Here is a 106,932-nt window from a genome sequence, read left to right as displayed (position 1 = left end):
AGGCACTAGAGCATTTGCTGATTGCAGCTGAGTGGCCTTAGTTGAACCACTAAGAATTAGCAGGCACTGCTCCTGAAGTGTTTAACAGTTCTAAGACCATAACTCCAAGCCTCTGTTGAGAAGCAGTTCTCTCTGATCACTGCTATCTGCTGCTCACCTGTCAGATGTACAGTATTTGGCTTGCAAGTGTGCTGAGTGTGCCTTGATGGCAGATCTTTTGTTAGCTTGTCATTGTGGTTTATACACAAGTCTAACAGGTAAAAAACTCTTTTGCATAGGCAGTGCTTTTAAACTCTTCCTTCTGTGTTTGGTTTTTTTTTTTAATAAGGATAATTCCAGAACAAAACACTGGAGATTTTTTTTTTCTCCATAGTGTCTTACTATCTTCCCTGTAAAAGTACAAATAAAGGGATCTTAATTCTGCCTTTAAAACTATAGAACTTTTTGCTTTTTCTGAAGATTATATTGCTGCTGTAAGGATGCTTTGCCCTCCTGCCTGTAGTAAATACCTTTCATCTTCCTTTGGTGTCTTTCTGTAACTCAGTGGTATGTTTTCAGATCCCTACTTCTCCTAGGATAAATCCTTGAAAACCTTACTGCATGTACTGTTAATTCAGCATATTCTGCAAGTTGTACTAAGAGTATCCTTCTGAATAGTGAATGTTGTCTTTTAGTAATAGCACCAGTTTGTAGCTAATAGTACAACTTATAACTTGGATGCATTTTAAGATTGAACTTTCTTTAGTAGTGCTGTTATGATAATCTCTCAACTAAGTACTGCCACGTGTTTTTCATATGCTGCTATAAACATGTTCAGCAAGCAGGTGAACAGTTTCTCCATGATTTTTCACATGGACACTTTGCCTGCTCCTCTCCTTTCTGTGCTGTGAAAGCTGACATGTAGCTTTCCTTAGTTTCTCTTGTGTGTACTTCTCTCTAACCAGGCAGGTATTTCAGTGCCTATGTTGTCCGTTGGTCCCTGCCTTCATTTCTTTGGATGCTGCTTCTTAATGTTCAGAGAGTTGGATTTATGGCTCACTTTTCCAAAGAGAGAAAAACTACTTTGAATGTAGCAATTGCTTGTATAAAGACTAAGGCTTGACTTGTAGTACAAATTTTAATCACTGCAGTTGTGCCAGCAAAATCCCTCATGTAAGGCAGCTATGCAGACAGGCTTTTGCTGTAGTTAATCTCTCACTGGTAGGAGATTGCAGAAGCCTTTATAATTACAGAACAGCTTCTCTTTCACATCTGCTGCAGGACTCTAGTAAGATTGGTACATAGATAGAAGCTTTGTTTTTCACTTGTTGCCTGTGTTTGCCATGGCAGATCTCACAGTGAAATTAAAACTTGGAAGTGGATTTTGCTTAATCTTTAAACAGGAACATAATGCAAATAGTGAATAGAAAGAGCCAGGCTGCCACAAAGTTCAAGCACAGCTGGAGAAGTATATGTAGCAAATTACTTAGAATTTATAGCATCTAGGAAATGTTTAAGAAATTGTAAATTATTTTGTGCATAGTCTCTCAATATCATTACGAGAGACTGATCTCATATCTACTGATTTTTAGAGCAAAGGGGATGAGACTGACATGCAAAAGCCTGGGCTAGTGTTTTAGAAACCTTTATATGACTGTTTCATTCTGCCTTTAGAATATCTTCCTGCCTTTGGCAAAGGTTGCTTTAAATAAAGTCTTGAAAAATTAGCTGGTTTATGTGAACTAAAAATTTCTTCTGGAACTTCTGGATGATTTTTTTTTTTCTCTCATAGATTGGATTTTTAGGTGCTGGTAATAAATTTGAGGCTGGGATGTACATGCAATAATTTCAGTGGATAACTGTTCCTCGCTCTGTGCATGCATGGGACAATATAAACAAGCTTCTAGAAACAAATTCAGCTGCATCTGCCTTCTATGGTTTCTGCAATTGTTTTAGTGTATGGAGCTCTTGAATGGGACTTACAGAGATGTATAAGTTACCTTGTTAAAACTTGGATGAAATTGAATGGAATATATAACCTGCAGTTACCGCAGTCAAAGAATTCTGCATACAAGATAAAAACCAAAATACCAAGATTACTTTAGCTTTATAAGCAGCAAGAAGGACATTATGACTCTTCAGTCTAATTTGACTGATGCACCAGTCCATGAGCTGAGGCTGCAATTTCAAATGGTAACTAATGACAATAGTAAACGTCTTAATAATTGTACTGGTCTAGCTTCTACATAAATACTCAGGTGAGGATGACCATTTTCAGTGGCTGATGGAATCATTAACTTTATGAACTAGTTCAGCAAATACTATCAGTGATGGGAAAAATGCCCCAAGACAACTGACTTATGTTCCATTGATCAAGACACAAAGCAAAACAAACTGTCCAATTCAGCAATAGATACCAACTATGAAATGCAGTGTTTGGGCCTAACAAAATAGGTGCTATAGCAGTCATTTTCTTTTGTTTGCTTGATCACTGGAATTTTGTTAACTTTGAATGCATGTCTTTCACTTAATTGGGTCATGTTTTTTCTAAAATTTAAATTTTTCTTCTTCCTATAGCCCTGCCATAGGACAGGCTGAGGCAGAGTCTCAGTGTTGCCCTGTTCAGTCTGAGGCAAGTGGGATTTATTTTATTCATTCTGGGGGCTTTCACAGCTTTATGGCTGTTGGATATTTATGTCCCCAAACTTGCAGCAAGTTTGGTGAAGGCCCCTAAATTTACTTTAATTTAGGTTTTTTTTATTCTTTTGGTAGATGGGCTCTATATTAATATTTATCTTTTTATTACTGTGTTTTGAAGAGTCTTAGGGGGAGGGAACATGTTTTAAGATGTGTTGGTACCATTTCTCTTAACAGAACTCTGATCAGGGTAGTCCTTCAGCCACACTTCCCCTTCCCCCCCTTTCCCTGCATTGCATTTATGCTGTGTTTGAGTTTGGTAATCTGACTTTGTGTTAGTAAATATCAGTCACTAATGTTCCCTCTTCTGGGGAGATGTATCTAGTGAAATGCTTAAAATGCTTAGGTTTTAATTAGTAAGTGATACTTAGAGTTGCCAAATTCTGTAGCCTCAGTTATTAAATACAAGTTCCTTTGGAGTTAGCACTGCTGCATGTGAGAGCTGCACCACAACAAATTAATATTAATGTAGAGCCCTGTGAAGAAATAGAGATCCAAGTTGGTAAAGTAGAAGAATGAGAAATGGAAGCCACACATTTTCCAGTTTGTCAGTTTCTGGGAATATCTTTTCCTCAATCTCCCAAATATCCCAAACATGACAGTATTTTTCTGTTGCAAAAACAGACAGGCATAGAACTTCTTTGAAACCTTGTGCAATTCTGTTGCATATTCAACTTTTGCCTGGGTACCTGCATATCTGAATTTCTCTTTCATACAGTGACTAGCAAAAAACCCTCTACCCTTTGTGAAGGAAAATGAGTTTGAGTGTTGCTGCTTACTCCATTGGAGCTATATTGGTTTTGAATGCTTGAGGCTGCTTAAAGATTTCAGCTTCAGAAGAACAGGTTTTGTCCAAGGTGATCTTGCAACCTATGAGCAGTGAAATGTTGGAGTCATGTTTTATAACTTTTTGAAATTCTTCAGATTTCTTTAATGTTTATGGTGGTTTCTGGTGAGTATAGACTTGTGTTTCATTTCCTTAAGATCTTGCTAGAAAATGATCTCCCAATAGGATTTCCAGTAATTTTAATTCAAGGATGGAGTTGTAATTCTTACTTACAAGAGTGGATTTCATGATCCTGTGGTACTCTTTTTTTTTTTTTTTTTTTTTTTTTAATCTGTATTCTGTCCTTTGCACTTTTCCTGTAGAAGACTCCCCCAGATCCTCTAGTCTTGACTGGGAAACTGACATGTCCGCTGTTAACTGTTCCCAAATGATTACTGAGTATGGCATTGCTTTTCTAATTCTCTTTGTGGAGCTGCCCTCAATAACAGTGAAGATGAGATCAACACTTCAAGATACATACTGATTCAACTATTTTTTTTCCCACATACTTAGTCTTCAGGGGCATTTGGCCTAGTTCTTCTCTGGGATGTCTAAGGAAACCATTTAACCAAACCCAATATGCAATATTGTACTTGCTTCAAGTATCTGCACCTCTTGGAGACTCAAAATGAAAAATAGGCACTTTTCAGATGCCTGATACTGATTTTTTTTTTTTAATTTGTTTCCATTTAAGACCAATGCAGCATTGGGTCGTTTTTATCTAGCTCCTCATGTTCAGCTAGCTTGTCATCAAGCACACACAGCTTAAATCCAGATACCTGCTCTGTCCCAATGTAGTACCCTGCTTAGATCCACACTTAGGTTATAGCTTAAAAATTGATACTCTGCTGAGAGCTAAACATCTCTGCATTCAGGACATTACTTTGGTTGGTTTTTGCTGAAGATAATCAGGTTTGAGATATCAAAGTAAAAAAGGTCTCCAAAATGCAGTTCCTGTTTTCACTGTGCCACTGTTTAAGCTCAGTGTACTAATGCTTTTGGAGCAAGTGAACCATTTCTTAGTGTCTGGCATGTTTTGTGAGCAAAACAGCTACTTGTAGGTAGTCCTGGGATTAGTTTCACACCATCTATTTCTGAAAGATGCGTCTGACATCAAGACAATTCCATGGGGTGTTGCCATGTCAATTAAAGGAGGTTTTGACTCTAGCTATGCAGCTTGTAATTTCTGATGGGTAGGTCACACCTTTACTTCCCATTCCTGTCCTTTCTTATAAGCCTGTGAAGGACTGGACAAGACAGGGCTTGTTCTGTGGGAGTTGGTAGCTTTAGCAGGTTACATTGCTGTTACTCTCTTACCACAGACTAAGTTTATCCTTGTATTTGTTGCCAGTAAAGATGCGGAGTGTTCTTCTATGTGTTTTGCCTTCAAGAAACGTGCAATTGCTGCAGTCTTTCTGGCCACAAGGATGGCATAATGCCTCTGCTTTTGGCTGGGAGTTCCTCCTCAGCTGTTAGACCAGCAGCTTGTAACTTTCCAATCTACTGGAAACAGTTCATAATTTACTCGTTCTGAAGTTCTGTTAGTGATGTTTTCCTCCCTGCCTCCTGGTATGGATGTAAGGGGGGGTAGCAGAAAATGTACGCAGTAACCAAGATCCCTTTATTGAGGAGCATAGTGTCTTCTGCTGGCACCCCAGCATTGCAGCAGTCTGGGTGTCAGAGTTGTGCAGTTCGCTTTTTTAGAGAGTTACTGGTATTGGGTGAATTTGCACCCACTGTTTAACAAGAGAAGGAAGAGATGTGGCCTATAAAGCTCAAAGTTTGGGCTTCCTTCAGAATTGGGTCATGAGTTCATAATGTGTTGTGTGGCTTTCCTAATAAAGATGGGAGCACTTCAGTGCTCTGGAGAACATAAATCTTCCAAAAGCACTTTTTTTTTTTTTAAGTGTGTATGCTTGGAATCAAAAAAAAAAAAGTCAGACCAGGAATGATGATAGTGTCTGGGTTCTGTGAAAATGCAGCTATCAGTGGCTACCATATTGTCCTGTAATGGGGTAGGGGAGAGTAAGGAAATCTTTGAGGCAGACTTTGAAGGGATCAGGATAGAGCTGAAGTGGTTCTAAAGTGTAGCCTATATAACATTCTTTTTGAAGTTCTGTTAAAAACAGAATTTTCTTACTTCAGACAGCAGCTGCTTGCAGTCTTTTGATTGTAAGCTTAAGTACATTATTTGTAGATTCTGGTGTGTAGTGAATGCATTTCTGAGTTTGTCTTGTGAAGGTCTGTTAGAGGGAGCCAGACAGTTCAGCTTACTGCTTTTGCAGTCACCCATATGCTGTCTGGAACCACAGGATCCAGGATGTTATCCTCAGCCCTTTGTTCTTAGCATCCTGATGAGTCATTGTTAACTGTCCCTGGTGTTTATATCCTTATCATTTTTGTGAGTAGTGCACCTCCTGAGCCAAGTCTATAGTAACTTGGTTTAGGCTTTTGTGCTTTCTTGCAGTAGGAACAATGAGCAGTAATTGCAGTTTTAATGAGAAGTTTAACTGCTCCATCAAGACTGTCTCAAACTTAAGGCTTTTATTTCTCAGGGGCTTAAAGATGGTAAAGTCTTATTCAGTAATAGAATTTTAATGCCACTTTCGTCTTAACTAAAAACAAACCAACATGCATCTTGAAGAACTTGAAAGCTTCCTTAAAACCTCATATGAGCAGTTAAAGCATATATCTGTTAGCTTACTGCATAATACCAGATTAAAGCTTTTAACATCTCAGATTCTGTTGCTTACATTTTGTCAAAATCTCAACCATGTTCCCAGGTGCTGTTCAGAAATGGGGGGTTGTGTGTAGAGTTTCAGTTTCTCCTGCCCTGGGTAGACCTTATGTGTAAATGGTTTTTACTAAGTGATTCTGAATTACCAGCAGTTAACACTGTAGAACCAAAGGAAGCTATTGTAGTGCTTTTGAGTTTCTCAACTTGGGAGTTTGTGTATGATTTGAGGTAAAGATGTCATGCACACCCTTTTTATTTTTCTTCCCTTTTTTTCCCCTCTTTTTTTGATTTTTTTGCATATATATTGCTTGCACTGAATTCTTTAGTTTCTTTCCCTTAAACTTAGTGGGAGAAAATACACTTTGCTCTTTGGTTTGTAAAGTCTAGAGTAAGAAAATACACTTTATGAGACTATTTAATGAAGGAACCTGGCAATGTAAGTACTGTGATTTCCTTTGTTTGTGGAAGGCAACAGGATTACTTTGTTAAACTTCTGGCTTATATATGAAAACTATCAGAAAAGAGCTAGTTGACTTTAGTTTTATAGTTGCCTTTACTTCATATGCTTTTCTTAAGCAGTGAATTGCAGTAATTGAAGTTTGGCAGCTTTTTAAATGAAAAAAAAAAAAAACTAAATTCTGGGTTAAACTCCTTGATTTAATACAATTTGTGTTTCTGTTAACTAGCAGCAGAATTTCAGCATTTGCTACTTACTGGTAGAGAAGAAAAATTCCACAGCACTGCCAGTACAGGTTAGTTTAATCTGTAAGTACCTGTTGTTCCTATTTGAAATAATTTGTTCAAATGATTCCACTTAAAATACATGAGGGGAATTTTGGTCTCTGAAATGTGAATATATCTGTTATCTACTACTGTTTTCAGTAGTGAGTGAACATCTAGATTATTTTGGAGGATCTGTAATGGTTTTAACTACACTTGTGGATAGGTGATACCTGAAAGCACTTTTAAGGGAAATTTCACACTTCAAAGACGACCTAAAGATATGGGTTTTGTACAGCTGTTTTATCTTACTCCAGAGTTACTACTCTGCCTCTATTTTTCTTTCTTTTTTCTTTCTTTTTTTTTAATGCTTCTGCTCTATTCCATATTGCTGGAAACTTTGGCATTTTATTTTTATTTTATAGAACATTTTACACTTTAAAAAGAAAGTGGGAGCTATTTTTGGTGAGTTGGATAAAAGATGCAACCTTCTCCACAGAATAGTTGCATACATTTATTTTTGTTAAGCTTTGTCTACCTCATCTACATAACAGCATGGACGATGAAAACTTTCTGTGCTGTAGCACAGGTGTGACTGGATGAGCTGTGAAACTCTGCTTGAGTTTACTTCAAGGGCATGTTGTCACAGTGAATTTGAGACACTTGACATCAATGGTGGATAATTACACAGCCACTAGGTATTGGGAAGATGATCATGTACTGGTGTGGTAGCTCAACAGGCCCTTGGTTTTGCCAGCTCATTTGAACGCTGTAGAGTAGTTACCTGAGTGACTTGACACCTCCAGCAGTGTTGCTTACTTTAGAATTTGAGAATCTTCTGTGACACTGCAGAATGCATTGTGCCAACCTAAAAAGTTTCAAAGGGATTGTATCTTCCCAGGATGTAGAATAGTTGCACTTGAAGCCCATTTCCCTGGCTTCTTCACTACATTAGTTCTCTACTAAATTACTTTGTCAGAAAAACTAGCTCCATGCACATTTTTGGCTAAGGTGTGTCTCTCCACAAGAAAAAAATGGTATAATAAAATTTATAACTTATCTCTGCCTTTATTTCCTGAATCTTAATGGTAGATGTGCATGAGTGACAGGGATACCTTGCTGTGAGGCCAGTGTCCTATTCAGAAGAATGCATTCTTCTCTGGGTGACCCTAGCTCATACTTAAGGCAATGCTCAGTAAGAAGTGAGGAACTGATTGATTGCTTTTGGCTGCTGAGTTATTTTGCAGTGTCAGTTTTGACAGTGCACAATGTGTGCACCAGCTTGGCAATCAGTGGTGATAACTAAAGAGTACTGGTGTTCTCTATAATATCAACAAAAAGTGTATTTCTTCAGGGTAGATTCTCATGTGAACTCCAGTAGAACATCATCTCTGAAACTTTTTATGGCAATTAATTGCAGTACTTCTTGATAGAATTAAGTTTGAGTTCAGGTTTTTTTCAAAATTGAATAAAAACAATACTAGAAATCTGGGCTTTCATAACATATCTGGGCTCCTGATACACCATTACAGCAGCTGTCCAGTGTAATGTGGTTCAGAAGTCTTTTCTTTCCAGTTCTGCTATGGTATATATGGAACAGTGAATCATTTCAGTTTCCTTTAGACTTCTGCTTAATAACTCTGAATCGCCACTTCAGAGATTCTGGTCACTGGGCAACAAATTCAGACTCCAAACTGGTTTTAGTACCTTCTTAAAGTACCTTTAAGCACGTGATTGAATTATGTCCCTTCTCAGTAGCTGCACAGCCACAGAAGTTAGTGTCATGAAGTTTTTTGCTGTGACCTGATGCTGCTTTTGTGTAAGTAGTATGAAAGGAATGGGATCACTGATCTTTTTCAAAGACAGGTGGCAAAATACCGATGCCGAATTTAATTCAAGAGAGACTGGTAAGTATGTGCCTCACTTAAATGCATGCAAGTAGCAATAACTAGCTTGACTTTATAGCATTCGGTTTATAAAGAAGATTCAAAGAAAATGTGGAGTTAACATCATTTGCATCCATTGGGAACCGTCTATGAACTGTATGCTTCAGGAATGGATCATTGCACATTATACACATCTGTAATGTGTGTCTGCACTTTTTAACAGTCTCTGATTAAACGAAGTCAACCACTGTTTCTGTGTATTTTTCTCTCCTCTTGAGAAGCATACTGCAATGGATGTTAGCTGTTCCAAAGTGTAAGTATAAAGTCTGCCTTCACTCATGTTATGGTTTGGACAACTTCATAGACAATCAGAGAGCTAGTAAAAACTGTCAAAACCCACTCATGTGAGCTTCATCGTAAAGCCCTTTATATCTGGAGACAGACAAGTGAATCTTTTCCTTTGGAGGTCAGTCTGCTTTCCTTGTGAACTGGCTATACAAAAAGTCAGGGGGAGTACAGAGGGAAAGTATCTTAATAGTATTTTCATAAAACCTGGTAGAGGGGGCAAGCTCTTAAGTGATCTGTTCTACACCCTTTTAGAGCAGAACACTGGAGAGTAGCCTCGAAGATGGGTCCTTGCAACTCCTGTCTACAGGACAAGAATGGATTACTGCTGGTTGGTCTTGCTTAGCTACCACTGTTACTCATACCAGTTTCTAAGAGGCAGTAAAAGGAAGGTAAACACATTATTTTAAAGCTCCATTGCCTGGAACAATTAATTTTGAATTGGATATGTGTAGTGAGAAGGAGTTAAGACAGTAGGGGAACCTTCAGGGAAGACAGCTTCTTGGTGTGAGCTCTTTACTGGAGTTCATGTTCTCTGGCCCTTTTAGCTTTAGGGGAAGCGGGGGTGGTGGGGGGGGAGGGACATGCGAAAAACAGGGAAACTGCTTTCTCCTAAAAGCTGGCTAAAGCAAGGAAGTTTGTGTGTTGCCTGGCTGGTTAAAGTACTCCCAAGTTTGGTTTTGCAAACTCCTGCGGAATTTAAATATGTCTGGGTAAAGAGAAGAGGGATGGGTCTGTGCTTTCTGTCCTGTGAGCCTCAGCAGCTTGTTTTGCAGCACCAGACTCCAAATACTACTCTAGGTTTATGCCTTTTCTCTAAATCTTGTATTCTGTGGGTTGCAGGGGAAGGGTTGTGTTTGTAATACCCTGATGAGGGTGTTTGGATCTAAGCTTTTTGTTACCAAGAGGTAGAAATGAGTAGCTTTGAAAAGCAAACCTCCCACTTAGACCCTGAAGACTGCAGTGGTGGGGGCTACAGGACAGCTGCATACAGAATTGAGTCAAGTACCTGCAGGCAGGAAGGAAAATTGTAAGACTGACCCTCTTGTCTGAGTCTTCCTTAACTTTTCATCATGGTAATGGTTTGCTTTTGCCACAGCATTTGAGCAGGCCCTAAAAACTAGCAATTAATGCTGTACTTTAGCTCCCATGCTGTTCAGTAAGGTTGCTTGTCCTGTTTCTGCTGTGGGTTGAAGCCATCCACCAGAATGGAAGAGGACAAGAAGTGGCATTTCCATTTATTTAGCGCTAAATAAGGCACCCTGGGGAGATCACTCCGTAAATACCCAGGGGCTCTGAGGCAGCATTTTTGTGGCTGTATATACAGGAGCTGTCACGGTTGACTAATGGATGCGACTGGGGCTTCTTTCTAGAGACCACTCTAGCATGCTAAAGACTGTAACTCCCTTTCTTACCTATGTTTAGCTTGCACGCTAACTGAAGAAAAAAAAATGAAACCAGTGTGTGGAAAAAACATGCAGCCGATGAGAATAGTTCTAGATGTTCCACCTGATCTGTCCAGAGGTCCTGTCAGCTCTGCGAGATTTAGGTCGCACAAAAAATCACCATCAATGATACTGGCAAAAGTTATTTTTAATACAATTTCATAAAAACACGACTTCACAGAATTCATTGGCAAGGTTCACTCTGCCACTTAGTACATGGAAGGAGCAAAGGGAAACGGAGTTGGAATTGGGCTGGAATGATTTTACGGAGATGGGGGATGAGGGAGTCCTGTTGAATCCTGCACATCAGAAGGGACCCTCCTCCATTTGTAGCCAAAAAGAACACCACAATATTCCCTGCTCCTGGCAGGCAGTATGGTTCAGAGGGCTGCACCACTGCAGTGTCCTGAGCTGAAGGCAAGGCAAGGACAAGTACCGCTGGTGTGCAGTCACCTGCTTTGGTTCAGTGTCCCCAGGCCAGAAGGTAAAGGCTTGGACTAGACAGAATAATTTGGTTTCATCCTGTTTGTTCTGAATTCACAGTCTCTTGCAATTCCTTTTACAGTTTTTGCCTGTGCCCAGATCTTGGCAGAAGTTGGAAAAGCAAATCCTTTCTTGCTACTGTTAGAACTGCATCTTCAGGTAGGGTAATTAAGCTTGTGTGGAAATGGTAGTTCTTCCCAAAGGTTGTTGCTTAGTTTAAAACATTAAGACTTGAGCCATTTTAGTGACAGTATAGCACCAAACAAAGTGAAACTCCAGGAAGAGCACGTAGCTTCAGGATTGGAGGCTTCATGTGCTACAATGGTTGTGTGCAGACAGTAAACTCCTTTGTGTTTTTCAAATTAGTGGATCGGGATAGACAACATTTGCAAGCATGGATATGTACCAGCATGGATATCCCTGAGCAGAGCCTGGCTCCATCCTCCCAGCACTGCCCTTCAGATCTTTATAAACATGAATGAAGTCGCTCCTCAGGCTTCTCTTGTGCGTCGTGTCCTGTGTGGGCATTTGTTGGATAGTGCTGCAAAAAAGGGTTTCACTGAGTACAGGAACTGTTTGGACTGTGCAACAGTAACAGCGCTGGAGCAATCTTCTGGCACCAGTATGTAACTGCTGGGTGTCTCTGCACCCCTCCCCAGATATATCTGGTGTGGTTTGCAGTGCTTATGTGGAGGTGCAATCTAAGAGTGATGTAAAGTTGGAGACGTGGGTTTTGTTGTTTTTTTTTTTTTTTAAATTGATCCTGATATCTACAAAGTGAAGGTAAAAGTTGCTTACTGTCCCTCTGCTTCTGCACTGGGTACTGGCTGGCAGTTGCGTCACGTTTCACACATGGTACGTGTTGCTGAGTGGAGTGTGTTACAGGCATGTTGTATGCATACTCTAAGTTCACTTAAACTTCTGATTCAGGAAGGAAAAATAACATCATTATAGTGGACGAATTCTGTTACTGATCAGGACAACCCAGCAATTAATTTTAAATCTAATCAGTGAGCTGGGAAGAAAGGGGTCCCCCCTATACCTGTCTGTTCCAGAGCTCCATTCTGCAAATATTTGGGTGTTGGGAGAAGAAAGAATAACTCTTCTTGTCCCCCTGGTCCCCAGGCAAATAATGCAATTATTGCTGCCGTTGAAATCTTAAGAGTCTCCAAGACTTTCAAAAGCTTCTGTTTCAAGATATATTTTACTAGTAGGTTTTGAGCTGCTCAGTGATGGTAGTTAACTGTGATTGTCTTGCTACCTGGTGTTCAGCCAGCACAGTCCGTGTGTGGCAATGTGCTGTATCTTCAAACAGCACAGCAGGAGCTGTTAATGTACCTAAATACCTTGTGTTCTGCTGACACCTGGATTATTTTCAACCTCAATATTGAAAGCAACAAGCCCATTAAATGAAAAGCCTAGATAAAAGGTCACATTTTCATTTCCAAGGGGCACTGAGTCACGATGGAGCGGCAAGATAGGAAGGTCCTTCATGTGACCACGTATGAAGACGCTTCTGTCCCTCGTCCAACCAGAAACTCTTTTGAGATTGTTCTGAATGTCGGGAAGATTCCACACAGTTCCATGTAGCCACTTCATTCTCCTCTCATCTAAGGACCCAGGAATCAATTTATCAATTTTAGTTTTGTGCACAATCTTGCCTAATCCATAACCTTTCCCCAGAAAAAAGTGGGTGTAGATTCTTTTCTTTCTGGTAGGAACATCTTTCATCTTGATGTCATATAAGCGTTTCAGAGTTTGAAGGGCTGAGCTTAGGATGTCATCTTTATCTGGATTAGGCTCTTTGTCTAATGCCTCGTCTGGCCAGTACAGCAAGGTGAGCAAAAAATAGGCACTTGCTGGAAATGATCCTTTTCCTTTAGAGAATCGTAAACTGAGCTCACGAAGAATTTGCATTGGAAGAAGTTTGCCTGATCCTGGTGCTAAGCATGCTAACGTGATGTGGCACAAAATGTAACTGATCAGATCATAGTCCTCCAGCCTGTCCCTTCGAGGGTCTTCTGGGTAGAAACTAAGGATCTTTTCTAGCTTCTCAGCTGACCTGTTCTCCTTCTTATCTGTTAAGAATGACAGGATATTGGTGACACTGCCTCCACCACTCTTGTAAATAATCATGCGTCTAATCAGCTGGCTCTTGGGGCCACCACTGCTGTCCTCAGTAAGTGACGAGACAAAAAACTTGGCATATACCTCAGACTGCCTTTTTAGCCATTTTCTGGGATTATAGATTTGTTCTTCCTTTTCATCTCTTTCATCTTCCTCATCCTTCTCCTGGGTTTTGTCTGTTTGGAAATAACTTAGGTCTTCTGAAATCCATTCCAGAGCATCAAACAGGTTCTGGCGTAAGCCTTTTAAGCGGCAGTGAAGTGCTCCCCATGGTTTTTTAATAGCTTCAGGAATGTAATCTGTGATCAGGTATTTCACAAGCTCAGAATGTTCCCCCTCTGGACATCTGCGGAACACGTGGACTGTGGACAGGAAGCGAAGAAGGCGACATCCTACTTCCACTTCTCCAAAATAGCCAGCGTTGTTCATACTGTCACGGTCTCTATTTGCAGCCTGTTGTGCAGCTCTGAAGCACTTCATAGATTTAAGAGCCATCTTTATCTTTTCAATGATGTCTTCAGGAGTGTCTTCCTGTGTCTTTTTATCCACTCTGAAACTAAACCATTTCCTGTAGACTTGGCCTTCTGTATCTAAAATATAAGAATCATTTGGCAAATGAGATTTTGCAACCTCTGCCCAGTATTTTGCATCCTCAAACTTCTCATTGTTGTAATGCAGTCTGGCAAGCTGCTGGGCAAAGAAGGGATCTTTCCCAAGGATTTCATAGGCAGCTTTCAAAACGGCGATAGCTTTTTCACAGCCTTCAGCATTACAGACCTGCTCAATGAATGGGGAGAAAAGGGTGTCAGTACTGTCACCCCTGCTTCTCTTACCACGCCGAATAAACAGATCTCTGATGAACTTTATGAATTCATCTCGCCCAAATCTGTTGTCAAAGAGTGTCTTTTCCTGAAGAAGAGCCATTGCAAGTTGACTTTGAGGTTGATTCCCTGAAAGCTGTTGCAGAATTTCTTTTGCAACCAGACAGTGTATTATCTGAACAGAGGAAATATAGGTTGTATTTTCCCTTAGCTCGACAAAGATCATTCTTGCTTGATCACTCAAGTGATTTTTAAATTCATATAGTCTGGATTTCCTTTCTGTGTATATCCCGAGCCCCAGAAAAGCCTCACAATGTGACAAGGAAAGGTAGGAATTGGGTACATAAAAATTGAGCAAAGCCACATATCTCATCAAGCACGTATCCCGAGAGGAATGGTCGATGTCTTGCAGCATGTGCCCTACAAAGTCTCTCACGTATGTTTCGTTGAACTCCTCACACATCAGGACAAAGGTGAGTATGAATTCTGGCTTGATATCCTTCTGCTTCAGTTTTTCAAGTTTAGATTTGAACAGACTTTTCTCTGAATCTGTCAGCTTGTGAGTGACAGCAACTGTGTCTAGGGGAGAAGCCTTGCAAAGTCTTTCAGGGTCATTAGATCGTCTACAGCACAAGAGGATGAAGTAAGGTCTGGGGGAGTTCATTTTCCTGGTTGCTACAGCATCCACTAACTCATTCCTTAGTTCTTCCACATAGTCTTCATCATAGTCTTCGATTAGTAGGAGTACAGGCAGGCAGTGACTAAAATCTTTCTCTTCATAATCCCTAAATGCAAGTGCATGCTCACAGACAGTTGCAGGTGAGTATGAAGTTTTGATAACAGCACATCTTACGTCCTTTCTTTTTTTCCATAGCACTTGCCGTGCAATTGTGCTTCCCCCGCTTCCAGGATGGTGAAATATCTTTAGTTTAGCCACGGAATAGTTGAGTCTGTTTTCTCGTAAAATGTCCTCAAGAAGCTTGTTGGTATCCTTGCATGCTTCACGTTCAATGATTTCCCCGCAGCATCTTCTGTCAGCCAGCCAGAAGTTCTCCCAGGTGATTTTTTTCCCTCGGTAAAAATTTTGTTCTATTTCTTGTATTTGTTTCTCAGTCAAAATGTCTAATTTGATATCATCACATTGGTCAATACAGAGGATTTCTAGGGAAAACAGCTTCTCTTCTTCCAGAGAGGGAAGTGTACACAGTCCTCTAGTGGAAACTGGCAGGTGTCTGGGCTGTGTTGTAGAAGGCAGCATTTTTTGAATGGTGGCATCCACGTGACTCAGTTTCATACCCACCACACTGCATTTTTCTAGTGTCTTCATGCTGCAGTATGCCTGAGCTAGATTAGCCCACTTGCAGTAATTCTCTCTGGACTCTGCAATGCAGACAATATACTCAGTGCCGTTCATCTCCGTGTAGAATTCCTCAAAGGTATCCACAAGTGGCTTCTGCACTGGTGAGAGCAATAGGAAAAGCACAATGAAAGACCCCTTGGGCAGGATCTCGTCGCAGATTTGAGTAATTGCTTTCTTAAGATACTTCTTTTTCATTCTAATCCATGTGTTTTCATCACAAGGCTTTTCACCCCCGTGGAAGTCGCTGCGCCCGTTGCAGAACACCCAGCTGGTCTGATCAAAGAGGCTGGAGTGCTTCTGATGGGGAGGGTTGCCAGCCTTGCTCTCGGTGCAAAAGTCTTGTAAAAAATAACACCTCGTGGCATGGTGCTCTTTGTACTTGCTGTACAACCCTGACATGTTGGAGTCTTCATCGAAGTCAAAGACACAGAAAATGTTTAGGTGCATTAGAAACTTGATACAGTTCAGATTGTCCTTCTCACATCTGTTTGTCACAAGGATGTACCACAAGGAATCATCCATGTAGCTTTTGCCATTGTTCAGTAGAATTGACAACTTTCTCCCTAAATTGGGAGGTATTTCTATGTGTACTTGGGTGCTGGAGTGCTCGGCTTTTTCTCTCTGAGTGTCCCTGTCCTTTAAGTCTTTAATGAAAGTAGCCAGTTTGTTGTGCTCTATGAGCTCAGACTTTGCTCCCAGTCTCTGGTAGAGAGCTCGCTCTTTTGTCAGGGTCACCTTCTGCCTTACCTCGTCGTATTTTGGCAAACACACTTCAAAGAAGATGCTGTTCTTTACTAAACTGGATGTGGGCTCAATGTCAACCTCTACCACAAATCTTTGCTCCTCAGAGTCTTTCGAGATCACTTCAATGAAAACAGGTGGGTGGATGCATTTCCTTGCAATTTCTTGCATGTTTTCACAGAAACATTTTTCTATGTAATCCAGCGCGTCCACATAGTGCTCTCGCTCTCTGACCTTGATCCCAATGATCTGGCCATGTTTCCAGCCCTTGTCCTCAACGCTGTCCATGATTCCGAAGTGGATGGTGCCGTTTGTTCGGATGTTCATGCAGGCTGAAGCAAATCTTATCACTTCACTGGCAAATTTTGACTGCAGCTGGTTTTTGTTCAGTTCTGCAGCAATGGCAAATGATTTGTATTCATGGCAAGGAGTGATTAAATCATTGACTCCTGTTTCTGGAGCCAGAACTCTGTCCTTCACGTATTTGAAGTCGCTGTTCTGGCTTCTAAATGGACGGCAGTTGCTGAGCTGCAAAGTTTCATCAGTGCTTTTAACCTGGGAGCTTTTACTTCTTTGCTTCCTGCTAGACTTGAAAGCTGTGTTGTCTTTGCTAGTTTTATCTGCTGAATCACAGCTGTCTCCAGTTGAAGTGTTTGGAGCTGAGGTATTTTTGGGTCTTCCTGGATCTGTCTGTGCCTTGGCTGTGTCAGATGTGCTGGTGGAACTGGGTCTTCCTGGAGCTGTGTGTGCAGCTGGGGATGTCTGTGCTGTGGCTGTGTCACATGTGCTGCTGGAACGCTTGGCTTGCTGTGCGCTGTGCTGGAGATGCCGAAGTTCGTTTCTCTTGCTGGTTAACACATGGATTTGGCCTCCCTTCATACCTAGGCCTTTGAGGAAAGCCTCATCCACTTTCATTAGCACTGGACCTGTCACTTCTTCCGCACAGAGTTTTTCTACATACTCTTTCTTGATTCCGGTAGATTCTAGCCAATGTCGGACATGGGTCTCATCCCATTCGCTCACAGGTAAGGTTTTGTAATCTAGAAGTTAAAATCACACAGTAGTAACGCAGGCTGAAAATAGATTAGTGTGCTTGACAAGCTATCCTAATCCTTGCAAGGAATGATTGTTTGCTTTCTCCCAGGCACAATGAAAGACTGTGTCTTAGCTTTTCAAATACATTGGTTCTGATGGCCTTAACCTTAATCAGAAGCAGTTCTGAGCAGTGGTACCAGACCAATAAATTAGTGGAGCAGGAAATCAAGAAGGAGGTTTGGAAATGAGCCTCAAAGGGAGTCATGGAAATAACCTAGAATGCTTTTTGAAGGGAATGATGGGCTAAGGTTATCAGAACTGACAGGGGCTGAGCTCTCTAAACTAGAGAGGTTTGGGTAGATAATTTACCCTCCTGAGTCAATTTATTTTCTGCTAGATGAAGATAGCATCAGTACAAACCCTGAGATGGTGTTAAGAGTTCTTACTAGTTCCCCACTAGAGATGAACCCTTAAAATGCAGATATTAAATGCAAATTACTACATATGAAGTACAAGTTTTCTGAAAGCACAGAAACACATACCCATTGCCTTTGATGAGGGAAATCCTGCTGGTGATGAACAAAACCCTAGAGGGGGAAAAGATAACTTGTCTTTAGATTTACAGTTAGCATTCCTGCGTTAAAGCTGCATTGTGTTTCCCCACCCTCCTCTCCACCTTTTTGGTCCAAAGTGGTTTCTGCACCTTCAAAAGCCTCCTCTTGCGAGCTGCTCTGCCTCTATAGCTGTGCTGTGTGAAGGTAGCTGCTCTGGCCGTGACACACGGGTGTGAAGGAAATGGGATTTTACTGAGAAGTGGCTGAGAGCTGTGTTCACCTAACACCTCCTTCTGTTAGGTAGTGGAGAAAAGGAGTCCTAGAGCTAGCTACTGTCCCCCCTAGGCTGCACAGTAGCTCTTGCTTTTTTGTCACTGTTTTTTCTCTCTCAGTCTTCCTTTCCCTGCTTCTTCCTCCTTCACATTCCTCTTTTTCTTTTATTTGCAGGTACTCTTCCGCCTGCCCCCATTTTGTTCCACACCAGTTTTGGCGCTCCCTGCCTTTTCCATGAAGCAGTTTGACTCTCTGCCTAACCCCCCTGAAGCCTCTTTTTACTGGGCTGGCCTTGCCAGTGACATCTCTGCCTCGCTCAGGCTTCATTTATAGGGTGCACAGGTGGACTGCAGCAGGCATAGTTCTGTACTGAGGAGGAAACAAGTGAAATGCTCCTGCTCAGCCTAGCACCAGACACATAGGTAGATTGTCACAGTCATCAATAACTATCTGTGAGGTACAGACTGGTCAAGAAGGTGGCAGGGGTGTGGTGGTGGTGGTTCTCTTATTGTGGTGTGAAAGCTCAGCTCTGTGCTGGTTCAGCATGTGTCCACAGTCCAGCCAGCTCCATCACTGCAGCTCATGGTGCTACAATAGCAACACTCACAGCTCTGTCCAGCTGTAGAAGGAGCAGTGTGTCCAGCCAGAGTAAAAGCCTGATGTGGGGCTGCACAAGCTCCACACAACCTCTGAAAGTACAAAGGGAAGGGGATGACCATGGCTTGGCAAAAGGTGAGTTCAGTGGAAGGTGATGATTTGGGGAGATACTTGGCCTAGGAGAGTAGGGGCTGCTAGGAACTGCTGCGTGGAGCAAGTGCACATTTGCTGTTGCAGCCCCTGGGAAGCCCTGTGGGAAGCCTGTGGGCTGACTGAGGTGCCAGCATGGCCAAGAGCTTTGGTTTAAGGACTGACTCTAAGCTGGGGCGCTGTAGGAGGACTGCTCTGACATGCTGTAGGTGTAAGCAGACTTGTCCAGAGGAAGTGTAAGCAGCCTGCCTAGGACAGTGAAGTCTGATTCCTACTGCCAGACACCCCTGAAATACTGACCTTTGAGTGCCTTTGGCTGCCACATCACACCCCAGGGCTGTATGTCCCTCCTGGGCTTATCTGTCTGTCACAGCCTGCTGTGGCAGATGACGTCAGACAGGGTTTTGGGAGAAAATGAAACGTAACTGGGAATAGAAACTAGAGTGGGGTGTGGCAGGGGGTGGGCAGTGCTGGGCTGGCTCCTCCGAGGGTTGCAGGGCCCTGTGCTGGAGGGATCGTTGAGGCCCTGCTCCCCCTGTTTCTAAGAGCAGCTAAGGCAGTGGGGGGGGAGGGGTGAGCAGCAGTGGTTTCGAGGTCTCTGCAGCCTGTATGGGCTCAGTGGGACCTGGATGCTGTCAGGTGCATGGGTGGCCAGGGAAGGGATGGAGCCATGGATGTGCAGGGGTCAGCCCCTGCCCTAAGCTGCTCAGTCGATCCCACTTACCCACTGCTGAGCAGCTCTTTGCTTGGGGTGGGGGCAATGCAGGCAGATCCTCACTTTTTGCAGGTCTGCTAGAGTAAAGCAACCCCAGCAGGTAAAGAAGAACCTCCACTGCCGCCCTTCCCCCTGCCTCCCCATGCAAGAGTAGCGTGGTGCAAGGAGGGCTTACCTTGTAGAGCCTGCAGGTCACAGAACTGTCTCCAGTGTGTTGCTGCCAGCAAGGAGACTATTTCCAGAAGTGAAGGAAGGAAGGTCTTCCATCTGCCAGCTGATAGCCCTGCAGCCCAAGCAGGAACCCTGGGAGTGTTTCTCCAGTGCTCCTCTGGGGTTCTTTGAAATACACCTACCAGTACCCGGCAGTAAAACCGGGGACTGCTCTGGAGGAAGTCCTGACAACCCTCCCAAGTCTCCGCCCACTTTCCGACAGTGTTGTGCTGGTTGGTGCTGCCTTTGCAATCCAGCTGACTACCCTAGCATGGGAGGAACCCGTTTCGATGGCTGCCAGGTGAGGCTGTGGGCTGTGCCCCACAAAACAGGCATGTGTCAGGATGCTTGGCCACAAGGTGTGCTGGAGTATTATTTACTTTTCTTTTTTACAATTGGGCAGATTCACCCCCACCCAGGTCTCCCACTTAGTGAAGACAGTGTGGCAGGATCATCAGCCTCCAAGAGTGATAGAGGAGGGCTATGATGGGAGGTGCACCTTCTGAGTTGCAGCAGCCGAAGCTGTCTTGCAGGCATTCTTTTCCTGTAAATCACGTGGTCGTTTCTCAGCTCAGTTCCACACCCACAAATGCGTTTGTGGATCTCTGCTGCGCAATAGCAAAAACGTTTGGCTAGCAGGAAAACAGTGGTGAGCTGGCCCCCACCTTGGGAGCAGGATGTGGTGGGAGCTGAATGTGGTGGCCACAGGCCCAGTGCAGCTGCAGGCATTCCCCCTTCTCTACTTGCCAGCTCCTGGCTTTGAGAGCTGTGGGAGCCCAAAATATGGCATTTCCTCAGGCACACACCACTAAATGCTGTGGGTTTGAATCTGAGTACAAGTCTTTATTTAGTAGACTTATAAAAGAGCTTTACATGAGAAGTACAAAAATAGGAAATAGGCTTTGAGTCTTAGATAAAACTGCCATGTGTTTTGGTGGGGGTTTTTTTCAAGCTTCAGAACCAGGTAACTTGCACATTTGGCATCTTAGGTGAATTGCTTTCATACATTGTAAAACTAGGAAAAAAAAAACTTTCTTGAAATTAGCTCCAGACAGGTATCCAAATGTCCCCAATCCTCCCCCTTCCTGCCAATCATTTATTGGTTTAAGACACAATGGCACAATCACACAAACTCCTTCCATGATTTCTGATGAAAGATACAGTATCCCTTTGCTCTGCCAGTCACTCTAACACCATTAACTATGAACACAACCCCACATGAGTATGATGTGGTGTGCTTTACACTGGGACCACTTGGGTTTGATACCACTTTGTAGTAACAATTAAATAAATATAAATAGGTTAAATAAATACATTGTAAAAGAACACCCCACTTGCCCTAGGATTCAGCATTTCTTCATTCTTCATACCTACCTAATGCTTTGTCACAGCTTTAGGGCCAGTGAAAAGAAATACTGCATCTTTAGATACAGACTCATGTGGCTGTGCCCAGCAGCCACAAGCCAGCTGAGGGGGTTCCTCTACAGCTTTGTCCCACCTGCTGCAAATGCAGCCTGATTTCACTCTCCTGTGCATCTCACTCCTTCCTGTTCAGCTCATTTTCTCCCCAGGACGACTCTAGCTGTGCAACTGGTAACCCTTCTTTGTAAGGCAGGGAGGAGCCCTTGAGGCAGCTCACAGCTTAGCTCCCCAAGAGCAGCACATTGCTGTGGCTGCTGTGTTTTCCTGCAGGTACCTCTGTAGGGCTGTGCTGACACTTGAATGCAGGCAGGGCCTGCCCAGGCTCTGCTGTGAATACTGTAAATGCTCTTGGGCTGATACTTAGCCCATGAAGCTCATTGGCACAGTCAGTGAACCCTTCACTGATTTTTCAGGTCAGTGTTTTTAGAACTCCATTCTATCTGCTCAGGTGTGAGGGGCAGAGCTGACAGAACAGAAATTGTGCTCTCTTCTCTCTGTTTTGGGCAATCACAAACAGTTCTGTTACAATCACTGTGGTGCACCCAGCATGTAACATGGCAGCAGTGCAATGGCAGGTTCTGATGATTTGCTACAACTAAAGGTTCCATTTGCAGATCCCAGCCCCTAGCAATTAGATTATTTCAATCACTGTTATCTTGATTCTTTGCAGTAAAACACATCAGTTATGGAGTCCTATACAGTACAGGGATGGTCTGTGACCATTAGATCCAGCTTTTGCTCTCTGTTTTCACTGTCTTGAAAACTGCCTTGGAATAACTCCAGCACCAGGGTTCATTGCTCTGCTGAAGTCAGCCCTCGCTCCTTGGGCTCCTACCATCTCCTGATCCAGCGCAGGCAGAGGTACAAGGCACTTCATGGAAGCTTGGTTTCTTCAAAGAGAGAATTCAGCTCTTTGATCCCATTTTTCTCTGCTAAAGGTAGGCATTTTAACAGCCCAGTGCTTGGAATGTTGGTCCCAGAGAAGAAAGCTTCCTCCCTCTCCTCTCAAACAGTGTCTCCTGCAAGGCTCAGCTCTGCAGAGTCCTGATGATAGTAATGCTGAAACAGTCTTTCCTGGCAGCAGATGTGCATTGCCTTGTAGGTGTGTAGGAGCAGGTGAGGGAAACGAGCTGTGAAGTAACATACAAAATCATCTGGGATGGAGCCCAGGGTCTCCTGCACCTCTGAAGGCAGTTCTCTGTAGTGGTGCTTCTGTAAAGGAAGAAAGAACAGGAGAAAGCTCAGTGGGGTGTTCAAGGACCCTCTTAAATAAAGCTGTCTTCTCTGTGGACACAGTAGCCCCAGAGGAGTCTCGTAAAGCATCTCAGTACCCAAAGCAGGCTCAGAGATGTAGGCTGGCACCCAGCAGCAGAGCCAGAGCGTGTGTTGCTTACAGGAGGAGATCCTTTACCTTGTTTCTCATTGCCCTCAGCAGATCCCGCACGGAGCCCCCTTTATAGGATCGGAATTTGCGAAGGTCTGCAAAGGAAGTGACAGGATTCCTTGGTGTCTTGGTGCAGTTTGAGTTGCTGGCCTCAAAAGCAAGGTATGTGCACCCACTATCACATAGTGGAACCTTCTTGCCTGAAAGGGTTCTCAAACATTGGGGTACGCTCTCCAAGGAGGTAGGTACGTGAATCTCCATCCCTGAAGGGGTTTCAAAGACACATGGGTGTGGTCCTGAGGGCCATGGTTTAGCACCAGACTTGGCAGAGTTAGAGAATGGTTGGACTCTGTGATCTTAAAGGTCTTTTCCCACTGAAACAACTCCAAGTCTACATCCTTATGGGTGTGCTTCAATAAACACAGACTTCATTCTGAGGAAGTGCTTTGCTGGCATGTGAAGGTCATGTACTGAAACCAAGAGTGTTACCTTCACTTTCCTGTCCCAGCAAGCTGGGAGCAGCAGCAGCAAACTCCTTTCCCCTCTGATAAACACATCTATTACCTGTCTGAAGAGGAACTGTGATGTGCTCTCTCCAGTCCATCTTCACCACCTCTCTTCCACCTCTTTCTAATTGCTTGACGATTGGACCATCTAAAGATTCTTTCTCTATCCGGTCACTGACATCCTGCAAGTGACACCAAGGTTGTTTCTAGTTTTATTTCCAAGCTTTTACCAACAATTTAAAATTGCTGCTTCTAGCCAATAGCAGCCTCTTCTGATAGTGGGGTTAGGGTTCCATTGCACTCCATGACAAAGAACAATGGAATGGGTTATGCTTGGGCATTGGGTACAGGTATTTCTGAGTGGTTTTATCATCTGCCAGAGCCTTCTAATCACAGAACAGAAGATGAGGCTGGAAGGAATCTCAGGTCTGCAGACAGTTCCCACCCCACCTGAGGATTAAGTGTGCACAGTCACTGAAAACAGGCCCTGCAGTGCATTTTCCTGCTGGAGCCCTTCCTCACCCCAAGCTAAGTTGCTTACATCAGTTTCTAGCCTTACTGTAAAAGATCTCTACTACCTAGGTACTACAGCTTCTTCATTCCTCACAGGAACGTTGTGGATTCTGTCACTTCAAATATCTGCAAAGCTAGGTGAGACAGTTTGAGATCTGAATGGCTACAGGAGCTCTTAGAACTGAAAGGATAGAAAAGGTCAACACAAACCTGAAAAAACTGGAGCTGTTTCTCTAAACTCCAAAAGAATGGATGTTTTAGCACACAGCTGGCAGAGGGCCGTTTCTGAGGGTCCATGTTTATCATCTGCTCTATTAAATCACGAGCAACTATGTCTTCTGCAAAGAAAAGGGTGATAGATCTTAGGCTGTAGGGAAATCTAATGGTTTGTACTTTAGAGAACAAGAACTTCCTACTTCCTACAAGGCAATCCTGAACCCTTGCCCTGATAGCTCAAGTTCCACTCTTATCAATACCCTGGGCACCCACTAGAGAGTTGGTTGAGGTGAATTGGTGCCAGCAGGGCAGAATTCAGCTCCTTCCTATCTTTAAGTATAGGAAAGCCTGCAGGGTTCCAAGCTGTGTCTCTCAGAGGTGCTTTGGAATACTAACTCTAAGCACTTCAGGAGTACACTAGGAGTACAGCTTTCATCACTGCCAGGCTGGGACTCACTGCAGGTCATGGTCCTGTCACTCCTTTGGCATTTTGAGTCCCGTGGCAAGGTCCCTGCCTGCTGCAGCGCTTACCGTGCCTCCCTGTGCTCAGAGACTCCAGGCTGTAGGTGCCCAGCAGGATGTTGGCCTGGCGCTGCAGGGACTTGCCAAAGGGGTGGCTGCCCTGAGACACCACATAGTAAAAGACACAGCCAGCAGAAAAGATGTCCACAGTGTACGTCTGCAAAAAAACCAGCCTTCAATAGCAGGAACACATTTGCTTCCCTGAAGTCTTTGATTATCGCTTGCTGGTTATTTGGCATCTATGAGCTGAAGAAAATGTTTCAGAATCACATACCCAGCTGCAAGCCAGCATGAATGCCCAGACTCTGAGTGCTGCACAGCTTAAGGCCTGACTGCAGCACTGTGCCACCTCTGGGGTGTGCTGCCTGCTCCCAGGGGAGCTGGGTGGAGACTTACAGGGTTCTCTTTGCAGTCTTCACTCAGCATCTCTGGGGCAATCCAACCTTCAGTGCCTGGCACTCCCGAGCGACGGCTGAAGCTGTGCCTGCCCACTGCCAGCTTCTTGCACAGGCCGAAGTCTGAGATCATCGCTTTGACTTTGCCATGGGCGTTGGGCATGGAGATGAGGATGTTATGGGGCTTCAGGTCCCTGTGGACTGTTACAAACACCACTTACACCTCAGGCCAGTTCTTACTGTGTTTGCATTGTTAACCTTTCACAGGGCTGAGCCACCATTCATTAAACCAAAATCCTAACTTCAAACTACTGTCCTTGCTGGGGGCTCATCGCTCAATCTGTATTCCATCACCACCAGGCATTGTGTTTTGTGTGACTTCTATCCCAAAAATGCATCACCCTGAACACAGCCATGACTGACTTGTCTGTTCCTGTGTAGGAGAATCTTAGCAAGACAAGGCCTCTGTCAAAGGACAGACATTATTGCTGCCAGCACCTGGTGGAACTTCTACAATCAGTTCTGGGATTTATTAAAAAAGCTTCCAGCACCAGTTAAGAAAATCCGCCCTGCATCCAGCTGACCCAAGAGGCTTTCTTACCAATGCTAAGGGAGTGCAGGTAGGCCAGGCCAGATGTTGTCTGTTGCAGGAGTGTGATGGGTTGTAGGCCATGGTGACTGAAGGCCTTCTGCTCCACATACTGTACATTACAACAGAAAAACAGAAGAGTCAGCCACAACATTGCTTATCATTGCCCTCTGCTCTCTCTCCCCGCTCCAAGACAGAGGTTAGACAGTGTGAATTGTGGTAGTGGAAGGTGATGATTAAACATCATTCAGAGCTAGAACTCTATAGACAGCACTGTGCTCCAGAGGCAGGAGTAGAGGGTCTTCAAAGGCCAAATGGTAGGAGTGGGAGGCTGAGTAGGAGGGTGTCCTTCACAGGAAGAGAAATCAAAAGACAAAAGCTTCTGTCCTTAAATCGGGACAGGATTAGGGATGTCTCTGTACAGATCTGAAAACACTCCTGTTTTAAACAGTGTAACTGTCACAGAGGTGATGGTGGAGTAACTGCAATAGCTCCTGTGGCTAGCACTTCAGCACCCTAAGGTAAAGGAACCTGAAGGCCTTCCAGGGAGGAGTTCCCTAACTCCTGCAGGTTTGCAGGTGAGCTCTCACCTCCTGCAGAGTGGCAGCGCAGAGCTCAATGGCTATGTACTGGAACTGCCGGTCCTTCTCCGTGCAGAAGTAGCGAATCACGTTGGGGTGCTCGTCCGACTCGCGCAGCAGCTGCACTTCCCGGTCTGCAAAGCTGAAGCACTCGGGAAGAATTCTTTTCACTGCAACATCTCGGTTATCAAATGTGCCCCTGCAGGCAGGCAGGCAGGAAAGCCACATCACCCTGCTGGACTCTTGACATTTTCCAGAGGATGGTCAAAGTGTTCCTCAAGTTGGAAGTACATTTGGTCATTAAACATTTCTAAAGAAGCTTTTGGGATGGAGGGAGCACTGCATGAAAATAGTCCAGAGACACACTAAGTACTCTGCCAGAGGCTTCATTTCTGCTCACATTAGCTATGGGGGGGGGTTAATTTAAAACAAAAAAGACCTAACACAGCTAAGACATTGCTGGTCTGTTTAATGCTGACTGCACATATTGACTTCTACCTGTAAACAATTGTCCCCTCAGCTCCGTGTCCCAGGACGTCTTTTGGGTTAAAGGAAATCTTGCCAACCATCACTCTCTGTGCATCTTCATCTGGAGAGAAGGGAAGAAGCAAGGATGGGTTGGGATGGGTTAAGTCAGCCTTTACAACAGCACATCCTTCAGGGCTGGTAAGTACAAGTCTCCTTGCTCTCGTTTAAATTAACACCACAGGTGATTAGCAACACAAACATCTCCACAACTGAAGGCACCGCATGAACCTTACCACCCTCTTCTTGTTCAGTGGAGAGGCAGCTCCCAGCATCAGATGCGGAGATGCTGGAGTAGGCAGAATGGTTTGATGCCCTGGGGGACATGTTTGGTGTGCTGGTAGCTGAGCTCTCTGTCCGGCCATAGGAGGTGTCCAGGAAGTCTGCCTCCGTGGGCAGGTCACTGGGAGCATGGAAAGGCAGCTTCTGCTGCTGCAGGAGCTGTATCTTCTCTTCCAGCTGGTGCTGCCTCTGTTGCTGCTGAAGCACGCTCTGTGAGAAAGGACCCCAGTTCTGTAAGTGAAGGTTGCATAGTCATGTCACAAAAGGGAACTCTACAGTTACTGGGGTAGCTACAGCCAAAAGGGAGGAAACATTACCAGCCAAGGTAACTTTGACTCAGGCTGTCAATTTCAGTCTGAACTTGGACTGCAAAGCTGAGAAAGGGCACTGGTTAGTTAAGGTGGCAAAAGCTAACTGTTGCTAGGTGAACTAGATGTCCTTAAGCCACAGAGGGATAAAGGCCTGAAAACCCTGGCAGTGGTTCAGGTGAGGAGGAAATGAGTGGGGCCACTGCACATCTGTGAAGAAGCAAACCCCCCTGCAGTGCATTGCTTTCTAACTCCTGTGTCATTTCTTGGGCTGTAAAATGTTAATGACTCTCCCCAAACTCAAAAGCACATCAAGCCAAGCCAGCATTACCATTGGGTAAGTGATGATAAAAGCCAGCCAGCCCACCAGCAGGAAGGTGCTGAGAATGATCGTGGCCATGTCTTTCAAAATGGAGTCCACAGGAGCCTCTGGCCGAGGGACAGGCCGAGCAGGTTTCTCCTCAATGTCCTTTGGAACAGCAGGAGGCACTTCTGTTGAGGAACCTTCAACGATGTCAATAACCTAAGAAGCCAAGAAGGCTCTGTTACCTCAGTATCTTCACAGTTAATAGACCATTTACACACATTGATACTTCTGCTGTATCTTTTTCTGTAATTAATTGCTAGCCTGAAGTCAAGACAGTTTTGCATGTGGAAAAAAAAGTGCAGCTGAAAGAGCTGAAATAAGATCACAGCAGTGATTCTACCTGGTAAGTACACGAAAATCTGACACAACTGTGAGACAATTCCCTGTAGCTTTCTTTCTAAGTCCTTCCCCAGCTTCTGCTGGTGGTTATTCCTATCACAAACCTTTTCAATAGTGGCCTTATCAGAGTCAGCTGGAATCACATTTTCAGGCTTCTTAGGTAAGTTGCTTGGGAATTTCTCCAGGATCTTGGTAGGGGCAGATAATGGTGTCTCATGGTGCCCTTTAAATAAAACACATTGTTTGAAACTAAATATTAAATGTTTAAAGGGAGTCACTTGATGGACTGCAAGAGCAGGACAAGATCAAGACAAGAAGGGCTCCCAGGAAGAGAGAGGTGGCAGTTAAGGAGATGAAAGTTACAGCCCATCCCAGCCACAGAGACTGTGTGGTACACATCACTGAATTATAAACTTGCATCACTTAAAGCTGAACTTCAGACAGTTCTTCATTTTTGAAACAAAATTGTAAATGCTCTTGAAAGTCCATTCCAAAATGCTGGAAACTGGGACAGACGTGACAGACTGGCACTTGACTAAGATTAGCTTCAGCCTCTCTGTCTTGATCCTCTCTTTGTAAAATGAGGAAAACGGGATGAGAACTACAGTAACATTAAGACCAATATTTAAAAATCCCAAGGACCAAGAATACATTTACAGTAAATAATCAATGACCTCAGCCCCTCTTGGAAGAAGGGAACAAGTAATAAATGACTGTGCTCAGCCTGAGCTAAGCACTCTCCGTCCTATGCACTGGATAAAGCCTTGGGAAAGGCAGTGGGAGTCGTGCACCTAAAAACGTTAGTTCATATGCAAATAAGGGCGAATTAGAACCCATTACGAGATTTCAGTAATTACTGCCTAAGTTTAGGCAGCCATGGTGAGCGCTTTACGGCAGCTGCAAACAGCTCCGAGGTCTGGATGAGAACTGTCCTGCAGATGGCAGTACTGGGCTGTGGGTGGTTCAGTACCTATCAGGAGCGATTCAGTACCTATCAGGAGCCAGTCGTTCCAGTAGTTGAGTTTGCTCTTCTCTTTCAGCCTGCCTGAGAACTTCACATCTGTGCTGGGGGTGATAACACACTCGCCATTATCTTCAATTGTGACTCCCTCTGTTTTGGGCCCCTCCAGTAAGGGAATGGCACTGCCACGGGGCTAGAAAGAGACCTGGTTGTTACAATTAAGGCAGCACTCTGTCCCTGGAAGGTTTAGAAAGGCAACTAATAAAAAACTGGAGGTCAAAAATCAGTGGGCAACTAGAAATTACTGGCAGCAAAGTTGCCACAAGTAAACACTGCCAGTGTGCCCTCAGCAACTGCTTTGACAACCTTGGACATTACCCCTTCTAGGTCACGTGTTGCCCAGGAGATAACTCTATTTTCAGAGAAGTGAAAACAGGATCCTTATTTCCCACCTGGGCAGCCACAGTGTGAGCAGAACCCAGCTAGCAGGGAATTTCCCATACATGGGGAGAAGGAAACCTCAGCAATTTTAACATCACCCACAATAGTGCATAGCAGCTCTGCTGCTCCTTGTGGCTGACACCATTCCTGCTGGACAACAGTCACCTGTCTGCAGCCTTGAAATGATTCCTGAACCATGGGCCTGCGTTCTCAGGCTTTCTGTTCATTGCTTGCTGAGGCATTTCTTGGTAGCAATCTGCATACAAAGCCTCACTTTCTGTAGACCTGCAGCCCTCAGTGCTGTGTTCTCTGCTTGGATCAGACCTCTGCTATGGTAGAGCTGTCTGGGTTTAGATATTTTTATGTCATCAATTTCTTTTTTCAACCCAGGACAGTACTCATTCTGTAAAGGCCTTTTTCAGCAGGTGTCATTCAAGTCCTGCAGCTCCCAACTTACCACAACAGTTACTCCTTCATGCACCATTGATGGTGATGCGTACAGACTTGTGGAGTATTTCCCTACATAGAGAGTTGGTCTGGAAAGAAAACAGTTAAGGGTTAGAGAAAAGTAGACAAAAGGATGGTTTACTGTCTTAGCTCAAGCCCTGGTGACACCATCCCACACAACTATTGCATGAGCTTTTCCAGTCAGCAATATTTATGTCTTGGAAAGCCTGCATCTGTCAAATTGGTTTTGGTACTGCTGTATAATGAAGCCAGTCTTAGTTATAAAAGCATGATCAGTTGACCATTCGCATCACAATTAATTAGCTGACATAACTCATGTCTTAGTTCTGCATTAGTCAATAATTTGCCAGTTCTTTTGCCAAAATGCTCTGCATCCTTCTTCTGCTGTGAGAGATTTCACCTAATAAAACCCAATTCCATTCCACACTATCAGACACTACTCAACACAGACCATCTGAATATACATTTCCTAAGAGTGCAAGAGGTGTTGGGGTTTTCATCTCTGCCTTTGGGCAGTAAAGATGAATGTGACAAAATACCAGCTGGAGAACTAGAGCTGCTTTCATAAATTCTCACCAGTGTGAACCTTGTAGAGCTCAATCTACACAAAGAAGTTTTTAACGACAAAGCTCTGTCAAACTGAGGACAAGGCCATTCATGCTCACGTCAGTTTGCTCTTGGTCTCTGTTTCCTTTGGGAAAGGGTATTTCCACTTGGTGATGTGTCCAACCTCCCCAGACATGAAGGTCAGGTATCTTAGGGTCTCTATGCCCACGTTAGTGTGCATAATCTTCCGCAGCCCTTCACGCTGCCAGATGTAAAAAGCCACCACTGGAGAAGCGTAGTTCTGAATCCACAGCACGTCCCCGGACTCACTGTCCACAGTCACCACCAGCCCATCTCCATTGGACACGAAGTGGGACATTTCTGCAACATGCAGTAGAAGGGAGTCACCTGGATTGCTGCAGATGTGCAAGTGCAGTAACACAAGCTGACAGCTGAAGCCTTATGTTATGGACCCTGTGGGGTCCATTGCACCCTACACTTGCAAAACAGGTCAGCGAGTCGGCTGTCAAGGCTGATAAAGTCCAGTAACTGTTTCTGAGTGTGCACCACAGTTCAGGTTTGCCTCCTCTTCTGCCATTTCCCACTAAATTCTAAGCTCTTCAAGAGCTATGCCTGAAAGTTATCCAAAGCTACCCATCAGGCTTTAGCTATTGTGGCATGTAAAGGGTAAAAACTGGCAGGTGTACATCAAGGTGAGTTTGACCTATTAATTGTAGAACAAAAGATAATCTTTTTGCCTGTACCAATGGCCAATATGTGAGGGGAAATCACAAAGACAGCAATTAAATTCTTACTATATTTTATGTCTTCATCAGGCAGAGTTGCTGCATAGTCAAAGTAGGTAGCATTCCACCGCAGCTCCTTCTTCTTGGTGTCATACATGGTGATTGTGTACTCTGTTGAAAAACACACAGGCTGTGAAGCAAAAAAACCTATGAGAGAACAGAATCCATCACCTCTGATCCGATCCACTCTTCACAACTCCACACACCCCAGGTCCTGCTCTCTGCACTCCTCACAAACACATTTCACAGCTGGTTAATCCTGATCCACTCAAACACTGGTTGCAGGAGCCTCCAGACTAAGCTCTGCAGGTAGCTCCTGCCCAGGGGACCAGCACTTTGGTATTACAGCACAGCTGCTCCTGCACTTGGTTTTGATTGCATGTTTCCAAACCCTGCAAGCTAAAGCTCGGCACACAGTGATCTGTAACTGAGCGACCATGTGTGAAGAACACATTAAAACAGGTTAAAGGAAAGGTCTGGAACACTCCTTTTTACTAATCAACACCTCTGCGTTGGTCTAATTTAGCAGTTCTTCAGAATCCTGCAGTTGGAGTATCCATGGATGTGCTATAGCTCTAGTTTCAGCCCTGTGTTGCAGAGCAGTCCTGGGTTCACAGCAGCTGCTGGAACACTCTCTTCAGTAGACTTTAAGTAAGTTTCTAAGAAATAAACTTGAAAACCTGAACTGATCCCAGGGCCATTTGTTCAGAGCCTAAACTTTAAATTAAAAACAGTAACAACAATACATTTTCTCCTGAGCTGCAGGAAAAAAAAACACAGGACCTGTTCTCCCAAGGTACAGCAGAGATGTCGATGGGCAAAGAGTTTCTGCAAATGAGGAAGTCAGGGTTTGCTGTTTCTCCCCGGTCATGAGGTCAACCACATACCAAATGTCCTGCTTTTTACCTGAAATGATAATTTAAGCCATGTTACCATTCAGCTGGAAAAATTGCACTTCCATCCAGCTTCTCAGTCTTCTTTTTACTGTAGTAGGCTCCTGAACTTAGCATGGACAGCATTTTTAATGAAGGTTTGGTTTCATCATTTGGCTCTACTGGCCAGCCCCAGACATTAATGAGAAGAACTGAATTCCATCTTTGGGACACTGGGTTCTATTGGCTGAGTTGTTTTTTCACTCTGATAAAACCTGACAGGAGTTCTGAGCATGGGAGATCCTGTGAGCTAGCAGCAGAGACTGCAGTGCTGCTGTTGAAGGGCAGTAGGTGGAAAAAAAAAACACAAGAGTCTGCACATTTCAAAGAAGGGACCTAGAATCCTAATGTCCCACTCAGGACTATGCTAGTCATGACTTTAAATAGTTCCTTGATGCTAAGCTGTGTTCTGTTTAGCAGCTTCAAATACACTTTTATTTCACTCCTTCACCAGAGACATGTAAAATGGAGAACCAGAAGTAGGTACTGGAGATTGAAAAAGCACCGCTAACTTCACCCTGATCCTTCTCACAACCGGCTGTTGCAATAAGTAACCATTTGCCTTCCTTTTCCCTTTCCTCAATCCATCTGCAGTTGGCATGAGTCAGGACAATGAGCCATCAGTTTGTTACTTGCAGTGCAAATGAACTGGCTGTACCTCAGATAATGGAGGGTCTAACCCTGCTGCAGTAGGATTTCTATTGTAATTGTCAGGCCGTCCATGGCGTTTACAAGCAGAAGAAGATTTTTAAATAGGATTCATGTTTTGTTGCAATGACAACAAATGAGGTGATACTACCTCAAAGCAATACACACACCCCCAGGCTCCTCACTGCTTCAAAAGCTATTTTCTGCTTCAGGAAAAGTAGCTGCTTTTCTAAGCTCCAAACAGCAACTGAATTCTATATTAATCAGATTTTTCTGCCATTAAAGAGGTTCATGAAAAACCTTAATGAACACCCAAAATGAAGCCTATTGCTAATGCAGGCTGTCTGGGAGTTTGCATTTGCAGCTGTTGAACATCTGCCAGTGTAAAAGAGAGAACATTGGAGCTCACCCATATACAGGATCCCATCTGAACTGCGACAGGGAGATGCCTGCACCAGCTCCGGGATAGTAAATGGAAGTTTCTAGGGGAAAAAAACAACCAATAAAAGCTTGTTCAGAAGGTGTCACAGTCTTCACATCTGTTCACAGGAAAGGGTGGTCAGGGAACCTCAGAAATCTCAAATGGCAGGGGTTTATTGTTTGTGTTACTGGAGGGTCTCAGAACTTAAAATCTGAGGTGAAGGCGCTGCCCTGCAAACCCAGAGCAGGGAGCAGACTGTCTCATGGAGTTTAACAGAAGACAATCTATAAAGACCAGATAACTTCATACAAGTGAAACTGAGGAGAGGGTGAAGTATGAATCTGCAGCTGAAGAGCCTTGAGGCACTACCATGCCTGCACTGCACTTGTAGGAGCCTTGCAAAGTTTTAAGAGATTTGTTGGGATGAGGTCACAAGAGTGACAGAGAAACTGCTCCTACAAGACCGATCAGGCCTTTGCTAATGTTACTTAAATATCCCAAAATCACTCCCATTTAAAACTTTTATAATGGTGATTCTAAACAGAAATTAAATTGCTTCAATTAAAAAAGAGGGGAGATTAGCAGAAAAAAATAATAGGCTCAAAGAGATCAGTGCTTCTTGGGTTCACCCAGGAAGAGAACCATCTCACAAATTACGATCCTGCTGCACTGGGGCATGGGGAATGTGGTGAGCAAATACTAAAACATTTACCAGTATTAAAGTTCTTAAGGGAAATCTGCCAGGAAAAGAAACTTCTGGGAAGCCAAACAAAGTTTAAAAATAAAAGCAAATGTTGGCTTCTCGATGGGTTCTGAAAAGGTTCAGCATTTGTTCATGGAGCCTGGCAAGGACATCCTCAAAGGTGTCAGCACAGAACATGCATCAGTCCTGCCTGCTGGCAGATGGGGTAAGAAATCAGGTACACATCTGATGTGTATTATTCTGGGTTCACCTTTCCCATCAAATCATACCGAGACACTTCAGCGTTTGGATAACACCACAGAAGTTTTATCTGGGACCATCATTACCTGTTTTTCGGTCAGTGTGAACAAGCTTTTCCAAGGAACTGCTACAATTCCACTGAACAGTACAACAGCCTGCAAAATATCACAGTGCTGGCAGGAAAGCAGGGGGCTGGTCCTTCATGGGAGCATTATTAGGGCACATCTTTAAACACAATCAGGGGAGAGCACAGTACCCTTACCGTCAAGCCCTCGCTGTTCTTGCCACCAAGTGTGTACAAACTGCCATCATTTGGGTCTGGAAGAAATGCTGGCCTAGAATTTAAGCAGCAACTATAAATTATAAAATATTTACTGTGCTTCTGAGAGCAACCCTGGTCAGTACTGGCTCACATTAAGTTTTTTACTTTGCATTATCCATTCTTTGAAATTTCAGAATGGATACAAAATTCCCAATACATTTGTGAAGTCAAAGATCCAAATGTGGCAGGCAGTCACTTGGGTGAAAACTTGTAAACAAGATCTACCCGCTTTTAAAATGCCACAGGATTCAAGGCAACCAAATAAATAAAACCAGAGATCACAAAGAAGACAAAGAACAGTAAAAGATTTGCCAGAACTAAGTGAATGTGAGAGGTGAAGGCACCCCCACCCACCCAAATTACAAATAAAACCCACAGCACAACACCAAACCCAAGCCACAAAAAAGAAAGGATGTTCCCCCTGGCAGCAGAGACACCAAACTAAGGCCCCAAACAGTCTCATTAAATTGGAGGTGGTTGTGCCAGAGGAACTACTGTGAAGTAGCAGCTTGAGGGGCTCATTTGAAGATTCTGGTGGTGGTGGTGGCTGGAAGTTCCCTGTGCTTCACTACTTTAGTCTTTTATTTAAAGTGGGTAAGCACACAACCCACAGGTCACTCCCTAGCTGCTCCTGTCATTTTCAAAGCACATTCCCAGTTAAGACTGGCACAGTTGGCAGACTTCATCTCTAAACCAAAGCAAGGGTTTGAGAGAACTTCTGCAGATGGGATGTTCTTAGTGGTACAAATAAGAGAATTCTATGTAGCCAGCTCTACATCCTTTCTGTATCTGGTCTAAACCACCTTAAACTGACTTACTCGAGGTACTTCTAGAACACAGACCCTTTTGGTTCAAATGAGCCCAAATGTTGTCAAGATGTCAGTGGAAATGAAGTGGTAAAAGAGATAAAGTAAACAGACTTACTCTTCCACATGTATGGGCACCTGGAGCACAGGATCTGCATAAACAAGGAAAGAAAAAGCCATAATGCTTCCAGTTGAATCCCTTGAACTCCCCAGATACAGGATTAAGTCAGGCCTCTGACAACATTTTTGAAAGGTGTGGAGACTGAAGGGGGCCACCCCAGCAGCCTCAAAGATCTCCTGCTTGGTCTTTAAACTGGGCTTGTAAAATGAGAAAGCACAAAGCACCTGGAAAACCTTCTGAAGCTCTTTGCTCAGTTTCATCCACAATCCTCCACAGCTACCCCTGGGAGGAGCCCCAGAGAACACTGCAGCACTGTGTTGTATCTTGAGTTTCCTCCTCACTTCTCACTGGGGCAGAGCACACCTGAGCGTCTGGGAACTGCCCATACACATTACATCTGCTTCCAACAGTGATACTGTGTCATCTGCATTCTATGAAGTGCTGCTACTTTGTGTCTGGGTACCTTGTGTCTCAGGCAGGAAAGCATTTGCTTTCACATGGAATGGAAGACATACCACACAGCTGAAGGCCAAGAGCTACACCTACTGAAAGGAGTGGGAAGTCTGCCAGCGATCTAACAGCAAGGCTGATGCAAGTCAGAAAAACTCAGTTCCACTTCCCGCTCCAAGATAAAACCTTTGTGCTCAGCATATCACGAAAAACAGAAGTCTGCCATGGGCTAAACAAAATTGCCTAAAATCTGATTTTTTTTTTTTATCCTCACCTAAAATTTATCCAAGAACCCACATCACTTAAAAATCAAAAGGTTTGGAATCAATCTCACAGCATCTGCCACTTGACCAGACTCAGCTTCCATCAATAAAAACATTACGGCCTGACCAAACTAACCCTAAATCCAGGCACAGTGCAGAGCTCCACAATGTGTCATAAACTCCACTTACTGAGAACCCAAGCACATATCACAAGGACTTAAGTCTAATTAACATTCAAAGGATCAAACAAGTGATTCATCATCCTGTATCTGTCTCCACAGACCACACAGCTTAGTCAGACCTTTACTCCACTAACTACACCATGCAATTCACTTCCATCCCTTGTCTGTAGCAAGTGGTTTCAAGATACGTTGGGAGGGATCCTGTTGCTCCAAACTGTCAGTTATTATATGCCAGTTGTGTTTGCCTCGAGTACCCCACAAGCTTTACCATATCTAAAGCAACACATGGTGGCTTACAACATCATTTCTCCATCACTATAGAAAAGCAAGTAAGAAAAAAGCATTATGTGACCATTACATAAAGTAGTTCAACTCTGAAGATGACCTGCTGGGTTGAACTACTAAAAGCAAACAGCTACCAAGCTTCTATTCTAAATGTGTCCATAAATGCTAATGAAACGAACTCAAAGAGGAAAAAGACATTAAAGACAGGCTAGACCTGTGCAATTACAAACACTTCATGGGGAAGGGAAACTCTCACAGTTTTACAAATGATGAATCATCAGGAAATGAAGACGACTGGAGGCAAATGCTACAAGCATTGCTAAAGGCAAAAGCCAAAGAAATTTTGCAGTTCTCCTGATGAACTGATAAAAAAGAGACTCTTTCACTGGTAACAAACAAGCTATCACGTGTGGTGATGTTAGACAACAGCAACCATCACCACAGTGCTTGAGCAACTCAGTCCTACTCACAGTCATCTCCTCGAATGATCACCAGTGATAACAAAGCTGCATAACCTGTTTTTGCATAACTGACTGCATGCACATTGTTTTAAGTAGAGTAATACAGATTTTCTTCAAAATCACTTTCTAGTGAGCCCAGCAAAGCATAAAAAAATAATTCCTTATCTAAATTCTCTTCAGAAAATTTTGAATTTAATCTTAGTAAAAGGAACACAAGCCCTACGAGGAGAGGCTGAAGGAGCTGGGATTGTTCAGCCTGGAGAAGAGGAGGCTCAGGGCAGACCTCATTGCTGTCTACAACTACCTGAAGGGAGGTTGTAGCCAGGAGGGGGTTGGTCTCTTCTCCCAGGCAACCAGCACCAGAACAAGAGGACACAGTCTCAAGCTGCGCCGGGGAGGTTTAGGCTGGAGGTGAGGAGAAAGTTCTTCACAGAGAGAGTGGTTGGCCATTGGAATGTGCTGCCCAGGGAGGTGGTGGAGTCACCATCCCTGGAGGTGTTCAAGAGGGGATTGGACGTGGCACTTGGTGACACAGTTTAGTAGTCAAGAGGTCTAGGGTGACAGGTTGGACTTCATGATCCTTGAGGTCTTTTCCAACCTTGGTGATTCTGTGATTGTCTATTCTCTGAATCAAATGGAGTTGTTACATGAAATTACAGCACAAAACGAATTCCAAATCTTCTAACTGCACAATTACTGACACCACACAACAAGCTCTCTGCTGTGGAACAGGACAGGCTCCAATCTCCCCAAACACATTTGCATTGCAGCGTTTCTTTCAAAGAATGCTCAGGAAAAACTGAACAATTGCAGGAAATTTCAAAAAGGGAGATTATATTTTCTAGCAACTGATCTTGGTTTGCCCATGACATTTGCAGGACAGTCTGGTTAGTAATGCTTTCCTAGAGCTCTCTCTCTGCCCCCCAAACGCAGTGAATAATAACATAATATAGCACTTTTTTTACTAATAACTTTATTTTCTAAGACTAGAAAAAGTGCTCCCCTCTGCTCCAACTACCACAAAGCTCTGGGAAGAGTTGCATGATTGTATCAACCACACAGCATCCTAAAAGTGAAAGAATACACCATAAATACATGCAATATTTACAGGAATTCAGTTTTTACCCCCAAGCTCATATTTCTGACATCTATTGAGAAAATGTCACAACAGTTTCACCACGAGAAGTGTCCTGCACCTTAATGTATCATGTCAGAAATCCCACAAAGGTCTCTTCAACTGCTGCAGTGCTTTTATGAAGCACTCTGGCATATCAGAAAGCCTTATGACAAATCCCAAACTGTTGAGTGTGAGCACCATGCTCATGAGACACTCTCAAACTTTCTTTACTATCATGCCTTCAATCTCAAGAACAACAGTGACAAAAATCCTGCTTTTGCTTCTTTTCTCAGTACCTGAAATCTGCTTTACTAACGATAAGGGGTAGATGGAATAGATTCAAACGTTATTACAAAGCAGAAAGGAGTTTTTTAACTACTTACTGGCACATTAACCAAAGCAGTGGTTACTCTGATGGCTTCCTACAAGATTTCAGTGTTGTAAATGAACATTTAGAAAGAATTCAGTAACAGTATCTGATTCATTTCTATGAGTGTGGCTGCTCACAAGGGGTGAACACAAACTGATGGAGCAATTTACTTTCTGAAATGACAGGAATTCTCCTTTCCCTACTGTATCACCCACCTGGAGAGACAGGCCATGGAGAGCCATCTCTCTATATTTTTAGCTGCTGGGGTGATGTAAATTTTCTCATTTTCTTAACACTTGAACTAAGATTGTAGCTCTGCAAAGATACTTTGAAGACAGACAATGAACTCTTCACATTCCCTTTCAAGTGGTTTGGGACATATTCCAACTTTCTCTCAAAGTTTGTTTTGAAATAAGAACTCAATCAGATAAAAAGAAGATCCTGAGATAATTTATTGCTTGAACACAGACTTGAAAAGAATGAACTGTCTTACAAGTGAAGTCACCTTTTGCTCCACAACAGGTCAAACAGAAAAAGTTCTTGCACAAGTCAGAGATCTGAGGCTTCATCTCTGGTGCAGCAGCTCAGCACTGGAGTGGTAACTTGCTGAGACTTGGAATCATGTAATCCTGCTTTCAAAACTTCCCTGAACTGCAGTCCCCTGTAATTAGTGAAGTCATTCTAACAGGCCTCATCTGTTCCAATACCAACAGTGATAGTAACCCCTGAACAATGCAGTAGTCTGTACTGGAACAAAAATTCACAGAGAAAATGTGAGAAAAACACACCTGCCTCTCTCCTAAGCTCCCATTCCTTGAAAGAGAGGAAAAGCCAACTTCTTGTCATGTCCTGTGTAAAGCTTTTGGCATGATATCCTGCCAGAGAGCTTTCTACTTTCTAAACTAAGAAACTGAGTGTGGGGTGAGTTGGGAAGCAGCAACCATCCTGTAACTATCTCCAGAGCTGGAGGGAAGATGAAATTTTCCACAGGTATTGCCACAGGATTCCAGTCTGGCTCTCCTGCAGCCTTCACTAAAGCAGAGCATGTTAACTATTCCTGCAGTCAAGTCCAGCCATTCAGTACACACGAGCTGTGCCTTTCTGATCTGGCAATACACACCTGTGTGCAAGCCAGCACATGCACACGCAGTTATATACAATTATTGTCACCACTACTCTTAATTGCCCACAAGCACAGGGCATCAGTAGAACAGAAATGCCATTGAAATGACTGCTGATATCTCTCCCTATCATTATGAGACTTCAAAAACATTATCCTTCAAGTACTGGAAAGGTTCATTTTTACAGGTTAATGCAAAGACTTTAAAATAGTTGTATCAAGATAAAAAGAATAAAGGGACATTGATCCTAGATTACAGAGACTTATTCTGGAATGATTTCAGAGATGTACTCTAGAGTGAATAAAGAGTTTATGCACAAGCACAGCAGTTATTAGAAACCTGTTAACAACTGGTCCAGTAACTGAGTAAGTTACTGGGCTCAGTTATGCTTCCCTGCCTAACATTAACCTTTTGACCTGGCAGCAGGCAGATGTCCCAGTGCAGTTTGGGTTGCCTCATAGCCAGAAAACATTTCTGTAGCACTTGCTTGTGAGTGGGCAGAAGCAGACAACATGTTCCAGATTATTCTGAAATAATTCTAATCCATATTTTGCATATATATATATATATATATATGGAGAGAAAAAAAAAAAGTCATATGCATAATTTTGGAAACTATAACCAGCTACTAAAGATAATGACTTGACTTTTTTCCAGATTTCACAGAGACACAGTAGGATAAAACTTACCCTTTGACCAAAATTCAACTCTTTAAATGCACGGCACAGAATTGCATATTTTCATCACTGCAGTGTGCCTTTAGGTAGAAGAATGACTGAAAAGGAGAACTGGGAGATTCTGAAACAGCAAATGAGTAAGTCACTGCCCCACTGGAATGAGCTGGGAAAAACCGTTTCCTGACCTGAGGCCTGACCATAAGCCTTGGACTAACGAGCCAATTTAGAGCCATATCACCCTCACCTGCTGCTGCAAAACAGAAACAGGGTTTGAGCTGCCACCAAACTATCCTCTGGAATTTGATGAAGAGTACTGTTCTACAGCTGTTGTCTTTTGACAATCTTGACTAACTTACAGCTGTGCACAAAGGCTTCTCCTTGCCTGGGAATAAACACTGTTATCAGAGCAGGCCCTACAGATCTTACAGATTTTTACAAAGCTGTGAGGGAACATGACAGTCTGAAAATCCCATTCTTAAGGTTCACTCTGAAATCAGAATGGTGAATATAAAATCTGACACTAGGAAGTAAAGCATTCTCCACAACCTGAAGAAATGCCAGCAGGTTTCTTGTCACCATCTCTATCGCTGTCTACCTTCTTACCTGCATGTAAAAGCAAACCTCAAGTGCTGCACCCCTGGTAGCTAAGAGGTCTGCAGGAATTGACAGAAGAAGTTTAATTTCCAGCAATTCTGGGGAATATATTTCATCCTAAGTAATCTTACCAAGGATGCTCACTTGCTACAGGCAAGTGCAGAAAACATAGGAGCCTGTCACAGTGTCCCTTAGAACCGACATCTCCTTGTATTGATGGGAGGTGGCACTAAGAGCCTTACTAGGCTCTGATCTTCAATGTGTGCCACACCCTCTCAACACCCTTTCACAGAATGTGTTTTTGCAGGGCACAGCAGGAGCAAAGGTGCCTCTCAGAAATTTGGGGAAAGGAGGACTATAGGGTCTTTCTATAAACTTTCCAACCATATTCCAGCTTTCCAAGGCCCAGGGAACAAGCAGCATTAACTCCTGAGAGCTGTCAGATAGCAGGACCTATTGAGGCCATTAGGAAATGAAGGTATTAAGCACCATCAACAAGTCCACAACCTCACTACATATCACTACAGAGAAGGCAGCTTTGTTTCTGAACCACTGGAGAGTCCAGTTACTAACAGACCCATCTTTCTGTCTGCTTCATGAGGAGCACAAGCACTCAGGCTGCCTTTCTTGCCAGCACACGAAGGCAGGAAACCCAAACATATTATTGTGATGATAACCACTGCCTCATTTACTCTGCATACTTAAGATAAGCTTCAGTGCTAAATTGAAACAAACCACACATGGCAAGATTTTCATGTTTGTTTAAGTCCTGCCTTGTTTTTTCCCCCAAAGAAAATAAAATGTGTATGAATTGCCCTTTGTTAAATATCTTGCTGCTTAAGTGCACTACTAAAATGTTCCCTTCCTAATGAATGCCACCGCAGCACTTCAGGTGAGCTCCAAAGCTTCTCAAAGCACCTGAACTACAGCACATGGTTCACTACCTGATAATCAGGGTGAAACTGGCACCTGCAAGAACACTGCTCCCCATGCCTGCAGCTTCCCACTGGGTAACTCTGTAACAACAGCATGCTACTGGCAGAGAGAGTGCACCCAACAACTGTGTTTATACACTAAGACTGAATTCTGACTGCTGAATCTCTCCAGGGATTTAGCAAAACAAGATGGCAAGAACTTCCATAGGCTGTTTCCAACACCATCACATCTTCGTTGAGCTTCCCACCTGCAGGGTGGCCACCAAAAAATACAGTTTTGCAGAGATAAATAAACTTCCTCCAATTACAAATTCACTCAGCAGTCTTTATGTACAGGCCCTTGGTCCATGTGCACTTGATTTTTTGTCACTGACTGTTGTGTGTTGTTCTATTACACAGAAATAACTGATGGGCAGCAATAAGTGCTTCGCAAAAAGTGAGCAGACTCACATACATAAGCTGCAGAATAATGCATGGTTAGCAACAGAGAGAAAAAAAAAGAAGTTATATAAAAGAAGTTATATAAAAGAAGTTCTGTAAAACTAGATTATCCAGTCTGGCAGCTGTACAGTACCAATAACAGTTTTGCAGTATTAGATTTTTGAAGCAGGGAAGTTCCTTGTGAAATACACTATGACCAAGCCCCTTCTCAATGACCAAGCTAGTTCATTTCTTCCTCAAAAAACCTCTTGGCACTCACTAAGTCTGGCTTCAAACAAATGCCAGTTATGATATCCTTCTAGGATAGGATTGTGTGGTCTATGTCACTGGAACAACAAGCAAAAACCAGTAAGTTCTGAACAGCACAGTAGCCTCTGTTTTACTGAAGCCCTTCAGGGAAAGGAGAGGTCTAAATTTAAAGAGGAGACAGGAGAAAACGTATTCACTCCTGCTAACCTTCAAGGATATAATTGCTCCTTTTTTACTCCAAGTGGAGCTACAGACACATTTTTAGCTGATTTATGAAGTTCACTTTGTCTCTGGTAGGTTTGTGTTTCCAGCAGAGTGGCTTCACAAATCACACTGCTCTGTACGACAGACGTCAGACACGTACAGCCCATGCCCTGTCACTTCGGCTCACCTACCAAACTGACACCAGGTTTAAAAATAGAGGACAGCATGATGCAATCTCTATAACTCCTTTCCATGTGACCTGCTTTCTAGTGCAACTATCACTTTACCACATGCAATTAAAGTCCCATTAAAACAGATTGGTATGAAATACTGCATTTTTCATGAAGATAGAAAAAGCCATCTCTGCTCAGTAACGAAAATTACAAAATCACTTCCACACCCAGCAGTGGTACATTTCTTTACACTAGTGCAGTTCTTTTATTTCAAAACCTGATGTTGCTAAACACATCAGAGAATAAAAGACCCAAGTTTTGCACGGTAACCCCTGCACCAGTTAATGTAGGGTATTCCAGAGAGAATCATGCAAGCCCTCTGCCCCCAGTTCCACCAGCTGACACCCTCAACTGACATCTACTCTATTCTATGCTCCCTTATATTGCACTCATTCCATAAAGAACCATCCCTACAATTATACCACTCTAGCTTAAACATTCTGGAACAAACCCACAAACATAAACCCAGCAAAGATCTGCAAGAGCAAACATGAAGATGAAAACACCTTCAGAAATACTGTAGCTTAATTCTGGAGCAAGAGCAAAATTAACAAAGAAAAACCCCACAAAACACAAACCCCAACATTTACCAGGCCTTACAACAGTTTGAATGATCAATTGATTTGACTGTTGTCAGCCTTACTGACTAGAGGCATCAGGACTCCTCCTGCTCACCTTCTTTTAAAGTCCACTTGATTGCTCCAGTCCTCTTGCTGACAGCATGCAAACTTCCATCCAGGGTTGAAACAAACAACAGAGTTTCTGGTACAGTTACTGAGCTGGTGTTCTGGAGAAGAAAAATGTGTATGTTGAATGTAATTATTTACTACAGAGTTTACTCCCAACTGTCATACAGCACATTGTCTAGAACATCACTTTTCTTTTCATCACATGGGCTGGACAATGTTCTTGTCCCTTCTGACACAGTGACTTTGTTAGGTTTTGGTGTTTGTTTGGGATTTTTTTGCTGTCAACATTACAGAACTGCTTATTGTGCTAAGTTCTCCTAGAGACAAACTGGAAGAGGTTTTACCTAAATCTCCATTTTCAATTTCATATCAGTCTTGTACTAGAGTTAGGAGAAACCAGAGACAGGGCTGATGTAGGCAAGAATTGATACAAAGACTGTGTTGTTAGCTAGAGTAAGGAACTTCAAAGCAGCTCAGAGAACTGAGTGCTAATGTCAAAGCCATGCTTCTACCAAGTAAATACAACATACTTTTGCCAAAGTTTAATCCCCCACAGATGAATAGACATTGACTAGATAGAAGATGGATAAATAAAACTGAAAGGTGATCAATATTCTAGGGCTGCAGCAGCTGAGAGACAAGTTGGAGCTGTAAGTATGTAGGCAGTCTCAGGGCAAGAGCAAAGTATTTAGGAATGATGCAGCTCAAAGGCTGGAGGAGAGCCACACTGTTAAGCTTCCAAACTGTGTTTTTACATGCCTCCAATACTGTGTTCCTGCAACAGACAGTAAATAACACCATTTAAGAAAGTCCATGTGTATTGACACATCCACAGACATCTTCTAGAAAGCAGTTAGCTGCAGGATTCAAGTCTAATTTTGACATCCTAATAATTTTGCCACTGGGGACTCATAACTTTGTATTTACATCTATGGGTACAGAGCTGCTTGGTGCCTGCTGTCACCCCTACAGCACGGGCAGCTTTTGAGCCTGGCTATCACTGAGCATCTCCTCTTATTGAAAGGGCATCACAGAAGCATGGAGGGCTCAGAACTACGTGGTTATCACAGCAATAGCGAGGCTAAGTCCAAAGTGTTTCATCATACTAAGCATAAAAACACGTTAATTTAATGCCTACTCCTCTATTCCTGCCTAAAGATGATCCCATGCAGCCTGATACCAACCCATCTCCACTGACCAAGTCTCAAGTCACCGCTCAAGGAACTTGCCATTTGTAGACTGTATCTGTACTGCTCATCTGTGTGCCACCTGCCACGTTTAGGCAGTTTCACAGTTAAATATAATTCTCAGCCTACCACAGCTGATGAAATGGAAGTGTATGCTTTTTAAGTGATTAATAACATTTTCAGTGACTTAGGCTGTAAAAAACAGTTATCAGTCATGTCAGAATTACTGCAATGCAAAATACAAAACTGCCAAGTTAAAATGTGTGGATAGAGGAGTAGCCTTCCTTGGAAAACTGCACATTTTTACTCAACTCAGTTAGACTTTCAGGTAAAACATAAAGCTAGAAAGACAAAAAAGGAATAACTAGCCAACATTCAGGTGGCACCTACAAATATAAGGTATGCTTCTTTCCAGTCATAATAAAAACAACTGAAACAGACAACTATAAAACGGAGTGCAGGAAAAATGGAAGTACAAACCAACAATACACAAACCACAGATCATCAATAAGTCCTAGAAGCCCAGGAAAAAAAAAAAAAAGAGCTGTGTCTTAACTAAAACATAATTTTCATTATCTGACCTAGTTAAATTATGCAGGCTGCAGAGACATCTTCACTTAAATAATATATTTACAGCTGCATCCGGAATCAAACTCTGCAACATTTGTTCCAGCAGGGACATGGAACAACAGCCCATCTCATGCTAGCCTAGAAAATCTGCACCTCAAGATGTTAACGAATCAGGACTGCACTTGGAGTACCTTTCTAGCCTAGTGGCCAGATGGTACATAAGAGCAAAGAGAAGCTGTATTCTACAGCTGTGAGTTCTCATTCTTTTGTATTATTTCTTTTGTTAAAGCAAACGACTGTAGCCACTGTATCAAAGTGATTCATGAAAATTTTGCACTTCATGTTTTTTTGCACATGAGCTCCACAAACCACTTGGGCTGGTGTGGCTGATTTATAACCATCTTGCCCAGTCTTCCTATCTTCCTTAAACAAGCTAGAGCCACTGATTCTGCAACCAGAAGGGGAAGACAAAACCCATGCTCCATTATCACATCCATTTGGGGCTCAAAGCCATCTAATCGTGATAAAGAAAGAAAACAAAGCTGAAGAAGCTCTTCACACAAGTTTCTGTCAAACCTCAGATCAACACCTGACTTGCCCACAGAAAGAATGACCCAGATGACGCGGACTATGAAATTGCAATAGCTTTTTTTAAGCCTTTCAGTGTAGGATCCTTGGCCTGGGGAAGGAAGTGGCACTTCCATCTACCATTCTTATGGTGCCTGCCACCACTCTGTGGTTAACAGGGAGAAGTGAACTCTTCCTGGGATGGCAAGTGCTTACCAAGGGAACAGAAGGGAAAGGTACTCTGGAAAAGCTCTATGGAGCCAGAGAAATCAGCTTCTCTTCAGAGGGCTCTGGGCCCAGTTCTGCTCACAGCCCAGAGAGGGTCACTGGGCATGAAGTCAGCACAGAGCCACACAGAATTCACTGACAAAAGGACTGCCACATGCATGGATCTTTTCCCTTCAAAATACAGTTGGGCAATATCACTGCTCCTGCTAAGCTTGTGGTCTCCACTCCAGCTGGCTTTGTCTTAATACCACTTCTTTCTAATGCTTCCCCTCAAGGCTGTGTTTAAGCTTTATTGCTTTTGAAGTCCTTCATATATTCAGCCACCAGCCACACTGACATGGTCACTGCAGCCCTGTGTATCAGACACCACCTTCTCTGGATGAGAGGCTGCACGCAGGGCACATTTCAGCAGCTCTTCCTTTGCTTCTGAAGCTGTATTTGCACACAGATAAACACATCAAATGCCACACATTAAACATTTTCCATTCACTCATACTTTTCAAAGCCATCAGTATCATGCAGTTGGGAAGAACTGGCTGAGTATTGCACTGACACTGCTGAAGCTTATGAGCTGAATTTAAAGCCTCAGATAAGCCTATAGACTTTGCAGGACAATATTGCTCATTTATTATGAGCAACATCTACAGCAGACACTTGGAGAAAACCTATGGGAGTTAGCATAATAGCATGGAAAACAAGGTTTTATTCTTTCAAATTGCAGACCAGAAGATGCAAAAATGAATAAATTATTTAAATAATTATCTTTCACCCACTCAGAAGTATTTTTTAATTATTAAATTATTAATTATTTAAAATTATTAAATTATGAGTGAGTTTTATCACTGGATAGAGTCTCTAGTGCCAAGGTTGAAAATGCTCAATAGACTTTATTTTGAGCACAAAGCTTTATAATTGAGTGATGGATTGCCTGGAATTAGCATGGTTATGAAAAGCTATAAAAATCATAAAATCCTGTATGGACAAGTGAAACATGTTTGCATTTCTGTGTGAAGTACGTTAGGGCATTCTCCACCACACACACACAAAAAAAATGTAATAATCTCAGTCCTGAGCCGGACTCTTTACAAGGACTGGTGTGCACAGATACTGTCCTCCCTGCAGGGTGGGGTCTCAACTGCCGTGATGCAGGCAAAATCTTGAAATAGATTTTTATTTCATACTGCAGTTTTGTTTCTGGGAATATACAACAACTGGATGTATGACAAATAGGTCACGACATAAAACATCTAAGCAAAACCAATTTAATTTAGTGAACAGAGAAAATGTGACAGAAGGCAAACCTGGTATGGGTCTTTTAATTTTAATATTGAAACTGCAATAATGTCTATTTTAACAACTACCCTCCTTGGAATCTAGGGAGAGCTTCTACTGCCTTGCTAGTCTGTACTGAGAATAATCTTCCACAGCAGCAGTGATCTTAGGTGAAGAATCACCCATATTTTGAAATTACTCAGAGACTGCTTTAAAATTAATTTTTTAATAACTTAATTTGAAACAGAAATTTCTGAGCTCTCCCTGAGTTCAGCTTTGACAAATTCTCTGAAGTGCTGACTGCTAATAATCCATAACAGCCTCAAATTTGGGACTAAATAGAAAATAGCATTTTTAGGATAGAATAGAAATAAACTATTTAATAGAAACAACAATTCATAAATAGAAATGCACTTTATAAATGCTAGTTAACTCTTGCACAAGACTCTTCCCCTCAATCCAGATCTACCATATCTTGATTAAATGTTCTAGCAGTCAAAGTAAGAAAATTACTCAAACCAACTCTGAAGGACCCATGGAGTCAGATGAAGGTCAGGAAAGCTGCAGAACAAGTTCTGGTGTGTTTCTGTATGTCTGTGCTACAGTTCAGTGTCACAGATGATATCATCTTCACTCTCTGCAGCATTTTACTTTTTTTAAGGATTAGCAGAGCAGTGACCTAATTTGTGTTATTGTGATAAAAGAAAACAGATCACCACATGAATTAATTAATTAATTTATTTACTTAAAAGCCGGTGATGCAGGTCACCAAGTACACACAAATCCCACTGAAGTCAGTGGAAACAACAGCAGATACAGAACGAGGCCACTCAGTTCCTTGAGGTTATCATTCTGTAACCCAGAAATATGCTTTGCTGTGGGGATGATGCCACAAGAGGTTCTTCAAGTAAGAATAAAGAACAGGAAAACACTTCATAGTGACACAGGGGGGGTGATGGTGTGCTGCTTACTCTGGGTTACTGACCACAGAAATAATGCAGTGTTACTAAACAAGTGACAGTGCTGCATGTTACCAGGTCATGATTTTCTTTTTTGCATCTTAAGTAGGAATACATATGCACCAAAGTTCATTTGCAAGGTCTGATGGGTGATAAAGGACAGTCTGGCTTACCAAACAATAAAGTTGGCAAGGTGTGTAATTGCTCAAAGGAAAAAAACAAACATATTCCTCACTCCGTAATTAGCTGAGCTTACATCAGGCTATACTTTCTCATTCTACTACAAAACTATTAACAAACACCCTCAGCTTTAAGAACCCAGCCACTTTCCTCACAACAAGAAAAGGTCCCTACCATAATTTATGCTGCTGGAACCACAATTGGTAACCCAAGAAGGATGCAAACCAAAACATTTTTAGCCATTAGTGCACACTGCAAACACTTGGCATATCCATCACAGAGAGCCTGTGATTCATCACCCTGCTTCTGACAGCTTCCCTCTAATGACACTGCCTGGCTAGAGGCTAAAGCTCACCACACATGAGAACACCAGGCCATGAAGAAACTCGTTGTAAAATTCAGTAAACTACTAATGGGGGGGAGTTTTTCAGTAGAACTAATAACAAAATTAATATATGAAAGCGATCTGATGAATAATAAACTCTATCTTCTTTAGACATTGAAATCAAATCAGATCTTTCAGGCTTAAAATAAATTCCAACATGTCTTTGTTAGCTACTTCTCATCAACACTCTAATTTATCATTCCTATGCCCATTCCACTGCAACAGGAAAAACAGAACTATGGAAGGCGCACTCCAACAATCCTCTGACCTGACTAAACTTTCTGTGGTGCCCTTACACCATTAATTCCCAGCTGAGTTTTCAAATGCTTCTCTCTGTAAACCCAAAACTTATTTCAATATTCACAGGAGTATCAGCAACCAAAATGAGCAGAAGATCAGTATTACAAACACATGAGCTTACACTCTAGAACTGAGATGTTCAAGATAATTTTAGGTATGCAAGACACCCCAAAAAACCCCAAACCCTAGACCCTAATATAATGAGGTTTTTTGAGCAACCAAGGAGATCTGCAACTGAAATAAAACACATAAATGCTAGTTAACATAGTGAGGGAACAAGTCCTCCTCAAAAACTTCTGCTGTCTCATACAGGTTTTCATGCCTGTATCAGTTAACTGGCCAAACAGCTCTTACTGAGATAAAGAACAGATTAGAAGAGAAGACATCTGGCTAAGGCTGGGGTTTTCCCATCCATGTCAGGTGCAGCTGCATGTGCTGCCTGCACATAGCCTGCAACAGGGCACTGGAACCAGTCCCACAGGCTGCAGGAGAGAACAGACCCATGTCCTAAATGCCAGTTTGATCCCAGAGAGGTTGTTGGTTTTGAGTTGCACTGACTCCCTGTTAAAAGAGAAACAGGTATAGTTTGGAATGTTTGTGTCTCCCAAAACCAAGAGTTTTTTCAAACTAGAGAGAGCTGTAAATCATTACTGTGCGATATTTGCAGTGACTGCTTATTTACTGACAGCTTTGCTGCAACTCTCATTGCTGCATGTGAGATGTCACCCTTGTATAATGTCTTCCCATACATCACCACGGTAATTCCCAGAGCTACACACTAACACCCAAGTAACAAGAGGCAGCATTTCATCTTGTGAAGACAAGACAGGGAAGGAAGCCCTTGTATGAATATACAGTATAAACTGCAGGAAAACAGTACTAAAGTTGGGATGCAAATGAACAAAGAGTATATTTACCAAAGAACATACAGCACAGCAGGTCATCACCACCACTCTTAAATCTACAGATTTTCTGCAAAATCTTAAGGCAATCTCACACTTTTCAGGTTACCTCAACACCAAGAACTGTATGCCAGTCTTCTCCATGGGAATTTATTATTCAGGTGGCACTAATAGTTCTAAATAAGCCTTCCCAGTTAAATGAATTAATCACAGGTGAGATGACTGGGACTAAATTCTCAGAAACTAAAAACTAGTTCTGAAAAAGGACCGAAGGAAAGCAGAGATTTCAGTTTGGGAGTCACAGTGAGGACTACAGCTGCCAGAGTAAGAAGACCAGGATAAGGGCTGAGAAAAGAAACAGAAATGGAGAAGCCAAGATCAGCTACTGCTCTGAGGTAAGACGGCAGAGCAGGGAGAGCAAGGGGAAGGAGAAATCCAGAGAAAAAAGGGACTAAATTCTATTGGGGCTCGAGTTTGGATTTTTGTGACTATGTAAGTAAAGTTATGCAAAATTTTGCAATAATCTGCTGATCCAAAAAAGTACTTTTAGTATTTTAAAATACTTCCTAGTATTTGCATTGAGTACTATTTTTAAAACTTCAAGAGCTGAAAATCAATTTTTCCCTGGCAAAATCTGTCAGGACCCTGAGAAGATCGCAGCCCAACCTTATAATCCAGATGAAGACAAGGACATTATCAACTCTACAGCAAAGATTTTAAAGTAAATTTTGTTGACAGCCTGAATTCAATTTTTTTCCAGTTTCCTAATGAAGTAACAACATGAGGCACCTTACAGAGAACATGTTTGCTTTTAAAGAAGGGGAGTGGAGCCATTGTATCCCAAGTGAAAAAAACAAAGTCTTCAGCTTTGCTTAACCTGAACTATAACCCCATCTATTGCACCAGCATTTTCAGGTAACAATGGATAATTCATCAAAGCACAGAACCTAAACTTTCCTCTGCTGCACTTCAGAAAGCAGTAAATGCCAGCTGTCCAGGCTCCTGATCCTGAGAATTTACAAAGAATAACACCTTTCCGAACTGAATTTTGAAGACTTTGTTTTCCATCTTCAACCCATTTCAGTGTACACCATTTCAAATTATTACCTCCGTACAAATAACCTGCTCAGCGTTCCATCTGCTTTGCACCAGTTTCGCTATTTCCTGTGCTTTTATTGCCCCACACCATACCTTACAACCAGCCTGGTTATTTGTGAAGAGGTTTTCTAGGGCAGTGACTTGTGCACTTTGTCTTTGAACTCTGCATTTATTGTACTCTCTTTTGGATACCAACGAGCCATCTGTACAGTTACTGCACATTGCTGTCTTTGCTCTGGAAACACAATGATCTCAATGCCCTAAGGCGGCATATAGGACACGTGGCTATTCATTTCTATTTGGATATCAACTTACATACAGTGAAGGTTTTCAGAAAGAAAACAAGCCTTTTCACTTAGAAGGTTATGAAGGGACAGAGCAAAGATCTTCCAGCATGTCTCACTAGTTCCTCTATCCACCTACACAGTTCCAGCTTCCAAAAGTTTCTTTGTCCTACTTTCTGTACTATCTTTCAAGGATGGTTACACGTCCAGGTGCGGTGTCAGGAATATCGTAGGCAGGTAGGCAGCTGTTGAGCAGGATCGGGCCGGCACATTGCAGCCCCTCAGCGCTACGCATACAGACGGGCACAGGGCACTAACGACACTAGAACAGGCAGTGCGTTCGCTTCACCGGCACCCACTATAAACTTTGGGCGAAGCCTCGGCGGGTACCCACAGGGGCGTCCGTGCGCCCCCACGGCTCCCTTCTCTGCAGGCGGGGTCCCGGCCTGCACGGGGCTCGGTCTCCCCTGGCGCTCACCGGCTCGGGCGCCTCCGCACCACGGACGAGCCGTACCCACCCTCCTCCCCCGCGGCCAGGCCGTGGGCACTGCCTTTGCCCTCCCCGCCGGCAGGGCAGCTCTCCCCCGGCCAGGCCCAGCAGACACACTCAGCCCGGTCCGCGCCTCACTCACCGAGGGCCCTGGCAACAGCAGTACCAGCAGCGCACCCAGGCTGAGGAAGAGGAGGCGGCGGAGTGACTCCATGGCTGCCACGGTGGGGGCCCGGCCGGCTCCCCCGGCACGGCGCTGGCGGCCCGGCGCTCCCCGCGGCGGGGCGGGGCCGCCCGGTCCGGGCCAGCGACGTCAGCCGCGAGCGGCCGCGGTCCCGGCACCGCACAGGTAGCACCCGGGCCACCGCCAGCCTCCTGTTAGCAGCCGCTGCTGCCTGAGATACCGCCCGGCCCGGGGGCTGCCCCGCGGAGGGAGGATGGCCGGGGGCTGCAGGGGTCTAGCGCTACCCTGTGGCTTCGTTCTGCTGCCAGAGCTTCCCTGTCTGGACTGTGTCCCGGCAAAACCTGCCAGGGGGGGAGGTCGGCCGAGAACCGCATTTCGGCCCGCAGGTGCCTGGATGGTGCTGCTGTTTTAAATACCAGGTGGGTAAATGCAGGCTTCACGAAGAGCTCCCTGCCCCAGCACCGCCCTGCCCAGTACAGTTTCCTTATGGATTTTTTTCCACTTTCAACGCATATTGGGACAAATTTATTTGCCATAGCTCTTGTTTTGACTTTTGACCTTGATGTGCTTTGCAATGTCTAAAATAATGCAAAACTAAAGTATGTGCCTCTTTGAACCAAAGGCCTGGACAGAATCAAGTGGAAGAAGCTATCAAAAGAAAAGGGTAAATTTGCACTGCTTGTCAAAGGCCTACCTCTCAGGCACCTATTTATGTAACAAAGCCACTTTGTCCTTGCTCCATACTGTTTGCTTTTTAATACTGATATCATTAATGGAGCTGCTGAGCACACTGAGTACTAAGTGTGCATGTAACAGATCAACTCTGATCTGATCATGCTTGTTACCTCTTGTAACAAGCATGTCTTTGATTATACAGGCAGAAGATATGATCTAACCTGCAAGTTTGAATGCATAAAAACATGCTGGAGCTACAAACCACACTGAAATTTCAGTTCTCTGGTACTGACAGATGGGTTGCTTTGTGGTGGACTTGCATTTTAAGCATTCAGACTGACCACAAGCAGACCCCTAAATACATTGCACTGTGCATGCCAGGGCATCAGAATGTACAAGGCCTACACCTAGGCCTCCACCACAAGTACAGCAAGTCCTGTAACCAGATAGGAGCCATTCACGTCGGCAGTTGTGGCTGTGCAGAGAGCACAGGTGATGCTGTGTGAGAAACAAAGCCTCCCCAGAGAATACAGGGGGGTATTGCTAAATGTAGCCGTGCGGCCCCCGGCAGCTCCCGGCCCCGCAGGTACCACAGAGTGGCAGCATCTCGCGATCAGCATGGAGCTGTCTGCGTGCAGTCTGGAAATTGGCTGGCAGGCGTTTAGGGATCGTTAGCTCTTGACATACGATGTTACCAGCCTTAAGATGAATTTCATGCTGTCTTACGTTAAAAGTGGCGTTTTTTCAGTTAAGCAAAAACTGCGCATGCCACTACCAAATTGCAGTTGTTTGACACAAATCCCCTCAAATGGTCTGACAAGAGGTAGGAAAAACGCCAAGAACAGGGGCTAGGCCAGCACCCCAGGGCGGGAAGACCGCGATTACCTGCGCCCTGCCCCTCTTTCTGCACCTCTCCTCCGAGTCTGACGCATTGCCCCAGAGATGAGCAGCTCCGAGGGCCGAGCGGAGCCTAAGTTTTCATGTTTTTAATATTAAGCCTCTTTTTCTCCACATCCACAAAGTGCTTGAGCAAACCACTAAAGAAAGAGCACCATAATCTCTGGAAAAGCAAATGAAGCCCAGCACACAGCGGTGCAGCGGCTGCTCTCCTCAGACCCTTAACGCCTCAGCTCCTCCCGTCCACTGCCGCCTCACACCTGTGGGCAGTCCCGTCCCGCCTCACAGCCCGCCCATAGCCCCAACACGCTCGAGCGCAGCCGCAGCCGCATCAGCACGTGATGCACGGTTGGAGTCTTATTGGTCGAGACGAAGGGCGGGGCGATGGCCACTCTATAAAGTGCAGCGAGGCAGGGTTTCAGCCTTTCTGTTAGCGCGGCGGGCGGAGGTGAGGCTTGTGGAGGGTAGGGTGGGTGCCTGAGGACGGAGGCCGGGCCGCGGTGATGTCTTTTGACACGTGTTAGACTGCTGACAGGCATGAAGCAAAACTACTACTGAGCGCCCAGGCAGCCGCTGAACCCGCGGGACGGCTGCGAGGCACCACGTCTGTAACCTCCTCTTTTTCCCTCCGTGTCTTGCAGGGCCCGTGCAGCGACTGTCCGCGGCGTGGAGCGGCCTGGTAAATAAAGCTGTGTACGCTTCGCCAACGTGTCCGGCTGGTTCTTGTGCGCGTCCATCCGTTTACCGCACTGCCTTTGACCCGGCGGGGTGCCCTGCCTGCGGCGCCGCTGGCCAAGCTGTAGTGCTAGAGTGAGGTGCTTGTTCATAACTGGGGCTGCTCGGCCCGACCCGGGTGGCTCTTTTAAAAGCAAGCGACATCTCGGCTCGACGAACCCTCCCTCTTCCCTGCAGCCACCGCACAAAATGGCGCTGCAGCCTGAGGCGGGGGAGGCAGCAACGGCTGCGCTGTGGTCACAGTGCTGGGCCTGGCGGATTGCGCTCTGCTGCTTGGCGCGTTACGAGGGGGGAGAATAGGTAGCAGGGTGAAAGGGAGTCCAGGTTAATCGTGCTCTCTCGAATGAGTTTAGCCCAAACCACCGCAGTAGTTTTTTTCTGAAGTTCAGGGGTTCAGTTTGTAGAACTGAACACAAGGCCAGGGGCTCCTGTAAAATGAAGTCAAGTACAACTTGGGGTATATTAAAAGAAGTAATCTGAAAAAGCACAAAGCATAATGATGTCTGAGCAAGCTGTCTTTCTAATTAAGTTTTGGAAATTGTAGAAGACAGTGGCTAAGCACTAAATAGAAATAAATTTTAACTGAGTAATTGTTTGACATGGGATAAATTTATTTAATAAAACAAAGCAAGCAGATTGTAGTTACCCATGGTTTATGAAGTGCAATATGACAACCTTGTGTAATAACTCTAAATCTGTTTACACATTAGTGCATCTAGTCCTCTGTCTTTAGCTATTGCACATAGAAATTAAATAGAAAAGACCTGCGTATGAGACATGCAGACTTCATGGAAGGCAAATACTGCCTACATGATCAGAGCAAACTCCCAGAATATACACAGCCTGGAATGGTCAAGGAGGAGTTCAGGTAACAAATATAACCTACTAATATTTCAATTAAAGGTAACCAAAATAAGTGTTCAAATATAGAATTAATTTTAAATATATTAAATGCTTGATTTCTTTTATGTTTCAGGCAAGGTGCTGTTTAAAAAATCTTCAATATAATAGCTTCATTTAGAGATGGCAAATCATCATTACACATGGAAATTTTGATTTACATCAAATGTGACAACACAACATACAAAAAAGTTCTTAAAAAATTACTTCTAAAAAAAGAAAAAAAAGAAGCAAATCATGTTACAAAAGGAGAGCCCAAACTCCCCTTCTTTGTAAACTAAAACGTTTTCTGACATCCATGAGCAGTTGGCAACACTGAGTATCAGAAAAATACTACATGTGTTAAATAGTGGATATGTAGTGTTCAAATATTGAATTTCCTGCATACATCTTGAATCATACCAGATAGAAAGAAAAGGCAGTTCTCCCTCCCCCTTTAGTTTTGGCCATTAATTAGCAGAAAGAGTCTTTAATTACATGGCAATTAGCTTGAGTAATTGCAGTGCTTGAATTCCTATTCCACAAAGCCCAAAGAACCAATGCATGGGGGTCAAAATCTTTTCAGTCACAGCTGTTCTCACAAGGACCAAGCCGTTTGATGCCTGCAGGTGCAGGGCTGTGACCCCGGAGTTTGGTCCCATGCTTTGGCCGTAAACACAGTGCAATGGAAAAGACTCACAGCAACAAACTCTCCTAGAAGAAAGAACTTGGTGTGTTTCATTGTAGCAAGAGGCTTTGTACACAGTAGGTAACTAAGTACTCCTGGTAATGTGCAGTATTGACATTTGTATGTGTGCTCATGTCTTTAGAAACATTCAGAGTTAATCATGAACCAAGGTGATTGTACCTCACTATAAGGCGGCTTGCTATGGTTTGGTCTCATGGCTTTACCAATTTTTTTCTCCTCACTGACAAATCTGGCAGCCCCACCTTCACTGATAGTTTGTGTTTTATGGCTACTTGCTTCCCCAAAAAAGCACAAGTTCTCTATGAAAAAAAAAAAGTAATAATGTATCTACCACACTGAATCACAATATTTCCTATGTATCCAATTTACATTCTTTTATCCTGAAAGCATTCCATATTTTGATTGCTTGACACAAGCTATTGAACTGCAGAAGTGAAAGAACATAAAACAGTTCATTCCACACCTCCAATTGCCTGAGAAAGAAAAATATTCTTCCAGTTTCATAAATTCATTCCTTAGGATTCGGCATGCAGTTCCTTTGCTGCCAAACAACCTTTCAAGGCTTTAATGCACATTAATATAGCATGAAAACAAGCTGAACAAAAGGTGTGTCAATAAGCTCCTCCATCTATTACACTTAGGTTCCTCCTCCCTCTCCCAAAGAACAGGTCATCTTAGCCTCCAAGTTAAAATCCTGATGGCAGCCAGTACAAAAACAAATCAACTGCTTAATGGAATGAAACTTCATGTAGCTGAAGTACACTGGAACAATAACCAGGCAAGTGAGCACAAAGGTATGGTTATAGGCAGTCCTTGGGAGGGGGGCAAGTGGCACAAGTTAAGGATGAGAACTACAGCACAGTTTATAAAACCATGTGAATAACTTTTATAATACTGTAAACTGTAAGAGTCTTCACATGTCATGGTTGATCAGGGGCCTCCATGATCAGATCTTTAGGAGGGCACATAGAAGAGCGGGGATCCATGGCTGAGTGCATTAAAGGAATATAAATATCATCCATGTTTGGCATGACAAAGATTTTCTGTGGAAAGATGCAATTATATAAAGTTACATTTTCTAGACCAATTGAAACCTTGGCTTTCTGATTTGTTTAGTTAAAAAATGCAAAAAATTTCCAGATCAAAGGTTCTTGAGTTCATCACTGAGCCATTGCCCACACTGAAGTTCTACAGTGTGCATTGATACCTGGCTCAATATCTGTTAATTTCAGACAGGAGTTTGTCCTGTCATCTAAGGACACCTAGGATCATGCTTTTATTTAAGTACAACATTTTTGGTTCTAAAATCGTTCTGGCAAGCACTAAACCACGTTTCCATCCAGGTCTACACATAGTCTTCAGACCAGCTCAGAAGCTGGTTTCAGCCAAGTTAACTTCCCTTCTATTGAACAGGAGCGGTGGAAGATGCCAACTAGTCTTGAATGAAATAGGGAACATGCAAAAATTTAACCCTCCCACCCCTCTAATGGACCAAAATATCATTACTGAAATGAAAATGTAAGAAGGATACACACCTGAAACTCTTGTTCCAGTTTCCTCTCTATCCAGTCAGTCACATGAACCAGTGTTACTTCTCTCTCACCAAGTTTTGGCCGAGCTTTTAGCTCCAGGTAGGGAGGTCTTCGAAAGCCATACCTTACACAGTACACAGTACAGAGTACACAGAAGAGGTTCCATTATAAACACTCCAACGACACCTATAACTTCAGCCTGTTAACTGTCAATGTTCTCTTAATAGCAGCTCCTACCATATTTACAACTCATCTGTATTGCCCCCCTTCCAAAACCCATTTAAGCTACTTGACCCTTTTTCCTAGTTGCAGTCCCTTAGGCTAAAGGGCTAAAACATTGCCCAGTTCTGGAGGAAGCTTCTCTTACCATATCCTGTCAGTAGGTGGAGGTGGAATGTTAATTACTAGCGTTCCTTTGCACTCTTGAACTTCAACTGTTAGCAGCAATGGAGTATTGGAGACCTCTTCAATTTTCTTCTTAATAAACTCTGTCTCTGTTGCTTTCTGAAAGTATTTTGACTTGGTAATTTTATCCACAATTCTCATGATCTTACTTGTCCGATGTCCTCCTATATACCTTTAGGTGGAGAGCAGACAAAGAGTACATCAAGGTAATTTTCTTAAACCTACTGTTTGCTAGGACATGGAATTCCTATGAAATCATTAGAGAGTGTGATGTAAATATTCTAAAGAGAAACATTGACATGGCCAAGCAGTACTGACCAGAGCCTTCACGTAGCAGCCCTGCTCTGTTAGCTACAAGCGTCTGGCAGAAATTCCACCCAGTCTGAACACTCCACCTTCCCAGATGGCATTGGAAATGCAACATAATTTTTAAATTGCAAATACAGTTTCACCATTTATGCCAGCAAGCTGGCATGAGAAGTGACAACCTGTCTGTTACCATTCTAGCAGAACTGTCAAGACACAGATGAACTGAGACAGAAGCACGTTTCAGCATAGAAGGCCCAACCATCACATTTCATCACATCTATTTAACAGTGTGTATCAAACAGGTTTCAATTTTAAGGGACTGTAGCATTTACAGTGAGTATAAAGGTGGTGAAAGAGGAAGGCCAGTTAGGGAGCGGGTAGAATGATGCTCCAAAACTGATGACCTATGCCTGCAGAGAGGCAACTTTTCCTGGCAAGCGTAGCTTGCTTTGCAACCAGATGCTTTAAGGACTACAATTTTTCTTACACCTATCCCATTTCAGAAATACACTCTAAGAATAGCATGTTTGAGATTTTCACACACTATATTATACCTAATTGTGGCTCTTGAAGCTATGAAGCAGAGATGGCCTTGCTAAGGAAATAACATTCATGTATTCTGCACAGAACTCATGTTTAGCCAGCCTTTTAAAGAACTTTCCTTAGCAAAAGACAAGAAACCCCCCAGCTGATACAGAAGACGTGAATTAACTTCAACTTTTGGATCTTACACTAGCTGTTAATGTTCCCTAGATTAAGTACTCCTCTTTCATCAGTTCTTATAGTGATAATAATGCGGGTTTTGGAAAGGTGTAAGGAAATTCTTTGTTCTCCCCTCTTTGCCCTTGACAGTTCTTTATATGATCTATATATTCCTTGAAAATATTAAATGCAGCACCTATTGAAATAATTATAACAATTCATCACGTAGTTTTCTAAAGGTTTTAGGACTAAAACTCCAAGAGAACTCCCTTGAACATTTTGGATATGTCATGGAACCTTTAGGTGTTTTTACTGAGATGTGTTCAGACAAAGGAAACCTCATGATTGTTAGAGACATTTCAGTGTTGCTACATTATTTCTCATTATATGGCATAAGATGTAGAAAGCAAAGAATTGAATTAAAAAAAAAAAAACCAAACCAAACCAAAACCAAAACCAAAACACAGAACAGCAGTGAAAACAAAGAATGATGTTCCCAAACTGACACTGGGACATGTTCTTTTAGATTCTTGCACATCAGAGGGCAGTATTGCATCAGCATACTCTAAGACCTTCAAGGAAAAAAAAAAAAAACAAAAAAAACCAAAACCACAAAACCCTCATCAAGAAACCTAGGTTTGAAAAAGTTGGGCTTGTATAGGCTTGAAGTTCTTTCAACTGGAAATATGGGATCAGCAGGATCAGTATGGGTGCAATACTGTACAGAGTGTTTCAAGCTCACACATAAAATCCTGTTCTTGGCCCTGCTACTAGGCAAGACACCCTGAAGAAGGTGCCCACAGGTTCTCTGGCCCAAAGACTTGGCTGTAATGTAATGTAATGTAATAGTGAAGAAATTAGGAGGTGTCAAATGGAGCACTGCACAGGTCATTCTGCAGAAGTGCTGTGTGCAGAATAATGCTCCCAGAATGATAAAATACTCAGCAGAGAAGCTTCCTTTCAGTTTGTAATGCAGGGCTTGGTCTTTGCTCTAGAAATGGGCAAGCTGTGTTTAATTGCTTGGACATATTTGCACTCGTGACATCGTGTGTGACAATGAGCATTACAGGACTGGACCAAGGTATCAGTTCATTAAGTCTGGAAATAGGGGGTGAGGAAAGGATTAACAAAAATCTGAGAGCTCACCCTTCTGCTCCTGGAGCCACCTGCTTCTCTCCTGCCACTTCAGGAGCATCGTCCTCTTCTGAAGAGCCAGCGCTGGAGGATTCCTCATCACTGTCTGCAAGACAATACGCCCTTGGCCTGGAACTGAAACAATGCAATTTCCAGGTCAGACGTAATATCTTTAAGTAGCTATTCACCACCTACAGCATGGCTTGGCATTACATGGATTTCTACTGGAGACTCTAAAATGTCTCCTCCTCTTTTTAATAAACTCTATCTGAAAGAACAAAACTGAAGCCAGTCTGTCAGAAGTAGCTTCAAACAGAAATTTTGTCTTCCCCAGCGGAATGTAATTCTGAATGAAAGAGGCTGGCTGGGGAATGGCTGTTCTACATATGCAAATCAAGCGTGGAGACTATTTGAAATACATTTTAAAGTATCTCTGTTGCTGCTCGTGGCTTCCCATTGAAATTGAGCAATACAGAGGCTGGACAGGGTTTTTCTCATCTGTTTTGAAAACACTTACAAAGCCATACTTTTAAATTGAAAGGTGAGAACATGCGATTCTGGCTTGTACTGAAAGAAAACTCCAACTTAAAACTACATCATCTGCTAACTGAATCCCAGAATCTCCTGGAGATGTTAACTGAGTGTTAACACACACCCCCCTTATCTTCACAATGTATGCACCTTATCTGCACAGCACTTTTAACCCAAGTTAATAAATTCCATTTTGTCTCCTCCCACATACATGCAATGCTTGCAACACAGACAATTTCCAGCAGTGGTAACGTGCAAAGCACAAGAGAATCCATCTTTGTCATCTGCCTCCAAAAGAAATGCTCAGTCCTCAACTGGCAGAGCACAGTTGTCTCAGACTAGCTCTTCACCTTCCTTCCTGCAGATACAGTGTGTGTTATCACTTACCAATTTTGTATAGAAAAAAGGTAATTTTATTAACAGAAGCAGTCTAACATAGCCCTGGGAAGTAATATTTCCTCAGATGTTTTACAGAGATACTTTTTGTCCCATACAAATGTAGGCTATAAACTCTCTTTAGTATCTTTGCTGGAAATACTCCTTTCTCTGCTATATTTGTAGAGAAATTGACCTTTGGGCTTGTGAATTTTTAAGCTACTCTGACAGTAAATGGTGTTTACAGCATGTAAACTTCAGGAGGGGTTATCTTGTTCTTTTGGGTTTGTTTGTTGGGTTTTTTTGGTGGTTTTTGTTTGTTTGTTTTCTGAAAGAGTCCAAGATGGAGTAAGGCAAATAATGTAACGGGAAGAAAAGGAGGAAGAAAGTAAAGTAATAAACAAATGCTGCTCTTAGGGTACAAAGCCTCACACAGTAGTAACTAATTCCTAGACTTCCACTCTGGAAATGTTCATGTACATGATCACAGAAAAATTTCTAATCTTTTAAACGGATTAAAATGAGGGAAAGATGCAGTGAATGCAGTTCACTATTAAGAAATCTCCACTAGATGCAAGAGCTTGTTACACAACACGTGCTTCAACAGCACATGGTTTTAGCCCTAGGCACTATACCCAGGACTGTAACACTCTACAGCTTGTTCAGAATCCACCTTATAACTGCATTTTCTTTGTGTGTGTTCCTGGAAATTTATTTGAAGCACACAGGACACAGACTGAAGCAACTGTCTGCTACTCTGTATGTAGAACAAACTGTTAGTTGCTGTAGGAAGTCCTAATGTTAAGGGACAGCTCATGTACAGCTCAGTGCAGAACACTCCTTCCTAACTGCCTGTTTAAGAACAGGGGCAGTAATCCCATCACCAGGCTACGCTGAAGAATTTGCTGCCCAGGCTATGGCATCGGAGTTGTAAACCTCTTCTTGCCCAGAGCTGCATTTGGTACCTGCCCAAGAGTGATCAGTACACCAAACTGAACCACCTCCCTCAGGACTTAGAGCGGGGAGGAAAGCTCACAGCACTGACCCCAATAGCAATGCTGGAGTTGTTTCTCAGAAAAGTTCATGTTTTTGGGTCAGATTCAAACCACACACTTTCTGCCTGGGTGTGACCTGCCTTCACTTTCCTGTACACAGAGCATCCAGGTCAAAGCACACCCACTTCATCTGCAAGGTTCTCAAAGGTGTCACCTTCACCCAAGGTGGTTTACTTGCCTAGATAATGGGGCCCTCTGAAGTGCCTCCACAAGGGAGCACCAACTGGCTAAGACCACAAGACCAAAGGAACAATAAATAAGCTTGAGTGAGATTTCAGGGGATCTCTGCATACAATGAACCATTTACATGACACAAACATTGGCACAAAAAACACTTTGGAGCTACAATATTGTTCCTGAGCAGATTGTACAATATTGTATGAATTGCCATTTGTTGGTTTGGGGTTTGTTTTGTGTTTTTTTCACACGGTACAACACAGCAAAAAGGACTTGATAGGGCAAGAAACTGTGGTAACTTTGGGTCAGCCTGCCTGCATTTGCTTAACCTCTGTTATCGCCCAAATTGCTACTATAGCAATTTCATAAAATTGGCAAGAGTTTTCCACCCTTTAAGAGCTGCACTTTCCTGGGAGTGCAGGCAAGAGAGCATTATCAAACTGAGTAACAGCACACTTCACTCCTATTGCAAGCACTAATGCAGCAGCAGCAGCAACAGAATGGACTGCAACACTGAACCATCTGTCTCACTTTACAATGACAATGTCCAAGGACAGTTAAAACTCAGTGCTGCTCCCCCCACCCTCCTCTTCCTGGATGAGTAGATGCCTTTCTTACATGAGTTTGTGGTTAATGCATCTCAAGAGGTAGTTTGTTCTAGGCTCTTGAGGGACAGAAATGAGCTCAAGCAACCACCAAGCATCACTTACAGACAACATGATTGTGGGTGCAAGCACAAGCAGTATGGTTTGATTTGTCACAGCAGCTGTCAACTGATCATTATAAAAGGCAGTAAAATTAACTAGCACAGCATAGATGAGAATCAAACTGTTCCATACTATCTTTGTTTATAATATCCCCTATGTTTGAGGGGGGAAAAAATACAACCATCCAGCAACCGAAAAAATCTCATTCAATCTAGAATAGATCAGGCTGTTCTTCATGTGAAGCTGGCACTACCTGGCCCTGAGCATGGGAACATCACAGCCATTTGCAGGGAACAATGAAGTTAATGCTCATACCTTCAAGTAATTGGTTGCTTAGCTACAGACATTTACATTTGCCGTTGCTGGGGGCCCATCCCTCAGCCTGAATCAAGCTGATTTTCAACTATGAAATCAATGCATTCGCTAATTATTTCTGAGGCCATTCATTGCACTGGACAGCCATAAAAATATACAAGAAAATCCTGAAGGGATGGGGGAAAAAAGGCAAGAATTTGATTTGTACAGACATTTCCTTCTCTCTCCCCCATTTTTTGGGTGGAGAATGGGATTTTTCAAAAACCACGCTTGCCAACTGCACTCCTGTAAATTCAGAAATATTTCTTTCAAGCAGTGACAATAAGAATCTAGGTCAATTTTAAATCCTCTGAATTTCTACCAGGGTATGAGATCATTCAGCCATTAGTTTTCTTACATTTCTCTTCTTGTCATGGCTGCACTGTAATATAGCACTGCTGTATTACTTCAAGATATCTCAGACTGAACACTCAGAGCTCTCAAACAAGGATACAAAGCATCTAATATCTTAATTTTGAAGAACCACAGCATTTTATTCTCATCTAAATAAATGGCTAGATTCAGAGAATGTTTTCTTCATTTGCTGGCAGTGGTTGTACACTCAGAGACCAGCTATTGTTCATGGACTGCAGTTTTCTTGAGTACAAAGAGAATGCATCACAAAGAATCAACACTCCACAGCTGACAGGCTGTATATTTGACAGGTGTCAATCACCAGGTTAATACAAATGGACAGACTGAAGGAATTCAAACAACATCATAAAAATGAGAGGGAAAGCAAAACTACAAGTTGGGTAAGCTACATGATCATAGAATGGTTTGGGTTGGAAGGGACCTCCAAAGCTCAGCTAGTCCAACTCCCCTGCAATAAGCAGGGATATCCTCAACTACAGTAGGTTGCTCAGAGCCTTGTTGAGCCTTGAGTACCTTCAGGGACGGGGCCTCAACTACCTCCCTGGGCAACCTGCTGCAGTGCTCTGCCAGGTGTGATGATGATTACATATGTTTCCTAATTAGTGGAGCTATAAGGCACTTCACTTAGACATAGCAGGTAAATAGAAGTGTGATATGAGGAAAACTGGAGACTAAAGTAGGGGTGAGATTATTGCTATGATGCAATAAAGGTATTAAAAAAAAAAATCTTTACAGAACAGTTCCAGCCTGTTTACTTTCCACAGTTGTTTACTACTACAGTTGAGGGTGTACCATGCTGTGGTAGCACCTTACACATGTCTACCTCCCCATTTCCACATGTGTGTATCTCAAAGGATCAGTTCTTGCTGGCTAAGACCCCAAGGATATGAAAACACTACATTGTAGTTATAGAATATTTTTAAATCCCACCAAGAAAATTCATTTGTATAAAAATTATGGTATGAGAAAAGCCTTTTATTAAGGCAATTATCAATAGTGAAATTAAACACTGAAGTTACACAGAAAGGCCAAGTTCTACACTTAAGTGCATTCAACCCCCCCAAAGACTCCTTTCAATCTACTGCAGAGCCAGAGCTGCACACAGACAAGGCAAAATTCCCCTTTTCATCATGATTCTACCAGTGCAAGACCTTACCCTTCTTTGCCTATCTCTCCAACTTTCAGCGCTTCACCAAGTGGCTCTTTACCAAGTTTGGTCAAGTTCATCTTGGTCTCCAGGGTCATTAGAAAAGATCCATTGTAGGACATTTCCAAATCAATCCAAAGTCCTAAAATAATCAATAACAAGAAGAAGAAGACATCACTTTAAGAACAGCCACCACCACTTTGTTTTTATGTCAAGCCAAAGTTAATTTAAACAAAGTCACACTTTTTCCGAAGACAAAAAACTATCTTTTTTGGTCAACTGGTTATGTCATTAATTCACAAATAATTAAAAGCTTATCAAAGCAATTTTTCTGTACACATTAAGCTTATGGAACAAAGTTGAATGATGAGATATAAATCAAAGCCTTGTTGGAAGCGACATCAGTGAATATACCTTAAGTGCAAAGAGATCTGAGTCAAGACAAAGAAAATAGGATGCTATCAGGGATGCACTTCAAAACTATTTACAGTACTGCTCCATGCCAAGCAGTAATGGGGACACTTCCTCTATTACTTACACTCTCCAAATGAAGCAAAACTGGAAATCTCAGAGCAATATTACTTGTCACATGTCACAACCTGCAGTCTCCTTGGCTTTTGCAATGGTGTATTAAAGGAGTATGGAAAAGTTCACTCTAACTCAGCTACAGGCATTCTTCTTAGATTCACAGCAAGCAGGGGCATTACTTAGAACAGTTCTAGAGGTGTGGTATTGAATTAAATTCCACTGTCTGGGCAGACCAGTCACCAACAGAATTGTCTTGGGAATAATGGCAAGATTAGGTCCTGCCTCTTACGTTAGGCTCTGCTCTCCCACCAATTAAAACAAGCTACAGGGTATTTCTGATCCAGAGATTAGACATCAGATGTCACTAAGCATAGATTATGCATCTTGCTTTCCCAGGCACTGCAGTTGCACACAGTCTGCTCTAGCAGTATCTGGCACATCAATCACTAATGTATTCTATTTTTATTTATTTATTCAAAAGCAATTAATGGTAACTACTCTTTGGGTTTGATTGAGCTAGAAGAGATGTCCTTCTTCAACTGTTTTCTGCAAAAATGGATCAGAAGAATGGCACTGTCCCCACTCCCACCCATTTCTATGAACAGAAGCACACACAGCTCCCAGAGATCAGGTCACTGATACACTGAGATGATGTGCTGGAAGCAGTACTGAGCACAAGCTGCTTCTTTACCAACCCAAAGAATTTTTTTCCATCAAAGTGTTTTTCTAATACTGTTCAAAAACAAAACACAAGAACTCAAACACAAGCTGATATAGATTTTTCCTCTTTACAGTAACAAAGCTGCAGAAAGACCATCAGAAAGAAACCAGCAAAAGAGACCTTTTGGATAACCAGTGAGTCAGCATGCTTCAAATATCAGTGTTGTTTTAACAGTAGATCAAATTAAGCACAGGATGCCATTACTGAGAGGGAAAATTCCTTCTGGCCAGAACACGATCCCATGCATTCTCCAGAGGGAAAAAAGGGAGGTAATGGAGGGAGAGAGAGTGAAGAACCGAGCAGATGGCACAATTCATTCAGAGCTATCTGGCTCCCCAGCCCTGACAGAAGAACAGCAAATACTACAGCATGTGCTGCCACTCAGATTGGACTATATTAACGGAACCAAGAGGGCTTTTCTCCTAACATTGCCTGTTAAAAAAATTAGTTACTTCAAGGAGCCATATAATAAAAAAACATTTTCCTTGTCCTCTAAGTACAACAGCAAAACAAGGGGCTTTAGTAATTATTTTAGCAATTATTAATTTTAAAAGTAGTAATTATTCACTGCAAGCTTTTAAAACCTCAGATACTACAAGTTCACATTTGACAATATGAAAGGAGTTGCAAGGATACAGATTCTACCATAATTGTTGGCTTGTCACAGCTTAATTGAACAAGAAAATGAAGGAGTTAATTTGTTCTCCCTGCTGTTGTTGGCAATTAATTGAAGCCAAGAGTTCAGCAACCTCCTAAATCCCATCTCATGACTTAGAAGTAGTCTTTGGTTACAACTAAAGTTACGAGAACAGAGAAAGGAATTTAAAAAAATGTATAAATCCAGGCAAACGCTCCAGTGAGATCCTCATAGCGCAAGCTTGTTTAAAAAGAAACCACCAAATCACTTGGCAAGTCTCATCTAGGTAAGGACTTTAAAAAAAATTCACGTTTTCTGCAACTCAAAATAAAATTTCTACCAAAGGTGAACCACTTTGCTACTGGGAACAGTGGAGGATGTCCTAAGTACTGTGGAGAAGCTGCTGACCCAGGCAGGAAGCATATGACAAGCAGCAGCATTGTGGTTTAGATCCCCAAATACTGATTGCACATAAGCTTATTCCAGCTATTCCATTTTTATTTCTCTTCAGATAGTTTTTGTTCCTCATGACAACAAAACAATCTGCTCTTTTCCAGCATGCTTTGTTTCTAAAGCTCAGCGGAAAACATCCTTTCAAGAAGTTGAGAGTAAAGCACCCAGTGCTATAGAGATAAAGCTTGTCCCCAAAGAGCTGCAAGCCCCAAGTGAGGTAAGGGCAAACAATAGCTTTGGATACAACAGGCAGCAGCAGTTCACACATTATGTATGTCCAAGAGAGTTTTAGTAACTCCCCAAAGTCTGTTTTTCTCACAGTTTTACAAGGGAAAGGTTAGAGTTTAGCAACCATCCCATGCTTTTAGTCAGTGATTTGAGTGGCACAATATTTTTAATAGTAGTGATGAAGTTTATTTATTCCCTCCTCAATTTCATGCATCTGGTATTGTTGTAAAAGTCTGATAATGATGTTCATATGAGTAAGGGAAGAGCAGTGCAGTGAGAGTGGCAGACAAATGAGTTGTGCATCAAAGTTACAGTTAAATAAACCTTAAAAAGACCAGGTGCAAGCTACATAATATGTGCAAAGATGAAGCCTAAATTGCTTCTAATCAGGAACTGGCTCATTGTCTAGAACTGTGCACAGCTGAATTCAATCACAAATTCCTCATCCTGGGGAGCCCCTGTTGCTTGACCTCTAAATTGAGCAGAACTAAGATCTTGAAGACACAAACCACCTCAGTAAACAGAACTCCCCTCAGATTCCTTGAGTCCAGCACTGCCATCTCCTCCAACCAGCATTGCCAAGGAAGCAGGTGGCACTACACATCTGCTGTGTGCTCAATACCCTCATGCCCTGAGAAGATACCACATGAAGCAACAAGAGAGTCTGCTCCTCACACAGACAGAGGCACAGAGTGCTAAGTGAAGACTGCTCCTGCTATGATCTTCAGTTGATTGTCTGCCCAAACCTTGCTCTGACTATGTTTGTTGCTACTGTTCTAAATCTGCTACTGAGACTTGCTGAAGTTTAGCTCACTGCTGGCCTGTAATTTAGATCTCTCCAGAGGTTCTCAACACTCCTGTTTTGGAAATTCAGCAAATCCCTACCATCTCACTAGTAGTTTATTGGTTTTGCCACCAACTAGAAATTATTTTCATATCTTTCATGTATGAGTTTAAAGAATAATTTTAAAAATAAGTTGTTTGCCATGCAATCCATAGCTGCAACACAACAGGTCCTCTAAGGAAATATTTCCCTTCAGACCAATTAGAAACTTCTCCACCTCGATTTAAGTAATTCTTGTTCACTTCTCTATCCCAGTGTAACTCCTCAGAACAAGCTTTTAATAAAGGTACCTTTATCTGAATAAAACACCCACAAGACACACAGATCAAAATTCTGTTCTCCACAGGTACAAAGGCATGAACCTGGCAAAATCAGAAGAGGAAACATGTATTTTACCTCTGTGATCAACAGAAGGTTTGAAGGCCTGAAGGATCTTCGGCACTGCTATCCCCATGTCAAGCTCAGTTAAGGTTAACTCGTTCATAAAGTATGGCAGCTAAAAGGAGAGAATTTAAAAATCAAACCCACGTTTTGGAGCTAAACATCGTTGTTTCCTGAGAAGAAACTTGAGGAAAGGATTGAGCTGAAAAGCCACCAGTGAAAGAACACAAATTTCTTCCAACGCCAGGTTTTGACAGTTATCAGTTTCCAAACAATATTTTGGAGAGAAATTCAGCATCCGAGCTTGGAATGTTTAAATGTTTTTAAAATGCTGAAGTTCAGATGCTGACCTTTAACCTCCAGCATGCGGAGTATAACAAAAGCACAGAATCATGATGATTTGTGTGCCTATTTACTGTAAGTGCTTCTAATCAACAGAAATTCAATCTCCTGTGAACACACAGTGCATTAAACTGTCAAAAATACATCCATCCCCCATTCTCAGTCTTTCCACTTAAACTGTTTCCAATGAGATGCTTGGGGACTGCTGTCACAATTGTGGAAACAGCCATGGCAGAATTAGGTTGCTGCTTATTTCCCACAGCACAAGCAACACCATCTCACAGCTGGTGCTGGCAGCCAAATTTCAGAGCTTTTGTCAGCACGACTGTATCTTCCTTTGCCTCTAGGAACAGGGAAACTCCTCCCCAAACATCAGGAGCTAAACAGGCCTGTGATCAACTGCTGCTGTTCAGAACAGTTACAGAATGCAAAGGGATGACCCAGAAGTCCCTCAAAAGCACCACTCCTCCCTTCACCCTCTGAGCTTATGTAGCTGATGAACAATTATAGTCTATCACCCCAAAGAGCTCTTTCCCTGACTGTTACTCCCACTGACCTCTCCTGCCAGCAGTGGATGTCTGACGTTAATAGAGACACGTTAGAATTGTGGTTCCCTGATCTTCTCCATCTTAAACCCAAGCTACAATTTCCCAAAGCAGATTTCATAATTTATATGCAGCTCTATTTATCCCTAAAGTAAATATAATAATACTTCTACTTTTTACACAAAAACTTCATAAATAGTTAATTGAGCTGTAGTTCATTTGAAGCTGAAGCTGCAAAGTTAACATGTTGAGCTCCAACTGTGAAATAGCAAAGCTGAACTGGAACTCTATCACACTCATTTACTTGTCTTTCAGAGTAAGGGTGAAATAGGTCTTCCTTCTGCTGTTTTCAAGCTCAAAGACCATGTGTTTGTTTCCTTCCACAGGCAATGTGCAGTGCAAGTCTTCACATTAGTTACCTTTATTTTACTAAGCTTCATTTGGATCTTCTTCGACACTAGATCAGACCAATACTTTTCTCCTAAAAAATCCCAAAATATTCTTCCAAGCAAAGCATTCACCCAGGCCTCCTGTTCCTCTTCTTCAGCTTCTATGTGGGCATCTGGTAACTGAAAACACAGAGCAGGTCATTCAGCTTTACACATTCTATAAATTGAGGTCAGAGAAGGCCTCACTGACACTGGGCAGTTCAGTTAGAGCTCAGGTTAACTGGGAACACTAAATGCTCAGCTTTACAACCACATCAGCTGGCCTGACATGAGCTTGCTTGTCATCATCCTGACATGCAAAAGAGAGAAGGAGACCACACAGATATAGATTCACCTCTGGCAGCGAAATGAGAAAGTTGTATGTAATTTAACCTCTGGCAGCAAAAGCAAATAAGCACAGAGTGGGCAGACTTAGAAACGTTGCAGAGACATTCTTCCCCATATCCAGAGAAACAGCTACTCGACACTAGTTTCGTTTTATCAAAAAACAGGAAAGCAAGACCCAAGGTCACATCCTTAAATCTAGTTCAGAAATATCACAAATAGATGATGAGCAAGTGCAATACAGGGAAATCAATTTTTCCCCTGAAGTCCTTGGGCATAGGATTTATGGAACCATATTGTTCCTTCTGCTGCTTTGAAGGCTTTGCTTACAGTGCAAGAGGTCTATGTCTTGGTCTCAAAACTCTCAAGCAACATATGTTCAGATGTTGCCTCACTGACTAGAGTCACAAAAGCAAAGGCAGCTGAAATAATTTCATCTGTGTACATGCCATCAGGTATTTAATCCATGAAGGGAAGACAACAATACTTAGCCTTTCTCAACTGTCTGCATTGAACGAAGGTGCCTTTCATTATTACAGGCAGAAATCCTGCAGCCAGCAAAAAAGCAGTGCTTTCTAAGAGGAGGCAGGTAGATGCTACAGCTCTGAATATCATTTCTCGGCAGTGACTGCTCCCAATGGCTGCAGCCTCACGCAGGCAGCATTGCTGGGTTCGTAGCTTCTGCTGTGACGCAAGCTTCCTGCCAGCAGCTGATCTATTTATAGACTGATTTCTGACACGTGCCAGATGCAGCAGCAAATTCATCACTGCTTCAGGGGCTGTGAGGGGCTAGAATATCTTTTTTTCCTGGGGGAACACAAGATGTGTTTATTAGCATGCTATACCATGGCCTCCTGCTCCTTTCTGGATGCTGTAGGAAAGCCTGGCAACAAAGATGCACAACATGAATCACATCTTTGAAATGAATGGTGATTGTACTTAACACTAAGGACCCATTTATTAAGGGTGTCATACTTTTAATATTAAGGTTCTGTTTAGGAAGAATGGTTCAAATGCAATCCAAAAGACCAAAGGATTAGTTGGAGCCATAGACATTGTTTACCATTACACTGCCAGGTACTGCACAATACTCACACATCAGCCACTTAGTGTTGTTTTAAAGGACATTTACAAATGGAAATCAATCCATGCCTCATGTCTCTTTGAGCAACACTGTCCAAGTCAAACTGTTGTCTGTACAAGACCCAATTCCATTTCTGTCCCCCAGTCAACCCAAGCAGCAGGAATACTGCAGTAAACTGTCCCACTATTGTCAAAGCCACAGCCAGAGCACCATCAGATACATCAAGGTAAATTCCTAACCCTATTCCTGGCAACAGGGCCAGGACATCATTCCTGAGAAGGATTGAAGAGGTTAAGCACTTCCTAAAACATGCAAAAGAAAAAGAGTTCTCAGGTCCAGGACAAAAAGCACTGCTTCACATGCATGAGTAAAGTCAAATGTGGGGTGAAAACAGGTTTTATAGTATCTGCACTGAAAACCTGCCACAAACAGCATCTAGCTTATACCTCTGCTATGTGACAATTCTGTCCGGATCAGGAGCTCTCAGGAAGGGTAGAAAACCTTTAGCTCTCTTCACCAGAAAATGAAGAAGGTCAAGTTTGCTACCAAGTACTAAAATTCCACTTAAACTGTTTCAACAAGCTAAGACCTCAAAAATATGCTTTTAGTTCTATTTTATACATACAAGGGGAAAACAAAACAAAACACCACCACTTTTTACTACTATTAGGAAGTGAGATTTGTGGACTTCTGGTTTGTTTTCATCTTAAGACAAAAATTCTTTGGGGACGAGTTCTGGATTGTCTTTTTTTGGGGGGACACACCTGTGCATTCCTAAGGAAGAAAACCTACAGCTGTATTGCCTTCAGCTAGACAGTCTTGTAGGTACAAGACACTGCAAAAGCCAGAAAAAAACCCAGAGATGTTCTCAGGAGATGGGAAATCAAACTAAATCAATTAATCAATTAAAAGCTAGCATGTTACACTAAGAAGAAACCATAGTCAACAGGGAACTTGCAAACGTATAAAAAGTTTAGGTCCAACCTGTAAGTAAAGGAATTAATTTTTCTTTCTACAGTAGTGATTTTTACAGTAGTAGGTAAGAAGATAAAAGATTCACCACCTCTGATGAACCTTTTCAGGGAAAAGCATTACCTTTTTCACAGCTGTAGGGCTGCTATCTGCACTGAGGACTGGACTACCTGAAGGGCTTTTCTTTTCCTGGGGTACACACTTTGCCATATAAACACTGTAGTCCAGGAGCATTTTCTGCCGGACGTTGCTGGCCAGGTCCTTGTGCTTCAGCTGAGATGCAATTTCTTCTGCACTCCCCTTACTGCTGCTCCGGCTGTGTGTGAGAACTCCGGACTGACTATCCGATCTGCTGTGTGTTGGCAAGAGCCCTAAATCAAAAGGGGTAAAACCTGTTTAGCAAAAAAGAAGCCTGACAGTCAAATGACAGAGTGCATGGTCAAACACTCAGAGGAGAGAAATTAGGTTGCAGACTTCATTTATCCCAAAAAAGCCCATTCAGAGCAGAGCAGTGCTTTCTCATTTTGAAGGGTGGAAGTAAATTCTACTACTCTGTTTTGGTGGTCCTAAGCTCAAATTAGTCAATATTTGGTATGATTCAGCACTCAGCAGGATGTGAGGCTGGAAAACTCAGCTGATCAATAGCTTATTTAAATATGGACACTCACATATGGATAACATATGGCAGAATCCCCAACAGCCCTGCTGGGGAATGCCTAAAATAGAAGTCAGGTGACTGAAATGTACCTATAACTATACTTCATTCTTTTGTTCTGTTTTTAATTTAATTATAGGCTGTTACAATTAAAAAGGACTGTGAAAAACATGTATTAGAATTTTAATTAGCCATTATTTTGCATTTGCATTTCAAGAAGTTCTGTGCCAGAAATAATGATGTTAATCCATTTTTAAAAGCTTCTCAGAGAACAAAAAAGAGAGGAAAGCACTAGTCATTCAGACTTAAAATTGTATCAGAGGATGGGTTTAAATTAATATTTCAAACATGTGATCAATACTGTAGACTACCAGATATCTACTGTGGCATAGGACTATTTATTTTAAAAGAAAATTTTGTTTTGTTGTGATGTTAACCCACAAGAAACCTTTTTCTGTTTACAGAAAGTTGGAGTGGAAGGAAGGATGGAGGAGGAAGAACAGGTAATAAGAGGACTGAGTCTAGTACTGCAAATGTTGACATCAGCTCCAACAGGATTGAGAAAAAAATGAAAGACTGAACAATTCATCCTTACAAAACTGACAGGAGTTGTTACAGTCACTGAAGAACAGTGCATTCACAGAAACCAGCCTGCAAATAGTAAGGACAGCTGGGGGCATGTAGCCAAGAGAGGAAAAGACAGGGTGGGAAAGTGGGACTGAGAGGCCAAGATAAGGAGCAGAAGAGCATCTTCAGCATTATTTGTCTCTAAAGATCACTGTAGCTCCACAGTTGCTACAACTAGCACTGTGAAAGCACAACAGTGGTTTGTTTCTTTCAACAGACACTTTTACTAGAATGCAAAATTTGAATACCTGGCTTGCTCCCACATACACTGGATGGCTTCTTTGCTTCAGACTTCAGCTTGGATGCAAGAAGGAACCTTCTGAACCATTCCTCCTTCTCCCTGCCTGTCCTTCCAAAGAGATAAAGTACTTGATCCTTTTGGCTAGTGCACTTTGCTCCATCCTGAGGTTTCTTGGATTCTTCATTGTTCAAGTCCACTTTTTCAGCAGATAATTTTTCCTCTGTATTCTCTCTATCAATCTGGGCCTTAGCCATGAAATCGTCCTGTCTAGCAAGTTCAATGCAAATGGGATATTTCTTATTCCAAATCCGTTTTCGTGCCAGACTCGTAGGAACCAGAGAAATCTGAATGATAAATAGAAGGGTTAAATTAGCTTATTTTTCAGCTGTATCTTCAATGGTTCTATGTTGCATAACAAATACAGGAACACAAGAAATACAGATCCTACATTGGATCTGCTGGGTTCAACTGCCTCCTAACTCACAGCTGGTTGATGTTCAATCCTCTGCTGTTACTAAGCCTTTGCAATAGCCTTAGAATTAAAACAATCACCATGCAAGTAGCTCAGACTTCTACAATCATGTGAAGAAACTCAGTTTTCATTTAAAATATTTTATTCTCATAGTTATAAAGAAAAAATAATAGAAAAACAGGAACCTTGTTTTTGTGACTATGGGGTAGACAGTGAGAATCCAAACTGAGTTTTAAACTCAGCATTTCAGGTCCACCTGCTGAAATTCAGTTTTTTAAGCTGGCAACAATCACATCAAGTATTTCAGAATTAAGACATAAAATGTAGATAATTATATTCTAAATTCAGCATATTCAGAGAGAATGAAGACAATGCAAGTGATGAGAAGAGTGATAAGAGTTAAAGATTCTTGTCTAGGGGTTGAACTTACCAGTGGTCTCCAAAAACCACAGAGAACAGCCCTCATTTGCTTTTTACAGACAGGGCACTTGACACTTTCATAACCAACTGGGGACGGGTTGCGGGGGGAATTACTGGAAATTTTTCTAAGTTACCATGGGGAACAACTGTCAGACAAGTGCTCCCGCAGCATGTGAGAGCTTGTCCTCTTCATGGGAAAACACAGTCCTGCCTATTGCAGAGTTAAGTTTTTGCTTTATCTTTTCATCATCTTCCTTCAACAGAAAGCAGAGCTGACAGCCAACTCCTTTCCTGTACTGACTCAGGGAAACAAAGGCAGCTTTTCCTCACTGTTGCCTTGGTCCCTCTCTCCCTCTAACTCCCACAGTCAACTGAAGCAGTTCCCTCCTACATCTGTACTGCCAAGGCCCTCTATTGATGCAGCACATTAAAAAAAAATCCATTCTTTTAATAATGGGGTATTGATGTATTGCTTAATACAATGCCAATGGAATTAACCTCACATGGCAATTCTTCACAAATTTAAGGGAGGCAAATAACAAATAGGAAAACTGTCCTGGCGTTATCCTTAATGTAAAAATCCCTATCTCCAGAAAGTCCCGTCTGCTCCAGCCACCTCTCACTCTGCCCTGCTACATCCACATTCAATGTACACTCCCTCTTCAAGCAAAAAGCAAATGTTGTCTGAACTGCCTTGGGATAGGGAGAACCACTGAAGATTATGAATTTTGGTGTAAGCTTCAGAACAGTCATGTAGCAATCCAAGATGTGGTGAACAATTTTCTGACCTCCCATGTGTTGACGTCTGCTCTGAACTGACAGAAAAATCATGCTTTTCCCTTCTTCTATAGAAATCTTTTTTTTTCATTTTTCCCTTCTTGTATAGAAATATTTTTTTTCTAAATCCTGCTTGATCTTCCAGCACAATTTTTTTGCAAGTTAATGCCAACAACAGGTTTGTTTATGTAATGACAGAGCATGGAAACAGAGGAATGAAAAAAAAAGAAAAAAAAACAAACCACCTTTGACATTTCATAAAGAAGAAGTTTCAAGGTATTTTTTGTTAAAATCAGACGTAAGTGAGGCACACTCACCTTGCTCTCTGTAAGTTCATAAATTTTCTGGCTGACATAAGTGACTTCAGGCTTTGGCTCATTGTACACAGCCCTTCTAGAGATATTTTTGTTAGGTTTTGAAAGCCGCAAGGTGCTTCCTTCCAGTCGCACATAGACAGAGTGAGTCAACGTAGCATGGTACGTTTCTGGATCATAATTATAAATTTCATTCATCCATCCCTAGAGTTAAAAATAAACAAAGCAACACACTCGTTAGGAGGCTTTTAGGCTGCTGGAAAATCAAGTGCAGTATGTGCATAAAAGTTTTAAATAATTACCCAAGCCTTTGCTTAAGTCATTTCACTTAAAATACAACAGAGCAATAAATGCCCTAAATGAGGCAGCACTTAATTGACAGAGCACACCATTTGTTTTCCTGACTGCATAATTTTGTACACATAGCAGGGTCCTCTCTTGCCTCATCTTCATGAAAGGCTGCGAGATCTGCAGACTTAGGCTTGCTGGGAAGAACCACAAGGCAGCCAGCAAGGGCACACTGCAGAGCTGCACATCTGCTTACAGCAAGCACAGACATTTCAATCACCAGCAGTCAAGGCAGAGCAAACAGTCTGTCTGCTTATAGACAGCACCAACATCTTAATCACCAACAATTAAGTACTGTGTGGAAGACCACAGTGGAGTTTGCTTTAACACACCATCACCGATTGACAGAATCTAACATGCTGCTTAACTGCCCAGTTACAACACAGGAGTCACGCATGAGGACGTCAATTTAATTCCTTTCTGTGCAGTGAAGGAAACAGAAAACAAACCAACCAGCCCTGCTGAAACAAGTCCCTAAGTGCTGACTCTAGTCACAGTTGATGTTACTCCTCTACCATCTGCTTACAGAAAATGCAAGGTAAGTGGGGCAGAAGACAAGCCAAAATATTCATTCAAGAAGGAATGAGCAAGTTTTCCTTCTCTTAACCTGCCCTGCAACATACTTTGATAATTACTTCTACCTGCACATCAAAATCTTAATTTGGCAAACTCAATGTTCATTAATGTCAACAGAAGGCAAAGAAGACTTAAAAAGGCATCCCCTAGAGCATCAAACAGCATCCTTACAAATACTGAGGTGAGAAGTGGGGAGAGCATCCACTGCTGGGAAGAGGAGAAAGCTGAACCAGCATCCCTGGTATTCTCAAAACAAATAAAGTTGTAGCTACCTTATGCAAAACATCCCAGAAATTAGTGCAACATTGCAAAAAAAGCTTCCACCCCCACACAGAAATGCAGAATTTATTTTAATGCTCATACAGTTTCTCAAGGTAGAGAACACACTCTTTCTTAGGTGCCATAGTAACAGTGATATCTATGTTTTGCTTACTCCAACACCTAGCTCCATTTTCACTACAGGCCCTGGAGAACCTAGAAAAAATAGCATTTCTTTTATGTTCAGCAGAGATTAAGTCATTCATCTTTGCTCGGCTCCAAAGCAGGCTGCCTCTTTTATTAACAGAAATATCAACACATTGTTATTTGGAGTAGCTTCGTGCTTGGGTAGTTGCTTACCCTGTGTTGTATACAGCTACCAACACAACGCCGGAGGAAGTTTTCTACAAACAATTAAGGTTCTGCACAGCAGGGTGGATGTTTGTTTGAGCACATCCCCTTTCCTTCCTAGAAATTATTAAGCCAAGACATCTTCGAGCAGACAGCAACTAATTTTCAGCCAAGAACTCCAGCTGGACTTACTGAAGCACGAGGAGGACATCACAAGAGTTGCCTAAAGCCACTGAGCTGTTCACTCTGTGCAGAACTGGAATGTCCATATGGCCCACGGATCTCTGGACAGACTCCCACCTGCCTCCCGGATCAGATCTCTGAGCTATTTCTAGCTCAGACACCAAAGTCTGGAGCCTGCAGTCAGGCAAACATACAGATGGAAACTTGCTGCCTCCAAAGTTCAGTTGAAGACCACAGGAGTTGGCACAAAGAGAAGGAACACTTGGAAAGTTGATCTTTAGATGAAGTTTAGCCACAGCAGCCCTTTCCGTAACTGTAAAAAGCTACAATGTTATTTTCAGTAGAAGGTTTGGAAACCCTTAGGTATGTCTGGTACCCAAAAGAAGGAAGGTGAGAGTACACTTGAAGCTTCTTTAGTGTCGTGCTTCAGATGGAACCAGATGGAATTTTCTGACCCCAGCACTTGTGCTGAGCAGGGGACAGATAGTGATGAAAACAAGGTGTGATTTATAAATCCTTCTATTGACTGCTGTGTATTGCATGTAAGAAGTAAAAAAATCCAGGAATACAACTTCAAAGATGGGGAAGTTGACATGACCTGAACAGCTTGGGACACGCATCAGATGCATGAACTTTGCTATAGCTTCTCAGTAGCTACAGGACTTATCCTAAAGCATTACATTCACATTTAATTTCATCCCTGAATCTGAAAATGTGCCAGCTCGGGAATTTCCCCCCCCAAAAAATATGTAATTGTGTTAAAGGGGGTATGGCACAATCTGCTTCTCACTTCAGCAGTTTCCACTTTCATAAATTGTTGTTTCATTCACCGTAAAAAACAATTTCAAGTTTCTACAAGAAAACCTAACATTTATCTCAAAGTTCCTTCATTTTAGAACAATTTTAGCAGAAATACCTCCATCCCCCTCTTTGCAAAAACAAACTGGAACAAAAGATTCAGGGCCTAGGGAAACCATTTTGCACTGCAAAACAGAGAAGTTATGTTACCATAACATGGTAGCAACAGATGAATTTTGCTCAACTACTGAAGCAACAATGGATTTCCTTGTGTGGGAGAGGCATGACTGTATGATGGGTCTTTTTTGTACTAGCAAAGTTGTTAAAATAAGAAATTTAGTAATTCAGGGAGGACAATGACCATAGTCATATGCTACCCTGCAGCTGCTTGCTATTTACACTGATCCTGTGATCCCTGTTTATAAAGGTCAGCAGTTGCTCTGAATTCACAGCTGCATCTAGGAGAAAGTGCCTGACCATCAGACTGGTAACTAACCTGGAATACTGGGCAGTGAGCCTTCCATAGCAAAGGTCACAGCTCCTATCGCAAAACCAAAAAGATCTGGTCTGTTTGTTAGTCAGCAGAGGCTGAACTGGCTTCCAGAGGCAGCAAGTCACCTCCATCCCAGCTACCAAGTGACCCAGCCCCAGAGAACACCTGGGTCTGTGGAACACAGGCACCGGAGAAAATGGCTTCAGAAGGCCTGCCCTGCTTTACGTTGCCACTCACCTTCAGTATTTCAGGTTCTTTGATGTCTAGAGCTTCTGTATTCCATCGATTTTTCCTATTGTTATGCAATCTGGTATATTCATGAGTGCGTGGAGTAAGAAGCCAAATCACACAGACAGCTATCATAAATCCAAGGGCCATTCCAAAGAAGAGTCCACTTAAGTAGCCAGGGAGAGGGATAATAAAGTAAGCATAGACTAACAGTGTTAAGAAGTACAAAGTTTTCACTGGTATTTTAGGCTGTTGCACATATGAATTATTTTCATCTTCGCTACTGAGCACAGTACCATTCTTCTCAGTCATCTCTCGATCGAGCAAAGTTTCAGTAGGTTTATCGGTTTTCCTTTCATCCTCCAGCAAGGAAAAGTCCTCAGAATACAGTTCACAAAACTCCTCATCCTCTTTGCTTGCTAGTGCAGACAGTGAACATTTTTCAAGTACAAGTGAAGTTTTTGAACTCACGTCCTTTGTGCTTGCAGACTGAGAGCTTTTGGTCTCGGTCTCTTTTGGGTGTTCCTCAGCCACTTTCGACTGATCATTCCTACTCAGGTTAGAGTCACTCCCACAGAAGTCCCCTTCAGAATCACATTCTTCCTCCTTAATGCTGTAGTTGTTATTGCTTTCCAAATGGCCATTCAAACTAGAAAGGTTTGAGAGTTCTGAAGCACTTGAAGATAAGGCTTTGGACCTGTGGCTACTACTTTCATCACCCATTATTTTACTGAGCAGCTGAAGAGGCTCGTAGATCACTTCAGAAAGGCGTCTTTTAGTATCTTCAATTTTAGCCTCCATTTCAGGGACTTTAAAAAAGGAACGGGTGTCAGAGGGAGATGTTAATGGAGATGAGGGGGCAGTTTTAGAATCGCCACCTGTGGCTCGAGGTTGAGTGAACTGTTTGAACAAATGTAAGTTCAGCTTCGAGTCAGGAGGCCTGTAAGACACAGCTTCAGCTTCTGGTTTGGAAGTGTCTGTGGACAGAGATTTCACTAAGGTTTTCATTAACTGTCTATGTCGCATCGGTGGCGTGGGTTCTTTCGGTTCCACTTCTGTTGAAAGGGACTTGACTAAACACTTAAAAGGCTTTGAAGTAGAAACTGTGGATCCACTGCAGCAGACACCTGATCTGGAAGGGGATGAAGATGGGGAAGACAACAGGATGGATTTCTGTTCCACAGGCGGTGGTGCACCTGATAAGCTGACAATTTGACATGTGTTTGATGACGGAGACAGGACTAGTGGCACTGCATTGAATATTTGGGATGTGGAAGGAGAATCCAACAGCTTCACAGTCTCTGCAGATGGCAGAATTGCAGGTGATGAGGACAGTAGTGATGCAGAGTTGGCCATGTCAAGCGAGGTAGCTGGACCAGAAAAATCATGGCCAGTATGCTCAAAGCAGAGGTCTTCCTTGGCTTCAAGTGCTGTTACAATGCTTTGGTCATCTAGTTCCTCACCAAGAAATTCTTTAAACTCCTCTTCCTCCTCTTCTTCCTCCTTCCCAAAAGCAGAGAAATGAATAGTGATGGTTTCTCGGGAGACAGATCGCTGGACCTGCACTTTTGGTGCTGACTGCTTTGAGGACATTTCACCAGTTTTCTCTGCATGGCTACTGTTCTGACTTGTCATTGCAGGTCCCAGAGATGTGTCAGAGCCTGAGAAGAAAAGATAATACTTTGTTAAATGTCTTTTTTCCCCCTCCTCAAACACCTTTATTTTCCAGCACTAAGCCAAACACAAGAGCTGGGTTGGATATTAAAACCCTGGACACAGTTCACCTCAGTGGATTTGAAGCTGTCTAGTAAAACCATGGACTGTTGCTATAGGAATTGACTGTACATTTATTTCATTGAATAAAACATATCTTTGTTGTAGTTAATATCCCCTTCACATCTGCCTCATTCTTAGTATCACTGAATGCAAGAATACATTCAAAGAAAGACAAGGGAAAAAAACATGTTCAGATCAATTGGTAATCATGGATAGGAATGAAGAGCATTGTCAGCCCCTCTGAGATGATCTTCCAAGAAGAATGTGACACCATTTTTGGTAGACAAAAACCCCAAACTAAACCAAACCAAACCCCGTAACAAACACAAAAAAACCCAAGGAGCAGATACATTTGCTGTAGCTTGTACTGAATTTTGCAACAACCAGTACATTAAAAAACAATGGCAATGCTATTTATTTAAGAGAGCACATCTGTTTGGGCCACCAGCAGGTATTTCATTACAGCATTCTGATTATCAATTGGCATTACAACAGTTGCACTCTCTCTACATATTTCTAAGCCTTTAGCAACTCAAACCTGGCAGATATCCTACAGAGAGCAATTTCTCCCCAACAAACACAGCATAGGGGAGACGCCCTGCTCTGTACAAGCTCATGTTTCAAAGCCATTCCTAAGCATAATTTCTCATTTTTACTGCCAGGGATTTGTTTGGGTTTTTTTCCAAAGCAGATGTAGAGAAGCTTTTCCACAGCAAATACAAGAATGACATCCCTGACTTCTTCCGCTGATACCACTACTGAGAGCTCTTCCAGCACGTGTTCAGTTTTGATAACAAATGTTTCATCAGGTTCTTGAACCTTATGTTTTTACTCCTTAAATCATTCAAACATTCACTTCTTACTGATCTCCAGCTGTTTTCCTCATTTACTGCTTCCCCTTTTTTTCCTCTTCCAGCTGTTTGAAGATGTGGTGCTCCCAGCCTACCATTTGAAGGGGCATAATCGTGAACTGCCTGTCTGCAGATTACATCAATACTTGCAGAAACAGATTTTCATTGATCCTTCTTTTGAAAGCCACACTGTCCCCTACCTCCTCTGGCTGCCTCTTTAGGTTTTCTTTGTTATTGTTGTTGATTATGAAGATGTGTGGTATCAGATTTATGTGGCAGGCAGGTCTGAGTAATAAGCTTAGATCCTCAGGATTCAAATGATTCAAAACGTGAACTTTTACATGCAAGGGAAGGAGGCTGCTCAAAAAAAGAATTCTTTTCCCCCACAGCTTTGAACTTTGAGTGCTTTTGCAGAGTGAAGTGAGACAGTTGCTAACCAACTAATACCACTTCCACTTTTATGCTCAGGCACTGCACCCACATAACAGCAGTTTATAATCCTCACTTTTAAAGCACTACAGCGACAGGAAACAGCAAGCAGGCAAAGAGCAGACACTGCCTGGGAACAGAAAAGCTTTCCCTCCCAGCCCCTTGCTGCTGAGCCGCGAGGCAGCAGGGTGCAGGAGCTGAGGACGTGTTTCCAGCTGGATGACAACACAGCTCCAGCAGGTGGTGATGCACCTGCTGACCACCAGCACACCCAGGGAGAGACCAGGTGCTGGGCAGCACTGCGTCGAGTTAGGCCACGACACCTTTTAGAAGTGCCACTACAGTGACATGTGCCCTTAGCTCACCAGCAATGACTAATAGGGAGTGCTTACAGAAATAGCCAGGCACCCAAGGGCTCTGTCCTTTTGCCCTCTCCAGAACTGGCAAACCCTCTTCCTCTTCCCTGCAGCAGACAAACAAACACTCCACCCTTCTTCAACTGAGCTCCAGAAACCACCTACTTCACAGCTCTGAGAAAACAGGCTGCATAGAAATGCCTGCTTTAGACAACTACACAATCAGCTTTACAGATAAAGTAAAACAATTATTTTCACATTAATGACTTAGCAAGGGTTTCAGGTAACACACAGGAACTAACTTAAAAGAACAGGTCCAAGTTATTTTATCCAGCCCTTTCACAGCGCAATTTAGCCAGGTCAGAGATATTCAGAAGAGCAATTCCATGGGTTTCATAATCACTCAGTTGAAGAAACAAGCCAGGACTGGATAACTGCATCCACACACGCTGCAACAGCCAACTACTCCAATCACATTGCTTAATGCAACAGTCACACAAGGGGAAAGGGCGTGCTGGAAAACACTCCCATAAAAATCTGCATCAAGGTTCAAAACTTGTCAGGGTCTTTTCTCTGCTTGTTGCTACTAAACACGGATCAAACCCAACACTTTCCAAAAGCAAAAATTCCTTTCCTGCTAAGCAGAGAAGTAGTCCTACCGGTTATTAAAAAGCACTGCAATACTTCCCCTGGCTCTGGCAGCTGCATCAGAACAAGCCCTAAATGCTGCTCAGGAAGCTGCTAATTTGATTATTGATAATGCCACAATCTGACTTCATGCAGACTGCCATCACTGTTCAAAGGGAAGATGTTCGTAACTGCTTATGGCTGCTTACCCAATAATCCTTCTGGGCCATCGCTCTTTCAACAGGCACCTACTGCTCTGGCAATCAGCCATCACCCAGACTGGCAAAAAGCAGTTTTTCTTTGGGACTGGTTGGTCCAATAATTGGCTAGAAAGCCAATTCCCATTTAACCCAGAATGACCTCACTGAAGTAGTAATCACAGCTACTGGGACATTCTCTGACACCTAAATTTCATCTCATTCAGCAGATTTATGGTATAAAAGACAAAAAAGGATACAAATCTCAAATTTCAGCATCCTTTTCTATTCCCATTCAGATTTCTAATTACAACAAATTAAATTCCCCTGGCATCCCCTCGAGTTAATGTATTCTATGGTTAACATCCATTATTCCTTTTCCATCCACTAGTCATTACTTTTAAATGAACTCTATACAAAGTGTTGGTAATTACCAGCACACAATAGCCCTGTGAAATCCTTGTGTCAGGGATCCAGTTACTCAGCCTGAAGATAATACTTCAAAGCTCACTTTCCAACAGGAGTCAGAAGAAAGCTTTGCTTCACCTTGCAAGTTCACACAACTGGAATCGAGATACAAAGAGGGACGGAGAGAAGAGGAACAAAACCTTTTTTAAATCTGAGCACAGAAACTAAATATCAATATGAAATTTTATACCAATATGAAGTACTATTAAAAGAATGGAGTCCCAGTGTGTTCAAAAGCAGTCAGCACTTGGAGGACAGCCAAAGAGATTATGCCACCTACTACGAACTATAACATACAGACACATACCTCTAACAGAGGTCAACCACGTTATCACAACTAAGCTGGTCAACACATAAAATACCACCCTCAGGAGTTCTCTGAGCCTCATAAAGAAATGAAGAATTATATTTTTGTGCAAATACTTTTAATGTAAGAATGATCCAGGTTAAATAGGCACCGTTTAGGCATTCTTAGGGATACATCAATGACAAACCCTAGGCAAGATTTTAAAGTATTGTCAATGAGATGATGCTTTTAATGAAAACTATAAACCTCTCCCAGACCAAAGGTAAGCCAGCAAGGAGTGACATCAAACACAAATTGTTTCATGTTAGCTATGCAAATCTGTTCTATATTAATATTTCCCCCAAAGACCTAAGAAAGGTCAACTACCATATTACTTTCTTTGCCATCACTGATAAAGATTAAATTATTATTCTTTCCCGTTCTCCTTCCATGACATGTCACTTACACCAAAAACTTCATAAAGTGGCACTGCAGTTTAATTTTGACAAACAAAAAGTTAAGCAGTTAAAGGTTGTTTGGAAACTCAGGAAAAGTTAAGCTCTTTCTATTTAATTCTTTTCTGAAGGCTAAAATGAAGGGATATTTATAAGAAAGTGAGCATTCTCCCAAACAGAAGATATAAAAGAAGTTAAGTCAAAGCTTAAAACAAAACATGCAGTAAGTCCTAGAAGAACAGTAAACAGTGGGTAGAGAAGAGTCACTTTATTCTGCAACATATTGAGGCATTTACTCTTCTGAAAACAAGAACATAAAGAAGCACAAAACCAGGAGCTTTCTGCCAACAAAACAAACTGCAATTGCAGGACAGGCTCTTCATCCCTCTGGCCTATAACTCAAAGGCCACCAGTGACTTGAGAAGGAAGCCACAGCCCCAGAAGGCAGCACTAGATTAAGAACAAGGCAGCAGCAAATCTGCTACAGCGTGAGACAGAAAACCATCCAGAAACAGCCCTCTGGCAGTCAGAGCAGCACTTCCAAGCTGCCAGAGCCAGGAGCTGAAGCCTATCAACACTGAGGCAAGGAGGACCTGTGCAGCTCAGCAGCCTGATGACATGCTTAAAGTTTGCTGCCTTGCCATCCTATCATTGTAGCACTTCTCAATCACTACAGGTCCAATTCTGCAGCAAAACTGCACCTCTGAAATTCAAAGGAGAAGCTGGAAGAGGCACGGGGCAAGTATTTGTAATGTTAGCTAGAAGCTGAGCCCAGATTCTTAATCTATAGCTCCTCAAGAGCACAATTTTAACATAAAACGTTTCCCAACCAATTGCAGTACTACTGGAGAAGCTCCTTAATGCCCTGAGTAATATAGATGCTAGTAAAACACTGTGAAAAGAACTGCTGAAACAGCAAAAAGCTGCTTTTTCCAGTCAACTCCAACTCACTTTCAATAATATCTAACTGCTCTTTGCAGTAGATTCAAACTGCACCACTTTGTTTACTTCCAGTTGGCACGATAAGAAAAAAATTCTAGCAGGTTTTACTGTCTCCTTTCTCATCTTCTCCTCCTACAGACTACTTCATTCTTGTTTCTTTATCACTTGTAATTACAAGCAACAAGTAGCATCTTTTCCTTCCAAAACACTCAACATGTAACAACAGCTCCAAGGGGCCTTTTACTAGTTCCCTTATAGCCACAACAGAACAAAAGAATAACAAAACCACAATCAAATCCCGACCCCCCCTGCCCTCTCCATCATAGATTTTAGAGATTAGTAATTTTCTGTATCATATATTGATTCTATATCATAGACTGTCTTTAAAAAGCACCTTTAAGTATTTCTTTTTCCAGGTAACTAGTTGCTGGCCTTTTTACAATGCCTTGTAGTGATAGGACATGAGGGAATGGATTGAAGCTGGAGGAGGGGAGATTTAGGCTGGAGGTTAGGAAGAATTTCTTGACAGTGAGGGTAGTGAGACACTGGCACAGGTTACCCAGGGAGCCTGTGGATGTCCCCTCCCTGGAGGTGTTCAAGGCCAGGCTGGATGAGGCCTTGAGCAACCTGTGCTGGTGGGAGATGTCCCTGCCCATGGTAGGGTGGTTGGAACTGGAGGATCTTTAAGGTCCCTTCCAACACAAACCATTCTATGAATCTATGAAAATTACCCAGAAAACTAATTTGGTCATGAACAAGAAGAGAAATACCACAGGCCAACAAAGGTTTATTGGCCTAGATCTGAAACTCCTTCAGTAAGGGATTTAGAAATAAACACATTAAAACCAGAGTGTGCTCACAGACACAGAGAGGCAAACTTGTCACAGTCTAAACCCAGCTTCTTCCATTTCTCTCTTCCAAACCTGCCACACTACCTGGCTGAAGCACTCTCTTCAGAGTTACCCTGACAAACCAAAGGGGAGTAGAGAAACCACTGGTCCATTAACAATCCTGGGCAATAAATACATAACTGCTGCTTTTGTTCTCTTCTAAAAGGGAAGAGAGACTAAATCAGAATTTGCTGGTGCTGCAGAAGTTCTGCATCCTGACAGAAGATGTTTTATTATTACAGAAATAAAACATCTCAAAGGTTACACATAAAAAATTACATCCCATCAAGAGGGTAAATGGTGAGGTGGAATATAAAATTCTGCAGCATTGTAACTCTCCCTCTCTTATCTCAGTAGAAAGGAAGAAAGGAAGGGGGAAAAAAAGAAATTAACTCCTCAATCTAATGAAAGATTATCTTATCTAAAGCCTCTGTGGATTAGTTCACAGCTGAAACTGCTGTCCACATCACTGATTAAAGGTCACTATAAAATCTTTGGGGGATATTTTGACTGAGTGACATAGAACATGTTTGCAAAATTAAGTCAAATAAGCTGCCTCGAATCCTAAATTAAAAAGGGTTCTCAGAATTGTATTACAGGCTCAGCTTTCCCAACAACTCAAATGCACATCAATAGGTAAAGCTGCCTACAGGTAATTGGTGAGTGCTCAAGGACTTTTTTTTTTTTTTTACATTTACATACCTTCCACTAACAAATTTCAGCCAATATCCACAGCAACTGCAAAGTTAAAATAATTACCACACACCTTTGTGTGGAAACAGCAAAAATTATATTAAAAATAACTATGCTTCTCCACATGAAGCTAAACACAGATACACTGAGCAGCAGCACCTATTAAGAACTCAAAGTCTACACCTCCACGTCAGAGTTGTGAAAGATCATTCAAAAGGGAATGGAATCTACAGATTTACAAACCATACTCAATAGGTATCATAAAAAGTCATTTTTTCCAGTGGATTTTTAAATGATTTGTCAAATTTTCTATTTCATAGTTACAACCCTCATTCTAACTTCATGTTTTGCAAGGTGTTTTAAAGCTTTTTAACCTGACAGGATAAAATTTAGTACACAACCATGTTTTCTTTACTTCTCGGAGCTGTTTTCAGATTTAGAGAAGGGGTTGTTCTCCAGTTTCACTGAACAGGACTAAAGAGATTAATATTTCAAATTATTTAGGTTTGGACCAAGCACATATCCTAAGTAGCAAGGTAGTAACTCTTCAAAAAAATTAAATTTCAAAAACTATTGCTACAGAACCCTGATGGACATTGATGTCACATATCCCTGAAAGTCACAGTGCCAGGCATCTGTGAACGTCTCTGCATGCCTGTTGGGAACAGATGGGTCAATATGTTTCAGTTAAAAGAAACATCTATGTTCTTGTTTACATAAGGTTATTCACTCAGGTTACTCACTCACTGACGTCTGTTGAGTTTTCACCACGACAACTTCAGCTAAAAGCAGCACAATATCTCCAGCTCTTCTAATACAGGTCATTGCTATTGCCTTTGCAACCACCCCAGACCCAGTGAGAAGTGCAAGAAAACCAGAACTCCCTCTAGAAATGCAGATAAGATGGCTTCACATGCCTAGGACCTTGGCATGTGCATAATGCAGTCATTACCCAGGATGGTTTCTGATCGTTCTCCTTCTCCAGCTCTGGTGGTATTTCTTCAACTTTTGGATCCTCAGGCAGTTGGCCACAAATCAAAACAAGAACTAATCGAAGTGAGGCTACTTTCAGAAAGCTTAAACTGCCACATCTGCATCTAAAACCAAAGAAAAAGTATTCAGACCTAACTAGAAAGGTAGCTGTACTTAACACATGCAAGTTAATTAACCTAAGGTACCTGAAGACACATAGCAAGTTACAACTGTTAATATAGGAAGCTACTGCAAGAAAAGGGCATGTTGATTACAGTCACTTATTTCCTTGCATCTCATCTGCCCAAGGAAAGCAAAGTGTCTGATAAATGCAGAAAATGCATTCCAGACAGAACAGGATTCTTCAGATGTTTTTGCAGGCATAATCCCCAGAGGGTCCAATGGACAGAAAAATCTTAGGTAAAGGTCAATAAATAGGATTTTGTAACATACAAAAATCCCTTCAGAGCTGCAATCAAGTTTGAGAAGTCATGGGATAAAAAGAATTAGAATGTAATTCAATCCAAAAGTCAGATTTCTCTGCAAGGTTTCTTGAAGAAAATTGTTCCTAGTGCTTAAGAGAAGCAGCCCTGCCAACAGCTCTACACCATTCATTGAGGGTCTTGCCTGTTATTGGATTCCATGAAAAATTAATGGGAGAAAGGTATTACCAGCACTTCACGCTACCTGGAAACTGCAAAGGCAAGAAGCATAAATCAGCACCACAAGAACAAAAAAAGCTCTTCATGATCTAATTTTGGAAGGAAATGGCTTATGAGTTACTTTTCCAGACATCTCTGAAAGCCCTGAGCAGGTCATTGTGGCTTTTAGAGTTTCAATAAAATTAGAATGGTGAGAAAAACTTTGCTCTAAGGTACCTCACTGAAGGGTAGTGTCCACAGAGCACTGCAAACAATTGAGACCACACAGAACCACTTCTTAAAACAGCAACAGCAGACTAAGAATCACACAACTCATTCTAAGCAAGAAGTGCAGAGATTATAAACTCCTAATATCAGCTTCCATGCTTTAAATTCCTGAAACTTTGAATTCACAGAAGGATCCTTAAAAAGTTAACAAAATATAAAGTCGACTCTGAAGAAACCTCCCAAGAAGAGCAGGGAAACAAAATGTCAAACCCGTAATTGGCAAGTACCAGACATTTTGCTCTGCTTAAAGCAACATCCATCTCATTTTATTCAGATTTATGTTCAGCTCAAATACCTAGAAACTAAAACGCAAAAGTTCAGAAGCATTGTAGCTTTCCAACTGGAGGACACAGTGCTGAGTGATGAACACCCAAGACAGAGATCTCTCCACAAGACTGAAATGGAACCTAGACGGCCCCAAACAACTTGATTTTTTTCCCACGCTAAAGACACTTTTGCTTATTTCAAACAAACAAACCCAAACCCTGTCTAACCTCAACAAGCAAAGATACTAAGTGAGGACATGAGGACAAACAAGCCAGACTTTCCCAGCCTCCCAACTCACTATCAAAACATAAGGGATCTTGAAGTTTTTCAGCTTGTCAAAAAGCTTCTAGAGCCTTGCAACTATCACACACATTTCAGCATAGTTTCTTAAAGATTCATTTTGCATTAAAGAATGGTTTAAGCATTTTATCATAAAAATTACTGAACTATGAGACAGACAAAATGCCCCATTTTAGTGCATAAGGCTGAAGCAACCATAAAATTCCTGTTCATTCTATAAAAGTACATTCAAGTATTGTACAAAATCCACAGAACTATTAAGGCAAAAGAAGCAGAGCTATGTGGCAAAAGCATCCACACTGGTGTTCTCACTTAAATATGTGTTTCCCTACTTTTCACATAGTATTTCTAACTCTAAACCTTTCAAGGTGTGAACTTATGCACTGACAGACGTGGGCAAGACTTTGTTACCCAGAACATGAAAGAGCTCCCTGCCAAAAGCAAGCTACTAAAATCAAAGCCACTGGCTTGATTTGCATTCCCCTCCACTTCTTGCATTAGACACAGAAGACAGTGACAATTAATGGATCAGCTTAATAAATTAAAGCTTTCTGATGGTTTGTTGTTTTTGGGGGATTTTTCCCTTTTCTTCTCCAAGAGCTACTGAGGTAACTCCTATTTCTAAAAGCTGTGATACATTTTAATTGCAACATCTGATAGGTCAATTACAGACTGCCTGACCTTAACAGCTGCTTCATAGACTTGGCTCTTATTGAAACCAACTGAGTCAGAAAACGAGAAGAACCTATTTTTTTAATCCTAATTGCTAAGAAACTATGGCAGAAAGATAGATGAAAGAAAAACAGCTTCACTATCATCTGAATTAGCAGGATCTTTTTACATAGAAGTGGATATAAAGACACTGTAATCCTCATAAAGAAAATCAGCATATCAGCTATATTGTGATGACAAAGTGAGCCCCTTGTGCATCTTAAAGCCCTTTTATTCACGCCTCTAAGCAATGACAGGATTCTTCCTACTGTGTTTTTCTCTCTCAAAATGTGGGTACTGTTAACACACCTAGAAAGATAATTTTTTATGTGACTACTGTCCAAAAAGAAGTAAACAAAGATTAGGAAGAAATCAAACAATGCTCTCCTCTCTTTTTTCAGCAGCGTGGATCCACCCCAAAATGGTCTCTCAAGCCACAAATGTAACATAAAAAATAAAAAAAAGAATAATCTCTCTGAAAGCTTTAAGTTAGGTAGCAGTTTTCTGAACTCTCCAGCACTCCTTGAAAAGTCTTCTCACTACCTCTGTTGAAAAGCAATTTCCAAAGATCAATAATGCAGGAAGCAATGCAGCCAGCCCTTACTCAGTCCCTCTCAGCTCAGAGACCAAATGTTTGTTCCCACATGGAATAATTCACTCATGTAGCATGCAGACAGATACAGGTCTAATGGAAAGCAGCCCTCAGGTAGACTAGTATGATGGGACAACTTCTAAATGACATCATTCCTCCAGGCCTCTTTCTTTCAGAGATGAAACACTAAATTGTGATCAACTACATCTGGAGCAGTAAAACACAGATCTCACTTTTGCAAATGTTAATCAACCTGGGTGTCTCCAGGAATTTAGTCTGACAACCTCACAGGCTGCAATGAAAAGGTCAGAAGGCGGATGTCTTGTGACAATATACACCTCAACTCCCCAGCTGCCTGCTGAATTCACAGTGCAATATGAAGAAAAGAGCTTTTTAAAAAAAATAATTAATTTTTGAGAGCCTGGTTCTACTTTCAGGAGAATTCAGGCAAGGTCTTTACCATCATTCTCCTTTGCAATTACTGCTCTGTAGAAAAGAGCTAAAATCTTCCCTTTTTCATCCAATGATATTTGCTATTCAACACTCTGGTATTGTCAGTGTTCTGTTTGTCCAGCAAACACCTTCAGCACTGTAAAACTTCCTACTGTTGCAGACAGAAATAATATCCATAGACTCAACTCCTTGATAAACTAGGTAGGAACAACTGCACTCTGCAATATGTGGGTTACATCTGGTGCACACACATGGAAAGAGAAGTGTCATTAAAATAGCTTCAAGGAAATTAATTTTAGGTCATCAATTCTAAGGTCTTGATTTGCTGGGAGATAAAAGAATAGCAAAAGCCACCAGATGGATTCAAAAGGGCAAAAGGAAATAAATGTCTTTGAGCCACACTCTGCCTTGTTCAATTACTGTATTATGCAGGCAATTCTCGTTTCAGGCACATGGCAATGTTCTTACATATGTGCTTAATAGAGCCACCATGCATTTGTTTAGCAAATGGAGGCAAGCAGCTACACAAGCTTCAAATTACTCAAGCTGTTAATGAGTTTGGGAGTACAGACATACTCACTTCCTCACACACCACCATACATAGGGGTGTGGCTGTGCTAGCCAGGCTTTTAATGGCTCAGAAAGGTCAAGCCAGAGAAGCCAAGCATGGGTGGTAGCTACAGTTGTCCTCCAGGATAAGCTGACAAAACAGTGATGACTGAAGTGTGAGGAAGCTGCACCCATCCCTAAGGGCCCTGCTATATATAATGAAGGCTTTAGAGACAAGATTGGTTGCTCTTTTGGGGAAAATAAAATAAAATAATAAAAAACCCCCATAGTACAAGTGGAAATCTAGACATTGGATAGACTGTGAGACAAACTCCTCTCCATTAAACCGTGGAAGAGCCTCCACAACCCCTCAAAAGTTCTGATGAACCCCATGGAGAAGTCATCTTTGACAGAAATTTAGTATTATCACCCCCCAGTTCTTCCCCTTTTTTCCAACTCATTTGTTTAATGCTTCAAGATGACAAGGAAGCAGTGTGAAAGCGATTAGACAACAAGAACTGCGCTGGGAAGGTCTTACAAAGATAAGCCTTATCAAGCTTCACAGCAGCTACAAACAAGAGAAAAAACATGTGGATCACTTTCACTTACCACCAGAATACATTTATTCATGTGTTCAACCCCAAACATTACACAACAGTATTAGGAAAGAAAGTGAAACCCCTCTGGGCAACAGAACCAACAGGTAAGTGTTAAGCAAGCAGAATGGAAATACCCAGCTTGGAAGGTATCCAAAGCAGGAATCTTCACCTTGCATTGGCCACTTTGGGGCAAGGAAGAGAAGAAGAAGTGGGAGGTGTTCAGTGGGCAGGGAGCATGGGAGTGCTATGGGAATTCTGTGACTTGGTTGCAAGATTGTGGTTCCCAGCCTCAGCTGGGGGATGCTCTCGGAATCTCAGCAGAGCCCTGTACAGGCAGGTTCTCAATACTCAGACGTTTCAGAAGAGAAGGTAGCACAGCCTGCTGAAATTAGAAGCCAAGAGACAGAGAGGCCAAACTTTCACTGTCTGCTTTCAATATCACATGTTAAGCAGTATTTCCTAATCATCTACTACAATCACAAGTGTGTGAGCATGACTATCTCACTTCATCTCAAAGAAGCCTTATTCTTTGAGCCTGCCTGGGTTCAGGAAACAGACATCTTCACTCTTAATCTTGACTTTAGTGAAACAAAATTATTTTTGCAGCTTTTTTTATTTAAGATCAGAACTTCACTGCAACTCATGACAGGTTGCATCTACCTTTCAGTCCTCTGCCATCTGCTTTGAAATTCCCAGTACCAAAGGAGACAGCAGACTGGTTTGTGCTTATATTTCTGCAGTCCTATTTCACAACTGAAGCCTAATTTTAACAAAACACATGAAATCCAGAGTAAGATCTAGAGTCTCACAGCTCTCAGACCTCTGCATAAGCTATTAAAAACCAACACAGTGATTTTTCAGACTTAAATAGACCCTTCGAAAGAGCAGCACCTCAATTCCCAAGTATGCCTTTTCTTACTCTTTTAAGAGACTGTCTTTTAACCTTGGCCATACCATCTTCTCACAGCTTCAGAACAACAATCCTGCATTAACAAAATAAATGGTTCAGGACACACAATATATTCACCAGCACTAAGGGACACGTTTCTGCAATGTTCTTGTCATCCAACACCAGAGGGGCCAGGGAGCACAACAGTTTGTAAACCACAGGGACACCAGGCAATGAATATTAAAGCCCAATTCATACAACAATTCATTTGCACTACCCTCCTGGCCTTTCGAAAACACCAGTGTCTGCTATGTTCTGTTGATCTTCTATCCCTTGCCCATCCGGTGTCTTGTCTTTTAGAACCCTAACTTAACTGCTGTACTGTGCATTAACTTGGACTGTCCACAGCTGAGTAACACACCTTGCTCTTCAGAAAGGAGAGAGTTAATAAACAGGAGAAAAAGACAAGGAAGAGAAAGCTAGGAAATCTGAGGAGCAGGAAAGCAAGACAGACAAGATTAGAGAATAAACCCTTTCTTACCATTAATTTCTCCTGTCTCTTCAAAAACACTAACAATTGGCTTCATCAGAGACAATAGTTCTGAGAACAAAGACAACTGGTAAATAACCTGACACCTTAGAACTCTCCTCACAGGTAGTGAAGCAGGAAGAAACACCTGCAACACTGACAGGATTCCTGCACACTGCAGCTGCTTCGCCCACCCGAACTGTTGTCAAAACTTGCTCCTCTGCTTCCTCTTTCCCAGGCTTTCCAACGGGGGCAGGACTGGTCTTGGCTAACAGGATGTTTTTTTAGCACTCTTCTCAGATGCCTTAATTGGGCAATTTCAGCTTAGGGCACTTGCTTTCTATTTTCCAGAGATCCTGGTCATTAAGAACTCCATTAGATGACATGGTGATGCATCTGCTAATCAGTTCTTGAAAGGGATACCTCCATAGTCCTGGGGATCCAAAATAATTCAGTACTGTAACAGCCTCTCTCCACAGCAAGAAATCACAGAGAAGGCAGCACAGGAACAACTTACAGGCAAATATTGCATTACAAAACTGGTCTGATTGGAAGTCTTACACTACACCGGGCATATCATCACCATGTTTGCCAAAGAGAGCGGGTTTTGCTCAGCAAGTACACTCAAAACATTAAAATAAGTTAGCATATGGCAGCCTACAGTCTAAAGTTACTCTAATAGAGGACTTGTGTGAAACAACCTAAATATCACCTTAAAAGTCTTAAAATTTCCATTTGCCAAGTGCTTTTGGACCTACATTATGCAAAGCTTGGCCCAAACCCAAGCGACTCCATTCACTTCTTCTGAAGAAGACAATACTGAAGTGTTAACTCTCCTGCTGGTTATACATCAATCCTCACAATGCTGCTGAGTGAACAGGAAAACAGAGTCTGAGGTTGCTGGGTGAAGGTAAATGTTCCAAGCCAACATGCAATCTTCACCTTTTGTTGCCTCAAGCTAGAAATGGGATCTCGACCAATAATTATTATCTTTCAAAATACACTACTAAAAATCAGAACTAAAAATCCATACAAGACCTTCCTTTACAGAATACATGCTGCTCTAGAAGAGCTGATCTTCAGCTGGTGTCTGTAAATCCACAGACAGGATGCTTGAGTAGATACCTACAGACACTAACAGCTACGCCAAGGCCTCACACATACATCATGAAGGTCAAACAGTACCTTATGAACAACATATTTCAACAGAACTGGCTCACAGAAGTACCACTTTTTTTGCATATGAAGTCTTCTTTTGCACTGTCTCCCACTGTGAATGTTAATTTCCATATAAAACTGCAAACTGTTTTTTAACTTTGACCTAGGGTAAGAAAACCCATTGTGCATCCCCTTTATTGTGGCATCCTTATGAATTTCCAGAGCTGTTTTCTCCTCTGAATATACCTCTCCTAACGCCACAGACACACTCATGAAGGCTCACAGTATTAACTCTGACTTTTATTGCTCTAATCTCTAAGCCTACATCATACTCTTATTTTCCAACATACATTGTCATCTGATTGTTTCATTTAGGGCACTAAGGGCTTCTGGAACATGATGCTTTTATTCAAGGGTAAGTGATTTAGAGCATACTGAACTTACATTACCACTTACTGTGGACATCTAATATAACAATTTCTAGCCTGCCAAATGAAAAGAGTAAAAAAACAGAGATTTGAGGAACTTTTACAAGCTCCAAGAACATGTTTAAGACCAGAATTTACTTACTCTCTCTTTTGAAACCTACAATTTATCCTGATAAGCAAGTTTTATTTCTCTTCAGCTCCTGGGCAGGTATCAGCTATGCTCTACACACTCAGCACCACAATTTACTCACCTCCCTGGCCAATAACAGAGAGCAGGACAGAGGGACAACAGGACACAAAACACACCCTTATGTATGTCGTGACTGGTCACCTGCATACTCATGCATCAGAAGGTTGGTGGCCTTTCAGATACACTAAAAGAAAAGTCTTCTGATTTCATCTAATGGAATTGAGTTTGCACAGATAGGTGAGGTTAGAGCAGCACAATCCTCAAATCTATCAACTAAGAAGCTCTTTGAACACAACACTGTATCTTCAGTCCTCCAGGTACATGATTTTAAACTTATTTCAGTTACACTAACCTTTTCCTTACTAGGTAAGTTTCCCCATCTCCCATTACTTTACTTACACACCTATAAAATCCACATTCTTTGTTTACAGTAGGGAAGTTAATGGCATTACATGTTTCTGCTCCACATTCTTTACTTTGTAAAACTTTGTCTCAGTTCTTTAGTTAGAAACAACTAAGAATTTGATATTGTTATTCTAAAGTGCTGAATGTGATGGAACAATACAATATTTATGTTATCCGACTTTGTCCTGCTTCACCTTTTCACTTAGAATTTCACTAACTGCTTTTCTTTTCTGAAATAAAAGCAATGTAGGTCATTTGAAGTAGTTCTTTGCATGGACCGAAAGCAAAATTCACAAGAGAAGTACTCAGTTTACCAATACAATTCACGGGGGACTCCATACTCCAAAGGAGCTGAGGATAAGGCATCTTTTAGGACAGAATTACCTTCTTAGTCTCAAGTGCTCAAGACAGAAAGCACCTTACTCTGCCCTGCCTTCCAAACTCTAACTCAAACCTCAGCACCTCCTGGGAGTACTATTACTAATCCACCCACAAGACAGCAGCTTGTTGGATCAGCTTTGATGTCAATCAGAAAGTAACCTCTCATGTCTCATAAAAGAACGTGTCAGAATCTTTAAAAGTCAATTATAACATAAAAAAAAAAAATTAGTTTACTTTCTTTTGCTTAAGTTAACGTACTTTTACCTCTAACTTAGCACATTTTCAATTTGGAAAACTGAAACAGGACACTCAGTCACGCTGCCTGAATTTAATGCAGAGTTTAGGAATATGAAGCTATTTTAAAATTCAAAAAAGCTGCATCTTTTTGTAGAAAAAATACGCCCCTGAGACTGAGCCTGCCTTGTTTTTCCCGAGTTAGACGGGCAAGATCATCCTGAAAAAAAGAGTTATGTGAAGACAGAGAAGTATGACAAAGCATCTTAACAGACGATAACCTTACAGCACTGAAGGCTCACACTGATGCACCTTACAGTTACAATATGAACTTACATACAAAAGTTTAATTTCAACTCGACTGTATACTTAACTCCCCTAAATTGTGGGCAAGAGTTCCTTCGGTCATTTGCTGACAGATACAATCGTCAAGAAGTTGAACAGAGTAATTTATAAGGAACTAGAGCACATGCTGAAGAGACACAATAAACGGGTTTAGACACTCAAGCGTAATAGAGAGGTAAAATCCCAAGTGGCACTGAGAATTAAGAAGCAGAAACTAAAGAGCCGAGACTTGACAGGAGAGAAGCAAACAATTGTAGAAGGCAGAAAATCTCTCGCTTTTAATACTAAAAGCCAACTGAAAATGCTCCCCCCGCCCAGTTCCAGCAAGAACAAACGTTATCGCTGTTTCCTCTGCTGCTTGTTTTTAAGGTGTCACTTCTACTCCAGCAGCGCCCCTGCCAAACTGCAAACCCTACCTCAGCCCAGCCTCCAGCTCGGTTACACCGGTGGAGAGGGGCAGTGACTCCATCCCACTGAATCTTGCCCAGCAGCTAAGATAAATCCTGTCCCCGGCCGCGGCGCGGCTCGGCTCGGCTCACCAAGAGGCAGCGACTCCGCAGCCCCCAGACCCAGCCGAGCCCCTGGGTCACTGCGGGCCGGCACGGCGGCCGGACCGACAGCAGCGCCCGGCCGCCATCAGCTCCCTCGGGGCGCCCCGAGAGCCGCCTTTCCCCGGCTCTAGGCCCGGGCCGCCTCTCTTCGCCGCCGGACGCCCCTTCTCTCCTTCATGCCGCCAGCCCTACGGACACCGGCAGAACCCGCCGCGCTCCTGGTCCTCACGCCGGGCGCTGCGGCGACAGCGGCACTCCTAGCCCCGGTGGGTTGCAGTAAGCAGCGCAGGAGCTGCCCGGAGCGGGCCGAGACAGCGCGGCGGGGCCCGCCCTGCCTCACTTACCTTATCCGCGGCTCATGGCACTGCCCGGCGCGGCCCCGGCGTCCCCCGGCCCGCACCACCCGCGCCGCGCCGGGCGGCAGCAGGGGGAGGAGAGGCGGCGGGGCTGCCCGGCACCGCCAATCCGGGCCCCGCGGTGGGCCGGGCCTGCCGGAGCCGCCGCAGCGCCGGCCGGAGGGACGGGGCGGAGCGCAGGCCCGCCGCGGGCGGTGTGAGGCGGACCGCGGCCTGGCTGAGCTGGAGTAGGGGGAACCGGAGGGGCTGCTGGGGCTGCAACGCTTCAGGCGGGAGAGACGGGGCGGATCGGACCGCACCGGGGCGTTGCTCCGGTAGGGAGGAATGGCCTCTTCCTCTCAGACAGGCAGCTCGCTGCCAAAGTTTGGGACAGCCAGTGAGGCGTGACGCAAGGAAACGGCTCCCGAACCGAGGAGCCGCTTGGGGAAAGAGTAAACGGCCAGCACAGGGACCCTGACGTTCTGTCCATTCCCGGGCATTTGGCCCCTGACGATCCCGTGCCCCCGTGGCAATGAGGGTGGGCTTGCGAGGCCGGCGACAGCACGGTTCGTTCTCTGGCCTTGGTCTTAAACCTTCTAATCGCTGCCCACTGTGTTGACCACATCTGTGAGCAGCCAGTTCCAGGAAGCCGTGTGGCTGGCGTTTGCCTTCCCGTGTGCGCTGGGTTTGCAGGCATGTGTTTACTGCTGCCAGCTCTTGGCTACATGGTTTAGTGGAAGGAGCTGCTGCCTGCAGGAAATGTACATGCAACAGACAAAATAAAGCTGTTCTGTATCCAGACACAACACACATGACCAAAATTAGCTGTTACCCAAACAGCCAGGCAGTTATCCTAGGAAACATGCTGTGTCAGAGGGCATTTTACTTACTTTTCATATTTCCCAATTTGAAACAGACAAAAAAAAAATTCTGTCAAAAGGTTGTTTTCCCAATAATGGTCTCATGCAATAAATTACAGCCTTGCCATGGCTTTTACCCTTCACTTAACTGCTCTCGCTTCTGCAGACAGCTAATAATGAGATTACAACATCTACACCAGGTCAGGCTGATGCCAACCTTAGCTATCCCTGCTGCTTCAGCTACCCCATGGATTGATTTGGCCATGTCAATTCTCTTCTCTTTAACAATTTCCGTTCTAAATCTTTCAGATTCTCTTTATTTCATACCAGTGTTCAAATTTATGATACTTTTATGAGGTGATGAAGCAAAGGTTAATCTATTTAGTGGAATATTTGAGGACAATTCAGTCTGCTCCAAACTAGCTAATGCAAAGAGTTGAATATACAATACAGATTTTCATATAATTTACTATCTTAGCTACAGCTACAACTCAGCCAGGGTTTGAGGTCCCCTCACACTAGGCACAACAGATGAAGTAGATAGTAGGTTGTGCAGTCTAGCTCAAAAGTAGGTGCAGGTAGCACTCATCCTGCTTGTCTCTTCATATTTCAGGGATAGTTCAGTGTTTGTGGAAGTTAATCATCCCCAGGCACCTTTGAGTTTTCAAGGCTCTTAGTAGCTTTTTTTTTTTAAACCAGGATTCCTGCATCTCACTGTCAAACTACAGGTGACAGAGTGGGCAGCACCTGGTCAAATCTGCCTCAGCAAGGAAAGGCCTGAGCTCACCAAATGGAGGACCAGATCCTTCAAGCTGTTGGATGTCCAAGCAGTAAACTCAGCAATCTTAAGTCTCCCTAAGTTGAAGGAACCCAACAAAAGACTGCATTGTGTGAGCATCACTGCATCACCTTTATTTATTCTGCAGTCTTTTTAATGAAGAAGACATATTTTAAATATGTGCAAGTTTATTCAGTCATCTAGGATGGGTCTCTTTCCATAGCTGTCATTGTATATATGTAGACCTTTGAATCGTTATACAATAGTGATGTTAATGTTTCCAAAGGCTGAAGATAAGATAATGGTTGTTTTCTTAACAACAGGTTTTCCCTGCAGGAAGAAGGATTATGGCTGAAAGTGGGCCTAGAAGGTTGGTTTCAGCTGTGTTAAACTATAAACAATTCACTAGAATTTCTGAAGGATTTTCTGCCCTCTGTTTGCACCTAACTTAGGCAACATATTGCCTAAAAAAAACTGACCTTGAGAGAATTGTTTCCCAGATGAAGTTAGGTGCTCAGCAGAGGCTTCTCCCACAAACTGATAGGTGCTGAGCTAAGGCTGGAGCCAGCCCTGGTGAAAACTAGACACAAGCTGTGTCTGACGATGTTACCTGTCTCTGAGCTTCATGGTGTACATGGACTCTTGGGAATCCTCTTCTAAAGGCAAGTTGCAGTCAGATGGAAGAGGGGAAAAGGAAGAATCTCTGAATTTTTGATTCATTCAGTGCTCTAAGAGTAAATGCTTTTGTTGGATAATTTATCTTCCACCCACCCTGTGAAAAGAGCATAAGGTAATGCTTATTTATTTTTAATATTTCCATATCCTGTGTATAAACACACAATTATTTTGAGAAACAACAAGTCTACAGGCTCTAGAAATAGTTATCTATAGTCAGGAGCTGCTTCTGAAAAAAATTACTTTAATCTTTCAGAATATGTGACAGAGGCATTTAAATGCCTCTTAAAAGCAGTGCATGAGCAGGCTGTAAAGTAAGAAGTGATCTTTCTCTTCCAGCGCTACTGTGAGGCTCAGATCATTTCTCTGTAATGCCCCCATCAGAATTTCACAGCTCAGGATAGTTTAAAGCTTGTATTTTTGTGAGAAAAGAACATTAAAAGAGATTTGGGTTTCCACAAATCTCTTGTTGCTGTCAGATCTCCTGGGGAAAACCCAAGAGCTGCAGGACAGGCCTGCTTCCAATTTTATGCTGCGAAATGTTAAAAAGAGGGAGGCAGCAGCTGTGCCTGAACGCATGGATCTTGGCATAGGTAGCTTTGTGTGTATGTGTGAGCACAGCGTGTCACTGTCATCTTGTTTGTTTGGTATCTGCACAATATTAAGCCCCATGGAAAGAGGCTTAGCTCAGAAAAAACAAACAAGCCCCCAGCCCACCTAATGTGTGTAGCAACCCCAAAAGCAGTTGCAAGGCCAAGGCTTCCCAGTGGGTTTCAGCTGGTGCTGGTTATGGGTATGGAAGAAAGTATGACTGTCACACCTTCCACGGTGCTTGTGTGCCTACCTTCTGCTTGTCAAACACTTAATGATAGCATCCTCAGCACCTCCTAGTTCTTCTCCTGCCCAGTGGCTTCACTGTTGTTTTTGAATTCTGAATGCTGCAAATCTGCCTATCTTGGCCTCCAACCCACCACTTCTCCCAGCCCCTGAGCAGCAGTACTGCTGCCTACCTTCTCGATGGCAGAAAGGAGCACAGCCAGACCATACCCTCCTCAGACAGCCTCCCAGGCTGTCCCTTGGAGCCCAGCTACAGCTCTGCTTTTCAAATCTGCCTGGGACCTGCAAAAGCTCTGAGCTCTTGTTGCTTCCTGTGCTAAAGCACATTATTCTGGGGGTGGGTATGTATTGTTGCCTCATTTGAAAAGCTGAGCTGAAGATAGACCCTCTCCTCATTTGTCCTTGTAATCATCCCCTCTTCCCTCTCCCTTTTTATTTATTTATTTATTACAGGTTTCTAGATTGCCAAGTATCTGCAGAGAGACAACTCTATACTACTCCTCATATCAAGGCTTTGCACACGCTCAAAGAAGACATTGCCAGAGCCAGAAGTTCTAACTTCCACCAATCTCCCTGCAACTGTGAGCTGATGTACTGGTAGAAGAGCATCAGCACAGCCTCTCTCATGGCTGCCAGAAGGTCAGGTGGATTCGCTAACAGGCTAAAACAAGGTGCAAAGCTAGAGCTGTGCTGCCAAGGTGACACCCAGAGGCAGACCTTGTTGCCAGGGAAGGTGTTTTGCAATGCAGCCTAGGTCAAACAGATGTGAATTTGTGCAGCTTTCCCTCGGGCCTGCAAAACCTTCTTGATGCTTCTCACACAGGCTCATCTCCCCTGCCCTGACTCTGAATCAAGATAGGGAAAACATCTGGTGCATACCTATAGCAGGGGTGCCATCCCTCTCTGGGGAAGAGGTGAGTCCCTGTGCCATGCAGAATAGCCACGTGCATGCTGCCAAAGTCACACGAAGGTTGCAAGAGCTGGTGTCTGCATTTTAGTTTACCTGGCAAATGCACAAAACTCTAAAAGCCTGAAATCTGATCTGCACATGATGGAGAAGTCAATACCCCTCCCTCCGCAGAGGCCTTTGTGAGTTAGAATATGTACTGGCTGAGTGCTGGAGAATTTCAGAGTGCAACTGTGACAAAATACAAAGCTGGGGGAAGGTGTGGGGGACGCAGTGGCATTATTGGACATGTTATCTGCACAGGCATTCCACCCGGAGGCTTTGGCAACAGTATCAGACAATTTTTCAGGAAAAGCAGAGCCCAAAATGAACACCACGTGTCCTGACCTTTTAGCTGCCAAATCATTCACCTATTTTAAATCTACAAATAAATATAGTACTCCTGATACAGAACAGGTGATGCCACATTTTTAAACCAGGCACATACACTATGACTTTTCCACATGCACAGCTCTACCACAGGAACATCATTAACACAAGCCAGCAGTGCTGGACAGATGCTAAGATCCTGCACAGATGTGCTTAATTTAAAGTGTTAGAAAAGGGAAAAGAGAATTTACTACACCCTAGAAATGAAAAGCAGCCTTCAGATCCAGAACTCCAACTGTCTAATACTCAGGAGCTAGGTCCCTACTGTTTTGTGGGATGGGAGCAGGGGGGGAGTAGAACCTATGGTCAGGTCATCTATGATGATTTTATTGTCCCTTGTTTTCACATGGAAAGTCAGAAAAAAATAATCTGAATTAATGACAAGTGTGATTGAAAGTGGTTAGTGAAGTTACATTGGAGCCCTGCACAAGTGCTGTTACTCAGAATTAAAGTGGCCTTCATTTGATTTAGCTCTCTTCAGTTCCAGAGTGAAGTACACTAAATCAGATTAATGCCACTTAATTCTGTATATGAATATCTGCATAGGGTTTAATAAAATTCAACTAATATACTTTAAAAGATAATTCAGGTAAAGTTTCCTGAGTATCCCCTTCGAGGAAAGACTCACATCAATAGACTTAATGGGAATTGTTCCTGGATGGTGTTGGCATGAAGTCAAAACATCAACACTAACACAAAACCAGGAACATCTTGCTCAGATGTCTCTGTTCTGAGAGCATTAAGATGGCTGAATGCGGAGCTCGTAAAATGGAATCAGAAATTTCAGCATGAAGTGCATTCTTAGTTACCAAAAGGGGAAGAAACACTGAAGAGACTTTGGTTTCTCCATCTGAGATGGAGAACAGGCATAGCTGAACCCCTGGCAGGGCATTTCCCATTATCTGAATGTGTAAACAACATGCACTGTTTTTGTAAGGCTGATGGAATTGAGGCTGTTGTGCATATATTGACAGTGTAATTTCAAACCTGAATGTTGCTAGAACCTTTGTTTACATGAACTTCACCTAGGTGTCAAGAACTTCAATCTCTGCAACAGTAATTAGTAACCTTTAACTGAGCAGCAGCATATCCACCTATCACAGAGCAACTCCAAATGTCTATTCCAGATAGCCCAGCATTTTGGACAAAAAGAGGGGTAAGGTCTTCTTTTAAACCAGTCAGTCATAACTTTGCCAAGGAGTCTGGACTTAAACAATGAGAACACAAAGGTACAGTTACACCCCACAGCAAACAGAGCACAACTTTAAAAGCAAACACAGGACTGATATTTTCCCAGCCCCAGCATTCTGTGCTTGTCCACACAAGTGGACAAGTCCACAAGCCCACACAAGCAGGCAAGTTATATGTACATACAAAATAATCACAGCTAAGATTCAATCCTTCCCTTCTCTCCCTACAACCAAACACCAGTGACAGTTCTGTCCTGGCCCATTTCTCTAATGGATTTACACCCAGACTCCAAAGCCAAATGTTTTCAGTTCCTCCGCACTGAATTCTTGTTCTGGACTCACCAGAACAAGACTTCTCCTTCTCTCCAACAATATCAGCTTTCCTTTTTAGGAAAGACAGGTCCACAAGGTGAGGTGATAGAGTTGCTCTTTACATGAGAGAGCAATTAAGAATGTACTGAGTTCTGTCCAGGGGCAGAATCCAGAGTGAGTTGAGAGTTTGTGGGTGACAATTAAGGGGCAGGCTGGCATGGCTGAGGCTGTCATGGGTGTCCATTACAGGGCCCCTGATCAGGAGGAGGAAGTTGATGAGGCCTTCTCTAGGCAGCTGATAGCAGCCTTGCAGTTACAGGCCCTGGCTATCATGGGGGGGTTTAACCACCCAGGTATTTGCCAGAAGGCCTCTTCAGCTTTGAAGATGTGGGGAGCAAGGCAGTGCTTGGAGGAGGAGCAGCCTTCTCTCCAAAACCAGGCAGAAACAGATAAACTATAAAAGCAAGGAAAAAAGCTGTTGGAGTGCTTCTGGATAAAGTGCTGGCTGAAAGGACTGAGATTGCATGCAGAGAAACTGCCTCCTATTGTCTGGTTCCTCCTCTGTTCAAGGAAACAGAATTATGTACTTTCTTTGTAAATAAAAAGGGCTCTATCAAATCACCTGGGTGATCAATTTTGCCTGCTATTACAAACGATCCACTGGGCCTAAAATCACCTAAGTGCTTTGGTCAAAGACAAGAAGTAAAACTCCATTTGTTTCCTCATGGAAAGGCAACAATTTTATCCCTGCACCGAGCTTGAAAAGTCAAGGATGAACGAAGTGTGCTTGCTATGACTTGTGAAGTGCAAAACAGGGGACATGTGCCATGAACATGATGACTGCTGACACTCCTTTGCCCTCAACCTTGTGTTTCACTGACACCAGTACAAAATAGATGTAAAATAGGTATAAAGCAGCTACACAAACTACTGATTTTGTCTTGGTGGAAATGACTCCAAAAGAGACAGCAATTAGGAAAATCAGTTGATGTGAGCACCATGCCTGCATGCAGTGAAGAAAACAGATGTGACCTTTGTCAACCACTCAGTGCACTAATTAGTGTGTCAGAGATAATAACAGTTCAACATGAAAATCTGACCTATATATGCTACAAAGGAGGAAAAGGCAGCAATTTACTTAAGTTTCTATTTTACTGTTAGTGATTATAAGCTAAAAAACTAGACCATAATGCAGAAAACTTGTAATTAAAAAGCATCAACTACCATTTTATCCTTGGAGGGGGCATTAGTCAGGTGTGCTCTCCACTGTCCCTTTTGCTATACAGATAGACAAGCAGGATTGTGTGAGTCATCCTGGAACAGTCAAAAAGAAATCAAGATCAGCTTCAGGTTAAAAAACAAAACAAACAAAACAAGCAAAAAAGGAAATAACCGTAGTTAAAGAAAAGCTTTTAGCATTTCTTGTTTGACAAAGCACAGGTGTGTAGCAGGGTTGTTCTCTGCCAGGGCAGCCTCCCTCCTGCCAGCAGTGACTAAACTGGATTTAAGCAGCATACACAATGTTCTGAGGTTTCAGGGCTGAGCCAGCTAATACTTGCAATCATGCTGAACATACCATCCTGCTGCAGTGATCAACTAGTCCCCGAGGTCCCTGGGAGCAACATGAATGTCTCTTCATAACTCTGCATATTTCTCCTCTATGCACTTAAGGTCTCTGACTTCCAGCCAGGGGGCACAGATTGTCTGGAGGCTGCTCCAGGCTCAGCACCCGCAGGTTGGAACCAGTTTTTCCAGAGTGGCAATGCCTGCTGTAAGTAATTTTTCTTTCAGCCCTGAGGAGTACCCTGAGTCAGAGCTGAGCTCTCTTCACGGAATTCGTGTGGAAATTGCAGCCAGGGAGACAGTTCACTCCTGTGATAAACAGAGATATGGGAAGTAATTTTGCTTTAGCTCATTAGGGTATAGGTGAGCAGGAAGTATGTGAGGCTCTGTTCCCGGGATGGAAGCCCCTCGAGGGCATTTTGCGATCGGGTAAGGGACAACCGCATAGCAGCACTCGAGGTCAAGAGTTCAACCCTGAAGCTTCATCCACTGACCACCGGCAAGACTCCCACCTTCCATGCAGTGGCGGGAACCGAGGCAGCAGTGGCGGGAATTGGTGGTGTGGAGGCAGGGGTGCTTCGTTCTTGGATCCAACCAGGATGCTGCCCGGGAAGGAGTCCTGTAACAAGGGCAGGTTATAAAGGCCCCCAGTGTGGGGAAGGAAAGGTACATGCGGGAAGGCGTGGACCCGGCACTGCAAATAAACCTTCTTTAACAGAATTCGTCCCTCAACATTTTTAGGAGAGTGAGCTGGTTTCTCATGCTCCTGTTCTCCGTGTCTGAATGCAGGCGTTTCCTGGGCAAAACGATCGGTTCTTGTCTGGAGGCCACAGCTCAAGTGGCAGCGGCCACATGTGGTGAGAGTTAGAGGAGCATCAGGCACAGCAGGTCTGACCTGCTCGTGAGAAGTAAAGGTCAAAGCGATTAAAGCAATAGAGGCCATCTAGTCCTGATCACCTGAGTGAGTGACACGGACACAGCCAGTGCCTAGGAAATGTCATCTATTGTTTTGCATGCAAGGACTGCATGTAGACACAAATGGTTGTACCTGATGCCAGCTCTGCCGTGGATCACGCTGCAGGACCACAGCTCATCTCCAGCCACCTCAGACTTTTTGCCTTATGAGAGCTTTTGGGATTCCTAAATAAAAACCTTGCTCTTTGTAGCTTCTGTGCCTGTAATGATCACGAGGTTGAAACAAAAATATAAAATACTACTCAAACAGTAATGAAATCCAACCTAAGTTTTGCATTGTGGAGACTGTGAGATTTTCATTATTACCATGCTTTAAATAATTTAAAATTGCTCAAAAGAAATCTATATTTCCTGTTGACAATCTCATGTTAATTTAATAACCTGGGTGGCTGTAATTTTCATTAATTGACTTACACTCTGACCACAGCTTAATAGACCTGACAATTTTTCTTCCATTAGGCTCTCACAGCCACTTATCAAGCAGGGATGCCAAGTAATACCATGACTCAGCCCACTTAAGACAAAGTCTTCTCTTTATGCCATTGATGTCAACCTCTGCCCCACTCCTGAGGACAAACCAGCAGCTCTCATTTCCACTGCCTTGGAAGCACTGCTCCCCAAACAGAGTAGAGTTCTGTAAGGAAAAGCTGGGATCCAGCCATGGCAGCCAAGAGTGAAGCAAAGAAGCCTTCTCTGCATCCTCTGTCACCAGGGCTAACTGTGTGGCTTT

General features: G+C 42.7%; 3 protein-coding genes, 1 long non-coding RNA gene and 2 other non-coding genes across 8 annotated transcripts; 3 read left to right on the top strand and 3 right to left on the bottom strand.

The window, feature by feature from the left end:
- Window positions 1-11,672: 11,672 nt before the first annotated feature.
- On the bottom strand, window positions 11,673-19,996 carry LOC128976428 (sterile alpha motif domain-containing protein 9-like). Its single transcript, XM_054393664.1, has 3 exons — window positions 19,667-19,996; window positions 17,745-17,789; window positions 11,673-17,207 (listed from the first exon to the last, which is right to left on the bottom strand). The coding sequence occupies exons 2-3, from the start codon at window positions 17,746-17,748 to the stop codon at window positions 12,457-12,459; spliced, it is 4,755 nt and encodes a 1,584-aa protein (XP_054249639.1). The 5' UTR covers window positions 17,749-17,789; window positions 19,667-19,996; the 3' UTR covers window positions 11,673-12,456.
- Window positions 19,997-22,026: 2,030 nt separating this feature from the next.
- On the top strand, window positions 22,027-25,205 carry LOC128976430 (uncharacterized). The gene is made up of 3 exons (XR_008489382.1): window positions 22,027-22,061; window positions 22,559-22,669; window positions 25,101-25,205. It is a non-coding gene; the product is annotated as an uncharacterized LOC128976430 (long non-coding RNA).
- ERN1 (endoplasmic reticulum to nucleus signaling 1) lies at window positions 22,060-51,972 on the bottom strand. 2 transcript variants are annotated; one of them, XM_054393665.1, is made up of 22 exons: window positions 51,901-51,972; window positions 43,323-43,434; window positions 35,063-35,096; window positions 34,079-34,151; window positions 32,862-32,934; window positions 31,656-31,778; window positions 30,882-30,983; window positions 30,186-30,447; window positions 29,510-29,588; window positions 28,642-28,804; window positions 27,755-27,873; window positions 27,276-27,467; window positions 26,591-26,846; window positions 26,328-26,418; window positions 25,839-26,028; window positions 25,261-25,360; window positions 24,661-24,860; window positions 24,274-24,421; window positions 23,737-23,864; window positions 23,072-23,195; window positions 22,535-22,602; window positions 22,060-22,335 (listed from the first exon to the last, which is right to left on the bottom strand). In XM_054393665.1, the coding sequence occupies exons 1-22, from the start codon at window positions 51,970-51,972 to the stop codon at window positions 22,129-22,131; spliced, it is 2,916 nt and encodes a 971-aa protein (XP_054249640.1). In that variant the 3' UTR covers window positions 22,060-22,128. The 2 variants fall into 2 exon arrangements, with proteins under 2 accessions (XP_054249640.1, XP_054249641.1); XM_054393666.1 differs by lacking the exons at window positions 32,862-32,934; window positions 34,079-34,151; window positions 35,063-35,096; window positions 43,323-43,434; window positions 51,901-51,972 and having other exon boundaries at window positions 26,591-26,867; window positions 30,882-31,689.
- Window positions 51,973-54,011: 2,039 nt separating this feature from the next.
- LOC128976751 (small nucleolar RNA SNORD104) lies at window positions 54,012-54,074 on the top strand. Its single transcript, XR_008489387.1, has one exon. It is a non-coding gene; the product is annotated as a small nucleolar RNA SNORD104 (small nucleolar RNA).
- Window positions 54,075-54,258: 184 nt separating this feature from the next.
- Window positions 54,259-54,395, top strand: LOC128976752 (small nucleolar RNA SNORA50). The gene has a single exon (XR_008489388.1). It is a non-coding gene; the product is annotated as a small nucleolar RNA SNORA50 (small nucleolar RNA).
- A 463-nt stretch (window positions 54,396-54,858) lies between these two features.
- On the bottom strand, window positions 54,859-80,543 carry TEX2 (testis expressed 2). 2 transcript variants are annotated; one of them, XM_054394009.1, is made up of 11 exons: window positions 78,899-80,543; window positions 75,658-75,858; window positions 73,658-74,015; window positions 72,272-72,519; window positions 69,739-69,888; window positions 68,448-68,547; window positions 64,650-64,782; window positions 59,932-60,054; window positions 57,737-57,946; window positions 57,373-57,493; window positions 54,859-56,880 (listed from the first exon to the last, which is right to left on the bottom strand). In XM_054394009.1, the coding sequence occupies exons 1-11, from the start codon at window positions 80,522-80,524 to the stop codon at window positions 56,758-56,760; spliced, it is 3,393 nt and encodes a 1,130-aa protein (XP_054249984.1). In that variant the 5' UTR covers window positions 80,525-80,543; the 3' UTR covers window positions 54,859-56,757. The 2 variants fall into 2 exon arrangements, with proteins under 2 accessions (XP_054249984.1, XP_054249985.1); XM_054394010.1 differs by having other exon boundaries at window positions 73,679-74,015.
- Window positions 80,544-106,932: the final 26,389 nt, after the last annotated feature.

The sequence above is a fragment of the Indicator indicator genome, chromosome 29, assembly GCF_027791375.1.
Source record: "Indicator indicator isolate 239-I01 chromosome 29, UM_Iind_1.1, whole genome shotgun sequence".
NCBI lineage: Eukaryota > Metazoa > Chordata > Aves > Piciformes > Indicatoridae > Indicator > Indicator indicator.
The sequence above is the reverse complement of the archived record's forward strand: the minus strand, read 5'-3'. Positions and strand labels throughout refer to the sequence as shown.

Coding starts and splice junctions, on each gene's coding strand:
- ERN1 (XM_054393665.1), bottom strand. CDS start 51,972: ATGGAGTCACTCCGCCGCCTCCTCTTCCTCAGCCTGGGTGCGCTGCTG. Junction 28,805..29,509: donor ATGAAGGAGTAACTGTTGTG/GTAAGTTGGGAG, acceptor GTCTCTTTCTAG/CCCCGTGGCAGTGCCATTCC. Junction 23,865..24,273: donor TCTGAGCACAGGGAGGCACG/GTAAGCGCTGCA, acceptor TTTTCTTTGCAG/AAGACATAGTTGCTCGTGAT.
- TEX2 (XM_054394009.1), bottom strand. CDS start 80,524: ATGACAAGTCAGAACAGTAGCCATGCAGAGAAAACTGGTGAAATGTCC. Junction 68,548..69,738: donor TGAAGCTTAGTAAAATAAAG/GTAACTAATGTG, acceptor CTCTCCTTTTAG/CTGCCATACTTTATGAACGA. Junction 57,947..59,931: donor GTGGCTCCAGGAGCAGAAGG/GTGAGCTCTCAG, acceptor CTCCACCTAAAG/GTATATAGGAGGACATCGGA.